The sequence below is a fragment of the Gymnoscopelus braueri genome (assembly GCF_963280865.1).
Source record: "Gymnoscopelus braueri genome assembly, chromosome: 15".
Taxonomy (NCBI): domain Eukaryota; kingdom Metazoa; phylum Chordata; class Actinopteri; order Myctophiformes; family Myctophidae; genus Gymnoscopelus; species Gymnoscopelus braueri.
In genome coordinates, this window is record NC_137620.1 from 35,452,140 (window position 1) to 35,587,139 (window position 135,000).

A 135,000-nucleotide genomic window follows, 5' to 3' on the forward strand; every position below is an offset into this window, starting at 1 on the left:
AAATACAATATCTGTCTCTGAGATGCAGTGGAGTAAGAAGTACTGTAAAAGTATAGACAATTGGAAATACTCCAGTAAAGTAGAAGTACCTAAAAATTGTACTTAAGTACAGTAATTGAATGAATGTACTTAGTTACTTTACACCACTCGGTCGTCCTCATCAAAATGCGAACACGACACGGGGACCCTGTCATGTCAAACATGTGACGCTTGATCAAAATGTCGCCCAACTCACCACCATCTAGTCAGTGTGAGAATGCGTTGATAACAAAGTAGAGAGGGTTTAAGAGGTTAACTTTTTTCCGCTCTCCTTTCTGGCTCCCCTTCTGCTTCTTACCGACAATCGTTTTCTCCCTTTTACTTTCTTCCTTTCTTTCTTTCTTTTTTCTTTTTTTCTCCTACTTTCTGCAGCCCTACCTGTGTGTTTGCCCTCCAGCCATGATGTAACCTGTTTCCACTGAAGGTGACTGCACCACCAAGGCTGTCTGGCCTCCCCGTCTGCGTCTGCCTCTATTATTTCATCTTTCTATCAACCATCCTGCCCTTCCATTTTGCACTCTATCTGTCCATTTTACACTCTGTCTGTCCGCACACACGTCCGTCCGTCCGTCCCTCCGTCCCTCCGTCCCTCCGTCCCTCCGTCCGTCCCTCCGTCCGTCCCTCCGTCCGTCCATCCATATTCATTCAAAACACAGGCAGATGATACAGTGCCCACCTGCCCGGGAGCTATCGTCTATCAATCAATTTGACCATGCCACCCCAAACACCCACACACACACACACACACACACACACACACACACACACACACACACACACACACACACACACACACACACACACACACGACAAACACGACAAACACACACACACACACACACACACACACACACACACACACTGGATCAACCCACGGGATACGGGAAACAGTCACAGCCGTGAAGGACTAAAGTGACAGCTCTAGCCCTCGGGTGTAGGCTGAACTTCTGCAGGTGTGTGTGTATGTGTGTGCGTGAGCGTGTGTGTGTGTGTGTGTGTGTGTGTGTGCGCGTGCTTACAGACACATGCCACATAGGTATAAATGCAGTTATCTGTGTGTAGCGCGGTGTAATTCATGGGGAGCGTTGTGAATAAAACATGTCTAGTGTTGGCGTGACGGTGAATGACTAATGGCTGCTTTCCGTGGGATATTAATCTGCCGGACTGTGATTCTGTCATATGGACATGAGAAGGTTGTGTTCACATGTCACATGCGTATGGAAATTCATACATGCATGCATGTCTGCCCTGTATATTAACTATGAGCACTATTGCATTTACACATGAGTGTACCAGCTGTATAAGTAAAGGGCAGCCACGAGCGGTTCCGCAATGAAATTAACGACAAGAAAAAAAAGGGCACCGTGAAGATCCATTATAGAAGTTTATTTTGTATACACGCGAGCGGAAACAAGGTTTTGCAGTAGAATTTATGATAAACACGCGGGGCTGGCTGTGTAGAGTTTCTTTGTAGGATTTTACTTGAAGTAAATTTGGAAACATTCTGAGGTTTCGCAATGGGATTCACGGTGAATGAAGAGCTACCATAAAAAGCTTTTGTGTACGGACAATATTTGACCATAACCAAACTATAAAGCTGTTCTCAGGGGCGTTGGTCTGCGCGCCAAAGGTCCTTTTTCAAAGTTCAGACAATTATGTGTTTATTTGCGTGTGTGTGTGCGCGTGTGTGTGTGCGTGCGTGCGTATACAAGTGTATGCGTTTGTGCGTACACAAGTGTGTGCGTGCGTCGTGCATACTTGTATAACTACGTTTGAGGGCCACATGTCCCCACAAGCAGAATTTGAGAAATAGTCATTGAGACGACAATTTCTCTGGTCCACACAAGAGGACCAGTTTTATGGGTCAAAAGGAAACGATAAGGCATTTAGAGGTTAGGTTTAGAGGTTAGGTTTAGAGTTGTGTATTTATACTTAGTTACACGGTAATGTCACACTCCAGAAATGGCAGATCTGCAAGCTACTGCTACTTTTTGGAGCGGGTTAGAAATGGCAACAAATATATATAGGAACGGCATTCATTAAATTGCTGTCCTAAAATGTTTATATTATGCTCACAGTAATACAAACGTGTGTGTGTGTTTGTGTGTGTGTGTGTGTGTGTGTGTGTGTGTGTGTGTGTGTGTGTGTGTGTGTGGGGGGGGGGGGGGGGGGGGGATATTTATCTGGAATATTTATATTGTACCATGCTGTGCCCCAACATCTGCACAGTTCAGTCTGCCACTCAGTTTCCATGGTAATATTTGGAATATTGTGAGCAGGAAGCTTTTTGACATGGATATTCTATTGAGAGGAAAACCTACAGATCACCCCCCCCCCCCTCCACACTGCAGTATGTACATAAACATGTTTTACTAAAGGCCATAGAGGGACGTTCACCCCACAGCCTCTTGACAACTAAAGAACACCATATCGTCGCTGTCGGACAGAGACCTTGTATCTCTCTGTATTCATTGTTTCATAAACGAATGCCCTTATTTGTCATACTATGTGTCACACTAAAGTAGCAAAAATAGCCAATCTACAAGCTCACAATGCGTCACAAGGCGACACACTGTGAGCTTGTACTATAGATCTGCAGTTTTTGATATTTTTGAAAAAGAAGTGAAAGAGAAAGTGGTTAAGTGTGTCTTTGGGTTTTGTAAATATTTAACCAATGAAAAGTATTAACAATAGCTTGTGACTAAAGAATAACTACATTAGATCTATATACTGCAGGAACACAGGTAAAAATGTTTTTACATTTCCTCAGAAGCAACAGTTTTGGGCGTATACGATGTTTTCGCCCCGACAGTGACGACATACAGTCTGTATACAGTGACGTTATTATCCTTGAATAACCCGGCTCATGTTAGCACACACATCCTCTTTATCACACATCACTCTGAAACAGCCACAGCCCCACAGACATTCTGGATCTGGGCGCTGTCCAAATGCCTCGTTCTCCTCTAAGCGCTGTGTGATGGCCGTCATTCTGTTTAATGTATGCAATGTTCCCTCCAGTGTTAAACGCAAGGGCATGCTTTCTTTTTATGGATGGTTCGAAACTGCCATCTTTAATTCATGTAAGGTGCAATTGAGTACCCCGAAACGCGCTCTATATATAAAATTATGTGATTATTTGCAGAGTCAAGCAACTGCATTGAATAGAATGAAATAACGTCTTCGGCTGTTTCCTGGAAAATGATTCTTACAGGCTTCTCTAACATCAATAGCAAAACAGTACGTTGAACTTTTTTTCAACGTACCTAAAGATGTATGGCTTGCAAACACATCGGAGATTATATATGTTTCTTGGGGCATTTCCAGACAACGTCACACTGATAAGAACCAGTATGTGCGCGCAGGTCTGGGCCAAAAGAACCCGACCGCTCATCAGATGCAATGCAGAAGTGGTCACAGCACTCACGTGTAAAAAATGCATCCCATCAAACTTTCAGATGCTGTTTTCCTCCCAGTGTGGAGGAAAAAGGTTTAGGATGTTTACTGTGATCTCTCGCTCTTGAAATATATACCTTGGTTTATGTTGTGTGTAAACAATTATATATATTGATATATATATATATATTAATTATATTTTCAAAGCAGTTGTCCCCAAAACCCCACCTCCAGTCGAAGAGGGAGCGCTCCCTTCGATCACGGCATCAAATAGTATCCCCTCAAACCCAATTTATGCTCCGCCGTGCGAAGGTGAGAACCACAATAACCTATACCTGACCTGGCGGAGACCTGTGCTCCGAGGAGATCTTTTTCTAGTTTGAATTTTTCTTCTTTTCTTAAATGCAATCCATAAACGCATTTTGATTGGTGTTGTGGTCCTTGCTATTGAAATCAGGCTTAAAGTCCAGCTGCAATGGCTTTTATTGTGAAATTTCCTAGTAAAACAGAGACTGGTTGTGTCTCAGCCAATCACAGTCTCAGCCAACTGTCCCACCCACTCGGGCTATGGGAACTAAACGCAATGACACTGTCTTGTGTCAGCACTCAGGCAAAGAGAGAGAGAAGCAGTGCTGAAGCACGTTTGTTACCGCATTGCCTATTTCTCACCCAAAATGTTTTCAGATACATAATATAGCATACTGTTTAAGTTTAAAATGAGAACGTTTGTAATGAACCGTCCGGCCATCATAGTGTCTCCATATGATTATCAGCTGCGTGTGGCAGCATATCTTTGATATGCTGTCCCAAGTCTGAGCGCATTCTTTGATCGTCAGATAAGGCCCTCCTGGAAGTACCATACACTAACCTAGTAACCCGGGGTGATCGGGCCTTTGTTGCCCGGGCACCTACGCTGTGGAACGCACTGCCGGTGCAGCTGAGGTTAGCACCATCCGTGCCTCTGTTTAAATCACTACTGAAAACCTACCTCTGCACTAAGTGTTTTTCTTAATTGTTTTTTTATATGACTGTACACACCCTAATATTGTTATTTGTTTAGTCAAACTGTTTTTCTATTTTCTGCTTTGCTTTGTTGTGTTGTTTTAAACCTTGCTCTGTTCAGCACTTTGTAACTTTGTTTGGAAAGGTGCTATACAAATAAATTCATTATCAAATAAATTCATTATTGAGCTATGGGAATCACACAGGCGAATGAAATCATGATTCATGACCATTCATAAGGGCTTGCTGATGTAATCACGCAGTACGTTTTTGTTTGACAGGAAGTAGGCTAATTAAGCAAGATTGGTAATTAAGATTGGACTTTGAGGGACTTTTTAAAATGTCTTCATTGTATTTCATTTTTAAAAGAATTGGGACGTCTATACACCGTCGTGCGACGAAGAATGAATTGGGCTTCTGACTGGAGTTGACGTGTTCTTTTTGAGACGCAAATGCTAACAAGAAAGGCCTCTACAGCTCGAACACATCTAATGAACCAGGCTGCCGTCTAAATGCCTTCATATTTCACTATGTCTCTTGCAGACACTCAGGTTGTTGACACGCAGAGAACAAATACAATATTTGGATCATTTTTGACCTTTAAGAGCTGCTCTTTCTTAAGTCGTTGTGTGGGAGCTTCCATCTCTCTGCTTTTCTTTATGAGACATCTTACCCGTGGCAACCGTGTGAAAAGACTTGCTTCTTATCCTCATAAGCTCAGGCAAAAGCTATTTCAGGTCGCGTTTGAAGGTAAAATGCCAGGCTAGTTATTAGACACCGACGTGATAGCACAGCTCTCCATATACGTATGGATTATAATGTATAATAGCTTGACGTACAGATGAGCAGTGGTGTAAAGTAACTAAGTACATTTACTCAAGTACTTTACTTACGTACAATTTTGAGGTACTTTGACTTTAGTGGAGTATTTCCAATTGTCCCAATCTACTCCACTACATCTCAGAGGCAAATATTACACTTTTATTCCACTACAATTATTTGAAAACTTTAGTTACCAGTTACTTTGCAGATATAAATCATTACATTATGAAACATACATTAACCACTTTAGCCCTATTTGAAAATAGCCGATCTACAAGCTCACAACGCGTCGCATCGCGACGTGTTGTGAGCTTGTAGATCTGCCATTTTCAAACATTATACTTTTGTTACATTTTGATACGAATACTTTTGTACTTTTATTCAAGTACATTTTGAATTCCAGACCTTTACTTGTAACAGAGTATACTTCTACATTGCAGTATTGATACTTTTACTTAAGCAAAACATTTGAGTACTTTTTCCACCACTGCAGATGAGGCACTTTAAAACTTCGTACCTCCGTCTGAGCGTGGTCTGATTTATTCCTCATTCTGCCCCGTCTCTGCCCTCATTTGGCCACAGACAGCCACTAGTGGTTAAGAATGTAATGCAATTAACATAAAAAGACGACTTCATAGCCAAAGCTGCTTGGCAAGGAGGGGCTGGTATCATGCAACACTGTTTCACTTGTTGTGCATATCGTTGGTGGGAACCTTGTATGTCCTAATTAAAACTCTGACTTTTCAGGAAATGGTAAAAAGAAACTATGTGTTCCATATGTATCCAATGTAGTCATTATTTAGTCACAAACTCTATTTAATACTTTTCATTGGATCAATATTTATAAAACACACAGACACACTTAACCACTTTCACCGTCACTTCAAAATAAATTCAAAAATAGCAGCAGATCTACAAGCTCACAACACACATCATGATGCATTGTGAGCTTGTAGAGCGTCTATTTGTGCTACTTTTGTGTGACATTGTAGTATGACAAAGTACGGCATTAATTTACAAAAAAATAAAGAAATATGAAGATACAAGGTTAGGTTTACTACTAATATTTATAATGATAAAAATGCCTCATAAACACCTCAATTGGAAGAGAATATTATCCGGAAGGAATTTTCATTCTGGTTGAGAGGAGGTATTCAGATCAACAGGAAAATGTCAGCATCGTTTCCCTCTGGTTGGTATTGCTTCTGTGCATCTTTGCGTGTTTGTTAATGGTGTCAAATTAGAATGATGTATCATAGGCCATAGGGAACGGTAGAAGAGAACAATTTGTTCTCTGGGACCATAGGCCTATTACTCTCTATTAATGTGCATAATGTCATAAATGACCGTGGGTTAATTAGAAAGAACAGCAGATCAACTCAAATAGCCGAGGACAAGGTCTGGGTCCATCAAGAAAATTGACGGGGGAGAAAGGCAGAACCATTTTGTGTATGTCAAAAGTTATGTTTGATGAAATGATTTGTTGCATGTAAACGAGGACTACTTCTATTTAGCGTCGATGTAAACAGCTAAGTCGCAATCTCTGATTGGAATTATATTTCATTTTGAAGGAATAAATAATTGTCCATGTAACCGCATTGACGCCTTTGAAACGTGCTGCAGGTCATACAAGGACACCGAATGGATACTGCGTTGGTTCTGATTGAAAACTCGAAGTTTGAATGTGTCTCCGTTCTACTGAAAGGTCTTCATTCCAAATTGTGAAGAACTGTGTCATGTACAGTGCAGTTCAGACTGGGGGTCTATGAGAAGCAGGCTATAATGGACATGACCTTGACTTCAGCTCTCGAACAGACAGACGGACAGACAGACAGACAGACATAACTAACAGGGTGTCATGGCTGGTGAGGATTCACTGCAGTCTAGCCGCTGTGTAACTCTCTCATGCATGCGCACACACACACGCACACACACGCACACAGCTCTCTTGCTAATGCATTCCACTGGAGCCATTTCTTTCCTGCCTGCCTCCTACCATCCACCGCCCAGCCTCGTCTTCTGTCTCTGTTCCAGCGTATCAGACATGACAGTACCAGCTGGCTGCTGGCAAACTCACAGCCAGAGGATATAGGCGCTGTGTGTGTGTGTGTGTGTGTGTGTGTGTGTGTGTGTGTGTGTGTGTGTGTGTGTGTGTGTGTGTGTGTGTGTGTGTGTGTGTGTGTGTGTGTGTGTGTGTGTGTGTGTGTGTGTGTGTGTGTGTGTGTGTGTGTGTGTGTGTGAAAAAATGTCTTGTCGTTCGAAGGTGTTTACAACATGTGTGTGCGCGTGCATGTGCAGCCATATTCAGTTCTGTGTGCTGTGTCAGTATCTATGTGCGTCTATCTCAGGCTGGTGTGTGTGTGTTTGTGTGTAGATACTTGTATTACTATATTTGCAAGGGCCAAATGTCCCCACAAGTATAGTAGAATTTGAGAAATACACATTGTGGGGAAGATTTTCCTGGTCCTCGCTGGAGATTTGCTTTTTTATGGTTACAAAATTAGGGAAAGATTCGATTAGGGAGAGGTTAGGATTAACCACTTAAAACCTATATACTTTGTTGAGGAGTCTATATTGGGCCCCCTCCTTTGTTCACTCTACACCAAATCTCTTACAATAGCCGATATGCAAGCTCACAACAACGTGGCGCGTTGCAACACGTTGTGAGCTTGTAGATCTGTTATTTCCACTGGATCTTCACCAGTTTTTGACAAAATGTTGGCCTATTTCTGACATGCCCCCAGTAGGCTTCAAGTAGTTAAGATCAGGCATTGAAACTGGAATAGCGTCTGTGTCATTTTAGATTTTTGTGTTGACTATTCAAAAATAGCAGATCTACAAGCTCACAGCGCTGAGAGCTTGTAGATCTGCTATTTTTTTTAAACATTTTAGTCTTGAAAGTGTGATGGGGTAAGAGGTTAGGTTTAGGGGTGTGTCACGCACTGAACATAGCAGATCTATAATCTCACAACGCGCCGCGGTGCAACGCGTTGTGAGCTTGTGGATCGTCTATTTCCGGTGTGCGACGCTGGCACCCAACTACATAAGTATAACTCAGGCTTTAGGATTAAAAATACAAAAAAGAAAAGGCAATTATGTCCTCACAAGTATATTAATATCTACGTGCGTGCATGTATGTGTGCGCGCGTGTGTGTGTGTGTGCTGGAGGGAGGAAGACACACTGCTTTAATGTCACGGTGTCTCATGGCGTGGTGATGTGAGTCACCGCTGACGGATGTGCTCTGGAGGTGGGGTTAAGAGCAATACTTTATTCCCATAAAGATAGCTGTCAACACTTGCATGTGGGAGCTCCCCCATTAGATGCACACTTGTGGGTGTTTGGCATTTGCCTCTTTTTTTTCCCCTGCCTGACTCATTGAGCACATTAAATGCCACTTATTCGCTCTTCCCCGCTGTGTGCGCGTGCTGGCGCAGCGCCTTTGTGTGTCGATCTGCTGCACTCCGGTGGGAGTTTGTGTCATTTTTCGGGAGAGGGGAGAAAAAAAATACAAAAGGAGCACCAGCAGCCTTCCTTCAAAATGTTTTGAACTCTCTCACAGACACAGACACAGACACACACGTTTGTGTTACTATACTTGTGAGGACGTCGACTTTTTTGGACATTGATTTTATGATTTTTTTTTGCCATTTTAAACCCTTACCCTGAGCCGATACCCAGTATAAATCAGGCATGACTCTAACCTCAACCCCTAAACCTAACCCCCAAGTGTCTAATCCGCCCCTTAATCCCTACCTGAATCTTTTCCTATTCGTAAAACTCCCCAAATCTTTCATAAAACAATAATCTTTCATGTGAGGACCAGGAAAATGGTCTATTTTTCCCATACTACAATACTTGAGGGGACATTTCGCTCTCACGAGTAAAGTAATACAAGTACACACACACACACGTGCGTGCGCATGCCCCCCCCTCCGTCACACACACACACACACACACACACACGCCTCTTCTTGGCAGCTCGGTGCGCTCTTACGGAGCTGCAGGAAACATTTACAGCCTTATTGGAAACATTTGAGACGAACAGCAGATGTGTGTGCGTGTGATTTCCACACCGTTCAACATGTCTGCCCATCCCCTCTCCTCACCCTGCCCCCCGTCCTGCCCTCCTTACCCCCCCCCCCCTCTCTCTTCTCTCCGTTTAGCTCTGACACAAAGTGATTCTGTGTCTTCCTCCTCGTCTGTACGTCCGTCTATCTCTCTCGCTCGCTCCGTCTGTCCTGCCATATCTAACCACCTCCTTCCAATGTTTGTCCCTAGAAGGATTTGGCTGTGTGCGTGCGTGCGTGCGTGCGTGCGTGCGTGCGTGCGTGCGTGCGTGCGTGCGTGCGTGCGTGCGTGCGTGCGTGCGTGCGTGCGTGCGTGCGTGCGTGCGTGCGTGCGTGCGTGCGTGTGTGCGTGTGTGCGTGTGTGTGTGTGTGTGTGTGTGTGTGCGTGTGTTTTCATGGTTAATTAGGCTTGCAACTAGGAAAAGATTCAGGGGTTAGGATTAGATATTTTTAGGATTAGGTATTTAGAGGTTAAGTTTAGGGGTCGGTGTTGGAGTTACACCTGATTTATACTTAGTCGTGCGCCAGTGTCGCGCACCGAAAATAGCAGATCTACCAAGCACAAGCTATTTTCGACACTGAGACTGGCAACTAAGACACCGTCACGCAATTAAGTTTTACTCAGGCTTCATAGGGTTATAAGGTTAAGAAATGGCCCAAACAATTGTAAAGAATGACATTTATAAAATGTCTGTCCTAGAATGTTGATTGTCCTCACAAGTACATAGTAATGCGTGCGTGCGTATACATGGACTGTCTGCTGAGTTGAACCCATATCCCCTCTCTCTCTCTCTCTCTCTCTCTCTCCCTCCCTATTCATTATCTCCTCTCCACTCTTCCTTCTCTTCCCACACTCCATCCATCCATCCCTCCCTCTGTCTTGGTTCAGTGCCTTGGCGGCTCATCCGGAGCAGAGCCTCGGTTCCACAACCCCAGATCCCCCACACTGATTGGAGAGGATCAAGCCGGACTGGGACGGGCGCCACCGGCGGACCCGTCACTCACAGAGTTGGACTGGGTTCTCACTTCTCTCTCTCTGGCCGACGCTGGTGGAAGAAGTATACTCTGATTCTCTTTTTTTTCCTACTTAACCCATTAAGGCCTGAGTCCGATTCTTAAAACGTTTTCTAAATCCTTTTTTTCTAAAAATATTTTTTTCACGATTTTTCAAAAATAGCAGATATACAAGCTCGTAGCGCGGCACTCGGTGCCGTGCTATGAGCTTGTATATCTGCTATTTTTGAATAGCCTAAAGAAATCTAAAAGTGACACAGATGCGTCCCAGGTATTAATGGGTTAACCCATTGAGACCCGATGCCTTCTAAATCAGTAGTTCTCACACGTTGTTTGCCAAGGACCCCCAAATTGATATGTTTTTGGCCGCGGACCCCCATCTGAACATGTTTTGTGCCAGGCTCGTACAAGCCTGAACAAGCTCGCAGCACGGCAACTCTGTTACAAGTAAAAGGCCTGTGTTCAAAATGTTACTTGAGTACAAGTACAAAAGTATTGGCATCGAAATATACTTAAAGTACCGAAAGTAAAAGTACAAAATGTTTGAAAATAGCCTAGGTATAAAATGGGGTTAATTCATGTTTTATAATATAATAATTTATAACTGCAAAGTAACTAGTAACTAAAGTTTTCAAATAATTGTAGTGGAGTAAAAGTACAATATTTGCCTCTGAGACGTAATGTAGTAGAAGTAAAAGTATTGAAAATTGGAAATACTCCAGTGTAGTAAAAAATTACCTCAATTTGTACTAGTACAGTACTTGAGTAAATGTACTTAGTTACTTTACACCACTAGCTGTGAGCTTGTATATCTGCAAGTTTTTTGAATAGCCAATGCTAAAATCTAAAATGATATCAGATGCTTTCCTGGTTTTAATGGGTTATGAACAAGTATCAGCACCACAATATAGAATTACTGAACATTTTACTGAACCACTTAAACCCTATATGGTTGACCGGAGTCCCTCAGGGCTTTGTACTAGTGTCTTTTCTGTTTTCCCAGAATACGGATGCTGGGGTTTAAGGTTAATGAATAATATGCTGCCCTAAATCTGCAAAGCTGTCAAATTATTGCAGTGGAGTAGAAGTGCAAGGTACCAAAATGGAAATACTCAAGTAAAGTCAAATAAAGCACCTCAAGATTTTACTTAAGTACAGTACTTGAGTAAATGTACTCTGTTACTTTCCACCACCAAGTAGCAAATTGCGAATCTTTGAAAAGCGTTTGAGGTTAAAAGTTTGTGGTACTTTTGTCTCCGTTTTTTTTAAGGCTGTGTAGGGGTTATTCGAAAAGGAGCGTATCGAATCCAAGGTTAGCATTAAAGTAAATGTTAGACCTATAAACGGCTTTACGGGGGCAGACCTTTCAAATTCCAGCCCGAGAACCCTAGTTGGTGGGGAGTGGGGACCACAATGGAACTAAAGGGGGTCCGTCCTGGATACCGTCTCTAATAAACCATGCAGTCATTCTCAAACTTTTTAATTTCAAGGACCCCCAGTTTGTTATGCATTACGGCACAACCCCCATCACTCAGAGAGTGTACAATAGGAACCAAATGGACCTTTTTAATTGATATAAAATTATATATTTCTAATAGGCAATAACAATATCATAAGTGTCCTGTTCTTCCAGAAATAAGGTTAATGAATAGTGCTGCTCCAATGCGACGCTGCCGGCGTTATCGACCCGGAAATAAATGTTTTAGTTGTGGTGATGTCGTGATGATTCGGTCTAATAGAGTAGAGCAGGGGTCTTCAACGTTCTCAGACCAAGGACCCCCTAGCTGAGAGAGAGATGAAGCAGGGACCCCCCTCTATATCGTATAAAATTGTGTTTCAGATTCAACATTTTTTGTTTACGTGGTCTGTTCTTTTTCCCTGCTCTACACCTATAGCCTCTTTGCCAAAAATAGCTGATCTACAAGCTCACAACGCCTCGCGCTGCGAGGCGTTGTGAGCTTGTAGATCTGCTATTTTTGGCTAAAGTTCTCCTCAGAAAATGGATGCCAGGGGTTCAGGTGGTTAAGGTAAAATAAAAAATCATATCACACGAAGATTTGGCGGACCCCCTGTAGTAACTCTGAGGACCCCCTAGGGGTCCCCGACCCCCTGTTGAAGACCCCATGGAGTAGAGGTTTTGCATTAATGATAAAAATCTGCTAAGTAACTATTAACTAAAGTTTTCGAAAAATTATGGCGGAGTAAAAACTAAAGTACAATGTTTGCCTCTGAGATTGGATATGAGTGGAATACCTCTAGTATTAAGTATCGACGTAACATGCAAATACTCAAGTAAAGTAAAAGTACCTCAAAATTGTACTTAAGTACAGCACTTGTGTAAATGTACTTTCCACCACTGTTTGGTATGCGTTAGGTCACGGACCCTCATAACTCCATTCGGTTCCATTTGTACACTCTCAGAGTTACAGCCCCGTAAGGGTCCATTTATGGTTCATAACTATCAATCATTTAGCTGCATGCTGGGGACCCCCTGGAACCGCCTCAAGGGCCCGTGTGGGGTCCCCGGACCCCACTATGAGAACCTTGGTCTGAGCCCAGCTCCCTGGTGGTTGTAATGGTCCAGAACCGAAGCGACAGACCCACAGGCAGATGGACCGACAAAGCGGACCAGACCTAGAGCTGAGGCTCACATGTTACTTCTGTTTGTTCTGAAAACACTCCAAAAAACCCTCTGCCATGAGGAAGGAGGGAGAGGCGGGGGGGGGGGGGGGAGAGAGAGAGAGAGGGAGAGAGGTTAACAGTGGGAGGACATTTTAACCCATTAAGACCGCGAACGCATTTGTGTCATTTTAAGTGCACCGAGTGCCCCGCCACAAGCTTGTAGATCTGCTATTTTTGAAACAAATTGTTAAAATGCGTTAAAAGTCTTTGAATATATATTTTCTAAAGCGAACATTTGTAACTCAAATCTTTGCTTCTGGGGGATTCTACAAATGTCTTCTAAATCCTAACAGTTTTTTTTTTTTATCTATTTGGCCGTGGACCCCCATCTCAAAATATTTTGTTCCAGGGACCCCCCAGAAATTGTAACAGAGTTAAAAATGTTCACTTTAAAAATATATATATTCAAAGATTTGCACAAATGTTCACATTTTTCTAAAATAGCAGATCTACAAGCTCATAGCGCGGCACTTGGTGCCACGCTATGAGCTTGTATATCTGCTATTTTTGAATAGCCCAAAGAAATCCAAAGAAAGACACAGATGCGTTCCCGGTCTTAAAGGGTTAATGCATTCGTACCCATGCAGCAAAAATCCTTAGAGTCCTGTGAGAGTAAAAAAGATCTGTATAACTATAAGGGTCACTTCTTTGACTCTCACAGAGTTAAAGACAGGATAACTGATAACTTTAAATGCTGGAAATCCAACCAATGTTACAATAAATAAACCCTACCGATGTTGTCATTTGGAATTCCCACAAACATGTGTTATACATTTTGGAAATGGAAATTAACAGTAGAGAGGCTTCCAGACCATTGCAAATGTAGCTCTTGAATGAGAAAGAACGAACGGCCAGCAACTTTATTCAGATAACTCACAGGCAAACCACACGGCTTGCTTTTGTGATATTTGATATTCTCTGATAATATGATCATAAATCATATAGTATACCATAGATCCTCTGATAGTATTTGGTGAACTCTTTTGAGCCATGAACTCTGTAAATAGTTGATTGCTTGACTGGGTTATTGCTTGCATTCTTTCTGGAATGATAGACATTTACAAACTCAAAACCCTGAGGACATGGACATTTATAGGCCAATATTCAAGTACAAGTATTCAAGTACAAGTACAAGTACAGTCAGTACAGTATGTATGAAAGACAAGCAACTTCCTCCATTAGTGATGGAGCAGGGACCCCCTACCTCGTAGGGTAGGGGGTAGGCCACCACATATATCGTATGTTTATGTATAAAATTGTGTTTTATATGTATAAACATACACAGGTTGTCCCAGTAGATGTGCAAAAGACCTTTTCTTTCTCTACAAAATATGTATAAACATACCATGTTATTGTGCATTCAATACTAAGCTATTAAAATAGGTCATGTTATGTTTAAAGACATATTGACATTTTTGAAAACAAAATTAACAAAAACTTTTTTTAAACTTCATTTTTATTTTTTATCAAACAACAATTTTGCGGACCCCCTGCAGTACCTCCGTGGACCCCCTAGGGGTCGCGGACCCCCTGTTGAAGACCTCTGGTTTAAACTGATCCATTCTTCTACCTGTACAGTCGCCTTTTCACAACTTCTTTTATTTTTGAAAAATACGTAAAATTTGTGCACATCTTTGAACATAATATATTTTTTCAAAGCGAACACTAAAATCTTTGCTTCTGGAGGTCCCTGAACAAAATATTTTGAGATGGGCGTCCACGGCCAAGTACATATACTTTAGGAGGTCCTTGACGTTACATTACAGTGGTGCTCAAACGTTTTGAGCACCACTGACATAGAAACATACGTTTTTCAGAAAGCTGTTAGGATTTGGAAGACACTTGCATATAATCGGCCTCAGGTCTTAATGGGTTAAGTCATTTCCATATAATTATTCATTATTAAAAAGCAATCGATAATGTTGTCTAGATATTCTGTATTATGTACATATCTGAAGTTGTCCCTTATCTGGTGCCTTGTCCCTTATCTGGTGCCCTACCTTTAAATGAACGCTGCATTTTGCCATGTCATGCTAAGCGTGTTTTACCTCAGCGATTACCAAGCTGTGGGCGTGAGGATATTGCAAGTGGGCTCCTAAATAATTGCTGAAGTACGAAGATTTTATTCATGACATAACAAAAATATTTATGTTTGTTTAACTTTTTCTTTAAAACCTTGAAAAATAACGTTTCTTTGTGATACCGATAAATATAGGAACTTAAAGTATATTCCATGTTAGTTCCATCGATCCAAGCCGGAACACAATCAATAGGGCTGGCAAGGCTGGTGTCACTCCACGGCTGCGGCTAGCCCCGCCCCCGGTCGGTGGAGTCAACATCTCCCTTCACTCTGAGGTTCGCTAATAGTAGCCTGCTAGTTGGTGCTCTTTCAGCAGTGTTTCGCCAAAATGGGAATGAATTGTTGTATGAAAACTGTTCCACGGCTTCTCACCATCGACGAGTTGAGAATAAAGGGGCTAAAATGGACAACGGACTAACTTTTCACCGCATTCCCAAATGGAAGCCAGCCAGGTCTCCCGACGTAACAAAGAGACGATGCATGGCTTGGTTGTCATTGATTGATTGAATATTTTATTAGGCAAAAAATGTAAAACAGCACAGTTACATTTAAAATACTTTGTCTAACAGGTCCGTTCATAAAAGTCCTTGCGGACTTTTATGTTTCCAATGAGGGCCTAAGTCACACCTCAGGATCCATGTAGAGAGAGTTATAGGCACTATACGCAACAAGTACCATATATTAAATGGTAGGGTACCCATCACTCTGATGCATACACCTAGCCTGGTTCCAAACAGGCTGATAATCAGGCTAGCATAAACCAGGAGTGGGCAGGACATGACAATCCTTGACAAAGTTGTCTGAGCGTCTGAAACTATTTTTAATAGTACCCTTCTGCATAGTAAAAGCAGACATGAGGTTATGCTCTGTAGATACATTATCTGTTCCCTTTTTATGTACATAGTAACCTGTACATGTTTTCAAATAAAATACATAGTCTTTCTACATAAAATGATTATATGCAAATAGAACCGCATTCTTTCACATGGCTAAAATGCATAGGCCATTATATTATTATGCAGTGCTTTCATTCAATGCAAATATAACCGAATCCTGATGATGATGATGGCTCAAGTCACCAGTTGCCTGACCTGTTAATGATCACATTATAATATGGATGGGCAGAGACCATTTTACTCCTCTTTGAGCCTGATGAGGTTCCTTTTTTATACACATAGTATCCTGTAAATGTACCTTGTTTTCAAATAAAAGACACCTTCATGTGACGTTGACTTACAGTGGTTACTTTGTAGATTTAGATTATTATTACAAAACATACAGTAACCACTTCAGCCCATACATTTCGGCCATTTGAAAATAGCCGATCTACAAGCATTGTGAGCTTGTAGATCTGCTATTTTCAAATTATTATACATTTTATACATTTGAAAGTGTGTTTTTGCAGTTGGCTTTTAACATTGTTGATGTCATTCTTTGTATGTGCCGCTGTGTGTACAAGCTATATAGTAGTGTACCCTGTTGGATGGGTCTGTAGACTGGTAGTGACCCAACCAACATGGTGAATCTTGGCCACGCCCCCCAAATCACTCCCCCACCCAAGCGAACTTTGCCAGCCCTATTGATTGATCATTTAAAATAAACATGATTTGAAAATCCACGCGGCCCAACTGACCACTTAACACGGCAGCCATTCGGCAGCCATTTTTGTTTTGGCTTTTATGCCTTTATTGATAGGATAGTATGTTGACAGGAAATGGGGAGAGAGATGGGGGGGTGACATGATGCAAAGGTAGTCGGGATCAGGACTCAAACCTCAGGCTACTTTGGAGCTTATATGTGCTCGGACCGGGATATTCAAGTGGGCCCTGATCCAGGAAAGGTTGGGGGACAACTGATTTACCTTATATCTCTGGTGGTGGGGGTGGGGGTGGGGAGGGAATGGTGAGTGGAGGAGGTGTAGGGAGAGGATAGAGAGGACTATCTGTCCTCCTCCTGTAGAGAGGAAAGAGAGAGAGAGAGAGGTGGTGAGTGATAGAGCGGTGCGTCTTCTACAGACTGGAAGGGTTACGCCAGGCTAATGAGGTGACTCAGTCAAATAACCACTCTGAAGGACTAAGGCAAAGAGGAGAGTGGGATGGTGATAAATGCAGCCATGTGGAAGGGAGATGGAGGTGTGTGTGTGTGTGTGTGTGTGTGTGTGTGTGTGTGTGTGTGTGTGTGTGTGTGTGTGTGTGTGTGTGTGTGTGTGTGTGTGTGTGTGTGTGTGTGTGTGTGTGTGTGTGCTTGTATTACTATACGTGTGAGGGCCACACTTCCCCACAAATACAGTAGAATTTGGGAAACGGGAACATTTTCCCAGTCAGAGAAATCTCTGTTTGTGCTTAGTTGCGTGCCACGCTGCAATGCGTCGTGGGCTTGTAGATCAGCTATTTTTGGTGCACAACACTCGCATGCAAAAACCTGTCCTCACAAGTATAGTAATACAAACGTGTGTGTGTATGTGTGTGAGACGTAATTATTGTGGGACTCAACAACAAGAGGCGACAGTGCATGGCGTGGTGGTGGTGTTGTTTGTTTGATTGATTGAATACTTTATCAACGAATTGCAAACCGTATACGGCAAGTGCAATTACACAAACAAAGCTGAAAGGACAACGCCAAAAACGTCTTGATGGCTTGTGGTCCTATTCAATTCACAGACATGCAAAAGTGTCACTTTTCAGCTACAGTCACCTTTTTTAACCCAAATAGGGCAATTGTGTGACACCTGACCCGAAAGAAAACAACATGTTGTCACCTTTTTCACCTCGGGGCTGTTTGCATGCCTGAATTCAATTCATCAGCAATACATACAAGACATACAATACAAATCATCATCAATACCAGGAGAAATAAAAGGTATATATTGTCCTGTTGTGTGACTTTAGGCCTTGTTTGCAGTGCCCGCAATTGCCTTCCATTGTGAGGTGTTGACTCTAGCTGCCGAGCCTCTGCGCTATAGGGCATTTAATTCCAGCTACTAGCCAAACCAACGGTGGCTAACAGCCACATAAACTGATAACACTGGGTTCGTGGGTCGTGTGTGCACCGTGTACCTCCCAGGACAATGAAATCTGGAGCCAGAAATTGGACGAAAGCCCCCCGAGGGGCAGGTCGGGGGAGGGGCGGGCCGAGGTGTAAGGGCTTGAGTAAAGGTGGATTTATACTTCATCGTATGGCGGTGTCGCACCTCAACAATAGCTGACCTACAAGCTCACAACGCGCCGCGTCCGCGACGCGTTGTGAACTTGTAGGTCGGCTATTGTTGGGGCCGCGACACCGACTCACAGCGGAGCATAAATCAGGCTCAACGGGTGAGGTCCTTTGGGGTGGGGTGGTGTGTACAAAGTGGGGGGCGTGGACGTGTTTTGTGGCTAAAGTGCAGCTCCCCTGTGTGTGCCACAGAAGTCCCAGAGGTACACGCGGCGGCACCGCCGCAACTGTGATGCATCTCGGGTTCCCGCGTTGTTTCCCTGGGGACTCGTTTAGGTGTAGCGCGGGGACCCGGGCTTATTATTATGAATCACCTGCGCTTTAATGCGCTCATTACGCTGGTTGTGGTGTGGCTCTCTGAAAGGCCCCTGGGGGGCCCCTGGTGCCCCCCCCCCCCCTCGCATCCCACTCGCCACTGATCACACGCTCGACCAACGCGCCTCTCCGGCCGTGTCGCAGGGTGGCCTTGTCATCGTTAGAGGGTGCAGCGAGTGTACGCGTGGGTGTTTTTTCCGGCTGTCCGTCGGTATTGTGAATTCAGATGGACGTGTGTGTGTGTCTCTGTTTTATATGCAGAGCGATTTCACTTATTTTGCTGATAACTACAATTTGTTTTAGTTCTTTGAAAACATTTTTTTTTGGTATTCTCTGTCTTCTGATTATATATTTTCTTAATATTGATGTATATAAATGTATATCCCTGTTGATATTATTGTGTTCTGTATCTCGGCTACATTGAAAATGAGGGCCTGTCCCTCAACGTGATGTTTTAGTCACACAGTATAGCACAATTTTAACTGTTGTCTGTTTTTATTGTATCATTTTGTGTGCACCCCAGGAAGGCTAGCGACCACTGGTATGGGAGCTAATGGGGTTCCTAATAAAGAATAAGAAAGAACCACCGATCCTACAAATATGCCCATATATGGGCATGCCTATATACAGGATATGGGCATAATATACAGATACAGAGATCTCCACATATGGGCACAAAAGGAACTCAGACAGATGGGTACAACGCGGGTACTCTAACAGCAACAAAGCCCCCGATACTATAACTCAGACATATTGGTAGGATCGCCGGTGCAGTAGTATCTACTGTATATATGTTTAATTTAATTGCCCAGCCCTATACTTCTAAGATAAAAAAACAAAGTGTTTGTATTAGATTTAGTTCATAAACATCTATCGGTGTGGTGTAGTACTGGAGTGAGCAGCAGACAGTGTGCAGCAGAACAGAAGATGTGTGTGTTGGCGTAGCAGCTCCTGAGCGTCCCATTTTCCTGTGTGATGTACTCTAATGAGATGATGTATGGTTTATTCTCAAGGAACTCTCATAACAAGTGTTTACGAGAGGGAGACGTGTCCCCGTTTGTGTGTGTGTGTGTGTGTGTGTGTGTGTGTGTGTGTGTGTGTGTGTGTGTGTGTGTGTGTGTGTGTGTGTGTGTGTGTGTGTGTGTGTGTGTGTGTGTGTGTGTGTGTGTGTGTGTGTGTGTGTGTGTGTGTGTGTGGGAGAGAGGGAGACGTGTCCCTGTTGTGTGTGTGCGTGTGGTGTGTGTGTGTGTGTGTGTGTGTGTGTGTGTGTGTGTGTGGTGTGTGTGTGGGAGAGAGGGAGTGAGAGAGAGAGAACAGAGAACCGAGATTCAGAGAACAGCCATGCACAGCATTCTTCGTGTGTGTGTGTGTGTGTGTGTGTGTGTGTGTGTGTGTGTGTGTGTGTGTGTGTGTGTGTGTGTGTGTGTGTGTGTGTGTGTGTGTGTGTGTGTGTGTGTGTGTGTGTGTGTGTGTGTGTGTGTGTGTGTGTGTGTGTGTGTGTGTGTGTGTGTGTGTGTGTGTGTGTGTGTGCGTGCGTGCCAAATGTCCCTACAAGTATAGTAGAATATGAGAAACAGTTATTGTGAGGACAATGTTCCTGATCCTCACAAAAGAAAATGTGGTTGTATGGTTAAAAAAAACACTTTTAGAGATAGATTTAATTAGGAAAAGATTCAGGCTAGGGTTTGGATTTAGGCATTTAGAGGTGAGATTTATGAGATGGGGTTAGAGTTGTGCCTGATTTATACTTAATTGCATGCCGGTGTCAACACACCAAAAAATACCAGATCTACAAGCTCACATCGCATTGCAGCATTGTAAGCTTGTAGATCTACTATTTTCTGCTTTCGGGTTTTGGGTTAAAAATGGCACAAAATTGTCAAAATGGCATTCGTTAAAAAAAAAAACACTGTCCTATAAACATGCTGATATCCTCACAAGTATAGTAACACAAATGTGTGTCCATGCGTGCGTGTGTGTTGCGTGTGCATGTGTGTGCTGTGTATGTGCGTGTGGGCGCATGTGTGTGCGTGTGCGTGTGCGTGCGTGTGGGTTGGTGTGAGAGTGCGCTCCAGATAGTGCTGCTGATGGCTATCTCTGGGAGAGAGGCTCTATTGATTTGGCTGGGGTAAATAATTGGTTGGTTCTACAAGCTGTCATGTTCGGCCTGATTGCTGAGCACTGTGTGGTCTAAAGCAGTTATCTCTCACCATATCCCTCTCTGATCCTCCACCAGGCCTTCTTAGTCTATCTCTACATTTATCGATCAGCACAATTTTGGACTATAATCCTTATTCTGAAGCCTTGTGTTACAAGTCTTATTTTTGTTGTTGTTGTTGTTACTATTGGGTGAGGACAGATGATAGCCTATATTTCGTGAAATGAGAAAATGACTAGGGGGACGTTTTAGAGCAGTGGTTCTCAAAGTGGTGTCCGTGGGCCCCCGAGGGTCCTTAGTATAGCATCAACATCAGTTTAACCACTTCGGGAATTTTGAAAATAGGCTAGCTGATCTACAAGCTCACAGATCTGGGCTTTATTGAGTGAAAACAGTCTGGTACTACTTAGGCTATTTATGTGTTGATATTGTCTGTTTTGTATCTCTGTTTTTTTATATGGACCCATTGTGTCTGAAATAAAATGTATACATCACAGCTTCTAGACCTGCTATTTTGAAACATTCTAACAACTCAAATCTTGCATGGCGTTTCCTGGCACAAAATAATATTTTGAGATGGGGGCGGAGGGGGGGGGGGTTGGTTGTCTGCCACCAAATAGCCTACATATTAATTTGGGTGTCCTTGACATGAAAAAATATGAGAACCACGTACAGGAGATAGCCTATTTCATAAAATGAGAAACCGAGCTTGCTACAATGTAGAGGGGAAGGTTTCAGAGGAGTCAGACATACAGTAATAAAGGCTTAGGCTTTGAATGGTCTGTTCCATTTTTCTCTGACAGCAGAGCCTGCCCTCTATACTACACCAGATCGCATAGGGTCATCCGACCTATAGGCCCTTAGAAGACCATTAGCGACCCCGCTCGGGAGCCTTCAGAACTACAACCCACCACTGTGAGCCTCCAACAAAGAAGGTCGATTTTATTTATCCACTTTCTTGACGTCTATCCATGGCTGGAAAAAGAAAGAAAAAGAGAACAATAAAAGCATAACAGCTAACACCACAGAACACGCGGTTATTGCAATAATATACAATGTTGTAGCATGATGTAGCCTAATAATACTATTAAATTGTAGGCTACATTACCCTATCTGAAACATGATGTCACGGATGAACTTCAACCTGGTGTTTGCACTTTCTCCCTTTTTGTCCCGTACATTTACATACACGTTCAGATTTCAAATATAAAGTGCTTACCCCATGGCCACGGATGTTACAATTATGTACGGTACCCGTATCTTCCGTATTGTTCAATAAAAAGCATTGTAATCCGATCGGTGGCAATTTCTCCATATGCTTTCATTTCGTAACCCTATCGGTTAGGAGGTGTACTGCAATCTGAATAACTATAAGACAATGGCCACCGGTCGGATTAAAATGCTTTTTATTGAACAATACGGAAGATACGGGTACTTCTGAGAGACCGTACATAATTGTAACATCCGTGGCCATGGGGTAAGCACTTTATATTTGAAATATGAACGTTTATGTGGATGTACGGACCAAAAAGGGAGAAAGTGCAAACACCAGGTTGAAGTTCATCCATGACGGTCGTGACAGACGACCGTCGTGTGATCCATGGCGCAGTTGCCAGGCGTTTTATTACACGATAAATAAGACGAATGTCCTCTCTTTTCTTATGTTTTTAGTTTTATCTGTGAGAGGAGAACCGATAAAAGTCCTGTGCTGGGCTTTACTTTGTTTTATCTTCGAATGTCTTTTAGTTGTTTAACCACGGTTGTGTCTGTGTGGGTTATTTGCAATTCAAATCAACCAGCATTAGAAAGTTCACAAGTAGGCTAAGATCGCTTTGTAATGTTGAAGCCGATTAAGCACGGCGTGACGCTTGCTGCGACGCGTTGTGCTTCTTGTCGGCAAGCGACACAGTAACCCACCGCAGCGCCGCTATGTTCTGGAAGTTTGTGGGGAAAGCGCTCCCACTCCCAAAAGGGCAGAAAATGTGTGTGAACACGTCTGTATTGTGTGTTTCTGCCACGTCTGAACGCAGGCAGTCAGTCAGTCCCTACTCCCAGTCCCTACATCACTTCCCTTCAGAATCACTTCCCAAGGACAGCGTCGCAGCTGCAGTACTGGAGCAAGAGAAACTTTGAATTAATTAACGGTAATTTGGGAGTAAACATCAACCTTTCTTTTCTTCTTTTTTTTCTGTTTAGCTGCAGAGGCTTTCGGATATTTATACTAAAGTAGGAAAACAGATGTTGAGCGTCATTCTGTCATCGGCTTGGCGAATTCAAAGTCAAGAGCAGGGGGTGGGAGGAGGAGGGGGGGGGGCGTTGAAAGGAATAAACGCTTTGCTTCATTCTCCTTTTCATCATCATTCCGTTGTTTTGTTTTTTTCATTTTCTTGACACTGCATCATCAAAGTTAATTGTGTAACACACTGTATTGGCGGTGCTGTGGGTGTGATCCATTAAAAAAAAATAGCACGTTGATGAAGACTTGGTTTAAAGTTTACAGTTAAAGTTCCCGTGTACTTAGTCAGCAGGGGAGGAACAGAGCAGAGAACATGTAGTGTGGAAGCAGTGGGAGTCACCATGCTGTCAGAAGGAGGGAGGGCCTCAGGCTAGTGCTTTATTACATGAAACAATGTCTTTGCAAAGAAGGGGCATATATGAGTAAGCCATTTCCTTCGCTATGAGCATAATCTAAACTAGCATTTTAATGTTTAACCCATTCGATCGGGAACGCTTCTCTGTCATTTTTAGATTTCTTTGGCTATTAAAAAAAACAGCAGATCTACAAGCTCATAGCGCGTTTTTTTAAATCTTGAAAAAGTTTGCAAATATATATATTTTTTTAAGTGAACATTTGTAAAATATTTTGTTCCAGGGACCCCCCAGAAGCAAAGATTTGAGTTACAAATGTTCGCTTTAAAAATATAATAAATAATAATACAAATATATACATATTATTCAAAGGTTTGCACGCATTTTCACGATTTTTCAAAAATAGCTGTGCCGCGCTATGAGCTTTGTATATCTGCTATTTTTGAGTTGCCAAAGAAATGTAAAAGGACAGGGATGCGTCCCCGGATTGAATGGGTTAATGTTTTTTTCATGTGCGTGAGAGAGAGAGAGAGAGAGAGAGAGAGAGAGAGAGAGAGAGAGAGAGAGAGAGAGAATAAGGCATATTGATGAGATGGAAAACATATTTATTAACATGGCAACAACAATGTTGATGGTGTTTCTTCCTCTCCTCCAGGTCTGCCATGCTGCCTACGCTCTCCATCTCTCTCCTCATCATCGCTGTGCCAGCTCTCCTATCGCTGGGGGGCAGCAACGCCGCCTCATCAGAGAAGACCCCTGCCGCCGCCCCTGCCAGCCCACCCCCACCACCCCGCCCTCCATCACCCCTAGGGGACCCCACCTGGGCCGTGGGTCTACGTGTGTACCAGGCTCTCCGCTCGTCCGACTCCCACAACACTGTTTTCTCCCCCTTGCTCTTGGCGTCCTCCCTGGGCGCCCTGGGCAGAGGCTCTGGCGGTAGCACCTCCAGCCAGCTCCGGGACCTCCTCAAGACCCCCTCGTCTTCTTCCTCTTCCTCCCCCGAGGCGGGAGGAGGAGGAGGAGGAGGGGAGGAGCTTTTATCTGGGGCGCTGAAGGCCCTCGGGGAGGCCAACGGGAGCAGCTTCCACCTCCACAGCGCCTCGGCCGTCTTCTCCAAGGAAACGCCGCCCGTGGACCAGGCCTTCGTCAAGGACATCCGGGCCAGGTTCGGGGTGCAGCACCGGCCTCTGTGGAAGGGAGACTCCCAGGCCGACCTGAAGCAGCTCCACGCCTGGGCCAAGGCTGGCCTTGGCGGGCTGGAGGGGGTCCCTCCTCTAGGGGCCGAGATCCAGGCCAAGGCGGGAGCCCTCATACTGGCCAATGCCCTGCGCTTTAAAGGTGAAGAGAAATAGTGTGCGTGACATACATACATAGACCAGTTATGGCAAAAACTAGGAACTGTTTCTGAAATACCTTGTACTTTTAACCACTTTCAACTTGACCTCCCTATTTTATTAAGGCAAAAAATAGCAGATCTACAAGCTCACAAAATGTCGCAATGCAACACATTGTAAGTAATATTTATTGCTTATTTACAGTAAGTATATTTTTTGCTATTTGTCGTACTACTGTATGTATATAGTGGTTAATGTCTTGAAGATAGTATTTAGGGCTGGGCGATATGGGCAAAAATATATCTTAATAACAAAATTCGATTTAATTTTTAATTTTATTTAAACACTTAAGCCCTATTTTATCTACCTATTTTTGAAAATTCTTTCAAACTACACCGATAGCATTAAATGTACCTCTTTCTATCGCCAAACATAGAGTACCAGACCTCAGCTGTGCACACAATGACCCTTGACCCCTGGTTAAATTAAAACTAACATATGGTTCATGTGCATATAGCCTCTGAGTTTGGACATAGATAGTCATAACATTACTATTTGATTTGATTTGATATGATGATATGCCCACTTCTCCTTCAAATTAGATCATTTCCTGGTTATATTTGATTAGAAGTCCAAGAAGATGCAGAATCAGAATCAGCTTTATTATCACATCACAGGTTTACAGGCGTAAAGAAGCGGGTGAAATTATTTTTCTCCCGCGCGGCTGCGCGCTCCATAATTTTGTAGTAATCTTCCGTGAGTAGGGTTGGGAAATTTTTACGGTTCCCTCTTAACTCATTCACTGCCAGACCTATTCTGGCTGAGTTTGCCCACTGCCAGACATTTTCGTTTTTTATACATTTTCAACTGGTCACAGAAAATGTATATCCGTTATGATCGCTTGTCTGACTGTTTGTAAACACTCACAGTATCCGTATGCCTCGCCCAGAGAAAGAATATTCCACCCGCGATGTCCCCTTGCTTGTAACAGCATGTGAATATACCATCTCTAGCCAAAAATGCACGCTTTTCTTACCTTTTCAACTGGCCACAAAACATTTTTATCCATTATTATCGCTCATCTGGCCGTTAGTAAACACACCCGGTATCCGTGTGCGTCGCCCAGAGAACAAACATTCCACCCACGATCGGCCCCTTCTCTTCCAGCAGCACGTTGAAAATAACATGTCTCGCGAAATGCAGGGCAAAAGGGATCCAAATGGACCCTAACAAGTCTGTAACTCTGAGAGTGTACAAATGGAACCAAATGGACCCATTTACGGGTCCATTTGGTTCCATTTGTACACTCTCAGAGTTATGGCGGTTCTTGAAATTTAAAACCACCCGTATTGTAATTGCATAGCAGACATGAAATCCACATGCCAGCTCTGACAGTCAGTGTGATACAAACAGGTTCTAGAAACGGTTCCAAATGTGATGGAACCGATTCCAGTTCCTCAATGTTGGATCCAGTTCCTCTGATTCCTCAGGATCCCAACCCTATCCGTGAGGAGAGAGAAAATACAGGTAGAGTGAGAGCAGAATGGAAAGAGATAGAAACAGGTTAAATAACACAAACATATATACTGTACATACAGATAGAGTGTGTGATAGAAGGTACATACAGTACATATACAGTACGTGATGTTGAACATTGGCATCTTATGCAATGCATGTTCTTTCAGAAACATTAGCATCGTATGCAACGCACACGCACGTGGTCAGGTGCCAGTTAATGAAAATAAAGTCTTAAAATAGAAGGAAAAAAATCGCTGCACACTCGTTACTTCCGAAGCAATTATTTATTAGCACATAAAAGAGATTAAAAATAACCAACGTTTCGGCAGTCAGTCTGCCTTCTTCAGGGTTGATTTGATTAACATTAGCATATAATTTATTTCTAAATATCAAGTCCAGCCTCAGAAAATATACCTGCTATCTCCCTGGCCCAAGGATGGTTATGGGTAATACTAATATCCCAGTTAAATATCTGTTTTGTAGGTCTGCCCTCAGACATGTATGTGCTAGTGTCTATTCCACGACTATCATATTTCATTTATGTCTGATATCACAGAATTCCCAGACTATAAAGTGTATTGCCCAGCCCCAGTGCTATCTCATACGGTCTTTGAAGTGTGGTCTCAAGAGCTTGAAAATGCAGTCATTTTTATAGCTTATGTGAATTCATTATAGTTGAATGAAAACACGTTACTTGATTTACACTTCATTATCGATCGAGTCGTGTGCAGATTAGCAAGCTCACCACGGGAACCTTCGGGAATCGGAAGGTTCCAGGTTCGATTCCCGGCTCTCCCTGGTTGCCTGTTGAAATGGCCTTGAGCAAGACACTTAATTGTACCCCCTAACTGCTCACAATGAGCAGGTTGGTGCTTTGCGTGGTTGCCTTCACCGTCGGTGTGTGAATGTAATGAACTTTGTAACGCGCATTGGACAAAGGCACTACATAAATACACCATTTACCATTTTACCAACAGAAACCGGTCACTCAAATCCTCCTCTAGCCAACCGGTTGCATGTATCATGTAGCTATGTGCAGCCAACGATGGCAGCAGTATTTGGCTGGACAGTAAGCTCATCACATCACATCGCAGCCAGGCCCGAACAATTGAACGGTGTTGAAATTGCATCCACTTGGAATGCCGCAGTGTGTCTGTAAACGGGCAGAGCACTCTATTGGAGGGGCCGGTCCAGCAACGAGTTAATTTCCCGGGTTTGACTGTTAATTGTGATTAATATTAGCATGTGTGCGTGCCCACGGGTCTGTGTCAGTGCTCACAAAGCTCCGACTGTGCGCTCGCCAGCTCGTCCATCAAAGCGGCCGCGTTGCCAGCATCGCCCACCTGTGTCCCGCGCGCGCACGCGTAAGGGGGCGCGTGCGCGTGCGGCCACCCGTTGGACCCCAGCTGGTGGACACAGCAGATAAAGGATGATTCTGGGGTCTATCGCTGAGAGCTTATTCATCTTCCGTTGGGGGGTGATGTGTCATCTTAAATAATTGAGTAACAAGTGTCCAGACTCCCTCCCCCGCGGCGCCGTGCCCAACATCTGTGCTCAGAGCGCTCCAAGTCTGCCGCAGAGCTGGGCTCTGATCTGCTCTTTTGTACAGGGGGGCCGAGTGGCACGGAGTCACTTGCTTTTTTTGCTGCAGGCTTCAATGCGTTCGCTTTGAAGAGCCCTGATCTGTCATTGTTGCATGGTGCATGGCGCCCCCTGTTGGAACATTGCTTACAGCCCAACTGGGGGGGTGGTTGGTCCTTCGATGAAGTCGGTCGCTGAATTCAGTTGTTTTACGTACAACAGCTTTTTTTTTTATGTCGTGATTTGTGAATGATCTGCTGGTGTAGGTATGTTTTCTTTTGTCGAGGGGAAAAAGGTGATATATCACCTTTTGTCAAATGGTGCTATATAGAACCATTAGAGGTGCCTAAACTAAGATGAAGAACCAGCAGAGAACCTTTACAGCAGTGGTTCTCAAACTGGGGTCCGGGGACCCCCAGGGGTCCTTAAGGGAGTTCCAGAGGGTCCACAGCAAAATGAGTTAATATAGCATTGAAAAGTCAGTTTAGCCACTTTAACCCTAAATACTTGGGCTATTTGAAAATAGCAGATGGGACGCGCTGTGAGCTTGTAGATCTGCTATTTTCAAAAACAAAGAAAAACAAATCTTGGATCCTTCGCACAACATATATTCAGATGGGAGTCCACAACCAAATACATATTAATGTGGGGGTCCTTGACATGAAAAAGTTAGAGAACCACTGCTTTCATAGCCTGGTAAACACCCCCTCCCTCCGGAAATCTCATGCATTGCATTGCATTTGGTTTCAGGAAGGAGGGTCTGGGATTGCTCACAGAGTAAAGCTGCCCGAACCGCTGCGCATACGAACCAATCAGCGGCTGCTAGGGGCGGGATCATCCAATCACCTGCCTAGTATCTTGAAAAAATGAAACTCCGTCTGTCATCGATTCTGCGCCCGAAGTCTCAGATGCAAGTACGCTGTGAAACAAAATGTGTGTCGCAAGCTTCTTCCATTTGACGGAGTGAGGTTACTGCTTTCACCCATTAATGCCGGGAACGCATCTGTGTCATTTTAGATTTATTTGGCTATTCAAAAATAGCAGATATACAAGCTCCGAGTGCCGCGCTACGAGCTTGTAGATCTTTTATTTTTGAAAAATTGTGAAAATGTGAGCAAATCTTTGAATATATATATTTTTAAGCGAACATTTGTAACTCAAATCTTTGCTTCTGGGGGGTCCTATATACATATAGGCCAAATACATATAATTTTGGGGGTCCTTGACATGAAAAAGTTTGAGCACCACTGATATAGCAACATAAGTTTTTTCAAAAAACTGTTGGGATTTAGAAGACATTTTGTAGAATCGGAACCTCAGGCCTTAATGGGTTTTTAAAAAAAAATCCCAAAACAGCATACAGGGGCTGAACGGGTTCAAAGAACCACTGAAAAACCTAAAACGAATTGTGTGTGTGAGAGGCCAAATCAACTCAGCCTCAGAGTCCAGTCATCCTCTCATCCTGTGTGTTTCTCTTCTCTCTGACCTGCAGCCAGTGGTGTGTGTGTGTGTGTGTGTGTGTGTGTGTGTGTGTGTGTGTGTGTGTGTGCGCGCGTGAAGCCTGCAGGTGTGTGAAGGAAAGGCTCAGGTTTGTTCTAGTTTTTTCGGGACACAAAAAAAGACACAATGCACCAAACTGCATCCTCCTGTTCCCGCACACTTTCGCAGTCTCTTTGTTTTTCGGCCGCCGGGGTCCTTTGCACATCGCCATCTCATCTGTCTTGTCTGCTGCCATCTCCTCTTCCTCCGTCTCACTCCCAGCAGCCCTGCTGTTCACACGATTATCTGTTGCCCCCCCCCTCACTCTCTCTCCCTCCCTCTCTCTCTCTCCCTGTCTCCAGGTATTGTCTTCCTCTCATCTAAAAGCCTTGTAGATCCGGCTAATGTTCGGTGCACTGTCGTACGGCGGAGTAAAAATCTGGAGGAGAGAACAGGTGGCCAACAGACAGACAGACAGACAGACAGACAGACAGACAGACAGACAGACAGACAGACAGACAGGCTCCCGGAAAAATAACATTGGCTGACAGACTGAACGTTGATAAGCAATTTAATTAATTTTCTTTGTTTGATGTTTTGACTTCATTATGAAAATTAGTTTTTCTGTTGAACCCTCGTTGGTCCGTTCATTAATTTTTTTGCGGAGGAAATACACAAATTAGATTACACGGCAGGTTGGGGCTCTTCAAATTAGATTACCGCAAATTGAATTCCTTTAGTTTTGATTTATAATTTAACCCATTAAGACCGGGAACGCATCTGTGTGTCATTTTTAGATTTATTTGGCTATTCAAAAATAGCAAATATACAAGCTCACAGCGCGCGGCACTCGGTGCCGCGCTACGAACTTGTAGATCTGCTATTTTTGAAAAATCTTGAAAATTTTAGCAAATCTTTGAATATACATATTTTTTAAGCCAACATTTGTAACTCAAATCTTTGCTTCTGGGGGTCCCTGGAACAAAATATTTTTTGATGGGGGTCCGCGGCCAAATACATATAATTTTGGGGGTCCTTGACATGATTAAGTTTGAGAACCACTGATATAGAAACAGGTTTTTTCAAAAAGCTGTTAGGATTTAGAAGATATTTTGTAGAATCGGCCTCAGGTCTTAATGGGTTAAATGTAGTCGATCGTTTGTGTGTCTGTCGTTGCGGTAACTTTTTTTTCCTTCCTCTGCGTTTGAGTTTGTCTTTGATTCCGTGAGGGGTCCTGAGGCAATACTCGGCACGCTGATGATGCAACGGGTCTCACTGAACGACAACGGCGGGGGAATTCTTTTGGCGTGGAAAAGGCATCTGCTTCCTCTAATGTTTTTTCTTTTGTTTGTTTGTTTGTTTGCGTCCCTCTTGCTCCTTCTAGTTAATTATTGAAGAGAAACAAGGGGTGGGAGGGGCGAGCTCTTTGCTGTCGCCCTCCCCCACTCCCTTGGCTCTATGCATGACTCCGAGAGGGAGAGGGGGAGAGGGAGAGAGGGGAGGGAGGGAGGGAGGGGGAGAGAATTAGTGGACAGGAAATCAGTGTTGCGGGGAGTAATGTAAAGGAAACAGAATGGAGAGGAGAGGTCTGTTGTTGAGCCAGAGGAAATGTGATGAGACGGAGACTTCTGGGTGGGTTTGGCGGACAAAGCGATGGAGACTGGCGTAAAAGCATGTGTGAGCGGAGTGAAGAAAGCATGGGGTTAGACCACTGAGAGAGACGGAGAGGGAGAAAGACAGGAAGATGGAGAATGACAGAGAGAAGGGGTGAGGCAGAGGGGTTGAGCGAGGAGGAGAGAGAGAAAGGGGGGAGAGAGGGAGGCCTACCTTGGGAGTTCCAGTCCATACTTGTTAATTAATTCAGGCTCTGTGCTCCGTTTCTAGACAAACAAACAGTGGAAATGGAGAAAAATAGGATCTCCCAGAAAAGGGAGGGGGGAAAAAATACAATAAAATAAAAGCCGAGAAAAACGTGCACACGAGGGGAAACAACAAGTCCCCACATATTTAACCCTTTAAGACCTGGAACTGTGTCATTTTTAGATTTGAGCTAAAAAGCATAATTGTACACTTTGGCTATTCAAAAATAGCAGATATACAAGCTCATAGCGCGGCACCGAGTGCCGCGCTATGAACTTGTAGATCTGCTATTTTTGAAAAATCGTGAAAATGTGTGAAAATATTTGAATATAAATATTTTTAAAGCGAACATTTTTAACTCTATTCTTTGCTTCTAGGGGTCCCTGGAACAAAATATTTTGATGGGGGTCCGCGGCCAAATACATATCATTTTGGGGGTCCTTGACATGAAAAAGTTTGAGCACCACTGATACAGAAACATACGTTTTTCAGAATACTGTTGAGATTTAGGAGACATGTAGAATCGGCTTCAGGTCTCAATGGGTTAACCTCTAATAACGGCTTCTAAAATACCACAAACCACTTGTAATCAAAAGTTGATGAGGGAGGAGAGCGGCGCGGTCGGCCTCATTGATTCTCTCTCTTGTTCTTTTCGTATTATGTATTCCCGATGTCTTGGCGTACTGTATACGGGCCGGGAGAATGCGAATCGGGTTTCTTTCTTTCTCCGAGATTGCAATTGTCTCATTGTTTATTGTCGGGAGGGATTGGATATTAACCCATTAAGACCGGGAACGCATCTGTGTCATTTTAAGAGTTATTTGGCTATTCAATAATAGCATATCTACAAGCTCATAGTGCGGCACTATGAGCTTGTAGATATGCTATTATTGAAACATTTTGAAAATGTGTGCAAATCTTTGAATATGTATATATATTTAAAGTGAACATTTGTAACTAAAAACTTTGCTTCTGGGGGATTCTACAAATGTCTTCTAAATCCTAACCCTTTTTTGAAAAAAACTCATAATATCAGTGGTTCTTTTTTCATGTCAAGGACCCCCAAAATTACATGTACTGTATTTGGCCGTGGACCCACATCTCAAAATATGTTGTTCCAGGGACCCCCCAGAAGCAAAGATTTGAGTTCGCTTAAAGAAGGATCTATATTCAAATATTTGCACAAATGTTCAAGATTTTTCAAAAAAATAGCAGATCTACAAGCTCATAGCGCGGCACTCGGTGCCGCGCTATGAGCTTGTATATCTGCTATTTTTGAATAGCCCAAAGTACAAAATATTGGTTAAAGTGGTCACACAGACGTGTTCCCGGTCTTAATGGGTTAATGGGTTGGTGGTTTTCAAGTATATGGACCGGACCTCCTCCTCTGCTAGGGCTGTGGCCAGGAGGCGCTGGGAGATAACGCAGCACTGCTCGGCCAGGAAGCACACGCCGCGCTTGTCTAGACAACCGCGGCCCACACAGCCCTCACACGCCCCCCCCAAATCACCACGCATCGCCTGCTTTGAATGCTGGCCCAGGTACTAGTGTGCTTCTGCCAGGTATCACCTCATCGTGGTGTTTTTTTGGACACATACAAAACATGCAGGGAGAACTGGAGGTTACGTATGTAACCCCGGTTCTTTTACTCATTTTCCCCACATGTTACTGCATAGCGGACGAATAATGCCACCCAGGTAACCCATTGGCTGTTTGCTGTTGTGGTTTTAAAAAATAGAGAATGAAAGTCGTATCCCGTTTCTCACTCCTCCAGAGTTTGTGTAAGTGGAGACGGGTGCCTGTGGCTGGTGTTTGCCTTGTCTTTGGAAGAGCAAATTCCATAGAGCGTCGCAGTTCCCGCCCACTTCCTGTTTTTTTTGGTGCCGGAAGAAAAAACTCAATGCATTTTTCCATTGACATTTCCAAAAATATTTATATCTATTAATTTAAGCCTCGAATCAAGCCATCATGACATGACATGAATCATGACCATAAACGTTTGATTCTGTGATTTTTTTTTTTTGAAAACGGCAAAACAAAGGGTATTTATTAAATATAGTATATCATATAATTAAATATAAAATAAAATAAAATCACAGAAAAAAACGTTTTATGGTCATGATTCATGTCATCTCGTTATGGCTTGATTCGAGGCTTAAATTAATAGATATAAATATTTTTGGAAATGTCAATGGAAAAATGCATTGAGTTTTTTCTTCCGGCACCAAAAAAAACAGGAAGTGGGCGGGAACTGCGACGCTCTATTCCATCCGCCGCGTGCCGTGATTGGCCGTGCTCCGAGGTGAGGTGAGGCGAGGTGAGCCCGGCTTACATCAGGCTCACTATCAGGTGTCAGATTCATGCTAGGGCTGGTCAATAATATATGGATATTATATCCATTTCGTGATATGAGACTAGATATTGTCTGGGATTTTTTTAATATCGTAACATGATACCGCATAAGTGTTGTCGTTTTCTGGTTTTAATCGCTTAAAGGAGCACTGCGCCCTTTTTCAACCATATCGTCATATAATTGGTACTCCTCACTATTGCTCATTATAAGACGGCACCATTTCTGTCTACTGACACTCTCATCGGTCTCTTTGATGGGCTGTGGACAGTTCAGAAACCTGCCTACCAGTGACATCATTGATGAGGATTCTAAACTACTAGAAACTACAGCCTTTCTCTTGCTGGAAATTTATCTTAGTGAAATAGAAGCCTTTGTTGTTGCTTAGGGGGGAAAAAAATCTTATTTGGAGAAAAATAACACAGATGTTGTCAGGTGATTTCGTAACTGTCTACACTACAGTCCACCTTTGAAACACAGCGGGTAGACAGATATTTACCAATTTATACTCATCACTTATCATTGAGGACCACTTATATGAATTTAATGTTGAAAGTGTAATACTTTTTTGGAAGTTTTTGAAAATGAAAAAGAGAAAATATTGTCAAACATATTGTGATATTTGATTTCTTCCATATTGCCCAGGCCCAGCCATAGTTCTATTATCTATTTCTTTACCCCGATTGACCTGGTCACTCCATCCAGTGTCTCCTCGCTCCGGCTCTATTGAACTGGCCACGGGGGTGTCTGGCAGACAGTATAGGAAGGCAGGTTATTACCGCCTCACCAATTCCGCTCATCTCCTGTCCCCCTCCATCGGGCAGCAGTCAGGGGGGTTGGGGGGGTGTCACTGAGCGCACCAGGGAGGGCACACCGGTGAATGAGGAGGTGTGACCCTCACGGACCTCATAACCGTCTCCGTATAACCCTCCACACACACAGGTTTTATGGAGAGCAATATAGGTATTTTTTTCAATGCTCTCTCTCTGTATATCAATGTTTGATGAGTCGGTGTCGGTGTGGGATGCGCGCGGCACACAGCGCGGCCCCTCGCCTTCATGAATGAGCGCCCGCCGGGTTGAAGCCGGGGTGTCCTCCCGCCCCCGCACGTACCTTTTGCGTATTTCAATATTTTTCTAAGGGCCCATCCATGCGAAGCATCCAGTATTTAAACCGGCTCTGACCTCTTGTGTCTGTCTGTCTGTCTGCCTGTCTGTCTGCCTGTCTTTCTATTCAGGGCTGTGGGGGAGAGAGTTCAGCGTGGACCACGGAGATAAACGCACCTTCCTGGGGAAGAAATACACCAAAGTTCCCGTAATGCACAGGGCAGGTAGGTGCAGTATGATTAATGCCACGGGTTGTGGGAGAAGTACTAGTAAACAGCAGATCTACAAGCTCACAGCGCATCATGAGCTTGTAGATCTGCTATTTTAAGCAAGGATACAGTATGAAGTATAGAGTGAACACAGGGGTCTAGTTGACTCCGGTATATGGTTTTAAGTTGTAAAAGTAAACGTAGCAATATCACAATGTAGAAATATTCTGTTACATATAAAAGTCAGGTATTGAAAATGTTAGTACAAAGGTATTGGCATCAAAATATACATACAGTACAGTACCCAACTTATTAATTTTACAGAATGGTCTATTTCACAATCATATTATTGACTATTTATATTATTATTAATGCATCAATGTGTTAATCACTTGACTTCAAAGTTATAGCTGGTTAAAGGTGGGGCTGATTATAATGACTAAGTGCTGCTGGGAAGTATAACCTATAATAATACATAATCTTGTATCACTTAATTTATGTTTTGCATCAATAATCAAAATCTGCAAGTAACTAAAGCTGTCAAATAATTGTAGTGGAGTAAAAGGTGCAATATTTGCCTGGAGATGTAGTGGAGTAGAAATGTAAAGTGTAATACATTGGAATACTCAAGTAAAGTAAAATTACCTCAAAATGATACTTACAGTATGAATTATTCAAAATTACAAAAATTCATGTAGAGTATTTGAGTAGATGTACTTGGTTACTTACTCCACCACTGAATAACACCATCTACCATACGGCAGGAATCCAGGTTTGAAATGACTTAAACATGTGCCGTCTTATTATTATTCATCAATGTGTGGCCTCTGACTTATTTATTAATAGGTTTTCATATTTAACCCTTTTAGACCGGGAACGCATCTGTGTCATTTATTTTATTTTTTATTTGGCTATTCAAAAACAGCAGATATACAAGCTCATAGCGCGGCACCGAGTGCCGCGCTATGAGCTTGTAGATCTGCTATTTTTGAAAAATCTTGATCATTCAGTGCAAATATTTGAATATATATATATTTTTAAAGGGAACATTTGTAACTCAAATCTTGCTGGTTAACCCTAACCCTAACCCTAACCCTTAGGATTTAGAAGACATTTGTAGTATCCCCCCCCCAGAAGCAAAGATTTGAGTTACAAATGTTTGCTTTAAATATATATATTCAAAGATTTGCTCAAATTTTCACGATTTAGACGAAATAGCAGATCTACAAGCTCGTAGCTATAGAGCTTGTAGATCTGCTATTTTTGACACAGATTAAGATCCTGGTCTTAATGGGTTAATGTGTGCATTGCCCTGCAGTCAGGGCGAGGTGCACTGTGTGTGTTTGTGCTGTCACAGCAGTCGAGGGAGCCGTGGGAATTCACAGCAGATGCTATTCCATCATGTTCATGCTTCATGTCAATCTTGTCCTACACAAACCTTATCTCGCTTAACCCTTTAAGACCCCCAGAAAAGCAGAGATTTGAGTTGTAAATGTTCGCTTTAAAAAAATATATATTCAAAGATTTGCACATGTTCACGATTTTTCGAAAATAGCAGATCTACAAGCTCATAGCGCGGCACCGAGTGCAGCGCCATGAGCTTGTAGATCTGCTAATTTTTTAATAGCCCAAAGAAATCTAAAAATGACACATGACGCGTTCCCGGTCTTGAAGGGTTAAATTGAAGCCAGACGTCAATCAAACTCTCGGGAAAGCAAATAAATAAATACAAATGAAAGATATTAACAATAATTCTGCATCACTGAACACTACAGGATATTGAAGATTAGCGTGCCGTGTGCAGAACTATGAATCGCCATGCGTTTCCTCCATCTCATCTGTCCAACGCACATGTCCAACAGTTTTTTTTTTTGTTGTTGTTTTTTTTGCACATGGATACGGCTTCAGTTAGTCTTGCGTGGCCAGACTTTTGCCGCCCACAATTTTCAAATGTTTCCGGTCATACAGTCTGAGTCTCTGAAGCTCTGATCATGATTTAAAATATGAAGCGGATGTGAAAGACTCCTCCCCACTTCCGTTTCGTCTGTACAGTCGCGCAGATTTATCCTAATATAAATCAAAATCATCTAAGCATATATAGCTTGATGCTAAGCAGAAATGAGAAAAAAAAGAAAAAGTAAAGATATTTTAAAATATATTTTCGTGAACTACACCTCCCTGAATTTCGGGAGGTGTAGTTCCAGACTCTATATAGCATTCGGAGATTGTGGAATAGTTGTCTGGCTACGCGAGACTACGCCTCAATTGCACTAGGCGTCTAAGTAGCCGCTTCTGATCCGTTTCAACTCTAGACAATGCTCCACCTTAACCCATTAATACCTAGAACTGTGTAATTTGAGCTAAAAAGCATTATTTTACACTTTAGGCTATTCAAAAATAGCAGATCTACAAGCTCATAGCGCGGCACCGAGTGCCGCGCTACGAGCTTGTATATCTGCTATTTTTGAAAAATCATGAAAATGTGTGCAAATCTTTGAACATAATATATTTTTAAAGCGAACATTTTTAACTCAAATCTTTGCTTCTGGGGGTCCCTGGAACAAAATATTTTGATGGGGGTCTGCGGCCAAATACATATAATTTTGGGGGTCCTTGACATGAAAAAGATTGAGCACCACTGATATAGAAACATACGTTTTTCAGAAAACTGTTGAGATTTAGGAGACATGTAGAATCGGCTTCAGGTCTCAAAGGGTTAACGCGTTTCAGACGTGTCCCAGTAAGCGTCTCTCCGCGTCACACCTCGCTCGCGAAGACTTATCTCTCTCTTAGGTCGCATGCGACCGTCCCAGATATGCATCAAGAATGTTTGATAGTAATCAGGGCCGCCCCGATGCGTCTGTGAGCAGATCTGGAGGTGTAAGATCGGATCTACAAAACCCCTCCTCACACTACAGGATCATCTGGGCAGATAATCGCCTCGAACCGGGAATTCACACCGGCCTGTAATTGTCTGATCCAAAATCTCCCCATTTATCCTGTAATGCAATGGTCCCCACTTCCCAACCTTTTTGAGTGGTGCTAGCCACTCCAAGGAGTGACTTTGTCCTGGTGTGTGTCTGTCTGTGTGTCTGTGTGTCTGTCTGTGTGTCTGTCTGTGTGTATGAGCACAGCCTCTCTGTATGTTTGAGCACAGCCTCAACAGCTGCGGCTGATTGCAACACAAAGATTCAACCAGTTACATACACACACACGCACACACACACTCACACACAACACATACTTTTGAGTAAAAATACTTAATGAGTAAAAATACTTAAAATGAGTAAAAATACTTAAATATTAGTAAAGATACTTTAAAGTTCCTAAACTGAGTAAAAATACTTTAAATGAGTAAAAATACTTTACATGAGTAAAAATACTTAAAAGATGTTAAAATGAGTAAAAACACGTAAAAATCAATAAAAACATTTTAAAGTACTTAAAATTAGTAAAAATACTTTGAAGTCATCAAAGTCTGTAAAAAGTAACTAACGAAATGAACTCATGAAAGGCACCACTCTCTTCACACTGGTGTGATTTTTTCCCCCCTGTGGAGCCCCCCCGCTGCTTATGTCTGACGATGCTGAGACCCCCTACATGTGCACGCACACACACACACTTGTGTTTTTCAGACATGTTAACCACTTAAGCCCTATATACTTCTCGTAAGACGAATGATAAAAAGAGCAGATTATGTGAGCTTGTAGATCTGCAATTTTAGATTAAAAAAAAAAACGTTTTCAAAAATATCTAAAGTTGGATTGATATCGCATTGAGAACACACAGGCATGTTTTCCCAACATTTCCAAACTATTTCCAAACAGACAAGGCCTCTCACAATGTGTCACGTTGCGACACGTTGTGAGATGGCTAATTTCGGCCACAAGATTTTGTGTAGAGGGGAAAAAAAGAGAAGACCAAGTACAGAGCCAAAATATTAAGTTTACCATATGTTTTAATGATTTAAGCGGTTAAATGTCTGAATTAACTTGAATCCAACTTATTAATTGAAAAGATCATGTGTAAAAAACATTAAAGGGACACTTGGAGACTTGAATTCATGGATATTTTTTAGTTTTTGTCTCATTCCCAAGACAATAATTTGATGACCAGCGGACCGGTAGGCAGCGGTTCCGGTAAGAGACATGTCTCCTACCGGAACCGCTGCCGGTCATCAAATTATTGTCTTAGGAATGAGACAAAAAACTAAAAAAATATCCATGAATTCAAGTCTCCATGGGGTGACTAATCCATTGAAACAAAGTTTTTTTTTGGGTGAAGTGTCCCTTTAACTTTAACATCACTAACCCTAGTGCTGTCAAACAAGTCTATGAGGCGATCAGGGGATCTATGAAAAGATTTTAACACAATTTTTATACCAACATATGAGAGATGTAGCAGGGCGGGCCCCCTGCTACATATTTGTCTATTTTTGGGCGGTGAAACCGCCCCTATAAGTGAGGTTTGGATATTTGTACAACAAATCCTGCGCTGTGATTGGCCAAAAATGTACAAGTGAGGTTTGGATATTTGTACAACAAACCCTGCACCGTGATTGGCCAATCACAGTCTATTCAGGACTGTGATTGGCCAGTGTCACATGACACATGTGCATAGCCCTATATAAGAAACCATAACTTAAAAAAAAACATAAATTTGTTTCTTTTAAGTTATGGTTTCTTCCATCATAAAGAGTGTTTCAATAAATGTATTTATTTTTTGTACATGATTGGTTGACTCCATTCAGTATTGTGATTAGCTAGCAAGACACCGCCCACTTCACACAGGGTGTGATTTTTTTTTCTTCTTTTTTTCCTTTTCTCTTGTTTGATCTCCTTTTCCATTTGCCCCCCTTGGCCTGAAAAACGTTAAAGACCCCTGTTCTAAAATCTTCCATTTTGTGTCCCCGTGTGGTCCAGGTGTGTACCGTCACTACGAGGACATGGAGAACATGGTGCAGGTGCTGGAGCTGGGGCTGTGGGGGGGCCAGGCCAGCGTGGTGCTGCTGTTGCCCTTCCTCGTGGAGGGTCTGTCCAGGCTGGACAAGCTGCTCAGCCCGGAGCTCATCAGCACCTGGCTGGACAAGAGCACGCCGACGAGCGCCGCCGTCACCATGCCGACGGCCAACATCACCTGCACGCTCAGCTTGAAGGTACGCGCACGTTTGTAGTGTTACCAGTGGTGGAGAAAGTACTTTAACCCATGTTGGGCGGGAACCCCTATTTGTAACTATACCTTTCAGGATGGGAACCCCTTTTGGGGTTCTTGTTGCTATGTACAGTATATAGCAACATACATTTGTTGTAATTTTTTTATAAATATTTGAAGTTTTTCAGAAAACTTAGGTCAGGATTTAGAAGGCGTTTTTAGAATTGGCCTCAGGTCTAAATGGGTGAAGTAGTACAGAAGTATCAAAATATACTTAAAGTACCAAAAGTTAAAAGTACTCATTATGCAGAATGTCCCGTTTCACAAGTTATCATCATAATGTCTAAAAATAAATTAAATCTTTTGAAAATAGCAGATCTACAAGCTCACAATGCGTCGCATCAATTGTGAGCTTGTAGATAGGCTAATAGCCAAAGTTTAAATAGGGCTGAAGTGGTTAATGTATGTTTTGTAATAATAATCAATATCTACAAAGTAACTAGTAAGTTTTCAAATAATTGTAGTGGAGTAAAAGTACAATATTTGTCTCTGAGATGTAGTGGAGTAGAAGTATAACGTATAGAAAATTGGAAATACCCCAGTAAAGTAAAAGTACCTCAAAACTGTACTAATGTACAGTACTCGAGTACATGTACTTAGTTACCTTACACCACTGAGCATTACTATACTTTTGAGGACATCAACATTTTGGGATAGGGATTTGGGATTGTATGAATGCAATTCTTTTTTTTCATCCCTCTTATATCCCCTCTACAAGGGTGAAAATGACTTAAAATGGATCTGGTATAAAGCTTACCTAACCCAGACCAACCTCCATTAAATTTAATTCACCAAATATCACAGTACATAACTTCCATCTGTGATTCATGTTTCTGCCTGCATCTGACACCACGCCAAAACCTCAACTGCTCATATGTTCATATGACCATATGACCATATGTGAATATGAAAATAGCACGTCTACAGCTTGTGGATCTGCTATATTTGCTATTTTTTAAGTGGACTTGTCAAGAATCAAGGAGGTTTATTTGTCACTACTCAAGCAGCGAAATGCAAGTGTGCGAGATCTGCAAAGACTGTGCAACATCTAACATAATAATAACTAGGGATGCACCGAATATTCGGCTACCGAATATATTCGGCTGAATATGGCCAAAAAAGCTTATTCGTATTCGGCCTTATAATCTATTCGACCGAATGTATGTATATTTTATAACTGATCTCGATATGGACCCATAGTGATTATAAGTTTTGCCATAATCATGCAGCTCTACAACAGAGGCACAGCCATGACAGCAATGGTACAAAAAAGGGTTTAAAAAAAATATATATATATATATTTTTTTAAATAATCATATTCGGTTATTCGGCCAACTGTTTCCTATATTCGGTATTCGGTTTCGGCCAATAATTTCCCATTCGGTGCATCCCTAATAATAACAACAATAAAACTAAGATAATAAGATAAGAAGAAGCCCGCAAGTTCTTCTGCGGTTCCCGAGTTCTCCCTGTGGACCCTGGACTGGCTCCAACAGAGCCTGGCAGAAGGCACGATGCTCCGTCCATATACTAGACCCAGCCCGGCCCCTCTCGAGCCATAGCCCCCCTCTGCCGCGTCAGCAGCCCCCCGGCGCCATGGGCGCTAGCCTTGGGTCCCCCCGGAAGGGGAGTGGTGCACCCTCAGGGACGCAGATGCTGCCACATGGCCGACTTGTCCAGCAGGGATTGATCGGGGGGCTATGAGGGGAGGGGGTGACGAAGGTCACCTTTGAGCAGACGTCTTCCTCCATAATGGCCGCCCCCCCCTGCCACCGCCACTGCATGACTGGCGAGGGAGATGCAAGAGTTTCTCTCTTAACCCATTAAAGGGATATTTCACTTTCAAAAACATTTTGGGTCATTTTATCGTCTACTCAGGCTTTTGTGAGCCCTCCAGACAGATTTTAGATATTTGATATTCATTTTATCGGACACGCCTCGCCCCGTATACAAACCCATTATAACTTCAAACTCAGACTCATCCTGCTCTCCTAATACGTGAGGGGGCTGTGTGTTTTTGATTACTTTTTTATTTTATTTTTTATTGTGTTTATTTTTTTCATTTTCCAAAACAAATGTTTAAAAAAATTAAAAAAAATTATTTGAAAACATTATTTGAAAAAAACATTTGAAAAAAAAAATTGATTTTTTTTTTTGAAAAAACAATTGGGAAAAAAAAAATTATTTGAAAACATTATTTGAAAAAACACGGTCTCCTCACGTATTAGGACAATATCAGTCTCCTACAAGGACGGGTGTTTCTGATTAATCTAACATGGTTAAAAATGTACGTTACAATGAGTTTGTATAGGAAGGGGCGTGTCTGATAAAACGAATATCAAATCTCTATATTTTCCCTCCCTCTCTCTGTCTTTTCTCTCCATTCTTCCCCCTCCTCTCCTCCTCTGTCACCAGGCCCGCCGCCTCTCTCTCTCACTTCATCGTCTGCCCTTTCTCTCCCTTCGCTTCCCACTCTTCACCTGTGGCCTCTGACTCCTCCTCCTCCTCTTCTTCTTCCCCTCTTGTCTCGACGTTGTCTTTGCTCTCTGAGACACCGGCATGCGGCGGTGCACGCGGTCACGCGGCCGGGGACCCCCACCAGAGCAGACAGGGTCGGGGACCCCCAAACAGAGCAGACAGGGTCTCTCTAGTAGCAAGCCACTGCAGCCTAGAACCCCAAGCTGCCTGGGCAGGTCTGAGGGTGACCCTGAGCTGTATAGCTCATTTCTATAGCCTCCCAGAGACTCACACAGCAGACCTGCCGTTCCAGGCGTGACAAGGTCCTCCTGAGGCCTGCGAGGGACCTGTGCTCTCCTCACCCTCAGAGCCAGTAGGTGAGGAGAGAGGAGAGACCCCCATCGGGCTCTGATCTGTGGTGGATGAAGTATAGCATGCATGATTGGGGGCTCTTGAGGTTCACAGAGCAGAGGCTAGGACTGAAGCAGTGTCTGGGCTTGTTAGGGATGATGGAGCATCCTTGGAGACACCAGGCCATGGGGCCTAGTAGTACTAGAGGCTAGTAGTACTAGAGGCTATTAGTAGTAGAGGCTATTATTGGTTTGGTCGATAATATCAGCCATTACTTGACTTTTTGGATAACATTGGTATTGGCAATTATGCAGCGGATGTGTCATGATTTTTAACCACTTTAAACCTGACAGCCCCTCATCATAACCTTTATTTCAACTCGGTACAGTTGAAGGGCAGGCCCTCATTTTCAATGTAGCCGAGATACAGAACGTCGTAATCAACAGGAATATACATGTATATTACATCAATATTAAATATATGAATAAGATAGAGAATACTCAAACATATTCAAAGAACTAAAACAGATGGGCCGGAAATTAATTAAAACAGTTACAGTCTGGAACAAAAGTGTTGGAAACCATTATTTAATTGACCCAAGGAAGGCAGTGATCTGATTTTTAGGGACTTAGCTCATTCCAAGCAGATGGAGCACTAACAGAGAATGCTGCCTTGCCTAGCTCTGTATGAGTAAATGGAACCTTGAGGGTCAGGAAGTCACTCGAGCGGGTCTGGTAGGGCCCTTATTTTGGGCATGTAATTATAGTCAACATCTTTAATTAAACATTATTATTATTATTCATATTTTTGAATGTAAAATCTACAGGATCACATTTACAATGTGTCTTAATTATTTGTTTGCTGATAAGTTAAATGTTCTCAATATAGAAACTTGAATTAAAATGCTTTTCAAATTCATTTAAAGATTATTATTATTCAAAACAAAACATCAGTAATAATCGGTGGTCTAGGACTCTCCAAACTCAGGATCGGCATCGGACCCGAACATCTGTCTTGGCTCGCGCTCTGCCCATTAGCATGAACACAGGTAGCAGACAGAGAACCAAACACTCACAGAAGATTTCCCAGGGGTCTCTCTTTCCTCGAGAGGGGGATTCTCTCCTCTGGGGAGTGTCTCCCCTGAGAGCTGGGCAGAATGGGGGGTGTTGGTGGGGTGTGAACATCATAAATCATGATGAATCTGTGGACGAGACACAAGGAGAGCTTTCGCCATTAGTTAGTGGTCAGCAGTAGTGGAAAAAGTACTCAAATACTCTGTTACAAGTAAAAGTCTGGAATTCTAAATTTACTTGAGTAAAAGTACAAAAGTATTGGTATAAAAATGTACTTAAAGTACCAAAAGTAGAATGCACTCATTATGCAGAATGTCCCATTTCCAGTTTTCATTATGTATAAAATGTATACAAATCTTTTGAAAATAGCAGATCTACAAGCAGATCTACACAATGCGTAGATCGGCTATTTTCAAATGGGCGAAATGTATATAGCGCTGAAGTGGTTAATGTATGTTTTGTAATAATAATTAGTAACTAAAGTTTTCAAATAATTGTAGTGGAGTAAAAGTACAATATTTGCCTCTGAGATGTAGTGGAGTAGAAGTAAAAGTACTGAAAATTGGATATACTCCAGTAAAGCAAAAAATACCTCAAAATTGTACTTGAGTAAATGTACTTAGTTACTTTACACCACTGGTTAGTGGTCAGTTCTTATACAATACACAAATAGCAGTGGAAAGTATTTCTTGAGTCAGTAGATACAATGTACACTTTAGGAGGCATTTAGCAGATTTGGGCATTTTATTCAGAGCGACTTGTGCGAGATCAGAGAAAGCGGAGTACGCGTGACCTCTAGTCCACAAACAACAAGGTAAATGCAGAGAGAACAATGTAGTGCCAAACAAAGTAGCTATAGGATACCAGGTAAACAATGACCCTAGCATCTGTCTAAACGTTCCTAAATAACCTTTGTGGTCAAGAAAAAATAATTTAAATAATGAAAACAACAACAACAACCAGACAAGTAACCGCTAACCAACATATTATCTGCATCGCAAAGTAGCATCTATTGGAGAAAAACAGGAGAGAGGAGCGCTAGCTAGGGAAAAAAAAAAAAAAAGAGAAAAATATTTCTCGAGTCTCAATGAAAGCAGGATTCAAAGGTGAATATTCAGGGGAAAAATGTTTGTTGACTACATTTCTTCACTGACGAAAACAAAATAAAAACGAAATAAAACTAAGCTATGATGACTAAAACTAAGACTAAATATATTGACAATTTCGTCAACAATTAAAAGCTAGACTAAAATGTTATAGGGAGGGACGATTGGAGAAGAGATCCAGTAGGACTAAAAGATAAGTCATTTTATGTTTGGTTGCAGTTGGGTGTTGCGCTCTGAAAATAGCAGATCTATACAAGCTCACAACGTGTCGCTCTGCAACACGCTGTGAGCTTGTAGATCGGCTATTTTCAGCATGCAACCAAATGTCAAATCAGCCATTGCGACGCCATCAAGGCACCGCCAAAATACATTTTAGTCGACTAAATGAACTGTAGTTTTAGTCGACTTTCATCTTATGATATTTAGTCGACTAAAACTAAACAAAAACAAAAAAAATTCAGATGACTGAAATATGACAAAAACTAAATAGAATTTTATTCAAAAGACTATGACTAAAACTAAATCAAAATCAACACTGGTGTAATGGTGGCCTCTTCCATGTGTATATCAGACGTCATGTTGGTGACGTCATATTGACACAGTGATGTCATGTGGCTTTTGTGCTTTATTTTGCTCTCCATTGACTTCCAGTGTGAAATAGAAGTTATAAAAAGTGAAATTAACTATTTTTTTAAACATGTTCCCCCCGTGTCTCCTAGGGTAGGTACCCTCACAAAAAACATGCAGTAATCCTGGTCTCTATACTGCCTCCCCCTGGTCAGCTGGGGCGCCTGATGGAGGGGAAAGGAACTGGTTGGAATAACGTGTTCCTCCTTTCACACGCTACGTCTAAACCAGGGAAACTCCCCTCATGTCAGGTGATAAGAGGCGGCTTGCTAGCTCTCATTCATTGAAGGAGGCATGAGCTCGGCTCTAGGCTCTCCCTAGGCTGGCAGAGGGAGTGTAGCGCCCAGGATTACTTAGACAGTTGGCACTGGGTGAAAAAATGGGTTACAAAATCGTGGAGAAAAAAAAGAAAGAAAGTGTAAAACATGAAACATATGCTGGGAGTCGAGTGGTTTGCAAGATTTAGCCCCAACAGACACACACACACACACTCTTCTAGATGGCTCGCCATGCCATAAAAAAGGAGCGGGCCAAGTATAGAGCCCTGAGGGATCCTGGTCAACTAAGTGTACAGGGTTTAAGTGGTTAAGTGGCCTCACAGAAAGAAAGCAGCAAATCAGCTCACTGCTGTTGTGCTCCAGCATAAACGTCCATGTTCTGCTCTCTGCTGTCTTAACAACCCGTCTCGTTCTCTTCACAGTATAAACCTGCAAGGGGAGAACTGCAGAGGAAGTACGTTTGTTTACATAGCGTTTCATTGGAACCACGGCTCATAACACCACCAGCTCAGCTCGGCGGTACTGGCTCCTTGCCTGGAGCGTTCCTTCAAATTTGATCATTTTATAATGCGGAAACGTTGCCGGGAGATCCAGGCTCTCAGGGTCAGATTGCAAGTACTCAACGATTTGTGGCAGCGGAGGGGGGGGGGGGATCGGTCGAATCTGCGTCAAAATTTGTGTGATCACAAGACCGCAAATTTGCGGAGGGACTGATTAACCCTTTAAGACCGGGAACGCATCTGTGTGTCATTTTAAGATTAGTTTGGGCTATTCAAAAATAGCAGATCTACAAGCTCGTAGTGCGGCACCGAGTGCCGCGCTATGAGCTTGTAGATCTGCTATTTTAGAAAAATCGTGAAAAATGTTTTCAAATCTTTGAATATATATTTTTTAAAGCAAACATTTTTAACTCAAATCTTTGCTTCTGGGGGATTCTACAAATGTCTTCTAAATCATACGTTTTTAAAAAAATAAATTATGTTGCTATAATATCAGTGGTTCTCAAACTTTTTTCATGTCAAGGACCCCCCCCAAAATGTTGTTCCAGGGACCCCCCCCAGAAGTAAAGATTTGAGTTAAAAATGTTCGCTTCAAAAGTATACATACATTCAAAGATTTGCACAAATGTTCACGATTAAAAAAAAGGAAAATAGCAGATCTACAAGCTCTTAGCCGCCCTAAGAGCTTGTAGATCTGCTGTTTTTGAAATAGCCCAAAGTATAAAATAATGGTTAAAGTGGTTACACACAGATGCGTTCCCGGCTTTAATGGGTTAAAGGCGTTCTACAACTCCTCTGCAGTGGGTCAGGGTGTTATTTTAGGGCCCGAGACGGAGCTGTGGGTTTAGAGAGGGAGGAGAGAGCGTGTGCAAGAGTGAAGGAGAGGCTAGTGCAACATGACATATTATCCTTACTGTCTGGTGGAAACCACGTATGTCCAAAAAACATTCGTTTCCAGGACATGGAATAAATGTCCAGTGGATCCAATATACTGTAGTTATTATTTAGTCACAAGCTCTTGTTAGTACTTTTCTTTGGTTCAATATACAGTATACGGTATATAAAACCCATAGACACACGTAAACACTTTCACTTTCACCTTCAAGATGTTTTAAAAAATAGCAAACGTATATATATCACAGCTACAAGCTCACAATGTGTCGCTATCGCTGGTGGGAAAAGTACTCAAATGTTTTACTTAAGTAAAAGTATCAATACTGCAATGTAGAAAGTACTCTGTTACAAGTAAAAGTCTGGAATTCAACATGTACTTGAGTAAAAGTACAAAAGTATTGGTATCAAAATGTACTTAAAGTACCAAAAGTAAAAGTACTAAAATGTTTGAAAATAGCAGATCTACAAGCTCGCGACGCGTTGTGAGCTTGTAGATCTGCTATTTTCAAATAGCCTAGATATAAAATAGGGCTAAAGTGGTTAATGTATGTTTTATAACGTAATAATGTATATCTGCAAAGTAACGAGTGACTAAGTTTTAAAATAATTGTAGTGGAGTAAAAGTGCAATATTTGCTTCTGAGATGTAGTGGAGTAGAAGTAAAAGTATAGACAATTGGAAATACTCCAGTAAAGTGAAAGTACCTCAAAATTGTACAGTACTTGAGTAAATGTACTTAGTTACTTTACACCACTGGTCGCAATGCAACGCGCTGTGGATCTGGAATATTTTCAATATTATGAAAAGAAAAACATGAAAAGTTGAATTATGGAGATACAAGGTTTCTGCCCGACAACAACGATTTGAAGCAGGGCGAGCGAGCTTAGGCAGTACAAAGCATTTCCCTTGGAGCGGAGAGAGAGAGAGAGAGAGAGAGAGAGAGAGGAGAACAGTACAGCTGACTGGAACCTATTATCATGTCCTCATTAGATGTACATTGTAAAAGCTCATCATGAGGGCTGATGAAATGCACTCTGCCCTCCCACTAGTTTAACCCATTAAGACCGGGAACGCGAAAAATAGCATACTGTATATACAAGCTCACAGCTACGAGCTTGTAGATCTGCTATTTTTTTGGATAAATCTTGAAAATGTGCACAAATCTTCGAATATGTATATTTTTCAAAGAGAACATTTGTGAACATCACATTTTTGCTTCTGGGAGGGGTCCCTGGAACAAAATATTTTGAGATGGGGGTCCGCGGCCAAATACATATCATTTTGGGTGGTCCTTGACATGAAAAAAGTTTCTGAACCACTATAGCAACATAAAAAAAACTGTTAGGATTTAGAAAACATTTTGTAGAATCCCCTGGAGCAAATATTTGAGTTAAAAAAGAAATCGCTTAAAAATATATATATGTTCAAAGATTTGACAATTTTAGACAATTTTTCAAAAATAGCAGATCTACAAGCTCATAGCGGTGCCGGGCTATGAGCTTGTATATCTGCTATTTTTGAGTAGCCAAAGGAATCTAAAAAATGACACAGATTCTTCCCCCGGTCTAAATGGGATAACAAACATCTCTGCAGACTCATGCTGCCATGTTTTTGTTGCTGCGGCCGTGCCCCGAAGAGCAAGCTTTCCACATGAACATCGTAAAGGGACACACTGGGGGACGCAGGCTGTAATCTAGTATTAACCCATTAAGACCTGAGGCCGCGTCTAAAAAGTTTCTAAATCCTAAAAAAAATTCAGAAAAAAAAATTAAAAAAAATAATTCACGATTTTTCAAAAATAGCAGATCTACAAGCTCGTAGCGCGGCACTCGGTGCCGCGCTATGAGCTTGTATATCTGCTATTTTTGAATAGCCAAAGACATCTAAAGTGACACAGATGCGTTCCAGGTATCAATGGGTTAAAGCTTGAAGCATCTCTTTTTGACACGGCCGTGACTTTGCTTTCAGAAAGGGAGGCCAAGTACATATTGAAAACCCTCTTTTCTGTTGCTGGGGGGGGGGGGGGGGGGGTGGGGGGGGATTGTAAGCCACAGAAACCGCTTTTACTGTTGCAAATAGCTAATACTACCCGTGTTATATGACCTAATTATGGCTAAGCTATACCGCTGTTTTCTTAACCGCCGCGAACGAACCCCTGGCGGAGTCCCACTTCTGGGCATGTCATTACAGGCGAACGTTTTGCGTAGAGGGGGGGGGGGGGGGGAGCATGGAACCCTGGGGGACTCCGGTCAATGAAGCATATAGGGGATGAAGTTGTTAAAATAAATAATGAAAGAATTGTGTCATCCCCAAAGGGGGGGAAATAACTTTACTGTATTCACCCAGCAGAGGGCTTGCTCAGGGACACTTCGACATGGGCCGGGCCGAGGGGGATCGAACCGGTGACCTTCTGATTACCAGATGGCCTCTCTATATACCCACTCGGCTCAACCTGATCTCACACGACTTGGTATACATTGCAGTGGTCATTCCGTGCATAGACGACTGGAAAACCCGAAAATCCGTGCATAGCCGCCTCGCATCTCCGCCATTGAAATCTGTGAACCCATCGCCAAATAAAAAGGAAAAACAGCGCCCTCTGCTGTTTTTTACTCTTTCACTTGGCTCTGGGAGGAGCTCAAACGTAGCACCCGTGCGCAAGGAAACCGGGGTTTTTGGTCTAGCCTCAGCGCTCCACTTCCGGTGGTGCGACTATGTTTTCATTCCCACTAACAATATTTCTACACGGAACACTAACACCACTTCTCCCAGAGAACATGGATCGTTTTGGTTATAAGCCCACTTGTTTCTATGATGAAAGAGCAAATTAAAATGTGAATATCTTTCCGTGGTTTTGTCTGCTCCGAGGACGCTATTGTTAAATGAGTTTCCATTTGTTTTCAGTGGGAAGCGAGAGCACAGACAGTAAATCCCGCCCACTACATTTGATTGGGTAAAGCTGGGTAAACCTGCTTCCTGATCTGAAGGCACGCCCACTTGTAGGCCAGTGCGTACACGTTATGACGAACCCCCCCGACAGATTCAAGCGGAGAGCAGAATCTGTTCTTGATAGATTACCGCGATTGTGACTAAACCATTTCGGAGGCGCACAGTCTCAAGGGAACTGGAGCCACGTAAGGGACCACCGAGCGAGCTAAAGCGAGCGAGTTGCCGTCCCGAACGTTGCGACGGCGCCTACTCAGCGCCGTTTGAGTTACGTACCGATAGGCACACAATCGTACATTTTGTTGTAGGGACTGCTCTGCTTCCGGGTTTTTCCGGGTTGCAACTGGTTACGCCCACCGTGGGACTCGCCGTACATATGCACGGATTGTCGGGGTTTCTAGGCGACTATGCACGGCATGACGTGCACTGGATCCGTGCAATGTATACTAAATTCTGTGAGATCAGGCTGCTCGGCTACGACCGTTCTTTGTCTTGCCGTGCCCGCTCACGAGGATGCGGTGCATTTGAGGAAATCATTACAGAAGAAAGGCCCCACGAACGAGAACAAAGCTGAAGCTCATGTTCCCTCTGTCTCTGCGACGGCCCGCCTTGCCTCCCCCCCCGACCATCATTTCTCCAAATTGGCTCGGGGCAAATAATTGCTCATCACGACGCGTTAAGAATGTTTACCCCTCCGTCTGTCAGGGCCGTCTGACAGACATGGCGGCCTTGGAGTTCGGGATGCATTACAAAGGGGGGGCCGCGTGTCTGTCTGTCTGTCTGTCTCGCTGGTTGTCATCTTAACAGCAGACCCTAATGCACGTGCACAGGGCAGGGCAGGGCAGGGCAGGGGGGCTGTACTGTACAAATCTGTACTTCTATAACACGTGTCGTACAGACGGACACGTGCGCGCCTGCCAACAGAAAACAACTTCATCGCCAGACCAAAAAGTTTACATTCTACGTTTCTGCAAAACCACTGATACTTTGAATGTTGATGTTTCTGAACCCCAAATGTGTTGCATATCAGCATTTCCAGATGCAGACCACGTCAACTCAAAGATACATTCTATATGAAATACTATGTGCCGCTTAGATCAGCGGTCTTCAAAGTTTTTCAGGCCAAGGACCCCTTAGCTTAGAGAGAGAGAGCAGGGACCCCCCTTCTACAAATTGTGTTGCAAATTAAACTTTTTCATACTGTAGATTTCAGTAGCTTCATAGATTTGTTAGACAGCACTGTCATCAGTGTTGGATTCATGTTAATGCGTATTTTCAGACAGTTAACCACCCTATTACTAAGTATTGACCCTTGATACTTAGTAAACTTGACCTTTGGCTTTTTTTCCCTCTACACCAAACCTCTTTGCCGAAAATAGCCGATCTACAAGCTCACAACGCCTCGCAGCGCGAGGCGTTGTGAGCTTTTAGATCTGCAATTTTTGGCTAAAGGTCTCCTCAGAATAGGGATGCTAGGGTTCAAGTGGTTAATGTAAAGAAATAAAATAAAAATCACACCCAGTGTGAAGTGAGCGGTGCTATTTATGAGTTATTAATTTCATCATGCATCTCGGTAGCCAATCACAGCACGTCCTGCGAAGTGACGTGCTTACATTTTTTACATTATTATAAATTTCATCATGCGTCTCGCTAGCCAATCACAGCGCGTCTGCGAAGTTTGAAGTTAATTTCATCATGTGTCTCGCTAGCCAATCACAGCACGTCCTGCATAGCTTAGCCTATGGCCGTGTTTTCCACAGCATGGCGTCACAGCGAAAGACACATTTTCGTGACGGAAAGAAAAACTTTCACCACGGATGGGTCCTAAACCCTCTTATAGGAGCGGTTACACCGCTCAAAAATATATACTATCACACAAAGATTTGGCAGCCCCCCTGTAGTAACTCTGAGGACCCCCCGTTGAAGACCCCTGGTTTAGATTACAATTGATTCCCAGTTCCCACCATATTGGTTTGCAACTGGAATGCCGCTGAGTCATCAGCATGGCCATCGCGTCGCTCGGTACTGGCACTCGTTCTGCTAGCACCTCGCTCGCTTGAAACATTGAGATGTAACGTCTGCAGTGGTGGAAAGTAACTAAGTACATTTACTTAAGTACAATGTTGAGGTATTTGTACTTTACTTGAGTATTACACATTTCCAATACTTACTTCTACTCCACTACATCTCAGATCCAAATATTGTACTTTTACTCCACAGCATTTATTTGAAAACTTTAGTTACTTTGTAGATTTTGTTTATTATTACAAAATATATATTTTCCACGTCAGTCCTATATACATTTAGGCCATTTGAAAATAGCCGATCTACAAGCTCACAATGCGTAGCTTGTAGATCGGCTATTTTCAAAATATTTTATACATTTGAAAACTTGAAATCGGACATTCTGCATAATGAGTACTTTTACTTTTGGTACTTAAATACATTTTGATGCCAATACTTTTGTACTTTTACTCAAGTAATTTTTTTATTCTGGACTTCTACTTGTAACAGAGTATTTCTATATTACTTTTACTTAAGTAAAACATTTGAGTACTTTTTCCACCACTGGTATAAGGCAGAAATGTACAAGAAATGTTTTTCTTTGGCGATTTGGTCGTGCATGCATGTACGGTTTTGCATGAACGTATACGTTTTACTGAGTCAATGTTGTGTGAATTTGCCTTTTGAACTGCACTATCCCTCCTCCCTCTCTCTCTGCTACATCAGACCTGATTTATACCTGGTCGTACGTGGGTGTCGCACATCGAATATTAGCCGATCTACAAGCTCACGACAGGGCGCGGCGCAGCGCGTCGTGAGCTTGTACGTTGGCTATTTTCCCGACGTGCGACACAGTATATAAATCAGGCATCAGTCTCAGACATCTGGTTCCTCCTCACATGTGCTCCAGTGCGCCATCGCTCAATGGCCGCGCCATGGCTCTGCTGACCTAAATAGGAGTGACATTCAGCGGGCGAGGGAGGGAGAGGTGTGTGTGTGTGTGTGTGTGTGTGTGTGTGTGTGTGTGTGTGTGTGTGTGTGTGGCGGGGGGGTGGCGGGGAGGGGGGGTTCGATCGCTCAGGGGACGAAGTGGAAAAGCATCACAGGGAAACTATAAATAGCGGTAGAGTTCTCTCTTTCTTTCTGTCTTTCTCTCTCTTTCCCCTCTGGTGAAGGGCAGACTGTGTTGGGGGGGGGGGCGGGGGGGGGTCTGTGGCCAGAGAGAGAGAGAGAGAGAGACTTAACGATCTTGGCCTGTAGGTCACTGGCTAAAATACCCTCATTGCTCTCTCTCTTTCTCTCTCTCTCTCTTTCTCTCTCTCTCTCTCCCTGATCCAGCACTGGCCAGGCCGGACACACACACTATGGCAAGCCGTTTTAACATTTAATCGAAACATGCTCCTATCTGTAACATATGTTTTAGATATCCAAAAACACGTTTCTCCTAGTCAAAACAGTATTCTCACTAGTCATAATTGTAATTAAAGATATCCATAATGACATTCTTACTAGTATAAATTGTATTTCAAGATATCTATAATTAAATTTCTCCTAGTCAAAATTCTATTTCAGATATCTTAAAATCCGTAAAAAAATACATGTAGCCGTTTTAACATTTAATAGCTAGACTGGATATGTATACTAGATATCTATAATTCAGTTCTTCCTAGTCAAAACTAACGTTTCGGATATCCATAATGACATTCCTCCTAGGAGGAACTGTCATTTGAGATATCCGAAACGTCATTCTTCCTAGGAGGAATGACGTCACTTTTCCCATTCATGTGTATTGGGCTTTTAGTTTCGGATATCCGTAACTGCATTCTGGATATCTAAAACTAACATTCTGGATATCTGCAATAGAATTCTTACTAGGAGGATCTACTCTTTCAGATATCTACAATGCAGTTCTTACTAGGACAAACTACCATTTTAGATATCCGAAATTAAAAAATAATTCCAGACCTCCGTAATTACATTTAGTATATCCATTAATTCATTGTTACTAGGACAAATGGAATTATGGATATCCACAATTCATATTATTACTAGTACAAATGTAATTTCAGATATCTGCAATTAGTATTATGACTAGGAACAATACAATTACAGATATACATAAATATGTTATGGATATCTGGTGACAGGTAGATAAGACGCCATTTTAACATAAAAGGGTTGATTGACTATCTACAATTATATTTTAGATATCTCAAATAGCATTTCTCCTAGTAAAAACTGTATTCTTACTAGTCATAATGGTAATTAAAGATATCCATAATGACATTCTTACTAGTATAAATTGTATTTCAAGATATCTATAATTTAATTTCTCCTAGTCAAAATTCTATTTCAGATATCTTAAAATCCGTAAAAAAATACATGTAGCCGTTTTAACATTTAATAGCTAGACTGGATATGTATACTAGATATCTATAATTCAGTTCTTCCTAGTCAAAACTAACGTTTCGGATATCCATAATGACATTCCTCCTAGGAGGAACTGTCATTTGAGATATCCGAAACGTCATTCTTCCTAGGAGGAATGACGTCACTTTTCCCATTCATTTGTATTGGGCTTTGAGTTTTGGATATCCGTAATTGCATTCTGGATATCTAAAATCAACATTCTGGATATCTACATTTGAATTCTTACTAGGAGGATCTACTCTTTCAGATATCTACAATGCAGTTTTTACTAGGACAAACTACCATTTTAGATATCCGAAATTAAAAAATCGTTCCAGACCTCCATAATTACATTTTGTATATCCAAAATGTAATTAAATATAACCACAATTCATATTATGACTAGTACTAATCGAATTATGGATATCCACAACTGCAATTGTGCTAGGAAAAATATAGTTCAATATATCTGTATTTATATTATGGATATCCGTAATTGTAATTCTTCCTATCCATAATGCAGTTTTAGATATCTATAACTGCAATATGATCGCTTTCCTTCCACCTACGTCAGTGGCTCGTGGACTCTGATTGGTCCGTTAAATGTGTCATGGGTGCCGTTTGTGTCGTTCACATTTACATAGCTTTAAGTTCCCTGCTTTCTAAGTGGCATTTCATTATAGGCGAACGGAACTACCCTAAAAACAAGCAATTAAGTTAGATTTCTGTCATCTAACGCTCATTAATCTCTCAGTCTCAACAGATTACGAGCTGCGCTAACAAATTCAAAGGGAAATAAAACAGCAGGGGGCGCTGTTTTCCTTTTTTTTATGGGTTCCCATTGATGCTTCAGTATAATCATATACGAGCAAATGACCACGCTGATTGTCAAATACATTTATTATGTTAATGTCGCCATTGTCTGAAATTAGTCCAATCCTCACCTTTGTTTAGGGTACACATGTCCTCTCCATATCCAGATCACACTGGAGCCATGTTGGTTAATTATATCAATGTCAGTTGTAGCCTAGGTCAGTGGTTCTCAACATGAGGTCCGGGGACCAACAAGGGCCATTAAGGGGCTCCCCAGCAAATTGATAATTAAACATGCCAGAATATCCTAAATTAACACAATTAGACAATTTAGCCTAGATTAGGAGAATGGCTGTTCTGATCATAGTTTGCTCTACAAGCAATAGGCTTAGGCTATAGAGATACTGGTCATGGACAAGAATTAAAAAACACAAGAAAGCCATTGCCTTGTTTCCATTGGGGTCCTTTGTACTCAATTCATAGTGACATTAAATGACAGACAGATATACACTACTATGCAGAACATCATCTAAGCAATTTAAAAAATAAGAGAAAAAGCTGACAATGAAATTCTTTCTTAATCACTTTATTTTTGGTGAATGTTCACCTAGTGCAGTGTTTCTCAAAGCGGGGTCCAGGGACCCCCAGTCCTTCCTTAAGGGGGTTCCAGGGGGTCAGTTAGGAACCAAATGGATGAATGGATGAACAGGGGTCTTCAACAGGGGGTCCGAGACCCCTAGGGGGTCCTCAGAGTTACTACAGGGGGTCTGCTAAATCTTTGTGTTATGATTATTTGTTTTTACCTTAACCATTTGAACCCTAATATCCCTTTTCTGAGGAGAACAACGCTCACAACGCCTCGCAGTGCGAGGCGTTGTGAGCTTGTAGATCTGCTATTTCTGAGGAGAACAACGCTCACAACGCCTCGCAGTGCGAGGCGTTGTGAGCTTGTAGATCTGCTATTTTTGGCAAAGAGGCGTAGAGGGAAAAAAGAGCAGACCAAGTGAACAAAAAAAGTTTAATCTGAAACACAATTGTATACAATATAGAAGAGGGGGTCCTTGGCCTGAAAACGTTGAAGGCCCCTGCCCTACGGAACCTCTCCCTCCGCTGTATAGCTCCAAGATGAGCTATATAGCGGAGGGAGAGGTTCCGATTGGAGCTATTATACACATTGATTCTTGAATAGGCCTATATACGATTAGCCAGCCCTGTTCTTTTTTAAAACAACATTTTCGGGTTGATTCATCTAGCTATTTGTTGAGTTCTCATACGAATTTGGCATTAGGCATTGTACTACATAGAGGGTGTATGAAACGAAAGCCTGCCAGCCAGGTAGCCTACTTATAACAAGGCGTTAATAAAGTGACCAACATGGATGGAACTCTCTCTCTTTGTTCTCTGCTCTGCAATGCAGGGGTTAACGAGCATATCATTTGCACTATATTAGCCATACTGGTGAGTGGTGACAGGATAAAAGTGTTGTCTCTTGACAATTTGTTGATCTGTGAGCCCAGGCCACCTGCAATTTACAGAGAATACAGGATAGGTGGGCACTAGGGACATCTGGGCACCCTGATGTAAAATTGGCTATTTTGTCCAAAATTCAAAAAAAATAAATATGAAAAAATGGTCCTAAGTAATGTAGATATGCACGTTATCTCAAACGTCCTTCCTTCAAATTCTTGTTTATGTCCATAATATCGGTACTGGTTTTGTAGAAATGTTTGTATAAATATTAGAGCTTAATTTTGTTCTAATCATGTATACCTTATTTTACTTAAAAACGTTTTCCAATTTAATGTTTTAACATTTTCTGGTACATATGGTAAGTTATCACTTAGCCTACATATAGTCTTCATCCTTGGCATTAAAACAATGGTGCGTGAATGAAGTATAATTGAAAACGATTTGTTTAGTGCCGTTTTTTATCTCAAGACTCATATGGGCTTAAATTTTAACATATTCGGTTTAATAACTCACACCCTGTTAAATCAATTGAAAAACTTTGTTTATGATAGCAGACATGTGTACAGTAGGTCCTTTGCTTGAAAATATTACATGTAGGTAAAAAAAAAAAAAATGAAAAGAGAGAAAACTGTACAATAAGGCTCGCCCAAGATGACGTAATTTTGAATATCTAAAATGGTAGTTTGTCCTAGTAAGAACTGCATTGTAGATATCTGAAAGAGTAGATCCTCCTAGTAAGAATTATATTGCATATATCCAGAATGTTGGTTTTAGATATCCAGAATGCAGTTACGGATATCCGAAACTAAAAGCCCAATACACATGAATGGGAAAAGTGACGTCATTCCTCCTAGGAAGAATGACGTTTCGGATATCTCAAATGACAGTTCCTCCTAGGAGGAATGTCATTATGGATATCTGAAACGTTAGTTTTGACTAGGAAGAACTGAATTATAGATATCCAGTCTAGCTAGTTCCTCCTAGGAGGAATGTCATTATGGATATCTGAAACGTTAGTTTTGACTAGGAAGAACTGAGTTATAGATATCCAGTCTAGCTATTAAATGTTAAAACGGCTTGCCATACTATTTCTACTAGTAAGAATGTAGTTATAGATATCTGTAATAAGGATTTGGACTAGTCAAAATGCAGTTTTTACTAGTCAAAATGCAGTTTTGACTAGTCTAAATGTAATTACAGATATCTGCGATTACTTTATGACTAGTAAGAATACAGTTTTAACTAGGAGAAATGCTATTTGCGATATCACAAATATAATTCTAGATAGTCAATGGACACTTTTTATATTAAAATGGCGTAATATCTACCTGTCACCAGATATCTGTAACTGTATTGTTCCTAGTCATAATACTAATTGCAGATATCTGAAATTACATTTGTACTAGTAATAATATGAATTGTGGATATCCATAATTCCATGTGTCCTAGTAACAATGAATTATTGGATATACTAAATGTAATTACGGAGGTCTGGAATGATTTTTTTATTTCGGATATCTAAAATGGTAGTTTGTCCTAGTAAGAACTGCATTGTAGATATCTGAAAGAGTAGATCCTCCTAGTAAGAATTATATTGCAGATATCCAGAATGTTGGTTTTAGATATCCAGAATGCAGTTACGGATATCCGAAACTAAAAGCCCAATACACATGAATGGGAAAAGTGACGTCATTCCTCCTAGGAAGAATGACGTTTCGGATATCTCAAATGACAGTTCCTCCTAGGAGGAATGTCATTATGGATATCCGAAACGTTAGTTTTGACTAGGAAGAACTGAATTATAGATATCTAGTATACATATCCAGTCTAGCTATTAAATGTTAAAACGGCTACATGTATTTTTTTACGGATTTTAAGATATCTGAAATAGAATTTTGACTAGGAGAAATTAAATTATAGATATCTTGAAATACAATTTATACTAGTAAGAATGTCATTATGGATATCTTTAATTACCATTATGACTAGTAAGAATACAGTTTTTACTAGGAGAAATGCTATTTGAGATATCTAAAATATAATTGTAGATAGTCAATCAACCCTTTTATGTTAAAATGGCGTCTTATCTACCTGTCACCAGATATCCATAACATATTTATGTATATCTGTAATTGTATTGTTCCTAGTCATAATACTAATTGCAGATATCTGAAATTACATTTGTACTAGTAATAATATGAATTGTGGATATCCATAATTCCATTTGTCCTAGTAACAATGAATTAATGGATATACTAAATGTAATTACGGAGGTCTGGAATTATTTTTTAATTTCGGATATCTAAAATGGTAGTTTGTCCTAGTAAGAACTGCATTGTAGATATCTGAAAGAGTAGATCCTCCTAGTAAGAATTCTATTGCAGATATCCAGAATGTTAGTTTTAGATATCCAGAATGCAGTTACGGATATCCGAAACTAAAAGCCCAATACACATGAATGGGAAAAGTGACGTCATTCCTCCTAGGAAGAATGACGTTTCGGATATCTCAAATGACAGTTCCTCCTAGGAGGAATGTCATTATGGATATCCGAAACGTTAGTTTTGACTAGGAAGAACTGAATTATAGATATCTACTATACACATCCAGTCTAGCGATTAAATGTTAAAACGGCTTGCCATACACACACACACACACACACACACACACACACACACACAGACACAGACACAGACACAGACACACACACACACACACACACACACACAGTAATGGCATTGGCCTGAGAGCTGCAGTCTGGCTGGACGTCCAGCCGGTGACTAAGACATACGAGCGCGCGCGGGAGAACTCACTCAATCACGGCTAATGAGGTCGAAAAGGTCATCAAATATTTACGAGAGCACACACACTCTCTCCCCCAGTATACAGTGTGTCGGGGAAGAGCTGTCTTTAACATTGGTACCACAGCCTTGTACCGCATGAATTAATCACATTTAAAATAAAGCGTTTCACTGCTCGTGCTTTGATATCTCAATAAAAAAGTGGAGGCCGTTTTCGCATGTAAATGTGGTTAAAAACAACGGCCCTGCGGGGATGAAAGCGCGCGTGTGATGGAATGGGATGTATACATAAAGCTGTAGACGGAGCTAAAAGCACGCTAGCCGCGTCAATGAGATCGCTAGAGGGAGTATTGTCGATGAGCTATAGTGAATGAAGAGGCTTTGAAGCCGGAACAGGTGTGTTGTTCCACCGTGCCTGCATCAGAGAGGGATGCTTTCTTTCTGAAAGCGTGAATGAAAAGGGACACAGATAGATGGGTTGGCGTACTCGGTATACCAATTTGATCCAATCAGGAGAGAGAATTCACGCAGGACACATGACAAACAAGTGCATTTGGAAGCAGATGACTGGGAACACTGTAAAATGGAAGCTGATAAATGGGTACTTTCTCCTGATTGGCTGAAGATTGGCCACCCACCTGGAAATGTATTTTCTGTTTATTAAAGAGCTGGAGAGTGGAGACGTAGAGACTCCTGTTACTGAACAAACACTCTTATTATCTCAATATAGTGCTTTTGTCTGAAAATATCACGTACGCTACCTTTAAGTATTCAAAAGTATATACTTTTGAAAATACTTAGGGCTTTATTTAGATTCTAAAAACTTTATTTCGATTCTAAAAACGATTTTCTTTCTGAAAAACGTATTTTTTTTCTTTTCTCCAAGATTTATTTTGCTATATATATAGCAACAACTAAAATGACACAGAGGCATTCCCGGCTTTAAAGGTGTAGCAACGTATAGGTGTTCCACGTCTAAATGGGTTAAGTGGTCAATTCATAATGTACTTTTTCCTGTCATAGAAATGTAGTGTAGTCAAAAGTACAATATTTGTCTTTGAAATGAAGTGAAAGTATACATACTCAAAAAAATGTACTTAAGTACAGTACTCGAGTAAATGTACTTTGTAATCGTCTACCACTGCTTGGCAGCCCGCAAGCCGTGGGCGCTCGGGTCCCAGCGAGGGTCAAGGGTGAGCGGTCAAACAGGGAAAGGCAGACGGTGCGTGTCGCTCATGCGATCACTTTGCCTTTTTACACACGTTCCTTCACTCTATGGGTTTCTCATGAGTCATGTTACTGTGGTGTTGTCGATGTGGTGGGACACCCTGATGGATCACACATAGACACACACACACAGAGAGAGGGCTTATAAGGACAACTATTGTTACTGTCGGGTGGAAACCTTGTATGTCCCAAACGTTCCTTTTTTTATTATTATATAAAAAAAGGTGAAAATAGCAGATCTAGCTCAGTGGTTCTCAAACTTTTCATGTCAAGGACCCCCAAATTAATAAACATTTGGACCCCCATCTGAAAATATGTTGTGCCAGGGACCCCCAGAAGCAAAGATTTGTGTTAAAATGTTCACTAATGTTCAAGATTTTTGAAAAAAATATATAGCAAGCTCATAGCGCGGCACCGAGTGCCGCACTATGAGCTTGTAGATCTGCTATTTTTGAATAGCCCAAAGTATAAAAGGTTAAAGTGGTTAAAATGATTGTGATTGATGATTGATATTATTTATTAGGCTTTTCTGCCTTTATTATGGACAGTACAGTGAAGATAGGACAGGAAACATGGAGAGAGAGAGAGAGAGAGAGATGGGGAGTGACACACAGGCCAAGGCCACCACCGGGCTCGGGAATCGAACCCGCGACTCACTGTCAGGCTCACTGTCAGGCGCCGTAACCACTAGGCCATCGGCGACCCGAGATACAAGGTTTCTTTCCCCCGACAGCAACAATATAATACTACGGGGGGGGGGGGGAGGTTGTTGGAAGAGCTGAAAGGGCACAGGAACCAGACGACTATGTGTTCACTTATTCATTCCCTTGTCTTCAGCCGACTGAGGCTCGTACATCAACTTGGACTTCACCTTCACAGGCTTACAGGTGTGGAGATGTGGGTGAAAACAAGCTCCCTAACATTTGAAGTTCATGAGAAAAAGGGGAAAAGAACAAGAGATAAAAAATGAAACATGGAAAACATGGTCAGATATATATCAGAAGTATGAGCAGAGCAAAATATATTATATAGTTTCTGTCAGGTGGAAACCAAGACTGTTACTTTTCAGGTTTCAAATTCAAGAGCATGTAGTTAGTATTAGGGGTGGGACGATATATCGATATATCGATATATCGCGATACTTTCTCCCGCGATAAATAATCGATATCCTGCCGAAAAATATTGATATAAAAAAATGTTGTGATACGTTGTTTTTCCTACTCTGTATTTGTGTAATGATGATTTTGATACAATACTGTGTAAATACTTTTACACAGTATTGATACTTGTGTAAAAGTATCAATACTGCAATGTGGAAATACTCTGTTATAAGTGATGGTCCGGAATTAAAAATGTACTTGTGTAAAAGTGTTGGTATCAAAATGTACTTGAAGTACCAAAAGTATAAACTACTCATTATGCAGAATGTGCCATTTCACAAGTTTTCAACTGGAAAAAAAAGTATTAAAATCTTTTGAAAATAGCAGATCTACAAGCTCGCAATGCGTCGCATCGCGACGCATTGCGAGCTTGTAGATCGGCTATTTTCAAATGGCCGGAATGTAAACGGGGCTGAAGTGGTTAATGTATGTTTATAATAATCAAAATCTACAAACTAACTAGTAACTAAAGTTTTCAAATAATTGTAGTCGAGTAAAAGTACAATATTTGCCTTTGAGATGTAGTGGAGTAGAAAGTACAGTAAAACTACAGAAAATTGGAAATACTCCAGTAAAGTAAAAAATACCTCGACATTGTACTTAAGTACAGTAATTGAGTAAATTTACTTAGTTACTTTACACCACTGGTAGTATAGGGAGTTAATTTACCAAAAAGTTAGAATACGGAGATAGGAGGTTTCTGCCCTGCGACTGCATACAGATGGGCGTGTTAGGAGCGGCAAGCCGAGACGAGGCGATCGCAATGTCGGCGATGCCGTCTCCGCACTGCGCTCTCATACCGTACCGACCCCGTCGCGGTCCGTTCTCGCTCGGCTCGCCCGCCGTGCCCCACACAGCGCCGACAGAAAGACGTACTCTCCCTTTAAAAAAAAGACACCGTACCACCGCCGCCCAGCAGCCGCCGCCGCCGGTCCACGGAGATGCTAGATGAAACATTTCCCGACTCTCCAGAGCCATCTCCCCTTTTAACCCTTTAAGACCGGGAACGCATCTGTGTGTCATTTTTTGATTTCTTTGGCTATTAAAAAAATAGCAGATCTACAAGCTGCACCGAGTGCCGCGCTATGAGCTTGTAGATCTGCTATTTTTTTAAATGTTTGAAAATGTGTGCAAATCTTTGAATATACATATTTTTTTAAGCAAACATTTGTAACTCAAATCTTTGCTTCTGGGGGAATTCTACAAATGTCTTCCAAATCCTAACAGTTTTATGAAAAAACTGTATGTTGTTATAATCAGTGGTTCTCAAACTCTCAAAATTTGGCCACGGACCCCCATCTCAAAATATTTTTGTTCCAGGACCCCCCCCCCCCCCCCAGAAGCAAAGATTTGAGTTAAAAATGTTCGCTTTAAAAATATATATATATTCAAAGATTTGCACGAATTTTCAAGATTTTTCAAAAATAGCAGATCTACAAGCTCGTAGCGCGGCACTCGGTGCCGCGCTATGAGCTTGTAGATCTGCTATTTTTGAATAGCTCAAAGAAATAAAAAAAACGACAGGGATGCGTTCCCGGTCTTGAACGGGTTAACCCCCATCATCCAGCCCGCACGTCCAACAAAGCTACTCAAGCCCTGCTTCAATCATCAGACTAATTAAATGCAATATGGAGCGCCGCACACCAGAGACTTGTTGCCGTGTTACATGAAGACTGTAGTCCACTGTAGTCTCTCTCTCTCTCTCTCTCTCTCTCTCTCTCTCTCTCTCTCTCTCTCTCTCTCTCTCTCTCTCTCTCTCTCTCTCTCTCTCTCTCTCTCCCTCCCCGCCAGCTTGACAGCAGTAGCCTGTAGTGCTCACTACGCCGGCAGACAAATGGCTGATCGATGCCGGGCTATCAGCAGTCCGCACCCAGCAGCGTTGTGTGTAGCATCTGAGATTCATGCAGCGCTACGGAGAGAGGAGGGAGGGAGGGAGACAGTGAGAGATAAAGGCCAGCCAAAAGACCACCTCCCTCCGGAGGCCTTTATATGTCCCCGTCACATCAGTGCCATGATGCCCCCCCCCCCGCCTTCGCTTTGCCGGCATGGGGGGGCTTCCAAGCACTCCCTATACTGTACTGTAACATGACCTCTGTACCACGATGGGGGGGGGTCTTACATTTTTAACCCATTAAGACCGGGAAAGAATCGGTGTCATTTTTAGATTTGAACCGAGTGCCGCGCTATATGAGCTTGTAGACCTGCTATTTTGGGAAAATAATCGTGAAAATGTGTGCAAATCTTTGTATATATATATATATATATATATATATATATATATATACATTTTTAACTCAAATATTTGCTTCTGGGGGGTCCCTGGAACAACATATTTTGAGATGGGGGTCCGTGGCCAAATACATATAATTTCAGGGGTCCTTGACATGAAAAGAGTTTGAGAACCACTGATATTATAGCAACATAAGTTTTTTTTTTTAAACTGTTAGGATTTAGAAGACATTTGTACAATCTCCCAGAAGCAAAGATTTCAGATTTGAGTAAAAAAAAAATTGGCTTTAAGAAATATATATTCAAAAATATATATTCATTTTCACAATTTAAAAAAAAAATAGCAGATCTACAAGCTCGTAGCACGGCACTCGGTGAGCTTGTATATCTGCTATTTTTGAATAGCCAAAGAAATCTTAAAATGACACATGCATCCCGGTCTTAATGGGTTAAACACTCAATTGTTTAGAAAAATTAACCCAGAGCCCCCCCCCCCCCCCCCCCTTCCTTTTTACCACCCCTTCCCTCCCTCACCCCGAGTAGCTGAGTGAGCCTTGTGGACAACGGAGGGAGGCACGGGCACAGAGGGAGGTTAGGTCAGGGAGGAACTTGGTTCAATTCTATTTATAAACTAGTTCAGCAGCTATAGTGCGCCCGACGACCGCTGATGTTACTATGTGACTCTAATGGCTGCTGACAGGATTTCCGCGGCGCGGCGCTGGATTCCATGTTAGCGCTCGGCTAATGTGCAGCTTAAGCCCCGATGTTATACTTCGCCGTACGACGGGAGTCGCGTGCGCCGGAAATAGCCGATCTACAAGTCCACAACGTGTCGCTTTACAGAGCTTAAATTGGGGTGTGATGGACAAAGCCATAGGCTTTGTGTCTACTGGGAAGGGTGTGTGTGTGTGTGTGGGTGTGTGTGTGTGTGTGTGTGTGAGTGTGTGTGTGTGAGAGACAGAAACGGAGAGAGAGAGAGAGACAGAGAGAGACAGAGAGAGAGAGAGAGTGTGAGCGGGGTGGCTGCTTTCCTCCTCGGACACATTTGTCTTCTGAGATTTGAGGAATTCACCGGGCGGCGAAATCTATTTCAGGTTTCCTCCGGTTAGATAAGAAGTGAAAAACCTTGAAATGATCGCCGATGGAGATAGAGGGGCTTCGGGGGTATGATGTATATACCTCGAAGGGGGGGGGGGGGGGGGGATGTTGGAGCGAGAGTAGGATGAGGCGGGGAGGACTTAAAGGAACGGGAGGCGAGAGAGAGAGAGAGAGCGACGGAGGAGAGGATAGAGTAGAGAGGCGTGCGGTATAGCGGATGAGGGATTGGGGTTTGGCGGAGAGGTGGCGAGGCAGAGGATGCAGTTGTGGAAGAAGTACCACTTTAAGTTCTAGTACTACTTTTACTTAAGTATTTCTACTTGAGTAAAGGTAGCAATACCACAATATGAAAACACTCAATCCTGTGTTAAAAATGTTACTTTAGTAAAAAAGTGCATAAGTATTGGCATCCAAATACTAATACTTATGCCCAGCACTTTGAGTAAATGTACTTAAGTTATATACTTTCCAGGATGGAGTAGAACGGAGAGGCAGTGCGTGCGTGCGGCGATGAGGGATGGGGCTCGGTGCGGCGAGGTGGCGGAGCGGCGGAGGAAGACAGTGATGAAGTGTTGGGAGTAGAGGAGGAGTGCAGGAAATAATGGATGAGGACAATAGAAGTGCATTAGAGCAGGAGGAGGGCGACGACGTGTGTCTAGTCCGTGTGCGTGATGGTGTGATGATGATGAGATGATGCCTTCAGATTGTACATTATCTCTCTCTCTGATGCTTATTTCATGTGGGGGTCAGGGTGACTCAAAGCTGACATGATCCAGTCTATTAACTCCCCCTCATGTGGGCTCACATCCAGTTCTGGTCCACCTGATTTTGGATGCTATCGATGCATTGAATGGGACATTATCACGTTTGAATCAGACCATTGAATGGGCGAAGTATGGCGACGTACTGACCTATACCGCGATTTATCAGACCAGGATTGGACGATTTGGCAACTTCATGTCACGATTATTGTGGCCGAAATAGTTGCGAATAACCAATAATCAAAATATGCTTCAAACTCTTAAAATGCCACTTTTGTTGACCATTTGCACCATTTGAGTAAAAAATATTTAAAAAATAGAAAATATTATATGTACAGTATTTGGCTGTGTTTTGACGTGTTTTCAGAAATAGCTGATCTACAAGCGCACAGATTGGAGTGTAGATTTTCTATTTTTGCATATCCGTAATATAAAGATGTATGTTTCTATATCAGTGGTGCTCAAACTTTTTCATGTCAAGGACCCCCAAAGTTATAAGTATTTGGCCGCCGACCCCTTCTCACAAAATGTTTTGTTCCAGGGACCCCCAGAAGCAAAGATTTGAGTAAAAAATGTTCGCTTTAAAACAATATATATTCAAATATTTGCACACATTTTCACGATTTTTCAAAAATAGCAGATCTACAAGCTCATGAGCTTGTAGATCTGCTATTTTTGAATAGCCAACGTGTAAAATAATGCTTTTAAGCTCAAATCAAAAAGTGACACAGGTGCGTTCCAGGTCTCAATGGGTTAAAGTGGTTAAATCCACTTCGATAACCAATGTTTTACACAACCAAGCGCTATAGCTAATACTTAAAAAAAATCAAAGCACGACTCGGCCATGAGCCTTGGCGACGGCAGGCCGTGTCAAACCCCTTTTAGAAGTTCTTCAAGATGCGTCGTCGCCCGCTTCAGGGATCAACTCTATAATTACAAGCGGCGGCTGAACCTACAGCTAATCAAAAAAGGGGCGAGAAGAAATTGCGAGGAAAAACAAGACCTTCGATCATTTGTCTTGCCCTGCCTCTTTATCCTCGGCCCCGGTGATCCCGCACACACACACACACACACACACACACACAGCGGGCTCTCAATCGCTCACCTGTGGCCCCTGGAGAAGCCCTGTCACTGTGAGTGGCCCTCACACAGGATAAAGTACCTGTCAACCGCAAACGTCTTTCTGCGGAATTCATATCGGAGGCGAAACCACGGCGGCGCTGAGGTCGCAGTGGCGTCGCTCCTTTAAATTATTCATTTTCTGCTTCCTGTTTGCAGCGCTTTGTTCCACTGGCGCGCAAACAAGGGCAAGCCGTCAAGCCCTTCCTCCTCCTCCTCTTCCTCGCCGAGACACATTTGGGCCACGAAGTAAATACACATCACAGAGAAATAGTCCTTTTTTTGAGAAGTTATTGATTGACTGTTTGTCCTAGGGGCTGTGTTTATTTTTTATGTTAACCCTTTAAGACCGGGAACGCATCTGTGTCATTTTTTAGATTTCTTTGGCTATAAAAAAATAGCAGATCTACAAGCTCGTAGCGCGGCACCGAGTGCCGCACTACGAGCTTGTAGATCTGCTATTTTTGAAAAATCTTGGAACATTTTGTGCAAATCTTTGAATATGTATTTATTTTAAAAGCGAACATTTTTAACTCTGTTACAACTTCTGGTGGGTCCCTGGAACAAAATATTTTGAGATGGGGGTCCGCGGCCAAATACATATAATTTTTGGTGGTCCTTGACATGAAAAAGTTTGAGAACCACTGATATTATAGCAACATAAGCTTTTTTCAAAAGTTTGCTTTAAAAATATATATATTCAAAGATTTGCAATAAAAACGTCAAGATTTTTCAAAAATAGCAGATCTACAAGCTCGTAGCGCGGCACTCGGTGCCGCGTTATGAGCTTGTATATCTGCTATTTTTCAATAGCCAAAGAAATCTAAAAATGTCACAGATTCTTTCCCGCTCTTAAAGGGTTAATGTACTCGCGCGCGTTGCGATGACACGCGTCACTCCCACTTCTTTCCCAATGTCAGGAGCTTCATGACATTTTCAAATCACTCTTTTCGCTGTCGCTCACTCACTGTTTACACTTTATTTTTATCTGCGTATAATTTGACGGGCGTCCTGGCAGCTGCCCGTCGACAAACACTCTCCGGGGGGGGGGGGGGGGTGTCTCTCCTTGAAGCCTGATTTAATACTTTCGTCGTACGGTGCTGTCACGCGCCGAAAATAGCCGATCTACAAGCTCACGAGCTTGTTGATAGACAATTTTCGCCGCACGACTGAGTTTAAATGAAGCATGAGACTTGGGAATAGGCGGGGTGGGGGGGGGGGGGCTAGACAGGGGATTGATTTGAGTCTGTATGTCTGTAACTGAAACAAAACAATTTGTGTTTTTCCTCAGATTCACTTTATTGTCACTTATAGAGATGCTGGTTATAGGTACATACATGTGAAAACATGATAAAACTACCTAAAACCCTCAATAAACAATAAAAACAGGGCAAGAATATCAATCAATTAAAGTGCCACACTACCCTTCCTCTTCGCCTTGCCTACTTGTTGTTAACTAGTTGTACAAACTCTTGTTTTATTGGATCTTGTTTATTCGATACACTTATTTGTTTTAGCTCTTGCTCATTCGATTTTCCTTTTTTGTCTCATCTGTTTATGAATTTAGGTAGCTGATATATTGCACTTTTACTTTAGCGCTAGGTATACTCTTGGTTGCTTGTTTTAGAAGAGAATGCACTTAATGCTTCTGGTGATTAGTAGTTTCGTTCCCTACCTATGTTGAAGGCACTTATTGTAAGTCGCTTTGGATAAAAGCGTCTGCTAAATGACTGTAATGTAATGTAATGCCATAGTGCAAATTACAGAGTGTTATTGCACAGTCACTCTTTACTGTTATTTAACAGTTCTCAAAGTGGGGGTCCGGGGACCCCAGGGGTCCTTGAGGGAGTTCCAGGGGGTCCCCAGCTAAATGATGGATATTTAGGAACCAAATTGAGAGTGTACAAATGGAACCAAATGGACCCTAACGGGTTCATTTGGTTCCATTTGTACACTCTCATAGTTAAATTAACCTTGATTTTACAATATAAATTGGGGTCCCAGAGATAGAAATGCCATTAAATGGGGGTCCCTACGCCTAATGCATGTCAAACTGGGGGTCCTTGAAATTAAAATGGTTGAGAATCACTGCTATAGAGCCGTAAAAATCTTCTCTTATGGGGGTCCCTGGCATATCTTTTCAAATGGGGGTCCGTGGGCTAATAAGTGTCAATTTGGGGGGTCCTTGACACGAAGAAGATTGAGGAACCACTGATTTAACACATTTTCTGGTCCTCTCTCTCTCTCCTTCTCTCTACAGGAGCAGCTGTCTGCGCTGGGCCTGAGCGACGCCTGGGACCAGAAGACGGCGGATTTCTCGGGCGTCTCGGGGGCCAATAAGAAGAGCAACAACAACGAGGGCAACGAGCTCCACCTGGAGGCGGTCCTCCACTGGGCCTCCCTGGAGCTGGGCCCCGAGGGCGGGCCGGGAGCGGCCCACCTGGAGGACGAGAGCGTGGAGAAGCCCTTCAAGACGTTCTACGCGGACCACCCCTTCATCGTGCTGGTCCGGGACCACGCCACGGGGTCCCTGCTGCTGATAGGGGCCCTGGACCACGCCGAGGGAGAGGCCCTCCATGATGAGCTGTAAGGAGGAGGAGCCCCCCCCTCCCACCCCACGGTGGGGTCCTTGGTGGGTTCACGGGGGTCCCCAGCTAACTGATTGATAGTTAGGAACCAAATGGACCCTTAACTTTGAGAGTGTGCGAAAGGAAATGACTTTGGGAGTGTACGAATGGAACCGAATGGACCCTTACGGCAGTGGGGCCGGCGCCTGTTTAATTAAAGAACACTGTTAAAAAAATAAAATCAGTCCAGTCCCCCGCACCTCACAACCACCGCGAGCGCGAGGTGGGGGGACCCAGGCTGGGTGGATCCCCCCACCGCCTTCCTTCTACCTTCCTTATTTCTAAATAAAGTGCTTATTTTTGTTTAAATGATATGTGTCATGGAAATGGAGTTCTTCTAATTTTCATTAGAGCAACCTTGATTTTCCCTTAAATAGAAAGACAAAATTACCTCTGACATCTACACTTCATGGAGTACACTTTTTGAACCGAATTAACCCCCCAAAAAATTAACAAACCCACCCAAAAAAAATGAAATTTTTCGCGCGTGCGTGCGCTACGCGCGCACGGCACGTGCTCATGTGTTCCTGATGTGTCCCCCCAGTTCATATTCCATTCCAGCGCCTCTGCCTTATGGGTCCATTCGGTTCCATTCGTACACTCCCAAAGTTTTGGGGGGTCCGTGGCCTAAGGCAATGGTTCCCAAACTGGGGATCGGGACCCCCAGGGGGGTCCCCTAAATTATATTGAGGGGTCTCCAGATGATTACCTTAACTCTTTGACTGCGGTTGACTCGATAACGCGTCAATTGCTAGTTTGTCCAGTTGGCCGTCGACGCGCATTCATTGTTTAATTTCTGATCGCGCTATTCTGCAATGTTTCACTCTAGGATTTGAGTTCCACTTACTTCACCCACACTTGCATCCGGTTTTATGACGCAGATTCCGTTTCCGGTTTTCTTTTTTTTTCCACGGTCATTTTCGGCCAGAATAGGGAAACACACGGTTTTTCACACGGTATAAAATACGAACGGAGAGGTCCACTTCTATAATCTATAGTCTGGGTGACGAACAGTCATCGCCGTCGTGTATCACATCGTAAATTTTTGCAATCGGAGAATTTGAGAACACGTCACATCCGGTTTGACGTATTTCACTGTTTGGCTCTGTTGGGGGGGGGGGGCAGCGAGTCAGCGAGCTGATGAAAGTGTCTATTTGCTGCTCTCTACTAGTGGAACCATCGTATGTGTTCAAAACCGCAGCTAGACTTACTATATGAAAATTAAATAACAAAATAACAAACAAAAAAAAACACGTGTGCAACATTGTTGTTAGGTATCTGCACATTTCTAAAGTGACAATTAAATGCCTTCTTTTTTTGTTTTAATATATTTTTGGGGCTTTTTATGCCTTTAGAGAGGGATAGGGAAAGTAGGCTGACAGGAAATGGAAAGAGAGAGATGGGGGGGGGGGGGGGGGACACACGCAGCAAAGGTCGTCGGGAACAGGAGTCGAACCCGCGACACGCTGTCTGTCTGGCTGGCATTGTAGCCCTAGGGTGCCTGGACCGTCACGCTACGGCCCAGGACCAATTAAACGACTTTTAATACCAAATTGGCCAAAATCGTCAAATATTACGTAAGAAAGAGGCAAACATTGTGAGAATAGCCGACGTACAAGCGGCCTGAAAAGTTTGGGAACCCTTGGCCTATAAGGCTTACCAAGTTGCGGGTCCTTAAAATAAAAATAAAACGTTTGAGGACCACTGCTGTATAGGCCGCCCTCCATCTCTCTTACACCTCCACCCTGCGTTCTTGTGTTTTCTCCTGTGTGTACTGTTATATACCTCACAATGAATCAGAAGAAGACACACCGTGTTGGTACGCAGGCTACGGGGACGTCGTACCATCCACCCGCCGTGACGATGACATGAAGATATCACCGTCACACCGCGGTCGGCATGTCATGCGTGACACCCCGGCGTGCCACACTCACCGCCGGTACTGAGACTACAGGCTGCATGCTGCACACACACACACACACACACACACACACACACACACACACACACACACACACACACACACACACACACACACACACACGCACACAAATGGAAATATTGTATAAGACACTACCAAACTTGACATAGATACTGGCGATGCTAACATCGGGTGACGTGGCATTGACAAGGGACACATGCTACGTCTGTTTCACTTCTCTCTCTCTCCCTCACACACACACACACACACACACACACACACACACACACACACGCACACGCACACGCACACGCACACGCACGCACACACACACACAGGGAGGAGTAGGCACTGGGCGAGCGAGTCAACACTGAACACACTGGCAAACAAGAAGTGCACTGAGGAACAGTAACTTGCTGACAAACAGAGTCTTGACAACACTTGAACAGCAAGCGGCAAGAAGGCATCTAATAACCAGCAGTATCTGTCCTATCAGAAATAAACAACACGACAGGTGTGTGTGTGTGTGTGTGTGTATGTGCGCACGCATACAGTACCAGCTTTATGTGTGTGTGTGTGTGTGTGTGTGTGTGTGTGTTAGGGGTACAGCAGTTAATCGAACTACATACATTTAGTCGATACAAAATCAATTGGAATTTGTGTTACTTTAATATATTATATATTTTAATTATCAAGATAAAACCCCACGCTTCTTTATAATGTACTCGAAAAAGTAATCGATATATTAATCACTACGAATGTCCTAATGTGCGCGCGTGCGTGCGCGCACAGCGCGCGTGTGTCTGTGTGTGTGTGCGTGTTCGGGCAGCTCAAGGGTGCCTGGCTGGCCTCTGGTCGTGCTGGCAGGGGTCCTCCACGGGGTCCCCAGGGCCGTGTCTCACAGAGACTGATCGCTGAGCCCAGTGCTTATTGATGGCCCTGCTTAATGCTAATGGCCATAATGAGTCAGTACGCCTGTCAGCCACACAGAGAGGACCGGGGAACCTTTTAATCTCTTAATACCGCCAGGGATCAATGGGGGTCCTGGCCTGCGCCCGGGGGGGGGGGGGGGGGGCAGCCCGTCATTCACACACACACACACACACACACACACACACACACACACACCGCCTCACCTTGACTTATAGAGGAGCCCACCTTATGATCACGGTGACACCGAGTGACAACTTTATCGATTCTCATTTCTTTATGGAGGCGTTTGCTGTAATATGGCCGTACGGTGACACTAGAATAGTTTAGTACTACGGTTTGATCTGACATGGAGTCATTTTAAAGCTACGGTCCGTAAGTTTGACGTCTTTCCCCGATGGAGAGATGTATTTGCGATGATGTCCGTACTTTTTTTTGTGCCGAGGACACCCAAAGTGATATGTGTTTGGCCGCGGACCCCCATCTGAAAATGTTTTGTGCCAGGGACCCCCAGAAGAGAAGATTTATGTTAGAATTTTTTCAAAACCATTCAAAAGTCATTTTCCATATTTAAAAAAAATAAATAATAAATGTACAAACTTGTAGATCTGCTATTTTTGAATAGCCAATGTATAAATGGATAAAGTAGTTAAAATGATTGTGATGCTATATTTACTCATTTTGCAGGGGACGCCACACCCCCCCGCCCCCCCCAAGGACCCCTGGGGGTCCCCGGACCCCACTTTGAGAGCTACTGCTCTGCCATACAGATTGGTTAAAATAATGACCTTGACGTTTGTCTTTGCTCTACCTCTTTATCTTTGTCCCGGGCCCCTCCACACACACACACACACACACACACACACACACACACACACACACACACACACACACACACACACACACACACACACACACACAACGGGCTCTCAGTCTCTCGCCCGTGGCCCCCCAGGAGAAGTCTGTCAGTGTGAGTGGCCCTCACACAGGATGAAGTACCGACACCATGGGGTCTTAAATGTCTAAATAGAAGGATAGGGAGGCTGCAGATGTACCCGTTATATCGTATTAACCTCTACTCTACCATACGCATTGGTTAACATCATATTTTATTCATTAAAAGAACCACATTTGAATATTGTCTTTTAGAAGTAACGAAATGATGAGCCCAATGATTTCACCGGATAAGCACCCACTTTTCCCTCAAAAACTCGATATCAATGAGTCACCCATCCCTGCACTTTTAATATGCAGCGTTGCTGGATTACTGCAGTTTACAACTCTCTCTCCGTCTTGACAGCGCTGATATAGGCACCGCCCGGGCACAGGGCTATTTCTTACTTCTACCCAGAACTAAATTGGCTGGCATACGGGCCTCGGGGGGGGCGCTGAGAAAGTAGATTTAGAGCTCTGATCCAGCGTCGGTTATTGAATTTTGACTGGCAGCAAATGGCAAGGCTCAGCGGGGCGTGAAAAGTTTCCTTGCACTGACACCGTCCGACAAACTTCCCCCGAAAACTAACTTCCCAAAGGCTATACCAAACAAGCTGTGTGTGTGTGTGTGTGTGTGTGTGTGTGTGTGTGTGTGTGTGTGTGTGTGTGTGTGTGTGTGTGTGTGTGTGTGTGTGTGTGTGTGTGTGTGTGTGTGTGTGTGTGTGTGTGTGTGTGTGTGTGTGTGTGTGTGTGTGTGTGTGTGTGTGTGTGTGTGTGTGTCCCTTCCCTCTTTTCACAGATGAATTATTGAGAAATGAAATGAAAGAAATGGAACAGAAAAGAAGAAAAAAAAAAGTTTGCTGCCATTAATCTTAAAAAAGAATAAGTGTCTTTGGCGTCTGGCTGCGATGTTTTATTGAAATGTTGGGAGCTTTTCCCTTCAGTCTGATTCCAAAGGGTGCTTTAGCAGCGCTCTGCGAGCACGCACGCACACACACACACACACACACACACATCGTTATTACTTCAAGAGGCTGGGGGCGTCTGGAGCACCGAAACAGAAATAGGAAGGATGTACTGTATTTTCTCGGCGGGTATAAAAGTGTAAATGTGTGTGCCACGGTACATCTGTCCCATTAAAGGGGGGATTTATACTTAAGTTACGGTCCGGTGTCGCGCACCCCGAAAACAAGCAGATCTACAAGCTTGAGCTTGTAGATCGGTTGTTTTCGGCTGTGCGCGACACCGACCCGTAACTAAGCACAAATCAGGGCCGTTGTGGTTCTTTGTAATGTGGTGCCTGGAGACGAGCGGCTGGCCCAGCTAATGCACAACATTCCTCCAGTCTGTGACGGTAAAGAACTCCATGCTGTATTGCTTGCCTCATTGCTAATTCAGTCCTCTTCATTCGGTCTACTTGGCAACTGTGTGTGTGTGTGTGTGTGTGCGCGTGTGTGTTGGCTCATGTGTGCCTGTGTGTGTGTGTGAACACGCATACAATGTGAGTGGTATGTATGTATGTGTGTGTGTTTCTGGGTAATAAAAGAAACATATTTTCAGTTGAGAATGTGTCGTGTTTTTTTTTTTGGTTTGTTATGGAAGTATAAATGGCTGGCACCATCTTCAGCAGCTTTTCACTTTTAGCAAGCCTCCATGATGCAAGGTGGTGCAGGCCAGTGCTGTGGAGTTGCATGCAGGGTAATTTGGGGGGTGTTCTCTCAAACTTTTCTCAAACTTTTTCGTGCAGAGGACCTCCAAATTGATATATATTTGGCCGCGGACCACCATCTGAATGTACCATCTGATTGTACCAGGGACCCCCAGAAGAAAAGTTATGTTATTCAAAAGTTTCCAAACAGTGTCGGAAACTTTTCGACACTGTTTGTCGGAAAGTGTCGCGTTGCAAGCTTGTAGATCTGCTATTTTTGAATAGCCAACGTATAAATGGATAAAGTGGTTAAAATTATTGTGATGCTACATTAACTATACTTTTGCTGGGGACCCCCTGATACCACCCCCCCCCCCTCCCAAGGACGCCTGGGGGTCCCCACTTTGAGAGAACCACTGGCTTAGAGGGTAGAGAGGCCTCATCTGGTAATCAGAATCCCAGTGTCCCTGAGCAAAGACACTTAACCCCTTAACAGCTCCCCCCCGCCGAGCACTCACGGTTCATGACCATCTGAGCAGCGATCAGCTGGGCGAAGCTAGAAATTGAATTCTCCCCGTGGTGGGATTAATAGAGGTCTAACTTGTTTTTCTTCTAACTACAGTGATGATGTACAGTTGTGCAGGGTGCTATAGGAGAGGTAATACACGCGCCTCACACACAATGAGAGCAGCAGCTCCACGGAGGAGACTTGATGACGGCTCCGGGGGTGTTTGCTGTGAGCACATCAATCTACCTCATTCCCACTCCTGTGCCTCCCTGCTGACTCACCTTCACATTCTATTCAGCTCAACACACACGCACACGCGCGCGCACACGCACGCACGCACGCACGCACGCACGCACGCACGCACGCACGCACGCACGCACGCACGCACGCACGCACGCACGCACACACACACACACACACACACACACACACACACAGGCGCACACACACACACACACTGACTCATTCATTGACAGCGAACAGGTACTAAGCCCACCTTTAGTGGAGAGAGGGTACTATATATGCAATGATGTAATGTAATGCAATGCAATGTAATGTTTCTGTCAGGTGATGGGGTTTAAACAATTTAAGCCCTATATATACACTTCCTCGTGTCACAAATAAGGAAATAGCCGATCTATAAGCTCACAACGCTTTGCGATGCATGTAAATATTTCTCTGTCTGATTTTTTAGCCTACAGTTTAGTACCAGTGGCTGGATGTGTGGATGTAATTGTCTCTCTTGATTGAAATTCCATAACAGAATTCTGTAAGCCGGTGATTTAATGGTGGCTGGTGTTACGTTTGCATTGTCGATATAATCCCCATGCTCAAGTCCTCTTCAGTTGCTGAACTTCTTTAATTTAATACATATACTGTATGTTATGGAAGAAAAAAACATACAATGGATACCAAACCCTGCAACTTGTAATATCCAAACAAGAATATATAGGCCTATATACAATAGGACTGAATTAGAAGTAATTACCACTACTGATTGGAAAATATGCAAATGATGTACACGACTGCATAATACAAACAAAAAAAGCATATACGGTGTACAGAGTTATGTGTAAATGACAGAGACATTGTGGCTCACCTTGAAAGTGTGTGGTATGTGCATACCACATAAATAAGGCTTTGAGTCTGACCCGAGGCTCTTTAATGCATGTCATCCCCTCTCTCGCCCGCCTTTTCTCTCTCTCTGTGTTCACTGTCGCTATCGAAATAAAGCAGAAATGCCGGAAACAAAAGAAAGAAAAAAGGAAGGTCAGGGCCATTGTGTATAGAAAGACAATTAACTCCTAGTTAGTTTGTGTGAATTCATCCTTTCCCCTCTGAGTTGAGTGTGTTTATCATTTTGTCTGAGCTGTGTGCTCAGCACACATAGGCCTAAATGTCCTCTAAAGCAGTGGTTCACAACCTTTAGTGGATCAGGGCGCTCTTGGAAATCTTGAAAGTGTTCGCGGTCCACCCATCTGACCACTTAACACGGCAGCCGAATGGCTGCCGTGTTACGTGGTCAGGTGGGTGGTCCGCGGGCATTTTCATAGCATGTTTATTTTAATGGAACTAACATAGTATAGGCATGCTTTAAGTTCCTATTTATCGGTATCATGAAAACTAGTTTTTCTAGGTTTTTCATTTTTTTATTTTTTTTATCCCGCGATTTTTGTAACACTTTTTTCACCCGGTGCCAATTTCCTAAGTGATCCTGGGCGCTACACCAGCCCTACACCAGCGCTACACCAGTCCCCCACAGCCTAGGGAGGCCAGGGCCGAGCTCATGCTTCCTTCAATGCATGAGAGCCAACTGACCTTCTTGTCACCTGACAGGGGGGAGTTTCCCCGGTAGGACGTAGCGCGTGGAAGGAACACGTTATTCCAACCAGTTCCCTTCCCCTCCATCAGGCGCCCGGCTGTCATGGGGGAGGCGGTATAGTGACCAGGATTACTACATGTTTTTGTGAGGGTATTAACTTCCCTAGGGAGCACAGGGAGAACATGCAAACTCCACACAGAGTAGGCCCTTTCGCCAACCCCACCTAGGGGTATGGGCGCTGATGACGCGGAGGAGAGGACACGCCCCCAGCGCCCACAGCGTCCCCGGCGGGAATTGAACCCAGGACCTTCTAGCTGTGAGGCGACAGCGCTACCGACTGTGCCAAACCGTGCCCCTGTTTTTCAAGGTTTTAAAGAAAGAATGTTTTTTTTTTCATATGTTAAAGGGATAGTTCACCCCCAAAATGACTTTTTTTTCTATCGATTAGTCACCCCATGGAGACTTGAATTCATGGATATTTTTTTTTGTTTTTGTCGCATTCCTAAGACAATAATTGGAAACACACAAAGAGTCTCCTTTGTGTCTCCTACCGGAACCGCTGCCTACCGGTCCACTGGTCATCAAATTATTGGCTTAGGAATGCGACAAAAAATATATATATATCCATGAATTCAAGTCTCCATTCCAAGACTAATCGATAGGGAAAAAAACTATTTTTTGGGGTGAACTATCCCTTTAATGTTAATCCCATTACAATCTTAGTGTTTGGCCAATAATTTGGGGGCCCACTTGCAACATCCTAACGGTCACATACCATGTGGGCCCCGGCCTACAGGTTGGGGGAATCGCTGATCTGAATGAAATGACTTGAAACAACAAATCACTAAAACAACACAACAATGACTGCTGATGACGGCACTTAACAAAAGGTGTGCAACACTGCTTTCAGCTCCGGGTTCTTCTGTGTGAATTCCTGCACACGGAAAAACAAAACAGAATAATTGCTTTTGTTTTAAAGCGATGGATCCTATTCAGCCGTTTTCTGCGCTGCCAGCCCCTCAAGTCATATTGGCAGGTTGGGAGTTGAAGGACAATTTTATTCAGACTAAATCTTTTGAGAGAACCACGCTTGAATTCTGTTTGCTGAGTGTTTTTTTTAGGGGGGGTTTATTGAGTTTCCTGCAGCATAGTCTTTGGCCATAGGGCACAGGCCTTGTTTGGCGATACGGGTAATAGGGTTGAACCGTATTATGAGCTCCGAGTGATGGTTCGACACTATCACCAAGAGCAGCGCTTCACCCTTTGAAAAGAGCTTTTTTTAAAACATAATTTAAGGTCTAATCTGTTTTTAAATTGGAGATGATGAAAAAGAAGAAAAAAAACATCGACCCTGAAAGCCCCCTCTTTTCCCTGCTGCCTCTTTATAGGGGTTTTTCAAGCCCCTGAAAAGAGGAAGAAATGGTGAGCGAGCGGAGCACTCAGAGAAGAGTGACAGTACTTATCGTTTTACAGTTAAAAGACACAAGTGGCTCCGTTTCTCAAGGGGTCAACTGGCAGATATAGCCTAAATGGAACAGGTGCGCTTCCATTTACAGCCTCGCTCTCGTTAAAAGCCTTGAGATAGAGTCAAGCGTGAGAGGCAGTCAAATCGTCGCTGTCGGGCAGAAACCTCTTATCTCCATATTTTAACTTTTTGCGTTTCTTTTTTCGCAAATCAACGCCCTACTTGATCATAAGTACAGCTGCGTCACACAAAAGCATTAAAAGCAGCGGATCCACAAGCTCGATCGCGCTGCGTTTCGAGCTTGTAGATCTGCTACTTTTGCCATTTTTGAATGTGAATCCTGAAAATTTAACAGTTTTGGACTTGTGAGGTTTCCACCCGAACAGAGAGACGATAGGCTCGGCTATACGTGTGGTACAAAAAAAAAGGCAATGTTTGGAACATGTGCAAGCACTTAAAGGGAATGTCACTGCATCATGTTGACATTTAGAAAGGATAACAGGGAACTTAACAACATGGGTGTAATTTGTGAGATTGCGATGACGAACTTGTTTGAGCCACAGCTTATCTATATAAAAATATATATATATAAAATGCCCTTCAGCCATAAATTAAAGCAAATTCTTGTTTTTGTAACACTGAAACGTTATCTTAAAAGCATTTAGGAGCCCTGGGTCCATGATGACTCACATAAAAATGTAGCCTCAGTACCCAGGCTTTTATTTTCGTTCAAAACACAAAATGTAAAACAAGTGACTTTTAAGAAGTTTTTTTTTTAAATCACCCACATGCTAGCTAGGCCTATTGATTTAGTTGAACCACTTGAGCCCTATATACTTTGTGTATGACAGATTGCGAAAATAGCCAATCTACAAGCTCATACAGTATTTGTGATCTTGTAGATCGGCAACATTTAAAAAAAGATATACTTTTTTGAGGCTTTTTATGCCTTTATATCGAAAGGGATAGGGAAAGTAGGCTGACAGGAAATGGGGAGAGAGATGGGGGGGGTGACACACAGCAAATTAAGGTCGTCGGGCTCGGGAGTCAAACCCGCGACACGCTGTCAGGCTGGCATTGCAGCCTATAGGGTGCCTGGGTCGCCACGCTACGGCCCAGGCCTAAAGCAGCTATTTTCACTCTTCTTCATTTTAACATATTTGGATTTCTGCCATGGCCTAAATAGGGATGGCCAGTACAGGGTGAAAGTAAGTGCCGGTAATAGCCCTTCGTCACCAATAAAGGTTTCTGAACCATGTGGCCTATAGGTCAGGAGCCTATCTCTAGCCTATATACTGTAGGCTATCTCCTATACCAGTAGTTCTCAAACTTTTTCATGTCAAGGACCCCCAAATTGTGTATTTGGCTGCGGACCCCCATTTGAATATGGTTTGTGTAAGGGACAGAAGAGAAGATTTATTTTAAAACAATTTAACAAATTATGGTTAAAACAAATAAACATTAAAAAAAACATTTTCAAAGATTACATTTTCAATAGCCAACATATAAATGGATAACGTGGTTAAAATGATTGTGATGGTATGTTAACTACTTTTGCTGGGGACCCCCTGGTATCCCCCTAAGGACCCCTGGGGGTTTCCCACTTTGAGAACCAATGTCCTATATACTATAGTTTGTGTGTGGGCCTGTGGGGCCCAGATTGTCATCCTGCAAAATGAAACGTGTGTGTTTGTTTGTTTGGTTTTGTTTATTTCACATGAAACAATTAAACAGACACAACATATAATTCAGTGAAATTCTCCAGACCACATAATACATTACAGCAATGTGGAGTATAGAGGCCTACATACACCATACACACCAATCTACTACAAACGAAGAACATTCATTATCATAGGACACACACATAGCCACAGTAAAGAAAAGAAACAATCAGGAACAACAATAAGCCATATGTTCATAACAGACCTTTAGACTAATTTGAAAAATATTGATTTGACCCAGCATATACAGGCAACACATATGGAACATATTGGTTGGTGAGAAGTGATTTAAGAGCTCTGTTGAACTGGTGAGGACTGAGGAGACATTTGGTATGCAATTTTGAAAAAGAAAGAAACGAAAATAAAATAATAATGTTCCGCAGTTCATAGAATGAACTATACTGTCTAACCAATTTTCTCAATAATTTAAAGCAATTGGATTAGGCTTATTTTATATACTATTATTTATTTATATCAATATCATTTTATAGGTAGCTGCCTAACATTTGCGACTCAATACTAACTTGTGGTGACTTATGTGTGACTTGTGGTAGTAGTTTTACCCAGGAATTCTGTGCAATCTTTCAAAATGGATTTAGCTACAGCTCACGTGCCATGATCCTCCAAGAGGGATTAGTTAGAGAACTATTATTATTATTAGATAACAATATTCAGCTATAAAACTTATTTTAAATAGGTCAAAGTAATAAACAAATATATTAGCTGAACTAGCCCTAGAATGTCTGTGATCTTACATACATTTCAAGTATTCCAAATACACAGTCATAGATCTCTCTCGGTCCCCCACTGTGTAGTGCCGATCTGCGCGGGCATAAAAGTGCTCTAAACTCCGTCTGTACTCACCCAATAATTAATTCCTAAGACGTGTAGTCATATTTTGTCCTCTAGTTTCATATCCATGTGAAAGTTCTGCCAGAAAACGTGTGTTTAGTCAAATATCTCCACTTTTTCACGAGCTGCACACGGACGTCTTTCTGTACGACGCGAGGGGCCAGGAATGATTGCAGCACTGAATATACGTAACTTCCTTTAGGACGCACAAATGTTTGGGACACACAATTGGCAGGTGATGATTCATTACCCCACAGCAATCACAAAAAGTGGAGATATTTGACTAAACACACGTTTTCTGGCAGAACTTTCACATGGATATGAAACTAGAGGACAAAATATGACTACACGTCTTAGGAATTAATTATTGGGTGAGTACAGACGGAGTTTAGAGCACTTTTATGCCCGCGCAGATCGGCACTACACAGTGGGGGACCGAGAGAGATCTATGACTGTGTATTTGGAATACTTGAAATGTATGTAAGATCACAGACATTCTAGGGCTATAGCTGAACTGCTGCCTTACAAGCCCCAGCATGGACAAAAAAAACTACCCCATGCGCGCGCCTACTCCGTTTCCATGGAGACGAATCTACACACTCCGGTGTTGTGCCAAGGCAATTAGCAGCTTTGTTGTGTGGTCACAGAACAAACAGTTTAGAAAGAAGTTATATTGTAAAGCTACAACATTTAAACTTTTAAATACTTTGCAGTTGGACACGTTAGCGTTTTAAAGTAACAGCAAACGTCAGGTATTGCGTCAGTGGTTGTCATGTTGACAGTTTATAAGGCGGGCTGTTAGTTTGTTTACCTGATGGAGTGACGACAACGTGTTAGCTTGTTGCTATATATCTGTTTGTTAAAGTTACTGTTATAGCTCCTAACTTCACCTTCTACCAAGACTATAAGGTAAGGTACATGCAGCATAAATGCAACTCTATTGACAAAAACAGTCATAGCCTGAAGGGTGAGAGTTAAGGTCCTTATCAGTGGTGTAAAGTAACTAAGTATATTTACTCATGTACTGTACTGAAGTACAATTTTAAGGTACTTTTACTGGAGTGTTTCCCACTTTCAATACTGTTAGTGTTACTTCTACTAATACCAAGACAAATATTGTACTTTTTACCCCACTACAATTATTTGAATACTTGAGTTACTATAGTTACTTTGTAGATTTTGATTATTATTACAAAAAAATGATTAACCACTTCAGCCCTATGTATACTATAAGCTATTTAAAAATAGCAGATCTACAAGCTCACAACGTGTCGCAAAGCAACGCGTTTTGAGCTTGTAGATCTGCTATTTTCAAGTATTTTCATACATTTGGAAACTTGTGAAATGGGACATTCTGCATAATGAGTACTTATACTTTCAGTACTTACTGTAAGTATATTTTAATGCGAATACTTTTGTACTTTTACTCAAGTACATTTTGAATACTGGACTTTTATTTGTAACAAGAGTATTTCTACATTGTGGTATTGGTACTTTTACTTAAATGCAAATGTGAGTATTTCTTCCACCACTGTCAGCATCTAACTCTATTGACAGAAACAGTCATAGCCTGAAGTAATAATACGTTTTAGGGATGAGAGTAATGGTGTCAAGCATGGGAAAACAGACTGACTCTCACTAACCATTGCAGTGGTGAACCGACAGTAACTAAGTAGCCTACATTTACTTGAGTATTGTACTTACAGTATCTGTAGAAGTACTTTTATTTATTTAGAAAGGCTTCTTTAAGGTACATATTTCTATGTTCTTATATTCATGACATTCACTCCACTGTATTTCAAAGTCACATGATGTGACTTTGAAATACAGTGGAGTGAATGTCATAAATATGTGACTCACATATTGTACTTTTGACTACACTATATTTCTAGGAAGGGAAAAGGTACATTATAGACTATGTGAATTAACTACTTAAGCCCTATTTCAAATGTAGTTAAAATAGCCAATCTACAAGCTCACAATGCATTCTTTTTTTGAAGAAGACCGATGCACACTTTAAAGGTTGGCGACCGGTGCGTAAGACGAAAGGTGCAAATATTTAGAGGGGGATCTCTGATGATATCAAAGAAGAGGCCTAGCACACTGTCAGGAACTTGCAAAACAATGTACTCTTTATTTCGACGTTTCGGTCGTTAGACCTTCATCGTAGTCTGTCCTGATGAAGGTCTATAACGAAATAAACACCCACCTTTTTTTTTTAAAGTTCCTGACAGTGTGTGAGTCCTCCTCTTTGATATCATCAGAGAACCCCTTCTGTATAGTCGGAAAATGTATTGAAAATCTTTGAATCTGGTTTTTAAAGCATGTACTTTTGAATACTTTTAAAAAGCAAATACTCCAGAACTTTAACTGAAGTGCAAATTTGACAGAGCTACTTCCCACTTGTAGTTAGTTGTGTAACATGATTAGACCCAGGAGTATGTAGCCTTACTTTGACTCAGGTACTGGGGGTTATTGAGTACTTTGTCCACCACTGGCTACAGTATATCTGTTTTTGAAGTCACTCACATAGCACAAATGCACATTCCACCAAGGCAATAAGGTATTGACAAAAAAAAAAACTGTCATAGCCTGACATTATAATGCGTTTTACCAAGGGATGAGTAATGCTGTGACGGCATGGGAGACTGGAGAACAGACGGACAGACTCTCACTAAGCGCCTGGCAATAGCTCTTCCTCTGTCTGTAAGTCCATTGTGTTTTCCAGCAGCAGATAGTTAATCTGCCCGCAGCACACTGTCTCTCCAGCAGCCAATATTAATGTTATTGATCACTGTCAACTTACCTGCCTGTGTGTGTGAAGTTCCCATGGCTTCTCTGTCTCTCTCTCTCTCTCTCTCTCTCTCTCTCTCTCTCTCTCTCTCTCTCTCCAGTCAGTGCGAATGTTTCTTTTTTCATTACTCTTTCTCCTGCCTTTCCTCCTCCTCTCCAATAACCTGTATCCTTTATCCCATCAAGACCGGGAACACATCTGTGTAAACCATTATTTTATACTTTGGGCTATTCAAAAAATAGCAGATCTACAAGCTCATAGCGCGGCACCGAGTGCCGCGCTATGAGCTTGTAGATCTGCTATTTTTTGAAAAATCGTGAAAATGTGTGCAAATCTTTGAAATATATATTTTTTAAGCGAACATTTGTAACTCAAATCTTTGCTTCTGGGGGGTCCCTGGAACTACATATTTTGAGATGGGGGGGGGGGGGGGGTCCGCGGCCAAATACATATAATTTTGGGGGTCCTTGACATGAAAAAGTTTGAGAACCACTGATTATTATAGCAACATAAGTGTTTCAGAAAACTGTTAGGATTTTTAGAAGACGTTTAGTAGAATCAGGCCTCGGGCAGGTCTAAATGGGTTATTGCACACAGTCATTAGAAAGTGACAACTTGTGTGTGTGTGTGTGTGTGTGTGTGTGTGTGGGGGGACTGAATCAAAGTTTCAATAAAGAAGTGGACCGCTGTGGGCTTTGACAAGTGGCGTGGCTGAGGCGGAGCAGAACGCAACCAACAGAGAGAGGGAGAGAGAGTTGGAGAGAGAGAGAGAGAGGGCGACGTATCAGTCCCACCAAGATAAATAGTTCATGAAGTTGTTGACTCCAGCATTTTATTACTTTTGTCTCCGAATTTTCCGCCTGCCTGCAGCTCCATTTGCTCACACAAATGGTTCAGCATCCTCCTGCCCACAGGGAGCCTGTCAATCCGCTGTAGTGGAAACACGGGGGGAGAGTTTAATGTTGAACTCGGGTGGCCTTTCTCCTATTTCTACAAATGTCTTCTAAATCCCAACAGTATTCTGAAAAAAACGTATGTTTCTATATCAGTGGTGCTCAAACTTTTTCATGTCAAGGACCCCCAAGATGATATGTATTTGGCCGCGGACCCCCCATCTCAAAATATGTTGTTCCAGGGACCCCCCCAGGAGCAAAGATTTGAGTTACAAATGTTCGCTTTAAAAAATATATATACGGTATTCAAAGATTTGCACACATTTTCACGATTTCTAAAAAATAGCAGATCTACAAGCTCGTAGCGCGGCACTCGGTGCCGTGCTATGAGCTTGTATATCTGCTATTTTTGAATAGCCAAAGTATAAAATAATGCTTTTTAGCTCACAAAAAAAGTCTGGAAAGGCTCCTAATTGACTGGTTTTGCAGAACTACACTGGAACTACATATGTTACGTAGGCAACGTCGTTGCTGATTGGATGTTGTTCCAACGAACGAATCACGAATCACAACGATCACACTGGTGTTTTTTTCCCCCGCCCGCACCACAGACCAATCAGAAGCCACGGTTCGTTTTCAGCCGTATGCAGTGGTGTAAAGTAACTAAGTACATTTACTGTACTTAAGTACAATTTTGAGGTATTTGTACTTTACTTGAGTATTTCCAATTTCCAATACTTTTAGTTCTACTCCACTACATCTCAGAGGCAAATATTGTACTTTTACTCCACTACAAATATTTGAAAACTTTAGTTACTAGTTACTTTGCAGATATAAATTATGATATTATGAAACATACATTAACCACTTTAGCCCTATTTTACACATGGGCTATTTTCAAACACTTTAGTACTTTTACTTTTGGTTCTTTAAGTACATTTTGATACCAATACTTTTGTACTTTTACTCAAGTAAATTTAGAATTCCGGACTTTTACTTGTAACAGAGTATTTCTCTCTTGCAGTATTGATACTTTTACTTAAGTAAAATATCGGAGTGCTTTTTCCACCACTGACCGTATGGTATGTCCCGCCTCCCTTGGAGATAGGAGCCTTTAGGGAAGGCCCTAGGGAAGGTCTGTTGGGCCCTTTGACAAACATGCAGTAGGTTGACAGACACACGTACAGGTTGACACAAAAGTCTGATTTATACTTTGTCATACGACATGTCACCCGCCGAATATAGCAGATCTACAAGTTCACAACGTGTCGCATTGTGATGCGTTGTTGTAAGCTTGTATATCTGCTATTTTTGGCAGGTACACAGTAGGCTGGCACGAGGCCGGAGCACACCAGTTGGGTCACGGATTGGACACGACACTTTGAGTTATATTATTTCTGTTGTTGAACTATCAGGGGAGCCAAGTATGACACACACACACACACACACACACACACACACACACACACACACACACACACACACACACACACACACACACACACACACACACACACACACACACACACACACACACACGTATACACACACACACACGTATACACACTCGCATGAGCTGTGTTGCAAGCGCACGTAAACACAGCTGATGTGTTGGTGCATTTGCAATTATCACCACAGGTATGGAGATCATGTTTCTTTTGAAAACGTTAGCGAGTCTATTTAGTGCGTAATGAAAGGCTGTGGCCTCATAGCCAGTTCATTCACACCACTTTACTGTGGCTATATTAAGTCATCTAGCTTGTGTGGTTGCTATGGTAACTGCAGTGTTGCCTTTTAATGCAATATTGTTGTGCATCTTGACTTGCCATGTTAATGAGAATTAATGCTGTGATTTTCTGTTTTAATGAAATATGGATTTTCCGGTGTATGTCATTGTATGTAATTGCTCATTGTTTCATTTAAATTTCCATCCCTTTTTCCTTTTGCTTGAATATTCATGCTCATATTTAATATTTGATTTATATTGTACTGCCTATGCAATTGAACTTTATTATGTCAAATGAGCTATTAAATATAATATTGTAACTGAGTTCCAAAAGAAAAAGGCTTTTTTTTCCAACTGACCCAGGGAAAGCCAAGTCTGTCTCTCTGTCTCTCTGTCTCTCTGTCTCTGTCTCTGTCTCTGTCTCTGTCTCTCTCTGTCTCTCTGTCTCTGTCTCTCTCTGTCTCTCTGTCTCTCTGTCTCTGTCTCTGTCTCTGTGTCTCTCTGTCTCTGTCTCTCTCTGTCTCTGTCTCTGTCTCTGTCTCTGTCTCTGTCTCTGTCTCTGTCTCTGTCACTGTCTGTCTCTCTCTGTCTCTCTGTCTCTGTGTCTCTGTCTCTGTCTCTGTCTCTGTCTCTGTCTCTGTCTCTGTCTCTCTCTGTCTCTCTGTCTCTGTCTCTGTCTCTCTCTCCCTGTCTCTCTCTGTCTCACTCTCTGTCTCTGTCTGTCTCTGTCTCTGTCTCTGTCTCTGTCTCTGTCTCTGTCTCTGTCTCTCTCTGTCTCTCTCTGTCTCTCTCTGTCTCTCTCTGTCTCTCTCTGTCTCTCTCTGTCTCTCTGCGTCTCTCTGTCTCTGTCTCTCTCTGTCTCTCTCTCTGTCTCTCTCTGTCTCTCTGTCTCTCTGTCTCTCTGTCTCTCTGCCTCTCTGCCTCTCTGTCTCTGTCTCTGTCTCTCTCTGTCTCTCTCTGTCTCTCTCTGTCTCTCTCTGTCTCTCTGCGTCTCTCTGTCTCTGTCTCTCTCTGTCTCTCTCTCTGTCTCTCTGTCTCTCTGTCTCTCTGCCTCTCTGCCTCTCTGTCTCTGTCTCTCTGTCTCTCTGTCTCTCTGTCTCTCTCGCACGCACGCACGCTCACACACACACACACACCCCTTTATCCTGGTGTCCATATTTTGAGCATTTCTTTATAAGTGGAAATGTCCAACATTTCAGAAGATTGCTGAAAATAGCAGATCGACAAGACCACAACTCGTGCATCGCAATGCACTGTTGGCTTGTAGGTCTGCCATTTTTGCCACCAGGCTTATTCCACACGCCGGAGAACGGGCAAGTGGTTAAAAAGCCAAGACCTGAATGGGAGACCTTTTTGTGTTCTTAACCACCCAGCCCTGGTCTTACACAGTGTTTCTCTCTCCTGTGTTTGGTGACGCCAGTAGGACCCATCATGGCAGACACGAGGCCACGGCCCCCAGGGAAGCCGCGGGGCTCCGCCGCCAGCAGCGTCAAGTCCAAGAGGAGAAGCACGAGGGCCAGCGTGACCACCACCACCCCCCCGGCCCCCCCCAGCCCCGCTGCCCTCTCTGAAGAGGTCCCGGACACACCGCCTGGAGGTAGAGATCCCACCAAAAAAAAATATGCTATATCGTCACTGTCGGGGTAGAACCTTCCGTATGTTCAAAACTTTCACTTTTCAGGAAATGGAAGAAGAATAAATCGGATGTAGTTATTGCAATCGGCTATTTTTGGTACTTTTGTGTGACACTGCAGTTTAGCGAATTAGGGCATTAAAGGTAGGATAAGTGATATTTTTTGGTTAAAACAAAAAGTATTTTGTTAAAAGGTTAAAATACTATATTCTGATAGTAATCATTGCTATATAGTGTTTGTTCAGTAACAGATGTCTCCCTGTCTCTCCAGCTCTTTAATAAACAGAAAATACATTTTTCGGTAGGTGTCAAAATCTCAGCCAATCAGGAGAAAGTACCCATTTTTAAGCTTAATTTGTATAGTGTTCCAGTTAAAATTTTGTCTGCTCATTTCTTAGTGTCATCACTTCCAATTTCACTTGTTTAATCTATATCCTGATTGAGTTCTCTGTCCTGGTTGGATAAAATTGGAAATGAAACTACAAAAAAAAAAAGAAAAACTACAAAATACATTTTCTGTTTTATAAAGAGCTGGAGAGACATGGAGACTTGTTATATGGACAGGACACTCTATAGTAACGAGCACTATCAGAACATAGACCCATTTTGCAATTATTTGAATAATTGCAAATCACTTACCCTACCTTTTAATATACAAAACAAAAAAACATAAAAAGTAGAAATTTTGAAATACAAGGTTTCTCCCCGACAGCAACGATATGCACAGCGAGAGTCTCTATTTTCAGGGTGTTTTGCCTCGGACGGGCGTCGTTAGGTGTAGGCATACAGTAGTTTCGGTGAGGTTACGGTTAGATATAGGCCTAGTAATTATGCACAACACACATACTGTACGTATGCACGGCACACTGACATACTGTATCCTTAGTGTGAGCAGCAAAGAGACAGAACATTGCTGTGTTTACTTGAATTGCAATTTCTCAAAGATATTGAAAATGTTCATTTCTTTGTGTATTATTCAAAAGCAGCGTGCTGTTTGATACCGTCGCAGTCAGGTGGAAACCTTGTATGCTCATACTGTTGCTGTTTTTCAGGAAATGAAAACACAAATTGGATACAATATGTAGTTATTATGTAGTAACGAGCACTTGTTACTGTAGTTTTAATTGGTTGCACATTAAAGGTATCATGACATTCATTTTCACTTTTTTTATTTTCAATGTTTTATTTGGGGTTTTATGACCTCAATTACACCCAAAAAACCTGAACTTAGAACATTCAGTGGATTTTCTGTGGTCTGGGGTTTTCTGAATAATTAGGCTGAAAAGTAATCTGAGCTTGGCCCTTCGACAGTGAGGTCACAGTCGATTAATCCCGCCCACTCTCCTCCTCGCCCCTCCCCTCCCCTATCCTTTCCTTTGGGGGGGGCGGAGCAGAGGCGATGATTGACAGGCAAAATCCCTCACCAGCGACACCCGCAGGCAAAGATTTCTTTTTTCATTGCAGTTGAAAAGGCTTTAGAAATGTGAGAGAAAAACACCTGCCATTGATCACTGGAATGGAATTTTCACTTAAAACTTTTTGTACACTTTTGAAGGACCAGGACAAAGACTTTGAATGTGGTGTAAAAGTGAATGTCAGTAAACCTTTAATAAAACCCACAGACACACTTAACCGCTTTGGCCCTGGCTTTTATAAGCGAAGATTTTCAAGAAGATTGCAAAAGATTTCAAAATTGTAAAAAATAAAAAGCTAAAATAGCAGACCTATGAGCTCACAAAGCATTGCCATGTGACACGTTGTGAGCTTGTAGATCTGCTGTTCATACAATGAAGTATACAAAAATAATTCAATAATCGATTTATGGAAAAACATAAACAGTTGCAATAATATGGAGATACAAGGTTTCTTCCCGGACAGTGACGGTATACTGTATGTACAGTATAGAGGCCATGTGTTGCCTATAAACACATTTCCCCCCCACAGCTTAATGTTATGAATACTTGCTTTGATATGGTCTCCGGGAAATTATTGAAGTGACAAGCTATAGCATAATTATCCTGTAAATACTTTTCCAAAATACCCAATTACGCAATTACATGATTGCCTGTGCACGTTTTGACAAACAATTCTCCTATTCTTTTCATCAGATGTCTAGTTTTTTCTTTTTAACCCATTAAGACCGGGAAGGAAACGCATCTGTGTCATTTTAAGATGTCTTTGGCTATTCAAAAATAGCAGATCTACAAGCTTGTGCCGTGCTACGAGCTTGTAGATCTGGGAAAAAATTTTAAATCATGATTCTTTTCCTCAAATCTTTGCATCTGGGGATTCTACAAATGTCTTCTAAATCCTAACTATTATAGCAACTAACTGTTGCTATAATATCAGTGGTTCTCAAACTTTTTTCATGTCAAGGACCCCCCAAAATTATATGTATTTGGCCGCGGACCCCCATCTCAAAATGTTTTGTTCCAGGGACTCCCAGAGGCAAAGATTTGAGTTAAAAATGTATATATATATATTCAAATATTTGCACACATTTCCACGATTATTTCCCCCCCAAAAATAGCAGATCTACAAGCTCATAGCGCGGCACTCGGTGCCGCGCTATGAGCTTGTAGATCTGCTATTTTTGAATAGCCCAAAGACATCTAAAAAATGACACACAGTTGCGTTCCCCGGCCTTAAGGGGTTAAATCTTGATTTATACAATAGCAGAGCTCAGCACAATTATGTCGACCTTGAACTCCAAACTGCTGTCAAAAGTAATGACCGTGCTCAAAATAACCACACCAAAAGAAAGGCTACATTATTCTGACAATGCGAACCAGATGTAATTATGAAAATTGGTGTCGCTGCGTCACTGCATTTCCAGAGGCTTTTCATAATGTCTTGTTTCTGTGTCTTTTACGTGTGTGTGTGTGTGTGTGAGTGTGTGTGTGTGTGTGTGTGTGTGTGTGTGTGTGTGTGTGTATACTTTGTATACACACACACGTACCTGTATATGTGTTTTACTATACTTGTGAGGGCCAAATGTATCCACAAGTATACAGTAGTTGAGTTTGAGAAATATATATATATATATATTTTTTTTTGATCCGACAATTTTGTAACCCTTTTTTCACCCGGTGCCGAAGTGATCCTGGGCACTACACTCCCCCCACAGCCTAGGGAGCCCAGGGCCGCACTCATGCCTCCTTCAATGCATGAGAGCCAACTGATCTTCTTGTCACCTGACAGGGGGAGTTTCCCCAGACCCGGTAGGACGTAGCGCTTAGAAGGAACCCGTTATTCCAACCAGTTCCCTTCCCCTCCATCAGGCGCCCCGGCTGTCATGGGGGAGGCGGTATAGCGACCAGGATTACTGCATGTTTTTGTGAGGGTATTAACGATACCCTAGGAGACATGGGGAGAACATGCAAACTCCACACAGAGTAGGCCCTTTTGCCACCTAGGGTATGCCCACCTAGGGTATGGCCGCTGATGAAACAGAGGAGATAAATTGTTTTATGGTAAAAATATATATATATATATTTATATATATTTGGAGTTAGGTTTACAACTAGGAAAATATTCTGTTTGGGGTCAAGGCTGGGATTAAACATTTAGAAGTTAGATTTAGGTGTTAGGCTTGGAGTTGTGGTGTGATTCATACTTTTTGCACGCCAATATTGTGCACTGAAAATAGCTGATCTACAAGCTCAAAATGTTCTCACATGCATAGTAATACTGTGTGTGTGTGTGTGTGTGTGTGTGTGTGTGTGTGCTTCCATCAGTCACAGAGGAGACTAATTCAGAAGAAGAAGTGAATAATGGCGTTGCGGTGGGGGAAGAAGAGTTTCAGGACGTGTACGTCAACCAGGTAAAGCCATCAAGCTGCTAATGGAGAGACTTTGTCAAACGGTGAAAAATTGATTGTTAGCTTTTCCTCCCGTTAAAACCGCCGGCAGTGGCGTTTTCATACGGGCCAGCGGTAGGGTTACATCAAATGAGCATTGCAGCTGGACGAGAAGTATGACAGCCCCTCGGTTTTTTAAGCGGTAATTCAGACCGCTGCCGTTTTCCTCCACAACGTTTGAATTTATGATCCGTCATACGTCGGCGTCGCGTGCCGGAAAATAGCCGATCTGCAAGCTCAGAGCGCGTCGCATCCGTGACGCCTTCTATGCTTGTAGATCTGCTATTCTCGGCTCGTGATACCGTCCTATACAACTAAGTATATATGTGCCTTTAAAACTTTCATTTTCATTTCCTGGTGAATTTTTGTTCTGAACTATAGGCTTAATACTTCACATATGTTATTGCTATGATCGGGGGGTCGGCCCAATCAAGTATTTGTGAACATGTAACAAGCCCCTCTTCCCAAATCCAGAGAGCCATAGAAACCGAAAACACAGGCCCCACGTTTTTTTATCAACCACATGCTCTGTGCTGGAACGTGTCCATAAACACTGAACGGGAGACTTGAGTTTGCGGGCCCCCATATGTTTGTTAACCCGTTAAGACCGGGAACGCGCGTCTGTGTGTCATTTTAAGATTTCTTTGGCTATTCAAAAAATAGCAGATCTACAAGCTCATAGCGCGGCACTGAGTGCCGCGCTACGAGCTTGTAGATCTGCTATTTTGGAAAAATCATGAAAATGTGTGCAAATCTTTGCATATGTATATATTTTTAGAGCGAACTTTTTTTTAACTCAAATCTTTGCTTCTGGGGATTCTACAAATGTCTTAAAAATCCTAACAGTTTTTTGAAAAAAAATAAACTTGCTATATTCATTGGTTCTCAAACTTTTCATGTCAAGGACCCCCAAAAATGATGTGTATTTGACAGCGGACCCCCATCTCAAAATATGTTGTTCCAGGGACCCCCAGAAGCAAAGTTTTGAGTTAAAAATGTTGGCTTTAAAAATATATATAAATTCAAACATTTGCCAAAATGTTCACGAGCTTGTAGATCTGCTATTTTTGAATAGCCAAAGTATTAAAATAACGGTTAAAGTGGTTACGCAGACGCGTTCCCGGTTTGAATGGGTTAAAGCTTTTACGACCAATTGAACCTCATCCTATGGTATTGATATCCCTGCTCGAGCAGAAAATTACACTTATCCTCAGAAAGTAAACCCCCCCCCCCGCCCCACCAACCATCTCGGAGTCAACTTTTCCATATTTTGTAATTGATTCTCGGCACATTGGCATGACTTCACAGATTAGATTGGGGGGCACCTTCGTTTTTTTTTTTCTTGGCAACGCCGAGGCTGTTGTCTTATCCTCAGCAAGTGAAACTAAAACTTTTTCTCAAAGGCGGAACGAATTGAATATTTATTGAATCACCTTTTATGCATCCGTCATTTAGCTCCGCTTTGGCTGCGGCGCGGATGACACCACAAGCTTAGCGGTTATTCACCAAACTGTAATACAACAGCGTGAACCTGAACACCCCCCCCCCCTCCCCCGCCGGTGCTTCTGTTAGAATATCTACCCATCCTTCTAATCTTTTTTTTATTTTCTTTCAGGGTTAGAGCTCACACACTTTCTTTCGTTTTTAAAAGAGCCGGCGGGCGAGTTTTTTCAGCTCCTATCTGGGGTGACACTGTGCAGAAACATGCCGAATAATATGCCTGACAGACAGGGTGTTTTCACTAGTCCCCTTTTTTAAACGAAAACCAAACTAGTGGACCGAAAAGTGGACCAACTGAAAAGGGACTGAGTTCTTTTTTTTTTTTGAGTTCACCTTGTCAGTTGATTTGAAAGGGGCCTCAGTCCCTCTTTCTTTTCACACTACATTTTTTGGGTTGGCACTGCTGCAGGCGATCTGTCTACGGCAAGCCTGCAGGGATAAAATACAATGGTAAAAGGGTGAATTGAACGTGGACAGCCTTGTGTTGACAATGAATGCACAGGTGAACCATTTTAAACCTGGCTTCCCTTTTATGGGCATGTCACTAATAGGCACAGATACCTAATCAGGCACAGATACCTAATCTACATCTTGCTATTTGTCATACAACAAAGTATATCGTTGTTGTCGGGGCAGAAACCTCTTATCTCCATATTTTAACTTTAGGTGTTTTTTCCGTAAATTAACGCCCGGCTGCAGCATCACACAAAAGCATCAAAAATAGCAGATCTACAAGCTCGAAACGCGCCGCTTCGCGCCGCGTTTCGAGCTTGTGGATCTGCTATTTTTGATGCTTTTGAATTTGAATCCTGAAAAGTAACAGTTTTGGACATATGAGGTTTCCACCCAACAGAGACGATATATAGTTACGCAGTATTGAAGCGAGCCATACTACTCGGAACACCTTCTGAAGTGGTCTGAGTACAGTTAGATACTGGAGTTACAGTTAGTAGTTACTGAGTACAGTTAGTAGTTACTGGAGTTACAGTTAGTTTGAGATCGGTTTTGAGTTCTTTGGAATGTTCACATTATGCACAAAACATAGCTTTTAGCAGAGGCTGAAAGGGCCCAAGAGTGAAAACACCTTCAACTTTATTGTCACATCATAGTCTACCAGTGATGTAAAGTAACTAAGTACATTTACTGTACTTAAGTGCAATTTTGAGGCATTTTTACTTTACTGGAGTATACAATTTTCTATACTTTTACTTCTGCTCCACTACATCCAAGAGGCAAATATTGTACTTTTACTCCACTACGATTATTTGAAAACTTTAGTTACTAGTTACTTTGCAGATATAAATTATTAAATTATAAAAGATACATTAGCCACTTTAGCCCTATTTTATACATAGGCTATTTGAAAATAGCCTATCTACAAGCTTTTAGTTTTGGTACTTTAAGTATATTTTGATGCCAAGACTTTTGTACTTTTACTCAAATAACATTTTGAACACAGGCCGTTTACTTGTAACAGAGTATTTTTATATTGTGGTATTGGTACTTTTACTTAAGTAAAACATTTCAGTACTTTTTCCACTACCACTGCAGTCTACCAGAAATTCTTTGTTGTACAACAAGCTCCTATCATTGCAGTTTCAAGAAAGAAAGAAAGAAAGAAACAGAAAAACGGGTCAGATATCAATGTGAGCAGAGTAATTGTTACGCCATGTTGTTTAACCCATTAAGGCCTGAGTTTCCAATTCTCCAAAATGTCAGTTTCTTTTAAAAAACGTATGTTGCTATGTCAGTGGTTCTCAAACTTTTTCAATTCAAGGACCCCAACATGTATATGTATTTGGTCACGGACTCCCATCTCAAAATATGTAGTTCCAGGGACCCCCAGAAGCAAAGATTTGAGTTATAAATGTTCGCTTCAAAAATATACATATTCAAAGATTTGCACACATTTTCTCGATTTTTCAAAAATAGCAGATCTACAAGCTCATAGCGCGGCACTCGGTGCCGCGCTATGAGCTTGTATATCTGCTATTTTTGAATAGCCAAAGTGTAAAATAATGCTTTTTTAGCTCAAAGCTAAAAATTACACAGCTTAATGGGTTAATATCGAGCTTTCTTTATTTCTTTAGTGTAATATCGTCTGCCGTATCCATTCTTGTCAATTTAATAAAAATACCCTGAAAAGAAAGAAAGCGGTTAAAATAGCAGCAGATATTTGACTTTGACTTTGACATCTTTATTGACAATGCAATATATATATATATATATATATATATATATGTACAATACGTACTGTACATACAATACGTACTCCGTCGTTGTCAAAGGGATAAAAAAGGCAATAAAGCCGACAGCTTATTTCCATGACGGTCCTGGAGGGTGTTTGTGTAAACAACGTGTTGTTGATGTATGAATGACTGAGTGCTTGTGAGTGATAAAGTGCAAGTGAGTGAGCATTGAAACGTCTCTGTGGGGCTGCGTGGGTTGGGCCTACCTCCATGCCAGTGGAGAGGAAAGATGAAGGAAAAAAACTAAGTACAATACACACAATACATAAATAATTTAATATAGATAATATAATACACTATGGTGTAAAGGCAAATATCAATACAGTGAGGCAGTTAACCCGTTAAGACCGGGAACGCATCTGTGTCATTTTAGGTTTCTTTGGCTATTCGAAAATAACAGATAATCCGATCTGCTATTTTTGAAAAATTGTGAAAATTATTTTCTGCAAATTTTTGAATATATATATTTTTAAAGCAAACATTTTTAACTCTGTTACAACTTCTGGGGGTCCCCGGAACAACATATTTTGAGATGAGGGTCCGCGGCCAAATGCATGTAATTTTGGGGGGTCCCTGACATGAAAAACGTGTTGAGAACCACTGATATTATAGCAACATTAGTTTTTTTTCAAAAAACATTGAAGAATCCCCCAGAAGCAAAGATTTGAGTTACAAATGTTCGCTTTTAAAAATAGATATTCAAGTACTTGCACACACTTTTCACAATTTTTCAAAAATAGCAGATCTACAAGCTCACATGAGCTTGTAGATCTGCTATTTTTGAATAGCCCAACGAAATTCTAAAAATGACACAGATGCGTTCCCGGTCGTAATGGGTTAAAACAGCAGCAGATATAATAACACATAGCATACAGATATAGTAACTGAATATATACATAAGTGACAGTGCCGCCTGCACAGCGTCCCTTAGATACTATAGGAAGGATCAAGTTGTGGTTTGAACGTTGCGTGCTCGGTGAACCTCAACGCTCTCGTCACTGTTCCCATCATCAATTGAATTAATGACATTAACCCTTTAAGACCGGGAACGCATCTGTGTCATTTTTAGATTTCTTTGGCTATTCAAAAATAGCAGATATACACGCTCATAGCGCGGGAGCTTGTAGATCTGCTATTTTTTTTTAATCGTGATGATTTGTGGAAATCTTTGAATATATATATTTTTTTAAAGCGAACATTTTAAACTCAATTTTTTCCTTTTTGGGGGGGGGGGGGGGGTCCCTGGAACAACATATTTTGAGATGGGGGTCCGCTGCCAGATGCATATCATTCTGGGTGGTCCTTGACATGATTGAGAACCACTGATTATAGCATTCTATTATATTTAAACTGTTAGCATTTAGAAGACATTTGTATAATCCCCAGAAGCAAAGCTTTGAGTTAAAAATTATCGTTTAAAAAAAAAAATATGTATGGCACAAATTTTCACGATTTTTTCCAAAATAGCAGATCTACACGTTGATAGCGCGGCACCGAGTGCCGCGCTATGAACTTGCAGATCTGCTATTTTTTTTTAATAGCCAAAGAAATGTTAAAATGACAGATACGTTCCGGGTTTGAATGGGTTAATTACATCTCTCTGCCAGGGAAGGCAGAGGGTGGCACTTTACATGCAGTGACCCCCCGTACCCCCCATGCTGTGCACAGTGCGTGGGCACACGTCTACGTGCGGACGCGTCTTTCTCCCCCCCCGCCCCGCTGGAAACCAAACAGATGCCGAGAGTATAGGCGGCGGTCCCACGGCGCGCACACACTCAAACGTTTGTATTACCATACTTGTGAGGACATCGACTTTTTTAGGACGGGGAATTTATGAATCATCATCATCATCAGGCAATTAACCCTATAACCCCTAACCCCTGAACCTAACGGCCACACCTGCATCTATTCCCTAATTGTAAGCTTACTATAACTCCGCAAATCGTTCTTTTTTTTTTACCCATGGCCCTCACAAGTGTATTAACCCATTAAGACCGGGAACGCATCTGTGTGTCATTTTTAGATTTCTTTTGGCTATTCAAAAATAGCAGATCTACAAGCTCATAGCGCGGCACCGAGTGCCGCGCTATGAGCTTGTAGATCTGCTATTTTTGAAAAATCGTGAAAAATTGTGGCAAAATCTTGGATTATGTATTTTTTTTAAGCGAACATTTGTAAAATATTTAGTTCCAGGAACCCCCAGAAGCAAAGATTTGAGTTACAAATGTCCGCAAAAAAATAAAAATAAATAAAAGATTTTCCAAAAATAGCAGATCTACAAGCTCATAGCTTGTAGATCTGCTATTTTTGAAGAGCCAAATAAATCTAAAAATGACACACAGGTGCGTTCCCGGTCTGAAAGAGTTAATACAAGTGCACACACACACACCCCCACACACACACACACACACACACACACACACACACGTGTACCCGCCTGTTAGCATTATTCAACAAGACACCCCCCCCCCCCCATGTAATCTGCATAGTGATATCATTTGGGTAAAATTGGAGGCGGCCACCTGCTGTGTGTTGAAATTGCAGGTAAAAGGGAAGGACCGCCTGCCGGGCCTGCTGGGCCTGCTGCGGTGATTTGTCGGGCGCCAAGAGTTATTGCGGTCACACCGCATGGTGACAAAGCAACAGGCCCACAAGTCATTTCCAATGGAAGCCATGTGACACGGAACAGACAGACACTTGTGGCTGTGTGACCGGCGTGACGCACGACTTGTTTTTTCAACCCTTCTCCTCTCTTCCCCACAATGCCACCCAGAGGCGTAGCCACTGTACAGAGGCAGGGCAGGCGGTCGCCTGCCCGACTAAAATCTCGCCTTCCCCTAGAAAACCCAAATAACCCGAAAATGTCCTCAAAGTCACTCATCCAACAAAGCTTTGAACTGAGCAGATTGGACCTTCCGTTCCAGAGATAATGGCCAAAACATCTTGAAACCGACCACTTTCGGCGATTTTTCGATCGCCGATTTTCGATTTCCGTTGTCGCCTGTCTTTCTTTAATAATAGAGGGGCTGGGGGGGGGCAAAAAAAATCGCGCCTGCCCTAAATGTAATACCTTGGGACACCACTGATGCCACCGTTACATAATGGAAGAAAAACTAATTAAAGTTGTGTTAAAGGCTCTGCAAGTCATTGGTTCTCAAAGTGGGGTCCTTTGGGGGGTTCCAGGGGGTCCCCAGCTAAAGTAGCAATCACAATCACTTTAACCACTTATACGTTGGCTATTAAAAAATAGCAGATGTACAAGCTCGATGTACAAGTACGAGCTTGTATATCTGCTTTTTTTTTAATTTATTTTTTTATATAAAATGTTTTGAAAATGTTGAAAATTTAGATACTATTTTAACTTAAATCTTCTCTTCTGGGGGTCCCTGGCACAAAACCTTTTCAGATGGGGGTCCTTGACGTTTAGAAGCACTGCTGTAAGTGATATTCTTTGGTTAAAACTAAAGCTCTATTTTCAGCTCATCAGATGCTAAGCTGTTAATACAATATTTGTGTTTTTCCAATTATTTGGGAGCCCACTTGCAGTATCCTCACGGCCCCCCCCAGGGCCCCCACCCAGGTTGAGAACCACTGTTCTACGCCCTTTTTCTCATCCACCTCATACTGGACTTTCTCTCTCTCTCTCTCTCTCTCTCTCTCTCTCTGGCTATAGCGTGAGATGTTCACGAAGCGCGTGGCGCTGCTGGGCGTGACGGAGGAGTCGTGGACGGAGGAGAACATGAGGCGGCTGGACGACTACGCCAAGGACACCTCCGTCATGTTGATGGCGGTGTATCTGGACCCGTCCGCAGGGCTGCAGGTGGAGTTCGCCATGCCCTCGCAGGTAAAAACACATCTCCCCCCCCCAGCTAATAGACCAATTATTTGTTTACCAACATTGAGACTGGACGCACAGGTGATTTGTTTCATGCAATCAATTCCCAACATATTGTTTTGGGGTTTCGCTGGTTTCAGTTCATTCAACCTCCTCTTGTGTGTTGGCTAGTGAGGCGCTTCCTAGCGAGACCCGACAGAATGGGTTTCATTTGGTGCCGGCCTGCGTGCGCATACTGGTTCTTATCAGTGTAATCTCTCAAGAACAGATTCTGCTCTGCGTTGGAATCTGTCGTGAAGGTTCGTCATAACGTGTACGCACTGTGTGGGCGTGCATTCAGATCAGGAAGCAGGCCGCGCTTTACCCAATCAAATGTAGTGGGCGGGATTTACGTGTCCGCTGATCCTTCCCTACTCGAAACAAGCCGAAACTAATTTAACAATAGCGTCCGCGGAGCAGACAAAACCACGGAAAGATATTCACATTTTAACTTGCTCTTTCATCATAGAAACAAGTGGGCTTATAACCAAAACGATCCATGTTCTCTGGGAGAAGTGGTGTTAGTGTTCCGTGTAGAAATATTGTTAGTGGGAATGAAAACATAGTCGCACCAACCGGAAGTGGAGCGTGAAGGCAGACTAAAACCCCGGTTTCCTTTGCGCACGGGTGCTGCGTCGCCATTGTCCCAGAGCCAGTGAGAGATAGTACAAACAGCAGAGGGCGCTGTTTTTCATTCTCACTGGCTCTGGGTTCCCAGATTGTTATCATTGTGACGTCATCTGTTAAGGGGTCTATGTCATTATTGACAACAATAATATATTTTTCTAAATGTCACATATCCAAGCTCACAATGAGTCACGGCGGTGGGAATTGAGATACGATGTGAGCTTGTAGATCGGCTATTTTCTAAATAACGTAGACATTTTTGTTAACACTTTCTGTGTAGGTCATGTGTGCATGACGACATATTGTACTTGTTTGATTAGTTTGATGAACGAGTACAATGTAGTTGATAATGAGTGACCTTTCTATTTTCACTCTACATTAAAGGGATAGTTCACTCCCAAAATGTTTTTTTCCCTATCGATTAGTCACCCCATGGAGACTTGAACTCATGTATATTTTTTTGTTTTTGTCGCATTCCTAAGCCAATAATTTGATTGACCAGTGGTCCGGTAGGCAGCGGTTCTGGGTCTCCTACTGGAACCGTGGGGTGACTAATCGATAGAAAAAATGTCATTTTGGGGGTGAACTATCCCTTTAAATATCCTCGCTGGAAATAGCCGATCGACAAGCTCACAACTTGAGCTTTGTCGATCTGCTAGTTTCAGCGAAGGTTTTCCTCAGAATACGGATGCTTGTATCGTTTTAAGTGGTTAATGGAAAAAAGTAATCGATAGAAGGATCGTTAGGAAGATAATGGCTGGTTTGAGCCCTACAGCGTCATGGTTAAGTATCCTGTACTAACAAGTGGTTAAGTGGCTGGAGCACCATACTGTACACATACAGTCCCTGCAGTGAGATGTGTGTCATTGAGCCGTTAACGACCGAGCTGTGTGCCCCATTGAGCCCCCTAATGAGCGTTCTGACATTGAACATCTGCAGGGGGGGCAACTGTATAAGTCCTGTGAGAGCCACTGTTTGACTGGCTTATACGTCAGCGTTTCCTAAACCATGGCTCCAGGGACGTGCAGAAGGATTTGGAGAGGCAGGGGCTGGAATTTCAAAAGGGCACTTATTGGATTTTTTTTAAACAAACAATTACCATACTTTTAGGCCCGAAAAAGCTGAAAAGGTATCATTGCGTGCCTAATGCCCTCAAAGTCACGCACCCAACACGCTTTGAACTGAGCAGATTGGACCTTCTGTTCCAGAGATAATGGCCAAAACGTCTTGAAAACGGCCACTTTCGCCGGTTTTCGATGGCCGATTTTTCGATTGAGTTTTGGCCATTGTCGCCCGTTTTTCTTTAATAACACGGGCTAGGAAGGTCGTGCGGCGACAAACTAGATACCTGAGTAAGGTTAACTTTGAGCTGCATCCAATACATCCACTGCCATTTCCGTCTGCCTTTCCGTTAGTTAGGCAGTTGAAATACTTTTTTTTTGTTTATTATTATTTATTTTTTCAGTCCGGAGAGGGCACTTTTTTAGTAAGGTAAAAGGGCAGGGGCTCAAGCCCCCTTTCATGTCTGTGTGTTCACGTGCATGCGTGGCTCGGTTAGCCATTTTTATATCGCCCCCCCTTTTTTCAACATTTCTTATATTAAAAAATATGCATGTGTGTGTATAAAATATTAAGTGTTTCAGGGGAGAAAACTATTTATAAAAACAAATGTTTAAGAAATAGTGAAAATAGCCCATCTACAAGCTTACGCTTGTGATCTTGTAGTCAAATAGGGCTCAAGTGGTTAATTCATCATGTATTTTTGTAAGTTTGGGTCCCGGGGAGACACCATATGATATATTGTCTCTGTCGGGATGTCCAAAACTGTTACTTTTCATGATTCAAATAAAAAAAATTATATTTAGCAGAGCCTGTATATCTGTTACTTTTTAATGCTTTTGTGTGACGCTGTAGCACGATCAGGTAGGGCGTTAATTTATGGGAAAATAAATAAATTTATAATATGGAGATAAGAGGTTTTTCTGCCCCGACGGCAACGATATATCTTTTATGTCTGGAGCTGAGAAAGTTTGTGAAGCCACCCTGCTACTGTATAATGAATGTAGTGACATTGAACATCTGCGGGGGGGGGCATCTGTAATTCCTATGAGAGTACTGTTTGGCTGGCTTTACTGTACGTGTCGCCCTCAGAGGAAACATTCACCTTATGCATTTCAAACAGGCCTGTGTGGACAGAGGGCCTCGTGTGTGTGTGTGTGTGTGTGTGTGTGTGTGTGTGCTGTGTCACCCTATGCATACTCATTCTCAGTGGTGGAAGAAGTCCCGAGATATGGTACTAAACCCATTAACCCATTAAGACCTGAGGCGATTCTTTAAAAAAATCTAAATCCTAACGGTTAAAAAGAAAAAAAAGAAAATGTTCAATATTTTTCAAAAATAGCAGATCTACAAGCTCATAGCGCGGCACTCGGTGCCGCGCTATGAGCTTGTATATCTGCTATTTTTGAATAGCCAAATAAATCTAAAGATGCGTTCCAGGTCTTAAAGGGTTAAGACATTCAAATATCAGTGGTTCCCAAACTTTTTCATGTCGAGGACCCACAAAATATGGCCGCAGACCCCCATCTCAAAATATGTTGTTCCAGGGACCCCGAGAAGCAAAGATTTGAGTTAAAAATTTTCGCTTTGAAAATACATATTCAAAGATTTGCACACATTTTCACGATCTTTCAAAAAATAGCAGATCTACAAGTTCAGAGCGCGGCACGAAGTCAAAGATGGTTAATTTATGAAGTTGCACCATTCCAATTGGAGCCACTAGAGGCGACTTGGTACACAAATCCTACAAATGGTCTCCTAAGTGGGCGCCGGTGTCCGGCCGGCAAATCTCGTGAACGTCCAATGTGTACTGGTGCTAGATCCCGCGAGAGTGTGTTCCTGGGACAGAGAGGTCGATAACAAAGTTGATTTTCTCCTGATATGTCTCTCTGAAAAAATCAGTTTTAGTATGAAAATCTTGGGAATATTGTGTGGCTTGTGACGACAGGGTCCAATATTTAGTCCAGTGACCCCATGGGGCTAAAAGAATGGTTCAGAAGCTGTGTTCACTCTTCCATTGGAATGAATAGACTCCGACCTGCTTCCCAGTCTCCTAAAAAGGCGTCCGCCTGCTTCACGCAGATACGGGAAGTAAACCGGAGATGGTACTGTATGTCTTGCTATTTTGGTCTTGGACAAAGTGACACGCTATATATGAGCTTGTATATCTGCTATTTTTGAATAGCCAAAGAATAAAATGAAACGGATGCTTTCCTGGTTTCAATGGGTTAAGTACAAGTAGCAATACCTCAATGTAGAAATTGTGGTATTGCTTCTTTTTTTTATTTTATAATGAGAAATCTGCAAACCAACTAGTAACTAAAGCTGTCAGATAATTACAGTGGAGTAAAAAAGTGCAATATTTGCCTTTGAGGTTTTGTGGAGTAGAAGTATAGAAAGTATAGAGAAATGGTCAAGCAAAGTTGTCCTTACGGTAAGCCCAGTACTCGAGTAAATGTACTCAGTTACTTTCCGCCGCTACTCGTATTTGGTATGCATGGCGAGAGATGACTTTGTCCCCAAGTCTTTATGCATCCGTGTCGGCCGTGTCTGTCTGATACCGCGTCCGCCGTTATCCCGACTAATAGAAATGTCAAACACGCTCAGAAAAGCCAGACTTCCATTCTCTCTCGGACAGCCACAGATATGAAGGAGAGACTTTGAATGGGCCATGTCCCCCCCCCCACACACACACACACACACACACACACACACACACACACGTTTGTACTATACAAACGAGGATGTCAACATGAATTGAATGCCATTGTCAAAGTTTTGTGCCATTTTTAACCCTAATCCTATAGCCGATCAGCGTGGCACGTTGTATATTAGCTATGCAACTAAGTTTAAATTAAAACAAGGCATAATTCCAACTCTTAACTCCTAAACCTAACCTCTAACTGTCTAACGCTAACCCTAACATGAATCTATTCCCAATTGTAAGCCAAACTCAAACCCAGTGGTGGAAAAAGTACTCCATTTTTTTACTTAAGTAAAAGCATCAATACTGCAATGTAGAAGCACTCCGTTACAAGTAAAAGTCCGGAATAAAAAATTTGCTTGTGTAAAAGTACAAAAGTATCGGCATCAAAATGTACTTAAAGTACCAAAAGTAGATAGAAGATCTACAAGCTCACAATATGTCGCACCGCAACGCATTGTGAGCTTGTAGATCGGCTATTTTCAAATAGCAGAAATGTAAATAGGGCTGAAGTGGGTAATGTATGTTTTGCAATAATAATCTAAATCTACAAAGTAACGTTAAAGTTTTCAAATAATTTTATTGGAGTAAAAAGTACAATATTTGCCTCTGAAATTGGAGTAGAAGTAAAAGTACTGACATTTTTAAATATTCCAGTAAAGTAAAAGTACCTCAACATTGTACATAAGTACAAGTAAGTACAGTACTTGAGTAAATGTACTTAGTTACTTTACACCACTTACACCTTACATAAAACAACCTTTTTTCTTGTTGAGGACCAGGAAAACTGTCCTCAGCAACACTGTCTCTTTCTCAAATTCTACTATTAAATGTGTGGGGACATTAAGGTCCTCACAAGTACACTAACACGAGTACACACACGCACACTAGTGCATTGTGCAATATTACAACTGATATGCTTTTGTAGATTGTGCTAATGATGTCCCTGAATAGCAAGCGAGCTGCATCTAAAGAGACCCACGGGACTGAATGGAAAATGTGTTGTCTCCCTTTTGTCTCCCTGGCTGGGAACAACCACACAGACAACACACAATGGATGCAGGGATTTAATCATATTTACGGATGACTCGTCATGCACGCACAAAGTAGTTTTTTTTTTTACATAGTGGCTCCAACCGGGAGGCGAGTCGTCTAGAATGTAGATTCTAGTACAGGGTTCTCAAACTTGTTTTAATTTCAAGGACACACGTGCTTTGTATTTACCATTTATTCTCAATATATATTTTTTATACATTTTTATGGGAGAGAAAAAACAGGAACAGGTACACACAAAGAAAAATAATAACACATTGATTGATATTCAATCAATACAAATGTATACCTGTTAGCTGCCACTGGCTAAGGCACAAGACGGCAAAAAAAAACTTGAAAAAGTGCTCCTCGGAGCACAGGTCTCCGCCAGGTCAGGTAGGTTATTGTGGGCCAGCAATGTTCGGAATTCGCCAATCAGGATGGAATATGAAAAATCGGACGGAACCGTCTTGATCACCTGACTATAGAGATAATGTGTACCGATTTGCATGATGTTTTGACAACATTAGTACAGGAGGAGTAATACAAATAAAATTGGCTTCGCAAAAATCGGCCTCCTGGTGGCGCTATAATAGGGAACCATAGAGAACCACTGCCCTAAATGAATGTATTTTGGTCCCCAATCTCAAAATATGTTGTGCCTCTCTCTCTCTTAACACCCCCCCCCCCCCCCACCCATGCTGTGTCACAACAGGTGGTGGATCAAGTGGCTTACTTCATCCGCCAACCGGAGGCGGAGATCGTGGAGGAGACGTTCGAGGTGTCCATGCGGTTCGGCACGGTGCACGGCGAGCCCACCGAGGGCCTGCTGAGGCTGATGAGTGCCGTGTTCGTCCCCAACATGGCCCAGGAGGCCGGCCAGTGGCCCGAGAGCGTCAGGAACCACTCCATCGTGGACCTGCACCAGTACCTCTCCAAGCTCACGGGTGAGTTGCAGAGCTTCTTCTCACACCGTGCAACTCAGATGTTTCATGGCGTATAGCACAATAGAGTACAGAAGTCCTGACATCACTCGTTCATCCCCAGGTTCGTAAAGTAATTTCTCTATGGAGAATAACATTGGGTCATCATAGAATCGTCTCATATAAGAATTGTGGTCCAAAAATAAACAAACTGTCTCGGCGATATTGTCAGGGAGGAGGTTCTGTATCGTTTATGATAGTCAGTCACTTATCACTTACTGTATTTGATACAGTCTGTTTCTGGCGAAAATGTAACTAATTCGGCGGAAGTAACATTATCGTTTTCTCACCGTCAGTTGATGCTTCATATCCATAAGAGTAAAACCGCCAGGGCCATTTGTTTATTTTTGGAACACAGTTATTTGACGCAATATTGAATACGTCTATGGGGATTCAGAATGGGGGTGGAAAACCGCGAACCTAATATAAAATCTGTAGGAGTAATATCCAAAAATGTGTTTTGCACAAATCGGCCTCCTGGTGGCGCTATAACAGGCCCATGTGAAAACATGTGGGCAGAGGTTCTGATTTGGCATCCAGGGAGAGTGTGTGCACAGTTTCGCAACGACCGGGCCAACGGTGCCGGAGATTAGCTGTTCACAGACAGAATGACACACGGACGGACGGACAGGGGGTAAAACATACTCTCTCGCCATGCCTTTCGGCCTGGCGGAGACAAAAATAAATATTAGTATTATTAAAAGATTTCCAGACATTTCCGATATTTTTCAAACATCTTCAAAAGCAGCAGATCTACAAGCTCACACACTGTGAGCTTGTAGATCTGCTGTTTTTGAATAGCCAACATATACACAAAGTGGTTAAAATGATTGTGACACTATGTTAACTACTTTTGCTGGGGCCCCCCCCCCTCCCAAAGGACCCCTGGGGTCCACGGGCACCACTTTGAGAAGCAATGGCGTGGCGAGTTTATTTAAACCGGCGCGGACATCGCATTGACATTCGGAACTGTGACGCACAATTAACGCACGAGCGCCAGACTCGTCGTGTTCAGCGTTTTGGATCGAAACACTAATTCTAATTTACAACACCTGGTACAGGGGATGCTTTGGGAGGTATACGAAGCATACTAATAGAAAACATCAAATGTGTGTGGGTGTGGGGGTGTGTGTGTGTGGTGGGGGGCAGGGGAAGAGAAAGAAAGAGAGGCATTCATTGTCCATAGGTTATAATTCCTATGGCCTATGATGATTTTCTTCTATGTTTTCGTTCTATGTTTTCCTTCTAGCCATGATTTAACCACTTCAAAGCTGTTGTTGGGCATGTCATTATAGCCAATCTACTAGCTCAAATCCAGCTCAGTGGCCTTGTGGGTTAGAGCGTCCACCCTGCTGAGACTGGGAGGTCGCCGTTCAATCCCCGGCCAAGTCGTTACTAAGAACTATAAAAATGGTGCCTTCCTGCTTTGGCACTCGGCATCAAGGGTTGGATTAGGGGTTAGTTTGTGTGACATGGTAGCGTCATGTCCAGGGGGTGTACTTGTGCCTCAAGCTGCCTCACACTATGGAAACAGGAGATATAAGCTCCTGATGTATGTGCCACGTGGATACAAACTGTTAACTGTAAATTATTCAATCAAACTTAATTTACAAGCTCAAAACTGAGTTGAAGTACAGCATACTGTTAGGGCAGTGGTTCTCAAACTTTTTTTGTGCCAAGGACCCCCAAATTGATATGTGTGCGGCCACGGACCCCCACCTGAAAATATGTTGTGCCAGGGACCCCCAGAAGCAAAGATTTGTGTTAAAAATGTTCGACTTTTAGAAAATAAGATTTAAAGATTTGCACGCATTTTCAAGATTTTTTTAAAATAGCAGATTTACAAGCTCGTAGCGCGGCACTCGGTGCCGCGCTATGAGCTTGTAGATCTGCTATTTTTAGCCAAAATGTATAAAATATGGATGAAGGAGTTAAAATGATTGTGACGCTTTATTAACTAATTTTGCTGGGGACTTAAAATATCATCGTGTTCTCTCTGCTCAGAGGGTATAGGCTAAAACTTTCACCTATAATGACATGCCCGCAATAGGGAGGACGCCAGGTTTGGAGAGTGGTTAAACTATTTTTTCAGTTACAAAATGAAAAGTGCCATCTGGTGTAGTCGGTAATTTGTTGCCACTAAACTTTCTGCTTCCCCTGTTCCATCTTTTAACCCATTCAAGCCGGGAGCTTAACTCTCTCAGTGCCAGACCCCGAGTTATCCCGAGTTTTTGGGTTATACCCTCAGTGCCAGAACGAGAAATCCTGAGTTTAAAAAAGTCTTGAAAAGTTCTTGAAAAAAGTGTTCAGAACCCAATATATCATTATCTGAAGATTTGCAGCTCCATCCACTCTTTGTTTAACCTAAAACTGAAAAAGGCTGTATCTCGCTTCCTAAGCACTTTTTATTTTCTTTGAAAAAACAAACAAAAAATTCTGGCAAAGTTCGCAATAATTTTTTTATTTCATTGGCACTGAAAGAGTTAACCATTATTTTATACTTCGGCTATTCAAAAATAGCAGATCTACAAGCTCATAGCGCGGCACCGAGTGCCGCACTATGAGCTTGTAGATCTGCTATTTTAGAAAAAATCTTGCAAATTTTGTTCAAATCTTTGAATATGTATTTTCGAAAGCGAACGTTTGTAACACAAATCTTTGCTTCTGGGGGGTCCCTGGAACAACATATTTTGATGGGGATCGGGGGCCAGAAACATATCATTTTGGGGGTCCTTGACATGAAAAGGTTCGAGAAACACTGATATACAGTAACAACATAAGTTTTTAAAAAAACCTGTTAGGATTTAGAAGAAATTTGTAAAGATTTGCACGAATTTTTCGCAATTTGTCAAAAATAGCAGATCTACAAGCTCATAGCGCCTATGAGGTTGTAGATCTGCTATTTTTGAATAGCCAAAGAAATGTAAAAATGACAGAGATGCTTTCCCGGTCTTAATGGGTTAACCGCTATTACTCTACGCTGTGATTGAATCCTTGACACGCTGTGTTCCCCCGCCTTTCCCCCATCCTCTATAAGTTCCCTCTCTCTCTCTTTCTCCTAGAGACTCAGCAACCCTGAGCCTGAGTCTCTTGCTTTGTATCAATTTCACTAAAGCTACCCCCCCCCCTCCCAAAAAAAAGAAGAAAAACCTGCCAGAAAATAAAAAACGTTTTTCCCCTTGAAAGGGGAGAGAAACGCGTAGGGCTGTAGTCGAGACCACCTAAAGCGAGTCCAAGTCAGTACCAAGTCCGAGGGGGGGCGAGTCCGAGTCAAGACCGAGTCCGGGAGGCCAGGGAGGGGGTCGAGTCCGAGTCAAGACCGAGACCGACGGGGGGCGAGACCAAGTCAAGACCGAGACCGACGGTCTCGGTTATAGGTACAGAAAACAATCTTGATCTGAAACACTGCAATTATATGTTTCTGACTTTGGAAAAGCTCAAAATTAGGTATGCCTGGCCTACTACAATGAGCTCTATTCAATAAGTATGCATAATGTGTGAAAATGTGTATTGTCACTATGTGTAAATAAATGTACATGGCACTTTTATGTAAAAATATTACAAAATGTTTGATTCATTCAAATATTTATTTGAAATAACAAGTAAGTAACATAGCCAGAACACAATGCTTTTTGCTAAACACAACTGTGCTGTACAAGCTCATTTTAACCACAAAAAAGAAACAAAAACAAATCACCTTTAACCCGTTAAAACCGGGAAAGCATCTGTGTCATTTTAGATTGTTGCTATACAATATATAGCACCTTAAGTTTTTCAGAAAATTCTTAGGATTTAGAACATTGGTTTAGAACAGTGGTTCTCAAAAATAGCAGATCAAATACAAGCTTGTACATCTGCTATTTGAAAAATCTTGAAAGTGTTCTTCAACAAAAATATTTCTTCTGGGGGTCCCTGGCACAAAACATTTTCAGATGAGGGGGGTCCACAGCCAAATATCATTTTGGGGGTCCTTGACTCCTTGGCACAAAAAAGTTTGATAACTACTGATTTTGGAAGGCATTTGTAGGGCCTCAGGTCTTAAACGGTTAACACGACTGCCTGACTGGAATGTGTAGCCATAAAATTAAATCAAAGTGTGGTTGCATTTCAAAAACACAAGAGAATGCAGCATGGTGTGACCTAAACTAGCACGATGGGGTCTCATAATAAGTCCTCCTGCACTAAAAATCCTCTCCACCGGTGCTGAGGAGGCAGGGACTGACAGAACCTTCATCGCTAAAATGCCAAGTTGTGGGAATCTGTCTTGGTTTTCAACCCAGAAGACAAGTGCATCAGCATCATTGTTCTCAATTGCATCAAAGTACTTGGTGACTTGTGATGCAATACTTGCATCCTGGGTTGTTGAGCTACGTTTCTTGTGCGCTTTGTAGCGGGACAGGAGACGAGGACATTTCGCTGCTGGTGGTGAGTCACCGTCCACTTCCTCAGCAGTAGCACCTGAGTCACTTTGGTCTCCACTCTGCAGGATGCTCTCCACCTCTAGGATCAAAGTGTCTGAAAAACATAAAGGAACAAACAAACAAAATACTGTATTAATATGTTTATCCAAAACACAAGTAATGGGAAGGAGGGAGAGTGAGAGAGAGATGAAAAATCATCATTACAAAATTAAAAATATTATCTGGTATAATAATGAGTACTAACCTGTGAGTGTCTTCTTCAGCTCATCCCTGCTCTTCTTCTGCGATGTTGCACTCCCACCATGGTTAACATCCAGATCCACCCAGTTGAGACCAAACTGTGGATCCAGCATTGTGGCAATAAAATAGACACAGTGGTTGAAAGGGGGGTCTACTATTCCACTTTCCTCAGCCATTTTTATTTTAACAAAGATTCCTGAGAATCTTTTCAACAGAGAGGCTCGTAGGGCTCTGACTATTGGCCGGCACTGCAACCGGGTCTCTTCCATCTTGAGAAGGTGTGTATTCAGGTCCAGGACAGTTGGCACCACCATACTGATGGTAACAGACTTTTCTCCTTCTGTCAGGTCAGTTGCCTCAGAGAATGGTGCCAGAACCGCAGTCAGTTCTTTTAGTTGGTTCCACTCACGACTGCTAAAAACTACATTTCCAAAATCTTCTTTGCACATGTCTGTGAGGTCTTTGTGGTCAAGAGCAGTCAGAGCCTGAACTTGCTTGAAAGTACTGTTCCAGCGAGTATTGTTTGCCGCTGGAATAGTCTTATTGGCGCCAAACGCAACCTCAAACTTGTCCTTAAACGCTTGGCTACGATGCAATGAACTTGTTAATTGTGTTGATTTGGCGATGGCCAGAGAGATGGCTTTAACCTCTTTCAAGCCATCATTCACAACTAACTGCAAAGAGTGGGCAAAACAGGACAGACGTTCACCTCTGGACCAGGGTAGCTCTGCATCTTCCACTGAATCATGTCCTATCATGTCCTCCTCCTCCTCGGACAGGTTTTCATCCTGTAGGCTGTCTTCCTCCTCACTCTCACTGTCATCATCAATAGGCTGTTGTGGAAACTGAACCTTGAAAGCACATTTCATATTGGCTGCATTATCTGTTATTATATAGCTGATCTTCTGACGGATACCATATTCTTCAGTGATCTCTTCAAAGGCAGAAGCAATTCTCTCTCCGCTGTGTTTGCCTGTGAAACGTTTGCAGTCCAGCAGGTAGGACTCGAGTGTGTAGCGATCACTTGACTTGCTGCACACATGAGCAGTCACTCCGAGGAAGGAGCGTAGCTTGCGATCCGACCAGATATCAGCTGTAACTGACACAGATGACTGGCTTTCCAGTTTAGTTATAAGGGTGTCTTTGACCTTGCTCACCAGGGCAGGTATCCGCTTCTCACTGATGGTTGTTCTAGAGACCGGTGTGTATTTACTGTCCATGACATTAAGGAACTCTCTAAAATGCTTCACTGATGGCTCGTTGTCGTGGATTACTAGAACTGTAGATCTGCACAGTCTGGACAAAAGAAGAAACACTTGGCTGTGTGTTGTTGTCTGTCTGTTTCCCCGACTTGTACTCCAAGAACCTGAAATAAAGGAGGATTGGTCTATGAGATTTCTGGTCATATGAAACTAATCACATCAATACAGCAGTCCCTACAGTGTGTTTACTTGTTGCCTGTCTGTATTGGCTCCTGCACTGTTCACCATCTAATAGCATTCTCAATGATTTGTGAATCTTCCATTTTCCATTCAGGCTGAATTTGATTGTTGTGTCTCCCATTCAATTTTCATCACTTAACTAAACAACTAATATCATACTATTAGCCCAACAATTAATCACAGTCATCACAACGTGATATCCACACCCTACTCCAACACCTGTTATGTTAACCCTCATCCTCACAACACACATTACTATACTGTACATTCTCTTGTTATGAATAAGCTATGGAACTTTTAACCCTGTGTCTCTCGTCTCATGGCTTCTATGAAAGTCTGCCTGAAATACATCTTAGCCTCCAGTTACCAAACTATCTGAGAATAACACCCATCTGACAATATATCAATTAATATGTAAATTAGCTTTTCGTTTGTTTTCTTTTGGAATTTTAGAAAATAAATGTGCATCTTTTAATGAATGGCTGAGCAATTAGCTATAATTCATACAATTATGTATGAGTTATTGTTTAATTAATTACATCTCAATGGTAAACCTAGACCAAACAACAATGAGCCATTATCATTCATTAGCCTACACATTAATGTTCCTTACAGACAGAAGTTCACAGAACAATGAAAACGACTCCCCTTTAATGACAAGGAGCCAACATTATATAGCACATATAGATGTGCTAAACTTTAATGACTGAATTACATGTGAATGGTAAAGCTATTGACCAATCAATGAATGACTTCACACCCCCAGCAAAGAATCAGTGTTTCAAACAACCACTGGTGGACATTCGATTTAAACACACTGTCATTCAATATGCGTTTGCATCTTCAGTTTAAAACGTCATAATCACAATAGTAGGCTACAGTAGTTATAACAATACATATATTTGGAAAATAGCAGATCTACAAGCTCACAATGGGTCCCATGGTGACGCATTGTGACAATGTAAAACATGCTGTCTCCAAGTAGCCAGGGGCTCAGCTCTGCTCATAGACACAGAATTCCACTGCCCTGATAGGGCTCCTCCAACTGTAGTGAAAACAAACAAAAACATTTCACTACTCACCCAAACAAAGGCTGTTTTGTTTTGCTGAAAGTATATTCTCGGAGGTGGGAAGCCTCTCAGCACCCCACCTTCTCTGTAAAATAAACTTTTTAGGCAGAAAATGTAATATGTCCGCGAGACGGTAATTATTTGTATTTACTCCACTGCGCCCCCTACAGATCTGGTCAATATAAATTACCATTGACCAGATCTGTAGGGGGCGCAGTGGAGTAAATCAAATAATTTCCGTCTGGAGGACATATTTTATTTTCTGCCCAAAAAGTGTATTATACAGAGAAGGTGGGGTCCTGATAAGCTGCCCACCGCCGAGTCCTTGTATGAGCAGAGCCGAATGCCTGGCAGGGCGTTAGAGAGAACTCACTAACGCACTGGACCAGGGCTACTCTCCAAGTACATAACTAGCATGACACTTACTTGGCGTCGTGTTTTCTTTGAAGATGACGGGAGAAATTGGACGTTGTCCCTGATATTTCTGTTAGGACTGCCCCACAAAACTTGCACTTTGCAGTGTGCTTCTTCTTTGTAGTTGTCTTGCAAATGAATTCTTTGTGTTCCACATATCCAAACCGCACAATAGCTGAATTGGCCGAATAGCTGATTGAACGTAGGCTTAATCACATGTGTGTGTCCATTAACCTGGTCTGGTGTCAGTTTCCGACCAAAACCTTTCAAATTAATGGCTCGTCTTCAAATTAAAACAACACGCTCATCCAATGGTGTAAAATAAAGTAATTAAGTACATTTACTCAAGTACTGTACAACTTAAGTACAATGTTGAGGTATTTTTTTTTACTACTGGATTATTTCCAATTTTCAATACTTTTACTTCTACTCATATCAGAGGCAAATATTGTACTTTTACTCGACTACAATTATTTGAAAACGTAGTTTGCAGCAGATATAAATTATTACATAATAAAAATATATTAACCACTTTAGCCATATTTTATACCATAGAGTAGACTATTTGAAAATAGCAGATCTACAAGCTCACAATTGTGAGCTTGTAGATCGGCTATTTTCAAATATTTTAGTACTTTCACTTTTGGTACTTTAAGTATATTTTGAAGCCAATACTTTTACTCAAGTAACAGTTTGAACACAGCTCAATTACTTTTACAGAGTATTTGCCTCATGCATACAGGTTGATGCTTTTATATTCATGGTGAAAATGTTTCTGGATGTAGGCCTACTTATTGTTTTATTGTATGAAATAAATAATAGGATTGATAGAATTATAGAAATAGAATTGATCTTAATATGAAAAGCAGAAAGAGGTCAGTCTCCCTGTGCGCAATTACGCACAATGTGGTACAACTTACAAGAGAATAGATAATTTAAGTGATTTGTACATTACATGTAGGTATATCTCCAGACAAGCCGACGACAGCATCGGTCAGGATCTAATGTTAATTAATGTTTTTAGTTTTGCTGCTTGGACTGATATATTTACTGCAGTGAGTGACACAGTATAATGTGCGCAAGGAAACCTTACTGAAAGCAGTCTCTATTCATCTTTAGATGATTAGAGACTGATGATTAAAACAACCACAGGCTACACAGTGAACACACAATAAATAAATAAACACCTGTTCGTGGATATAATTTTAAAAGAATATAAACTAGAGGGACAGGACTGCTGGTGTTCTGCTGCTGCTGCGCTGTCAACTGCTGCAAGATGATGTGCTCCAAGAAAGCTGTCCATAAGCGCCAGACAGCTCTCTTATAATGTTAATGTGAATGGGCTCCTCATAATATGGGTATAATAAAAAAAGTGACTTGGTCTTGGACTCGAGTGGACTCGGTGGGGGTAGAGTCCCGAGTCCCTTAGTCCGAGTCCGAGTCAAGACCGAGTCAAATTATGGGCGAGACCGAGTCAAGACCGAGTCAAACTATGGGTGAGACCGAGACAAGACCGAGTAAATCAAAAAGCGGTCTCGAGACCGGTCTCGAGACCGAGACCGGTCTCGAGTACTACAGCCCTAGTCCCAACAATAGAGGGTACAGTGAAATTCACTCTGACAAAATGTCTCCCTGACAGCCACCCATTGATCTCGGGGGCGAGCGAGGCTTTTTTTGTACAGTGTGGGATTGTTATTTCATGTCACACGGGCCACGGAGATGATGCTCTCTCTCTCTCTCTCTCTCTCTCTCCCCGGCTGTTGTTCCCACATAACCCATTTGGGGCGGGAACCCCTATTAGTAACTATACCTTTCCAGACGGGAACCCCTTTTGGGGTTCCTGTTGCTATGTACAGTATATAGCAGCATAATCCTTTTGTAATTTTTGAAGACATATTTGACGTTTTTTCAGAAAATTTCAGGTCAGGATTTAGAAGGCGTTTTTAGAATCGTGTGTTGTCCGTGTACAGAACTATGGTATGTGGCAAAAACACAACCCGTCTTATATAACATGTCATCCCAGACATAATTACAACCGTTCATCTCTTGCCAATGGAAGTATAACTGGCTCCTGTGTTTATTATAGATGCTTCCAACTCACTTTTTTAATGCTCCGAAGGTTTATTTCTTTACAACAAACAGCAGATAGTATACAACGTTTCGACTCTTTCGGTCTTTTTCAAGTATGAACTTTGTTCTTATGTTACTGTTCCTACAGTTAAGCTCAGCACCAAAGAACGGAGGATGTGCGTTAGTTGTTTTTTTCTCTATTATCCCATTTTGGGCGGGAACCCCTATTTTGTAACTATACATTTCAGGATGGGAACCCCTTTTGGGGTTCCTGTTGCTATGTACACAGTATATAGCAACATAATTCTTTTGTAATTTTTGAAGACATATTTGAAGTTTTTCAGAAAACTTAGGTCAGGATTTAGAAGGCGTTTTTTTAGAATGGGCCTCAGGTCTAAGTGGGATAACAGCCGGGATGGTTAGCAAGCAAGGGCTGGCTGGCTGAATGGAGGAACACACAGTGGAGTAACAGTAGCCGAGACCACAATGTAGAGAGTTCCTGTATTCAAAAGTTTACTCGAGTAAAAGTACAAAAGTATAGGCATCGAAATATAACTCCCAAGTACCTAAAGTAAAAGTAGTCAGTTGGCAATACTCGATTAAAGTAAAAATACATCAAAACTGTACTTGAGTCAATGTACTTAGTTACTTTCCACCACTAGTAATCATACAGTGTACCCGTACCGGGTGCTCTGTGTGATGGTTCAATTCTCATGCTAATTATCCCAATCATCTTGGCCGAAACGCCACCGCTCTTCCGACACACACGTGCACGCGTGGCGCGCACGCACGCAGTCCACACTCGCACTGGCGGTCGGGAAACAGAAACCCAACGATCGCGCACGCCTCTACCTGACACCGCTCCACCTAGCCCCGGATAATCAGCCAGAGATTGGATAATCCTGACCCAAATCCCTCTCATCCCCCAGCCTCCAGCCCCCTCACCAGCAGTGGTGGAAAAAGGACTCTCATTTTTTACTTAAGTAAAAGTATCGATACTGCAATGTAGAAATACTCTGTTACAAGTAAAAGTCCGGAATTCTAAATTCACTTGAGTAAAAGAACAAAAGTATTGGTATCAAAATGTACTTAAAGTACCAAAAGTAGAAAGTACTCATTATGCAGAATGTCCCATTTCACAAGTTTTCAAATGTATCAAATGTATAAAAATCCTTTGAAAATAGCAGATCTACAAGCTCACAATGCGACGCATTGTGAGCTTGTAGATCGGCTATTTTCAAATGGCCGAAATGTATATAGGGCTGAAGTGATTAATGTATGTTTTCTAATAATAATCAAAATCTACAAAGTAACTTAACTAAAGTTTTCAAATAATTGTAGTATACGCCTCTGAGATGCAGTGGAGTAGAACTAAAAGTACCGAAAACTGTAAAGCAAAAATACCTCAAAATTGTACTTAAATACAGTACATGAGTAAATGTACTTAGTTACTTTACACCACCACTACCACCCCAACCCAACCAACCCCCGAACCGCCCGCCCCTCGAAAGCTCCTTTTGCAAATATCACTTTCAGTAAAACGCACCCAGCAATCAAAGGCATCTCAAGGATTCGGGAATTCCTCAAACTTCTCAAATCCTGCCTCCAGGGTAAACAGCAAACTCTCTGCTGCTGCAGAGAGAGTTGCAGAGAAAACTTCTGTTTTTCTGAAAACTTCCCAGAGTCGGTAATAATGCAGTCACACGATCATGATGGGGCTCGGAGCAAGGCTGCACCCTCCGTTCACTGTCATTCATCTATTCACTACAGTGCCGTAAAGGTCGACTGGAAGGGCCCTGGAACGCACACACACACACGCACACACACACGCACACACACACACACACACACACACACACACACACACACACACACACACACACACACATGCAGACGCACACGCACACACACGATGATGGGAGAAAACAACAACACACTCATGAACACCTATAGATGCGCACACTGGGGGTGGGAACAAAATACCTGTGGGCGTGCACAGACATGGATACACACACACATTCTCCTGTGTTGTGCTCTCTTTAGCTGTTTTTTCTCACCTTATGTGCTCTCAGCTGCCTCATTATTTCTCTCTCTCTCTCTCTCCCTCTCTCTCGCTGTCGTTTGCTGTCCTTGTGTTGTTTATCTCCTTACAAAGGCTACGGCTGCTACTTCCTGCTGCGTGCGTGCGTGCGTGCGTGCGTGCGTGCGTGCGTGCGTGCGTGCGTGCGTGCGTGCGTGCGTGCGTGCGTGCGTGCGTGCGTGCGTGCGTGCGTGCGTGCGTGTGCGCGTGCGTGTGCGTGTGCGTGTGTGACGTAACCAGTGGTGGAAAAAGTACTCACTTTTTTCACTTAAGTAAAAGTATCAATACTGCAAAATAGAAATACCCTGTTACAAGTAAAAGTCTGGAATTCAAAATGTACTTAAAAGTACAAAGGTATTGGTATCAAAATATACTTAAAGTACCAAAAGCAGAAAGTACTCATTATGCTCATCTCACAAGTTTCAAATGTATACAAATCTTTGGAAAATAGCAGATCTACAAGCTCACAATGCGTCGCGAGATTGGCTATTTTCAAATGGCCGAAATGTATATGGCTGAAGTGGTTAATGTATGTTTTGTAATATTAATCAAAATCTACAAAGTAACTAGTTACTAAAGTTTTCAAATAATTGTAGTGGAGTAAAAGTACAATAGTTTCCTCTCAGATGTAGTGGAGTACAAGTAAAAGTACAGAAAATTGGACACAGTACATGCGTAAATGTACTTAGTTACTTCACACCACTGGACGTAAGGTCTCCTCCTCACTCTCTCTTTCTTTTCCAACATGTCTCTCGTTTCACGTCGTTCTGCGCTCGCCTCTCTCTCGTGCTCCTTGTCCTGGACTAACACACACGTGTCCTTGGGGAGAGGATGGAGAGTGAGTGAGTGAGTGGCACCTCTGCAGAATGAGTGCTAAACTGTTTTTATTTATGTTTGTCTCTCCTGCCAAGGACTGTGGAGACGACCGGCGTTTCCCTTTGATGTCAGAGTAAAGAGAATACCTCACGCTTTACCCTTTTGCTTGAGCGACACTCACCGCACTCGTGCGTCGCTTTGTAGACATAAAAACCTCAAAAGAGCCACGCTTTCTAGAGACCTAGTATACAGTGTGTATATATGTATATCGTTGCTGTCGGACAGAAACCTCATATGTCCAAAGCTATTACTTTTGAGAATTCAAAATTAAAAAATGCTAAAATACCAGATCCACAAGTTTTGAGCTTGCAGTTTGGCTATTTTTGCTACTTTTGATTGACACTGTTGTGTGAGTAATAATAAGTAATTAATTTGGGGGAAAAAAAAGAAAAAAAATGTAAAAGTTAATACATAAAGATAGGAGGTTCCTGCCCGACAGCGATGATATATATATATATAATATATATACATATATATATATATACAGTATATATGTGACTTTGCTGCATCCGCCGTTTTTATTAACTTTTTTAACACATTTAGACCAGGAATGAATGTGTCATTTCTAGATTTCTTTGACAATAAAAAAAATAGCAGATATACAAGCTCATAGCTCGGTGCCGCGCTCAAGCTTGTATGTAGACCTTAAAAATGTGTGCAAATTTTTTTATATATGTTTTTTTAAAGTGAACATGTTTAACTCAAATCTTTGCTTCTGGTGATTCTACATGTCTTCTAAATCCTAACAGTTATTTTCTTTTTTTAATGTTTTTTTTAATATCAGAGGTTCTCAAACTCTTTTCATGTCAAGGACCCCCAAAATCATATGTAATTTGGCCGGCGACCCTCACCAATATTTTGTTCCAGGGATCCCCAGAAGAAAAGATTTGAGTAAAAAAAATATATAATTTAAAGATTTGCACACATTTTCACGAAAAAAAAAAAAAAAAAAACCTACAAGCTCATAGCGCGGCACTCGGTGCCGCGCTATGAGCTTGTATATCTGCTATTTTTGAATAGCCCAAAGTATAAAATAATGGTTTAAGTGGTTACACAGATGTGTTCCCTTTCTTAATGGGTTAAAAGGAACACATGTTTTTTTCCTGCACAGTATGTGCGTTGTTCTCACCATGGCTTGTGAATACGGACTGGAAGGTGTAAACGGTGCTCTGCCTTGTGTCTGAACAGATGCCAGGTTTAAGCTGGAGGGGAAGACGGTGCTCTACATCCCCATGGAGGCCCTGCAGCACAGCCCTGAGGAGGCCAGCAAGGACAAGGCACTGGTTGGGAGACTGGAGAGTAAGTCTGGGGGCCGTGTGTGTGTCTGTGCGTGCGTGCGTGCGTGCATCCTCGCTCGGTGGTAGTGCAGTGGTGTAAAGTAAGCTGTCGGGGCAGAAACCTCTTATCTCCATAATATTCTAACCTTTTGTGTTTCACCCCCAAAAAATCTTATTTGCTGTCAATTACACACCCCATGAAGCCGAGATTTTTTTTGTTTTTGTCGCATTCCTAAGTCAATAATTTGATGACCATGAGACTCAATTGAGACTCTTTGGGTTGAGTAATCGATAGAAAAAAAATATTTTTGGGGGTGAACTTCCCTTTAACGTCCTACTCGATCATACTACAGTGTCACACTAAAGTATCAAAAGGAGCAGATCCGCAGGCTCGAAGCGTGGCTCGAAGCGTGGCGCAAAGCCACGCGTTTCGAGCTTGTAGATCTGCTACTTTTGATATTTTTGCATATGAATCCTGAAAAGTAACAGTTTTGGATATTTCCACCTGACAGAGACGATTCACTCATAGTATTGTACTTTGGTACAATTTCAAGGTACTTTTACTTTACGTGAGTATTTCCATTTTTGTGTATACTTTATACTTCTACTCCCACTCCATCTCAGAGGCAAATATTTGTACTTTGTACTCCCACCACAATTATTTGACAGCTTTAGTTACTTTGCATATTTAAATTATTAATAAAGAATCAAATTATTAATGCAAAATAAAATAGCTTATGTGGTTAATGATCAATAATTGTAGTCTTGCATAAATGAATACATTAAACCCACATTCAACCCAGTGTATTATTGATGCTAATCCTTTGTGCTTTGACTCGAGTAAGATTCTGAATGCAGGCCTTTTACTTGTAACAATGCATGTTTACACTGTGGAATAGACACTTTTAGCCGCGTGTGTGTGTGTGTGTGTGTGTGTGTGTGCGTGCGTGTGTGTGTGTGTGTGTGTGTGTGTGTGTGTGTGTGTGTGTGTGTGTGTGTGTGTGTGTGTGTGTGTGTGTGTGTGTGTGTGTGTGTGTGTGTGTGTGTGTGTGTGTGTGTGTGTGTGTGTGTGTGTGGTGGTGTCCTTTTGCATGTGGTGTGTCTCTGGGGGGATGCTGTCTAAAAAGGTCAGTGGTACTTTCATCTCTTTGATCTGCATAGAAAGCTGCAGCGTGCTTCCTTCTCTTCTGAGACATTATTTAATGAGGCGCTGGGCTCATCACCTCCCACCCTCACCTACTCCCTCTGCCTCCTTTTTTTCCCTGTGCGTCTTTTTCTTTTCCTTTTTTAACCTTTTCACATGTCTTCATCCCCTCTTTCCTCTCCCTCTCGTTTCCCCCTGTTATCTTATCGACCCCGCTCTCCTCCTGTTTGCTTCCTCGTCTCTCACCCCGGCCTTCACCCTTTTCTCTTCTCTTCTCTTCTCTCCTCTCCTCTCCTCTCCTCTCCTCTCCTCTCCTCTCCTCTCCTCTCCTCTCCTCTCCTCTCCTCTCCTCTCCTCTCCTCTCCCTCTCTCTAATTCTCCTCAAATTATCTCTGTGGTGTAAAAAGTGCAATATTTGCCTCTGAGACGCAGTGGACTGGAGTAGAAGTATAACCTCTCTGTCGGGTGGAAACCTCATATCCAAATACGTCCAAAACTGTTACTTTTCAGGATTCAAATTGAAAAATAGCAAAAGTATCAGATCTACAAGCTTCGAGCGATCAAGTAGGGCATTCATTTACGAAAAAAAACACAGAAAGTGTTTAGAATATGGAGATAAGAGGTTTCTGCCCGACAGCAAAGATAAATAAAGTGTTGAAAAATGTACATACTCAAGTAAAGTGAAAGTACCCCCAAAAACCTTAAAGGAGTAATTCACCCCCCCAAAAAATGACTTATTTTCTATCAATTACACACCCCATGAAGCATTGAATTCAAGGAGATTTTTTTTGTTTTTGTCGCATTCCTAAGCCAATGATTTGATTACCGGCGTAAAGATGCTCTCCTATACCGGAAATACACCCAGTCATCAAATTATTGGCTCAGGAATGCGTCAACAACGAAAAAAATCGCTTTGAATTCAATCCTTCACGGGGTGTGTAATTGATAGAAAATAAGTCATTTTTTTGGGGTGAACTCCTCCTTTAAGTAAGGTATTTGCGTAAAAACGTATACGTGGTCACTTTTCCACCTACTTGCTCCCCTGGCTTGTCCTAGTCGTGGTGATCCACTGGACGCGGCAGATCAAGGAGATGCTGAAGGCCCAGGAGTCGGTGGAGATGGGTGACATCTCGGGCCCCCTGGAGGAGATCGTCTTCTGGAGGAACCGGCTGGAGGACCTGCTGGGCATCAGCAGGCAGCTGCAGAAGCCAGAGATCGCACGGATCCAGCGCACCCTGGAGCTCGTGAGGTCCCACTACGTGCAGCCCTTCTGCACACAGGCCGAGGCCATACAGGTAGCTAACACTAACCCATTGATACCTGGAACGCTTCTGTGTCACTTTAGATGTCTTTGGCTATTCAAAAATAGCAGATATACAAGCTCATAGCGCGGCACCGAGTGCCGCGCTATGAGCTTGTAGATCTGCTATTTTTGAAAAGTATTGTTTTTTTTTGGATTTTTTTTTTTCAAAAAACTGTTAGGATTTAGAAAAACATTTTTTTAAGAATCGCCTCAGGTCTTAATGGGCTAATATATCGTTGCCTTCCGGCAGGAACCAGCTAACTAAATTTTTCTTCCATAAATCAGTGCTATTGAACACCCTTTACATCTGTGTGTTGGTAAAAAAAAAATTAACCAATGAAAAGTATTAAAAAGTGCTTCTGACAAAAGCAGCTAACTCCATTGGATCCTCAAACTTTCTGCTAAACCAGCTAACTCCAGCAAAGGGGGGTGGAGTTAGCTGGTTTTGCTGACTCCAGGCTCCACCACCTTTTGACCCCTCCAGGTCAATTCAGCTGTTCTTATCAATGATGAACAAAACCTCCTAACTCTGTTAGGTTTTTTTACTTTTGTTTTTTTCATTTCCTGAAAAATGAACATTTTGGAGTTAGCTGGTTCCTGCCGAACAGCAGAGATTTATGCTCCGCCTCCTCAGACAAAAGTACACCTTGTGTATGTCACTGATCACATGACCTCAATCAATTATCCAGTTCTAGGCAACATAGAAGGCGGGGGGGACTTTTTTCTTATATAACAGTTCTAAGGTGTATTAAAGACATATATCAATGTTGAAAATGAGTGGTATTCCCCTTTAATGGGTTAATCCACCCTCTGTCCAACACTATCCATCTCAGCCGCAAGGCCGCAAAATCCAAAATCACTCTCCTTCCTACAGAGAGGGGTTCATAAGCAGTGTTCTTTATAGTACATCATATTTCTTCGTTGCAACCTCTCAGTGATAAATAGCAAACATCGTAGCAGCGCTCTGCAAATCACACGGTACAGAGTTACACTGATATAGTGCCGGTTTGCCTCCTCCACCCACTGGGTCTATAGTACAGTATGCTGCATGTGCACATACTGAGACATTACCTTGAATCTTTCCCTGTCTCCCCACCTTAAATGCAAGCAATTCGCCTCGGTTCTTTTTTCCTCGGAGACTCTCTTCTTACATCGTACACAAGCTGAGAGCCTTCCCACGCTAGGGCATTAACAGAAAAATCGATTAATCGAATATTCGAATACTAAAAATCACTATTCGTGAATGCCCTATCCCACGCGCACGCATTCACACATTGACACATGACATGACACAGACATTTGGGTCCCATTCCTATGCCAGAAATGTGATGACCAGCGGACCGGTAGGCAGCGGTTCCGGTAGGGGACCCTTTGTGTCTCCTACCGGAACCGCTGCGGGTCATCAAATTATTGGCTTAGGAATGCAAAAAAAAATAATCCATGAATTCAAGTCTCCATGGGGTGACTAATCGATAGGAAAAAAGTCATTTTGGGGGTGAACTATCCCTTTAACCACTTAGAGCCCCACTTCTCGTGCAACGGATAGCGAAAATAGCTGATATACAAGCTCACAACACAGTTTAAAAAAAATATATTCTGTGTGAAAAGTTGGACTGATATCACATTGAGAACATACAGTAGTAGGCGGACAGTGGATGAAAGCAAGTTATGATTTTGTTCAGCATGTTCAGCAACGTTAGACTACAGTACCTCCAACCAGACGAGGCCTGGTGCCCACCTGTGATCTATGGCAGGGACCCTCTACTCTATATTGTATAAAATTGTGTTTCAGATTAAAGTTTTTTTTTTTAACTTAGTCTGCTCTTTTTTTCCCTCTACACACACAGCTTCTTTGCCAAAAAATAGCCGATCTACAAGCTCTCAACGCCTCGCAGCGCGAGGCGTTGAGAGCTTGTAGATCTGCTATTTTCGGCTAATGTTCCCCTCAGAAAAAGAATTCTAGGGTTTAAGTGGTTAATGTAAAAAAAACTAAATCCTATCACACAAAGATTTGGCGGACCCCCTATAGTAGCTCTGAGGACCCCCAAAGGGGTCCCGGACCCCCTGTTGAAGACCTGTGATCTATGGGAGCCCGGACAGGACAGCCAGGCTTGGGAAACACTGCTGCAGCGTATAGTAAGGGAGCTGTACTGTATGTGATTTGAGCGTCAGCCAGTGTCATCAGTCATGGCGGGCTCCTAAACTCCCCATCCAGGCCTGTGTCTGCTGGATACAGCCTTCCTCACAGTGTTAACCCATTAAGACCGGGAACGCATCTGTGTCATTTTTTTATTTGAGCATAAAAAAAACATTATTTTACACTTTGGCTGTTCAAAAATAGCAGATATACGTGCTTGTAGCATGGCACAGAGTGCTGCGCTACGAGCTTGTTTTTTTTTTTTTCTTTTTTTTTTTAATGTTTGCAAATCTTTGAATATGTATTCTTTTAAAGCGAACATTTTTAACTCATATCTTTGCTTCTGGGGGGTCGGTCCCTGGAACAAAATATTTTGAGATGGGGGTCCGCGGCCAAATACATATCATTTTGGGTGGTCCTTGACATGAAAAAAGTTTGAGAACCACTGATATTATAGCAACACACGTTTTTTCAAAAAACTGTTAGGATTTAGAAGACATTTTGTAGAATCCCCCAGAAGCAAATATATGAGTTGAGAAATATTTGCTTTAAAATAATATATTTTCAAAGATTTCCACACATTTTCATGATTTTTCCAAAAATAGCAGATCTACAAGCTCGTAGCGCGGCACTCGGTGCTATTTTTTCAATAACCAAAGAAACCTTGAAATGACACGGAAGGATGCGTTCCCGGTCTTGATTGGGTTAAATGGATTGTCTAGCTGGCTGGCTGACTCGGGGGCTGTAAAGCACGCTGGATAGAGCCTCAGCATTCTCCGTCCGCCTGTAATTCATCATAGCGAGTAGAGGCTCTCTGGTGGCTCTATACCAAGCCAATATGCTGTGCTGGCCTGGGTGTGTGTGTGTGTGTCATTCGCTGCCGGCCGGCCGGCCAGCCGCACGGTGAAGACTAGCCAGTTTGATGCGAAGACGGAGTGGCCAACTCTTCTGAACTTAATGCAATGTGGAAGTGTTGTTCCTGTCCTGTCCTGCTGAAAAGTTAGATAAATGATCCGTATGTACCGCTGCAGGTGTGACACTGACGAAAACCCAGATGGACTTTTTATCTACTGTTATTATTATGAGTGGCTTTAACCCATTAAGATCTGAGGCCGATTCTACATACAGTATGCCTTTCTAAATCAGCAGTTCTCAAACTTTTTCGTAATTCAAAATTATTAAAGTTTTTCACACTTTCAACATTTAAATCTGCTATTTTTGAATAGCCAAAGCTAAAATGACACAGATGCAATGTTTGCCTCCTACCACTGATTGCAGTTGGTATTTTTGCTCTTTGCCCTTGATTTTCGCTGTGGCCACATTTCTCACCGGTGAACTCAACACAAGGCAGATGTTTTTTAGATGTTTAGTGTTGAGTTCACCAGTGAGAAATGTGGCCACACCTGTTATTTTTGTTATTTTTAAGAGATTTGGTGTAAAGGGCGGGAAAAAAGGAGGGTACTACCAATATAGACCCCTGGGGAACCCCGGTCAACTAAGTATACGGTTTAATTGATTAACTACTTTCTTTTTTTCACTTGAAGTAATGTCCAAAATGTCAGTGACGTTGGCGCATACTTTAAAGGTGTTCTGTGTACAAACCCGCCGCTCGTCGCCTGTAAAAACAACTTGCAAAGAGCTGCGGTTTTACAAGCGACATCGTTTCCATAACCCGAAGGGACGGACGCGTGCAATATTCTCAAACGATATTGTTCTCGTAAAGCGGAGGGACGGCGTCAGCTGTTTAGATCCCATAACCCAGAGGGATGGGCGCATGGTAATTGGGCTTCACTACTTTTTTTACTGCTACAGCTGGACATTCTGTCTGCAGACACAGACACTGATGGGCCATAATGATGACAGAGTAGCATCATTTTACTTTATTATGCTATTTCAACCAGGGGGGGAATCCTCCTTAGTGTGAATTTTAACCCATTCAATCCGGGAACACGTCTGTGTAATTTTTAAAGATTTTTTGGGCTATTAAAAAAATAGCAGATCTACAAGCTCAGATCTCGAGCTTGTAGATCTGCAATTTTTTGGAAAAATCGTGAAATCTTTGAATATATAAAATAAAAAAAATAAAAAAATGTCAGGGACCCCCCAGGGGCAAAGATTTGAGTCAAAAATGTTCCCTTTAAAAAAAAATATATACAGTATATTCATAGATTTGCACACATTTTCAAGATGTTTCAAAAAATAGCAGATCTACAAGCTCATGGTGCCGCGCTATGAGATTGTAGATCTGCTATTTTTTGAATAGCCCAAAGTATAAAATAATGGTTAAAGTGTTTAAAATCTAAAATGGCAGATGGTTTTCCCGGTCCTAATAGGTTAATCTAAAATGATAAGAATGAAAAATAGCGAGATGTTATGAAGGCACTCCCAGGCAGCTATAGTCCTGTTAATCAAACTAACAGTTAATCAGACGATCAATTTAATCGATTACGACGAGTGCTGCGCTATGAGCTTGTAGATCTACAAGCTCATGAGCTTGTACAGTATATCTGCTATTTTGCCTGGAAGACATTTAGTAGAATCCCCAGAAGCAAAGATTTGAGTTGAAAAATATATGTACACACATTTTTCTTGATTTTTCAAAAAATAGCAGATATACAAGCTCATGAGCTTGTATATCTGCTATTTTTGAATAGCCAAAGTATAAAAATAATGGTGCTTTCCCGGTCTTAATGGGTTAAGTGTCTTGCCCAGGGACACACGCATACAGTATATGAGCGAGCCGAGGTTCGAACCAGGTGACCTTCTGATTACCCAGACAGCCTCTCTATGGTGGTACTGCTGTCCATTTGACTTTGACCATTTGCTGTCTGTCTTGTCTTATGTCTGTGTGTGTGTGTGTGTGTGTGTGTGTGCGTACGTGCGTGCGTGCACGTGTGTCCCACCAGGCGAGCTCCAGGCAGGCCGGGTTCAACCTGCACTGGCTGTCCCTGCTGAAGGAGCCGTGTGAGAAGTTGGCCGGCCTCCATCCCGGCCAGATGGCGGGGACGCTCAGGTACATCGTGGGCCTGGTCCGCATCATCTGGGTCAACTCGCCCTGCTACAACACCAAGGAGAGGATGAGCGCTCTGCTCCTCAAGGTAACACTACTGTCTGCAACCAGGTCAACCTGCTATATAACACCCTGCTACTACTATACAACCCCCCACACGCTCCTTCTCCTCCTCACCTCCTTTTGTCTGTCTCTACTGTCTCCTTCTCTCTCTCTCTCTCTCTCTCTGTCTCTCTCTCTCTCTGTCTCTCTCCTCTCTCTCTGTCTCTGTCTCTGTCTCTCTCTCTCTCTCTCTCTCTCTTTCTCTCTCTCTCTCTTTCTCTTTCTCTCTCTGTCTCTGTTTCTCTCTGTCTCTCAATCTCTGTGTCACACACAGTGTAACTAAGTACATTTACTCAGGTACTGTACTTTAAGTACAGGTATTTTTTACTTTACTGGAGTATTACCAATTTTCTGTACTTTTACTCCGCTACGTCTCTGAGGCAAATATTATACTTTTACTCCACTGCAATTGTTTGAAAACGTTAGTTACTTGTTACTTTGTAGATTTGGATTATTATTATGTTATCCACTTCAGCCCTATATACGTTTCGGCCATTTGAAAATAGCCGATCTACAAGCTCACAAAGCGTCGCGATGCGACGCTTTGTGAGCTTGTAGATTTGCTATTTTCAAAAGATTTTTCTTTTATACATTTGAAAACTTGTGAAGTGGGACATTCTGCATAATGAGTACTTTCTACTTTTGGCACTTTAAGTACATTTTGATACCAATACTTTTGTACTTGTACTCAAGTAAATTTTAACTTTTACTTGAGTAAAGTAACAGAGTACTTCTACATTGCAGTATTGATACTTTTACTTAAGTAAAAAATGTCAATAATCTTTCCACCACTGTTCTCACACACACACACACACACACACACACACACACACACACACACACACACACACACACACACACACACACACACACACACACACACACACACACACACACACACACACCATAGAGACGTTATTCTCGACCTTTTGAATTTCATTATGCCACAGACCGCCATTTGACACCACTTTTATCTCTCTGACCCCAAATCTACACTGTGAAATCCTAAGTGTTTACACTGAGAGTGAACCATTTTGGTTCCATTTCTACACTCTCAGAGTTACAGATCTATTAGGGTTCATTTGGACCCCTGTTGGTCCCCTGACCCGATGTTGAGCACTGTGTTAAAATAATGGTTTTATTAGATTTCTTTGATGTTCTAAATGCGCGGAAACATTCTGTTGCCAATATGAGGTTTCACTATTAATACTGTAATAACTTTTGCACGAAGAGTAAGACAATTCCAAGTAGAAGCCAAGTCAGCGTAATTCTTATCTGAACAAATCCAGATAAGAAACAAGTGCTACAGTGTTCGTGGAAACATTCTTAAGTACACGTTACGATCACATCTGATCAGTGATCATGCACACTTCTGTTCCCTGCTCCCTATGTTAACGCTCCCCATGTTCTGTAGTGAAGATTTTTGGATTTATGTTGCAGTTAACCACTTAAACGCTATATGCATTACAGATCTGTGAACCAAATGGACCCTTAAATATAGCATCTGTATTGGTTACAATAAGTTACAATAATAATAATTTTTATCTGAACAAATCCAGATAAGAAACAAATGCTATCGTGGAAACTGAAAAAAACTGAACGATATTTTTGGGGCTTTTACGCCTTTTATTTTATAGAGTATTAGTGAAGATGGACAGGAAACGGGGAGAAGAGAGATGGGGAGAGACATGCAGTAAAGATCGTCGGTAACGGGACTCGAACCCGCGATGCACTGTCTGGCTACACTATAGCCTCATGTGGTTAATTGCTGTATCCAACTTTTAAACTCAGGTGACAGGTGAGACGCCTATACGGCTTAGATTTCACCAGAAAGTGACGGTACGCATTTATAAGTAGCCTGAAGCATTGGTTCTCAAACTTTTTCACGTCAAGGACCCCCAAAATGATATGTATTTGGCTGCGGACCCCCCGTCTCAAAAATATTTTGTACCAGGGATTTCTCAAAAATAGCAGATCTACAAGCTCATAGCGCGGCACTCGGTGCCGCGCTATGAGCTTGTATATCTGCTATCTTTGAATATCCCAAAGTATAAAATATTTTGAAAGCGGTTAAAATGACCGTGACGCTATATTAACTAATTTTGCTGGGGACCCCCTGGTACCCCCCCAAGGACCCCTGGTACTGCCTAACAGTACTCAGGTGGGCAAAGGTCAGAAGAAGCAGTACTCCATACCAGTGAGTACCAACCCAATTTAAGCACTGGGTTATAGGCCTATATACACCATGTGGTTCTCAAAGTGGACCCTCAGGGTTCCTTGAGGGGGTTCAGAATCTGGACCCTTACAGGTCCTGTGAACCAAATGGACCCATAAGGGTAGCATCTGTATTGGTTTACAATAAGCAAGGGAAGTTTTATTTTAATGATTGCAATTTGGCTTAGTAAATACACTGGTAAATTAATCCATCTTTGAAGGTGTGATTTATTTATTTTTGTCTCTATGGATAGAAAATTAAATGTAGTTAAATCAGGGAGCTTTGGCAGAGAGAATATGCCAAGACGTCTAAATCCATTACTTGCCATCTTGAAAGGCAAATATTGAGGGAAAAACACATACTGATGCTCTTTCCAAGTGGTGAGGCCAAGGACTTAACATAATTTGTTACATCCAGAACATTAGATATTGATTACTGCATTCATTAACTTAAGCACATCATAATTTAATTACCGTTTCAGCCGGACACTTTTTTATTTGTACTGCATAATGCCCAACAATCTTAGAATATGATGAATGCAGTGTTCGTGGAAACATTCTTAAAAGGATCGAACGCAATTGTAATTGTTCTAAACTTACATGACCTAAGCTTTTGAAAAAAAACAAAAAAATAAAAGCTTTCAGTATTTATCCCATCATCTATTCCTTAAATCTTCTGATTTAAATAGTGAGCAAAATACAAATTTAAAAACACCTGAGATATCAGAGGAAGTATATACCACTTAGACCATTTTTATCTTTCAACTTTCACATTGCATTGTTAGGATATTTTTTTTTTATGAATTAATTTAGCCCGATAGTGCCCCAATTTATTTCATTATTCATATCTCTCTCTTATGCTGTTGCAGTAATACAGCCTTTTCTTTCCTTTTGGGATTGAACGTTTATTAAGTGCAGATGGAGCTATTAAGACCTTGTCCCAGCTTTCCTCAGACAAAGTGTATTTTTTGCTGCGATTCAACATCTTGGAGCTTTAACTTCAGTCCTCTCTGTTCTTTGTGGCTTTTCTTCTTTCTATCAGTACAGTAGGATTATATCATCATGGCCCACAGATATTTTTTGCCATAAGTTTGATGGATCAGTTTTCCCATTACATTTACTACTGAAATTAATGGCAAAAGTATTATTTTTACACAAATCGGGGTCTGATAATATTGACACAGCCAAAAGTGTCTGTGTTTATATTAATTAGTAATGGAGACAGGGTGTAATCAGGGTGTGATCTGATACTGTATATCGTTGCTGTCGTATCTCCATATTTAAACTTTTTTGCGTATTTGTTTAGCAAATTAAAGCCCTACTTCATCATATAAGAGTGTCACACAAAAGTAGTGAAAATTGTGAGCTTGTAGATTTTTTTTGATCAAAACATGATAATAAAAAAGGTTTTGGACATACAACATTTTCCAACCGACAGCAATGATATGGCTGTTACCAACACTTCTTCTTGCTTCCAGCTCTGTTCATACTGGAGATATAAAAAATAAATCCATTCTGGAATATGTTTTATATGGATTATGCACTTTATCATATGAGTGCATTAACCTCCATTGATGTAGGCTACAACACCAACCTCCTCCAGCATTGGCTGCAAAGCTTTGTTATTTAGGATTCATTGTTATTACCGTACATTAGCCACTTGAACCCTAGCATCCCTATTCTGGGCGTGTCATAATAGGCAAACCTTCAGCAAAAATAGGGACTCTTTCGCTGAAAATAGCCGATCTATAAGCTCACAATGCGATGTGTTGTGAGCTTGAAGATATAAGGGGCCCAAGTGTAGACCCCTGTGGGGGACCCCAGTCAAAGAAGTGTATTGAGTTTTAAGTGCTTAAAACCGCATCGCGGTGCATTGTGAGCTTTTAGATCTTAGAGATTCGGGGTAGAAGGAAACAGCACACAGAACGACTCAGGTCAAGTTTCACTGAGAATAGAGGGTTTTAATATCAAAGGGAGTAGACTATAACAGAAGAGACATGTAGGCATGGCATGCTGAACGTAAAATATTCACCCAGCCAAAGGGCCATTTGTTAACAAGTATCAGTAATTCCAGACTGAATCTCCCCACAATAAACAAACAAACAAATAAATACAAACACACTCCATCGCCACAAAAAAAAAGGCCAAATACCAATCTGATGAATACTGATATTAGCCTACCGTAACTAAGGCTGAGAATTGTGTGTGCCGTCCAAGCATAACACCAATTCCTTCTACATCTACATAAAACTAAGAATTAATATTCCAAGTTTTTGTTTGTACAGCATGCAACACGGTGACAAACCATTTCAATTAGCCACCGAAAGAAAGGGAGAGAGAGTCTAATGCATCTCCATTTGGAGGGCTTTCTCTCTCTCTCTCTCTCTCTCTCTCTCTCTCTCTCTCTCTCTCTCTCTCTCTCTCTCTCTCTCTCTCTCTCTCTCTCTCTCTCTGTGTGTGTGTCTCTCGTTCCTTTGGCTAAAACAGCGCATCAAGGCCGACAGACTCCCACAAAACATTTAGCTGTAATTGTTTCCTTAGGGTGTGCGTGGGTGGGTGGGTGGGGCGGGGGGGCTCTGGGCGGCTCCATACGGCCGCGGCGGGGCTCTCCCGTTCAAAGCTCCGCCGTCCGCCTTCATCCCCGGGACCCCACGCTGGGTCTAAAGCCGCACCTTTAACCCGCGGCGGGTATCCCCCCCTCCTCCCCGGCACTTCCACCAAGGCTCCGCTAAAGCCAATGGGGGCGCGGGCCGGGCCGACGCATTAAAGGCCCTCCTGTCACGCTGGACAGAAGAGGGCCGGGGCTTATGCAACCCCATGGTATCTTTCTCACGGCTCAGCCTTGAGGAAATGGCTGTTATAAGGGCTAATTCAGACTGCTGTGACTACCCCCCCCGCATCATTCTAAAGCTTATAGGTGGTGTAACAGATTTTGTGTGTGTGTGTGTGTGTGTGTGTGTGTGTGTGTGTGTGTGTGTGTGTGTGTGTGTGTGTGTGTGTGTGTGTGCGTGTGTTAAAAAGCTCTATATTCAGAAAAATGCGTACTCTCTCCTGATTGGATGCAATTGGCAACCCACCGGAAAATGTATACTTTCTGTTTATTAAAGAGCTGGAGAGACAGGGAGACCCCTGCTAACTGAACACTATAGCAATGATTACACTGATTATTATTAATATTTATTTTTTTATCCCACAATTTTGTAACCCTTTTTTTTCACCCAGTGCCAATTGCCTATGTAATCATGGGCGCTACTCTCCCTCTGCCAGCCTAGGGAGAGCCCAGAACTGAGCTCATGCCTCCTTCAATGCATGAGGAGCTAGCAGGCCGCTTCTTATCACCTGACAGGGGGGACTTTCCCCGGTAGGACGTAGCGCGTGGAAGGAACACGTTATTCCAACCAGTTACTTTCCCCTCCGTCAGGCGCCCCGGCTGACCAATGGGGAGGCAGTATAGAGACCAGGATTACTGCATGTTTTTTGTGAGGGTATCTACCCCGGGGGACACGGGGAGAACATGCAAACTCCACACAGAAAGGTCCTTTCGCCAACCCCACCTAGGGTATGGGCACTGTACACTGATCATTATCGGAATATAGAGCTTTAACCTTTTTAACAAACACCTTTTTTTTTTTTTTTTTTTTAATCATTTATTTTTGCAATTTTCCGGTTTACATTTAGACAACAGACTACAACAACAGACTACAACAACAGACTACAACAGACTCAGACCTACATACAAAACAGTGTACGTACAAAAAATCTTAAGCGTAAGACAGAAAACGAGAACAATAAAACAAAAGGTAAAAATAAAAAATATCAAGTGGTAAAGCTTCAGAAGTAGGGGAGTATAGCTTTTTGTTTTAACCAAACAATATCACTTGCACTACCTTTTAAACACTCGGCAAAAATAGCCGATCTAAAATCGTGCGACGCGTTGTGTGAGCTTGTAGATCGGCTATCTTCGGCATGTGACACCGTCAAGTGTAAATCGGGCTTAAAATAGTTCCGTTTCGACCGCAAATCCTTGGACTGAACGAGGCTTTAGGGGGAGGCAGCCAGGAGCAGACAGATGGTCTGTCCTTTAATCTATTTTTTTGGGGCCAGGGGTGGGGGGTGCGGATACATAAAGTCAAGATACTCAGTGCAAAATGCCAGATATTCCTCACTGTGGAAACCTTGTATGTCCAAAAAACCGTAACGTTTCAGGAGATGGAGAAATAACCTGTGTTCCAATGGGAATTATGGGCTTATTATTTAGTCACAAGCTCTATGTTAATCATTTTCATTGGTTAAGTATTTATAAAACCCACAGACTTAACCACTTTCACAGTCTCGTATGACTGAATTAATTTATGGAACAGCATAACCTCTTTTTTTTCTTTCTTTCTGGAAACGACAAAAAACAATGGAGCTTTTGCACAAAAACGAATTCCACCTGTAAACCTGTGATGTGACAATAAAGATGATTCTGACTTTGAACTTATAGAA

General features: G+C 42.2%; 2 protein-coding genes across 2 annotated transcripts in view; both read left to right on the forward strand.

The window, feature by feature from the left end:
• The first annotated feature begins 22,845 nt into the window (after nucleotides 1-22,845).
• serpinh2 (serine (or cysteine) peptidase inhibitor, clade H, member 2) lies at nucleotides 22,846-71,035 on the forward strand. The gene is made up of 5 exons (XM_080451192.1): nucleotides 22,846-22,933; nucleotides 24,034-24,716; nucleotides 34,738-34,830; nucleotides 39,738-39,970; nucleotides 69,610-71,035. Exons 2-5 carry the CDS (start codon nucleotides 24,041-24,043, stop codon nucleotides 69,937-69,939), a joined length of 1,332 nt encoding a protein of 443 aa, XP_080307318.1. The 5' UTR covers nucleotides 22,846-22,933; nucleotides 24,034-24,040; the 3' UTR covers nucleotides 69,940-71,035.
• A 48,245-nt stretch (nucleotides 71,036-119,280) lies between these two features.
• dnah2 (dynein, axonemal, heavy chain 2) overlaps nucleotides 119,281-135,000 on the forward strand; it is a gene marked incomplete at both ends in the record, with an annotated part of 428,475 nt that continues 412,755 nt past the window's right edge. The window contains 4 exons of the mRNA XM_080450915.1: nucleotides 119,281-119,287; nucleotides 120,514-120,624; nucleotides 122,803-123,041; nucleotides 128,093-128,284. Of these exons, the coding sequence (XP_080307041.1) occupies nucleotides 119,281-119,287; nucleotides 120,514-120,624; nucleotides 122,803-123,041; nucleotides 128,093-128,284 (549 nt within the window). The remainder of the gene's footprint in view (nucleotides 119,288-120,513; nucleotides 120,625-122,802; nucleotides 123,042-128,092; nucleotides 128,285-135,000) is intronic.

What these genes read in the sequence shown, in the direction of transcription:
- serpinh2 (XM_080451192.1), top strand. Translation starts at nt 24,041, where the DNA reads ATGCTGCCTACGCTCTCCATCTCTCTCCTCATCATCGCTGTGCCAGCT. An exon ending in CAATGCCCTGCGCTTTAAAG is followed by an intron (nt 24,717 to 34,737) that starts GTGAAGAGAAAT and finishes CTTTCTATTCAG; the next exon opens with GGCTGTGGGGGAGAGAGTTC. An exon ending in CCTGCACGCTCAGCTTGAAG is followed by an intron (nt 39,971 to 69,609) that starts GTACGCGCACGT and finishes TTCTCTCTACAG; the next exon opens with GAGCAGCTGTCTGCGCTGGG.